The sequence below is a fragment of the Mastacembelus armatus genome, chromosome 4 (genome assembly GCF_900324485.2).
Source record: "Mastacembelus armatus chromosome 4, fMasArm1.2, whole genome shotgun sequence".
NCBI lineage: Eukaryota > Metazoa > Chordata > Actinopteri > Synbranchiformes > Mastacembelidae > Mastacembelus > Mastacembelus armatus.
The window spans coordinates 20,977,718-21,107,541 of record NC_046636.1 but is presented as its reverse complement, the minus strand read 5'-3'; the positions used below and the strand labels follow the sequence as shown (position 1 = coordinate 21,107,541).

General features: G+C 41.6%; 11 protein-coding genes across 19 annotated transcripts; 6 read left to right on the top strand and 5 right to left on the bottom strand.

The window, feature by feature from the left end:
- Positions 1–7,607: 7,607 nt before the first annotated feature.
- LOC113129211 (capping protein, Arp2/3 and myosin-I linker protein 3-like) lies at positions 7,608–35,890 on the top strand. The gene is made up of 40 exons (XM_026305078.1): positions 7,608–7,665; positions 10,387–10,481; positions 13,235–13,285; positions 13,381–13,440; positions 14,239–14,360; positions 14,512–14,606; positions 14,969–15,039; positions 15,166–15,239; positions 15,313–15,388; positions 15,474–15,562; positions 17,258–17,352; positions 18,099–18,185; positions 18,745–18,854; positions 18,952–19,029; positions 19,144–19,220; positions 19,724–19,828; positions 20,006–20,075; positions 21,547–21,628; positions 21,735–21,831; positions 22,062–22,116; positions 22,618–22,790; positions 22,905–22,973; positions 23,355–23,448; positions 24,528–24,626; positions 24,713–24,832; positions 24,918–25,031; positions 25,105–25,280; positions 25,431–25,518; positions 25,620–25,739; positions 28,601–28,667; positions 29,016–29,200; positions 29,566–29,645; positions 30,806–30,982; positions 31,430–31,628; positions 31,725–32,454; positions 32,572–32,678; positions 32,892–33,018; positions 34,183–34,254; positions 34,425–34,532; positions 35,541–35,890. The coding sequence occupies exons 1-40, from the start codon at positions 7,608–7,610 to the stop codon at positions 35,579–35,581; spliced, it is 4,593 nt and encodes a 1,530-aa protein (XP_026160863.1). The 3' UTR covers positions 35,582–35,890.
- An 11,709-nt stretch (positions 35,891–47,599) lies between these two features.
- On the top strand, positions 47,600–50,278 carry nrl (neural retina leucine zipper). Its single transcript, XM_026305588.1, has 4 exons — positions 47,600–48,217; positions 48,342–48,617; positions 49,586–49,801; positions 50,117–50,278. The coding sequence occupies exons 1-4, from the start codon at positions 47,600–47,602 to the stop codon at positions 50,276–50,278; spliced, it is 1,272 nt and encodes a 423-aa protein (XP_026161373.1).
- Positions 50,279–53,069: 2,791 nt separating this feature from the next.
- On the top strand, positions 53,070–57,781 carry LOC113129322 (GTP-binding protein REM 2-like). The gene is made up of 5 exons (XM_026305243.1): positions 53,070–53,127; positions 54,198–54,507; positions 54,626–54,699; positions 56,367–56,544; positions 57,489–57,781. The coding sequence occupies exons 1-5, from the start codon at positions 53,074–53,076 to the stop codon at positions 57,779–57,781; spliced, it is 909 nt and encodes a 302-aa protein (XP_026161028.1). The 5' UTR covers positions 53,070–53,073.
- Positions 57,782–61,544: 3,763 nt separating this feature from the next.
- On the bottom strand, positions 61,545–69,564 carry paics (phosphoribosylaminoimidazole carboxylase, phosphoribosylaminoimidazole succinocarboxamide synthetase). Of its 2 annotated transcripts, XM_026304649.2 has the most exons (15): positions 69,117–69,564; positions 68,377–68,871; positions 68,242–68,301; positions 67,546–68,160; positions 66,705–66,782; positions 66,376–66,533; positions 64,815–64,857; positions 64,526–64,723; positions 63,264–63,442; positions 62,998–63,177; positions 62,778–62,891; positions 62,606–62,689; positions 62,194–62,374; positions 61,948–62,106; positions 61,545–61,863 (listed from the first exon to the last, which is right to left on the bottom strand). In XM_026304649.2, exons 1-15 carry the CDS (start codon positions 69,511–69,513, stop codon positions 61,697–61,699), a joined length of 3,108 nt encoding a protein of 1,035 aa, XP_026160434.1. In that variant the 5' UTR covers positions 69,514–69,564; the 3' UTR covers positions 61,545–61,696. The 2 variants fall into 2 exon arrangements, with proteins under 2 accessions (XP_026160434.1, XP_026160435.1); XM_026304650.1 differs by lacking the exons at positions 66,376–66,533; positions 66,705–66,782; positions 67,546–68,160; ... (1 more) ...; positions 68,377–68,871; positions 69,117–69,564 and adding an exon at positions 65,282–65,417.
- ppat (phosphoribosyl pyrophosphate amidotransferase) lies at positions 65,437–74,084 on the top strand. The gene is made up of 11 exons (XM_026304652.2): positions 65,437–65,594; positions 69,997–70,063; positions 70,233–70,439; positions 70,648–70,760; positions 70,842–70,987; positions 71,161–71,233; positions 71,322–71,473; positions 71,603–71,730; positions 71,840–72,061; positions 72,998–73,118; positions 73,225–74,084. Exons 1-11 carry the CDS (start codon positions 65,467–65,469, stop codon positions 73,395–73,397), a joined length of 1,530 nt encoding a protein of 509 aa, XP_026160437.1. The 5' UTR covers positions 65,437–65,466; the 3' UTR covers positions 73,398–74,084.
- On the bottom strand, positions 73,968–77,425 carry LOC113128995 (uncharacterized). Its single transcript, XM_026304651.1, has 9 exons — positions 77,277–77,425; positions 77,083–77,146; positions 76,762–76,817; positions 76,621–76,651; positions 76,492–76,517; positions 76,334–76,409; positions 74,667–76,217; positions 74,508–74,550; positions 73,968–74,423 (listed from the first exon to the last, which is right to left on the bottom strand). The coding sequence occupies exons 1-9, from the start codon at positions 77,352–77,354 to the stop codon at positions 74,414–74,416; spliced, it is 1,935 nt and encodes a 644-aa protein (XP_026160436.1). The 5' UTR covers positions 77,355–77,425; the 3' UTR covers positions 73,968–74,413.
- A 478-nt stretch (positions 77,426–77,903) lies between these two features.
- Positions 77,904–83,931, top strand: aasdh (aminoadipate-semialdehyde dehydrogenase). The gene is made up of 14 exons (XM_026304646.2): positions 77,904–78,281; positions 78,402–78,522; positions 78,940–79,220; positions 79,316–79,508; positions 79,596–79,837; positions 79,930–80,036; positions 80,125–80,297; positions 80,651–80,969; positions 81,061–81,173; positions 81,275–81,953; positions 82,033–82,196; positions 82,305–82,430; positions 82,530–82,661; positions 83,282–83,931. The coding sequence occupies exons 1-14, from the start codon at positions 78,043–78,045 to the stop codon at positions 83,675–83,677; spliced, it is 3,285 nt and encodes a 1,094-aa protein (XP_026160431.1). The 5' UTR covers positions 77,904–78,042; the 3' UTR covers positions 83,678–83,931.
- A 122-nt stretch (positions 83,932–84,053) lies between these two features.
- cracd (capping protein inhibiting regulator of actin dynamics) lies at positions 84,054–98,570 on the bottom strand. 2 transcript variants are annotated; one of them, XM_026304644.2, is made up of 10 exons: positions 98,507–98,570; positions 94,528–94,612; positions 90,800–90,968; positions 90,171–90,303; positions 89,929–90,084; positions 89,134–89,349; positions 86,653–88,948; positions 86,134–86,324; positions 85,886–86,048; positions 84,054–85,357 (listed from the first exon to the last, which is right to left on the bottom strand). In XM_026304644.2, the coding sequence occupies exons 2-10, from the start codon at positions 94,592–94,594 to the stop codon at positions 85,197–85,199; spliced, it is 3,552 nt and encodes a 1,183-aa protein (XP_026160429.1). In that variant the 5' UTR covers positions 94,595–94,612; positions 98,507–98,570; the 3' UTR covers positions 84,054–85,196. The 2 variants fall into 2 exon arrangements, with proteins under 2 accessions (XP_026160429.1, XP_026160430.1); XM_026304645.2 differs by having other exon boundaries at positions 89,134–89,346.
- A 5,158-nt stretch (positions 98,571–103,728) lies between these two features.
- chst14 (carbohydrate (N-acetylgalactosamine 4-0) sulfotransferase 14) lies at positions 103,729–106,089 on the top strand. Its single transcript, XM_026305308.1, has 2 exons — positions 103,729–104,311; positions 104,754–106,089. Exons 1-2 carry the CDS (start codon positions 104,018–104,020, stop codon positions 105,579–105,581), a joined length of 1,122 nt encoding a protein of 373 aa, XP_026161093.1. The 5' UTR covers positions 103,729–104,017; the 3' UTR covers positions 105,582–106,089.
- Positions 106,090–106,097: 8 nt separating this feature from the next.
- On the bottom strand, positions 106,098–114,877 carry cep135 (centrosomal protein 135). Of its 2 annotated transcripts, XM_026305306.1 has the most exons (26): positions 114,644–114,877; positions 114,218–114,345; positions 113,938–114,128; positions 113,665–113,832; positions 113,336–113,477; positions 113,105–113,189; positions 112,889–113,017; positions 112,581–112,796; positions 112,396–112,461; positions 112,109–112,259; positions 111,802–112,031; positions 111,546–111,701; positions 111,319–111,456; positions 110,878–110,955; positions 110,601–110,752; positions 110,116–110,231; positions 109,853–110,007; positions 109,370–109,425; positions 109,085–109,253; positions 108,861–108,971; positions 108,510–108,695; positions 108,179–108,388; positions 107,808–108,010; positions 107,600–107,704; positions 106,844–106,999; positions 106,098–106,655 (listed from the first exon to the last, which is right to left on the bottom strand). In XM_026305306.1, the coding sequence occupies exons 1-26, from the start codon at positions 114,683–114,685 to the stop codon at positions 106,634–106,636; spliced, it is 3,561 nt and encodes a 1,186-aa protein (XP_026161091.1). In that variant the 5' UTR covers positions 114,686–114,877; the 3' UTR covers positions 106,098–106,633. The 2 variants fall into 2 exon arrangements, with proteins under 2 accessions (XP_026161091.1, XP_026161092.1); XM_026305307.1 differs by lacking the exon at positions 106,098–106,655 and having other exon boundaries at positions 106,840–106,999.
- Positions 114,878–115,163: 286 nt separating this feature from the next.
- exoc1 (exocyst complex component 1) lies at positions 115,164–123,787 on the bottom strand. 6 transcript variants are annotated; one of them, XM_026305477.1, is made up of 20 exons: positions 123,723–123,787; positions 123,162–123,293; positions 122,952–123,082; positions 122,668–122,827; positions 121,508–121,695; positions 121,155–121,382; positions 120,837–120,969; positions 120,631–120,740; positions 120,147–120,215; positions 119,390–119,539; positions 118,680–118,788; positions 118,008–118,052; positions 117,441–117,604; positions 117,199–117,312; positions 116,844–116,923; positions 116,465–116,693; positions 116,170–116,353; positions 115,886–116,085; positions 115,604–115,798; positions 115,164–115,519 (listed from the first exon to the last, which is right to left on the bottom strand). In XM_026305477.1, the coding sequence occupies exons 2-20, from the start codon at positions 123,283–123,285 to the stop codon at positions 115,367–115,369; spliced, it is 2,766 nt and encodes a 921-aa protein (XP_026161262.1). In that variant the 5' UTR covers positions 123,286–123,293; positions 123,723–123,787; the 3' UTR covers positions 115,164–115,366. The 6 variants fall into 6 exon arrangements, with proteins under 6 accessions (XP_026161262.1, XP_026161263.1, XP_026161264.1 ...); XM_026305478.1 differs by having other exon boundaries at positions 123,684–123,732; XM_026305479.1 differs by lacking the exon at positions 123,723–123,787 and adding an exon at positions 123,530–123,662.
- Between the last annotated feature and the right edge of the window lie 6,037 nt (positions 123,788–129,824).

The following is a 129,824-nucleotide window of genomic DNA, read 5'->3' as shown; positions in this document are numbered from 1 at the left end:
GTTCTTAGTGCAAAATAATGTCCCATCATGGCTCCTTGTCTCAGACTCAGGCTCTCGCCTCAGCAGTCTCACCTGGTCCAGCTCACGCCACCTACTAATAGACTAAATTGGTCCCAGCGGTGCCACTCCTCCACCCATTCATTCTACACACACAGTGTCTTCTGTTTTGTTTTGTTTGCTAAAACTGTAGCTTTAATTTAATATCACACCCTCTTTAGACAGATACAGTGGCATGAAATAAACGTGAACATTTCTAAAAAAAACAAAAAAAAAAAACAAAACAAAAACCTGGTTTTCTGCATTAATTGCTAAAAAACATTTACATGATCTTTATGTTGGTAGATAAACATTGATGCAGCAAATAACACAAACAATTTAGATTTTTTTTTTTGAATTGTGCTCACTGACACAGTTTTGTGTCATGATAATAACTGGGGTGATGATAGATGAACAATGGACAATGAGCTCCTGGGCGCAGACATGTTTTGTGTTTCTTTGTATTTATTGTCTCTTGGCCTGTGTTATCTCAAACTATTTGCAGTAGCTATTATATAAGTATATTCAAATGTAATACAAAGTTAGATTAGACTAGTATAACAGGAAATACACCTTATAAAAACTGTTTTCATTAACTTAAAAAAAAAACTTTAATGTGAATTTTTGCTGAATCTTTATTGAACTTCATTTTTTATTGTAAAATATCATAAAGCTTGTTTTTTATATTAAGGGTTTTTTTTTGTTAAACCATTTAAAAACTGCACCAATTCTACACTAACATTTTGCATTAGTATACTAAACTCTTCGTGTGAAAATATAAATGTTGTATCATCATCAAACAGGTAGACCTTCATAAACCAAATGTAGGTTATAGGAGTAAATTTTAAAAAAAAACAGTGGCTGCAAAACAGACCCATGTTGCACTCCTTGAAGAAGCTTGGACCTTTTTGTAACCAAAGAAAAACAACAAACTGATCTTATGTCCTGCATGGGCCATCACAGTCCAAGCTATCATGTAAGTTTTTTCACTGCTCTCTGTAATAGAGTGGTCTGTTAAGTGCCGGGATATAAGTGCTTATCCAGCAGATTGGACATCTCCATCCAGGACAGGTCCCACTGCACTTCTGTCACGTCCTGCTTGGTTGCAGGAAGTGCCACGGCTGGTATATCCCGTTTGAAAATGGACCAGCAGCTACGAGTGCAAAACGTCTGGTACCTTCAAATAAATTCTAAACTCAGTGAAGCATTTGCTCAAAGGCCTGTTTTACTTGTGATTCATGCAAGTATATTTGATGACTACAGATGTGAACAGTAGAACATGAGATATAAAAAGAGCTGAAGAGCTTCATAGATACTGTAACTCACCTGAAGCGACAAATTAGCCACACAGTTAGAGGAATGAGTAGCAGAAGTACAATCACGAATGAAACAATGATCCACTTCGAAGATCCTGATGAACAGAAGAAATAATGTTTAGTTCAATGTCTCAGGATCAGACAGAATCAAAGTTGTACCATAAATTACACCACTGCTATACTACATCACACAGAAGTGTCACACAGAGAGCTGATTCTTAGGATAAATGACTAAAAACAAAAAGTGGACACTAGTTTTAAAAAGCATCAGAAAACTATATCTACTGTAATTAAGATTTCTGTTTTTGCTCTAGACTAAATATGTATATTATTAGACAGTTCACATAAAAACAGATTCTGCACTTTTCTAGTTTCTCATTTCTGTAGTCTTTGTTTCATTCATGCTGAGGACAGTTTGCTGCAGTAGATCCTGCAGTAGATCTTCCTGATGCATTCAAGATCTAAAGACAAGGCAGGACGAGAACCTGGTAACCACCATGTTTATGTAATAGCAATGCAAAATAATTTTCCATTAGAGGAGGCTCATGTCCCATCTGTTGATGTGACATTGTCCCAAAGATGTAACAGTTTTTTTCACATCTTTCACTTCTCCACTGTGACAGATATTACACAAAACAGAACGACGAATGTCACACTCAACTGACCTTGGTCAGGTCTCACTGATAACCAGCTCTCTGGACTCTCCATCTTTCTATCCTGAGTTGCACACTTGTAGAGGCCTTCGTCTTCCTGGGACACATTCTCAATAGTCATATTTATTACTCCAACTGAGCTGGAAGAACTGGAAGTGTTGATTACTGCTCCATTTTTGAAGAAGACCACTTTAGTGTGATTGCCTGTGTGGTACTGACAATATAAGACCACTTTATCGCCCTTAAGTACAGGGAAGGCAGGAGTCTTCAAGACAATGTTGTCATCTGTGGGACAAAGACAGTGGATATTATTAACTCCTCAGTCCTTGTTACCATATTTGTTTTAAATAGTGTCAATCATACAACATATCTGAAACCCTGTCTGAGTTTTGATACACTGGGAGGCAACACAGTGTCTGTCTGGGCCATGATTTATTTTCTTTGTTTTTTTCCTTCCTGTTGCTAACAGCACAGGTACATAAAACTCACAGCTTACTGTGATGATAACTGCATTGCTGCGGGCTTTAGCGTCCTCACACCAGTACAGTCCACTTCTTCCAATGGCAGCAGTGAAGTCAAAAGCATCTGACTTGTTTGCACTTGTAGCACCTCCCAGTGGTGAATAAGGGACAATTACTCTTGTGGTCCCCACTGTCACATCCTCAGTTGTCATTTCTGTTATTCTGTCCAAACTGGAAAAACTGTAAGTGCTGATTTCTCTACGGTCTGGAAAAAAATGCACCAGCTTCCAGCCTGAGGAGTTCATGTCAGAGGCAGGGCACTGCACAGTGAAATTCTCCCCAGCGAGCATCTGTCTGATGCTGGGACTCAGAGTCAGCGAGGGAGGGCGCAGCTCTGGGGGACAAAGATGGACAGAAAGAGGGGAGAAATGGGAGAAAAGAAGACAGTGAACAGATGACAATCAGAGATGCAGTTTTTTTAAACTGTCAAATTTCCCCGGGCTGACAAATGTCTCAGTAATGAAGTTTAACACAAGCATTTAATTACTGTAAACACATAGAGTGACTTTATGGGAGTATAATTGATATAACTGCATATACTGTCAAAATACATTACAGTTGTGACTCTATATGTTTATATTAGTGCAGCAAATGTCTTTACTATAGCAAAGTGCAATAATGACAAAGGAAAAGAATCTTCTGCTGTTTGCTCTGAAATCCACTTTTGTGTGTACTGTACAATGTGCTACTGTAAGTTTTCTAAAAGAAATGTTTGTAATATGTTTTTTTTACCTTGCTATAATACTCAGTTATTTCGATTTTAGGGTTCAATACTTAGCCGTGACAAAGTCTGATAACGCCAAACACAGGACATAAAGCAATCAGGCTAAAAAGTTCCCTGAATATTTCCTACATATTCCTGAAATTTGTAAAAATAGCAAAAATAATAGATAAACAGGATGAGTTGAAAGACTCTCATGGTTAGAGGTCAGTCCTGAACTACACAACCTACAGTGTGTGTTACTGTGGACACAGGAGAAACCTGATGCCATGCTGAAGAGGTTTCAGCTGCTGCTCACCCGACACACTGAGTGTGACCGGCTGGGAGACCACACTCCTGTTGTTCCAGTCCTCGGCTTGGCACCAGTACCTGTCGGCATCCTCCATCGTTACCGCGGAGACGAAGTAGCTGTCACCAGCGACCAGGTGCCTGGGGTTTGGAGCAGGGTGCGGGTTGGACCTGAACCACTGGTAACTCTTCACAAAAGTGGAGCGTGATATGACTGTGCACTGCAGCAACACGCACTCGTCGAGGTAGATGTTTGAACCTGGAGGCCACACAGACACAGTGACCTCCTGAAATGCTGCAAGAACATGGAAACTCCATTATGGTCTTTTTCATACTTCTTTTTCCAATATACTAAGTGTAAGACAGGTGCTCATTCTTCATGTGCTCATTATCTCTCCCAGTACCTTTAGATGTAGCGTCTTGGAAAGCAAATGTGGCTACGCCTGAAATAGAGAGAAATAATTTTACACAAACACTTCAAAACACACACACACACACTATATTTCTCATATTCTATCACAGCTTGTTCCTGTCACATTGGTGACATTTTGTGTACAGTATGTTTAATCTACAGTCTGTTGTGCCAATAAGGAGTAAAATATACTAACAGGAGCACAACAGGCAGCTCAGATGGTATATTCCCACAAGGCTGCATGCCAGAGTCAGTCATGGTCCACTGTACACTGCTTTGTCTTGGATTTTATAACCAAGACACAGCTTCAAAAAGTTCATCTCTACAGACACACCTCGTGCATCTAAAAGCAAAAAATTAGATGTAACAAAAGTTCCATGTTCTGGTAAAATTTGAAGACACAGGCCATCCAAAACACACACAGCAATAGCACTACACTGTGACAGAGAGCAGAGCTTCCTGTTCCTTAATGACACCGTTTAGACACTTATCATGCCCATGGGAACAGAAGGAATGTACACAAATGTTCATTATTTTCCTGTTACACATCCATACATTACACACACATTATCCCACATACTGTACTGTAACTAAAACAGTCATACAGGACTCATGGCTGTCAGGGACGGAATAGCCAACACAACGGTTTGGCAGCCCCATCCAAATCATCTCCCTGAGCTCTATTCACATTCTGGCTGGTGCACATCATTTTAATTTAGCACACACTGAAAGCCCCAGCCTGCAGGCTAACAGCCCAGTCAAATTTATAACCTTGCATACCATACGACCGATGTCTGCTTCAAATAAGAAAGCACTGCTTTGGGTGGAAGTCAGCTCTCCTTTGACAGCTGAATGCAAGTGGTTCTTAAAATATTTAGACGCTGCTTTGTTCACAAGGAAACAGTTTTCAAACTGAGAACATGAGGAGAGAGGAGAGGAGAGTCTGAAAGTGCGTGTCTGTCAATCAGGTTTGATCTGTGATACTCACCCAGCAGTGTGGAGATGAAGATGAAGTTCATTACGTCAAGGACTGAATGCCCAAAGTTAGATGTCCAAATCATCTACTGTCCTTTCTATCAAAAAGTAGAGATATAAAATGAGGAAATGTATTTGCTGTATTTCCACCACTGCCTTTTTCAGAAGTCCAGTCTTGTTTTGTACAGCATGTGCTGATTTTAAAAGCTATGATGAGACTCATGTGAGAAGAACAGTGTCTCCTAGGAGGCGTTTCGACTGACTCTCACCTCAAGTCACAGGCAGAGATGGTCATCTTGGTGGAGACATTTCCTTCCTCTGCTCAGCTTGTTAACAGGCGGAGCCATCAGACAACTGAGTCCAGGGATAGAAAGGCTGAGAGGTGAAGATTTTCAATACACAATACAACTCATCTACTATCAACAAACACTTCTACACTATCTCTGTCAAGATCTGATCTCATTATAGTCACCATCGTCATTTCGTCATACGTCCTGTATGTCATGTCCTAAACCTGCTGCAAATGTGAAGTGTATATTTTTCACGTTCCTTACATAGTTTTTGTACATTCGACAAATAATTCGGAATTCCAGTTCTGTTTTTATTCAGCACTTTTGTTGTTGAAGTTGTTTGTTCTATTTATAGCCGTCTTTTCTTCCCCATACGTGCTGAAATTGGGGCTTATTTTCTCTTTGGGGAGCATTTTATTGTATCCACTCTAATCCAATCAGTTCAAATCGGATAAAGTTTTGAAAAATCAAATGAGGAGAAACAACCTCCTCCTCAATTTGTTTTTATATAGCTATGCAGGTGACACAGTCCATCACTCTAGTCCAGCTTGAAATATCTCATCAAATGTGGGACGAATTGCTGTACAGACATATGGTGCCCAGAGGATCAGTGACATTGGTTATCCCCTGACATTTCAACGAATGCCACTAGCACATCAACATTTTCACTTTTCTTCTGAAATATCTCAAGGGAGGTGCAAACTGGGGCAAAGGATGAACCAAAGCTTTGCATGCAAGCAAATACAGAGAGTGAGGATGGTTGTAACAGCATCAGTTTCAGCTGAAAGGGAAGACTCAAGGATAATGTGATCAATTTAATGTACAACCACTTGCATGTGGAATTTCAGGGCTGTGTGAATAGGGATAGGATTTAACAACTAAAAACAGATTTCACAGGTAAGAAAGTATTTTTTGACCAAGACTAGAATTTGTTTAGTGGTGATACTATTACAATCATCCCCACAAATACAAACTAAATACTTTTCCTCTGTCCTACTCCTTTTTTCCAGCATGACACGACAGCAGGTGAGGAAAGCTGATCGGGGTGTGCCTGTACACATACTTTACTTAATTCTGCATCAAATGAAGTGAGACAGGGAAAGGCAGCAATAGTCTTTTGCCAAAAACTCTATCTGCCATGTCACAGTGGGTAGATTTTCCAAAAAACTACAAAACCTCAGAGAATAAGGATGAAGACAGCTGCTGTGTGTGGGCTGTCACACCAGTCGATGTCTTCACTGAGCAGCAAGAGGATATGTTGACTGCTTATTTGACTGAGGCAGCAGATTTGCATTTTGAACTTACTCCACGGGGTAGACTTACTGAGGTAGCATCTGACAGGGGGGTTAGATGTAACAGGAATTGGCTGTTATGTATTTCTGGTGAAGTGTTGATGTGTATTCACAGTAAGATCATTTATGCATAATTGTTGGTGTAATCCCAACTTTTAATCCTTCACTCACTTCACTTACAACTTTTTCCCTGGCTGTGGTACAATTTACCTCAGTAGCTGGTCAGATTGTAACAAAGGAATTCATTCAGTGTGACTTCGGTTAAGGAGCTTTGTGATATAGCTGGAGAGACTGGGACAATGAGAGTTGCAGTAGACATATCATACCTTGTGCCTCTAATATGAATACACTGCTATTGTTATAGCTGCAGAGACAAGTGTTACATCCATCAAGGGTCTCCCCATATTGCACACAACCTCATTTTGAGTAGAAAATAGTTATTTAACACTAAATATGAACATTTTGTGTGGAAAATACCTGCATCAACCACATATGCAAACAAAAATGTATGTTTTTACGTGCAGAGAATAAAAAAATTATTCAGTGTGTAGTTCCTCGGGTTTGTACATGGTAAACATCACTGTGAGCATGCTCGGTGTTAGGTTTTATTTGGGTTTTTATTGGTTTTCGACAATGAGCAGCACAAGCCCCAGAAGCACGTACCTACTGCTCGTCATAATCTGAAGTGGTAAAACGGTGAAGTAGAACAGTGTTGTTGGTGCAGCTTGGTTTTCGTTGCAGCTCATTAACTTTTACAGTCACACTTGTATTTTCTGTGAAATTCAAACTTGAACGTGCCCTGTGCTCACTCAGGTTAACTACAGCTGCCTCATTATCCCTCAGCGATCCCTGCCTCCTCCTACCTCCTCATCCCTCCCTCCACCTCTCTGTCCCTCCCTACACCCCCCACCACCCACATCCAGCCTCCCAGCATCCACAGGGTTTCTTCCAGGAAGCGGGTCGGGCATCGGATGCTCTGCTGGAATGCCTGGGAGAGAGACCATCCTTTCTGTCCGTTTCTGAGAAAGAGAGGGGGGAGCCGGTGGGGAGGAGGTGGAGGAGAACAGGAGCAGGAGGAGTGGCGATAGGATAGAAGAACAGACATGGCTTCTAAAGAGATCACTGCCTCTGGTTTCATCAGTGTGAGCAAGGATATCACAGGTGGGTACAGGCTGCCGCTTGCCTTATTTTGCTCTGGTTTGGGGCTGGAACCGCGGGTGTCACCGGCGCGTGTGCGTTCAGGCTCGGGATGCTTTTCCTTCGCGCGTCTGGCTGAGGCTGCGACCGAACAGACGCATTGGATGATGATTGTCATGAGCTGCAGCTTTATGTTTTGTCCTGGGGCGATCCGGGGCGGCTTCCCCCCCCCCCCCCTCGTCAGTACGTGTGAATGAGTTAATGTGCAGATGAATTATTTAAAGTGCAGGGAAATATACATTCCGTTTAAGGTGCCCCTCGGGGAGGATCAAGTAATAAAAACCTCAGCCTTAGGCCAGAGAGGAAAAGGGGCGTTGTGGAAATAATGGTGTGTACTCGTGGGTCTGGCAGCGTTTTGTTCCCTGCACGTTTTTACCAACACACCTATTTCCCACCACAATTCCTCCTCTTTAAACCATTGGCTGTTTTATCTTTGTTTTTTTCTGCAGCCTAACCAGTGGTACAGTCACTGCACGCGTGCACGTGCAACTGCGCGCGCGTGCGAAAGTGGAGCGATGGGTGCACTGATGTAAAGACAGATGTATCCTGCCAACACAAATGCACGGACCAAACAAGGCCAGCAGCGCGACAGAACGCATAAATATTTAGCTTTTTTCCCCCGTAAAAACAGCAACAGCTTACACATGTCAAAGTCACAGCACAGCTTTGTATTGAAGATCGTGCAGGAGTGCACGCACACACACTGCACACATGCTCAGAGTAGCAGGGACTCTGCTGCTGTGTTAATTACTCCTAATGGGTCTATTAGGCGCACTGTGATGATGAATCCAGTGGAATCCCTGCCTCTTCATTCAGTCACCTGCCAGGCAGCCGCTCCGCCTCCTGCCCTGCCTGCAGGGACTGACAGGAGGGGCACCTGGGCCACCACGGCCCCCTTGGCCTGCTGGCCTGTACAAGGTCATCTGAATGTGACATGAGATCACATCTGGACAGGCTAAGATTACTGGCTCTGCATTTTTCTATCAGTGTTTATCATATATATATATCATCTATTAACTGTATGTTTTGGAGCTTGGAAGGAACGCCCAATTCTCATACTACTACAAAGTATTCAGTTCCCTTACATTATTAAAAGTATTGGCACTACATTGTAAGAATACTCCGTTACATGTACATGTAAATTTACTTAAGTTAAAATACAAAAGTATTACCAGCAAAATGTACTATGTCAAAATTGTACAATGCACAAATGTAGCTGACATAGTTCTATTATATTTTGATGTTATGAGTTAAGATAATGTTACTTTCAACTACTTTAACATAGTTTATAACAATTACAGCATGGCTGATAATGGATTTGAGTAACAGCACAATATTTCTCTCTGAAATTTGATGTCGTGAAAGTATGACGTAACATGAAGTAGAAATACTCAAATAAATTGCATGTGTAGTAACAGTACTTAAGTAAATTTGTCTTGCTATATTCTACTGCTACACCTTTGCCTCACAGAACCTCCTGGTCACCTGGAAATATATGGAAAAACACTTCTCCACACAGGGAAAAACTTGCTCTACTCTCTGGTGACTGTATCAGCTCCAGTGCCAAATATCACGTCCTGCTTTCGAATCGATTTGCACACAAGCTCGTCAGTTGGGATGCGGTGCCACAGACACAGTAATGGAGAGGCTGAATCATGTCATTCCTGCCAGTGACTGTGTGATTCGCTCTCTGTGTGTAGGTGCTGCATGTTCTCACCCTGTGAGTAAGATGGTTTGTCTGGCATGGCAGGCAGGTTGCGTGCCATATTTAAGACAGGGGTCGCAGCACTGACAGAGATGCTGTTTGCTTGGATGTGTCATGTTGCTTATGTGAGGTAGAAATGACACAGAAACATATTGTGATGGTTCTGATGATATTACAAGGTACAGCAGCTTTGTACTAGCCTTGGAGTGAACTCAGAGAGAACATAGTGTTATATTTCTGAGTCAGTCTGTAATGAATCCAAACAAATGCAGGTACACTTGATCCTGAAGGCTGGTCTGGCATGGAGAACAATCCAGTGCTGTTTGTTTTCAGCTTTACATGTTTTGCCTATTAGGGGTTTGTGATGTTTTTCCTCATATACTTTGAATTTTGTGTACTTTAATTTGCTTAACTGGACTTTACTTCACTTTGCATATATTGTTTTTTTCTACTTTGCAGGTTATTTTCACTACATGAAAACCAATTAACAGACACAGTGATCCTGCACACTAAACATCATGCCCGATTTTACGCCTGTCGATGTGTTGTTATTATTGTGTGGTAGTGCAGTGCATACTTTTTAAATCAGTGTGGACTTACTGCACATTTGCATTAGCTCCAGATGATAGCATAATGTAGCGTAACAAAAATAAACCCAGACATGATTTTATCTGTGATGGATTACCTATCTCTAGTTCTCAGTCTCTGAAAGTTCATTTTCTTATTCTGCACTGAAATGAGTAAAACCCTTGACTGCTGGGAAAGAAAGAAAACCTATTAAAAAAACTAAAAGACAGCAGTGCGCTTTAAAAAATTGTCAGCAATAATGTTTTTTATTTTTTATTAAGTGCTATGAAGTGTGAAAACACTGGTTTGGTCATTTTAAGGACTGATAAAGACAAATGAGTGCCTCGTGTGTGTGTGTGTGTGTGTGTGTGTGTGTATTTTAATGACCTAATATATCTCCATGTCACTCACAGAAAGCATCAGGAAGATTATTGATAAATCATCTATCAAACTGGTTCGTGCCATTAAGCTCGACACCAAAAATGGCAAAACAGAGGACAGAATACTGGTAAGTTTCTCCTGAGGGGGTTGGGCTGTTTTACACTAATATTACGTTGCTGATGTAGGAGAAGACCTTTAGTCCTGATGCATAAGCAGTCAAGTGCATGCATCATGTATGTACAGGGTCTTTGATGTTAACTTCCACTGCAGTGTGCTAATGGGGATCTGCCACAGTGTTGATATCCATGACAGCAGAGGCAGATGCTCTCCATGATTTAACAGCAAGAGCAAGCATCTTGCTTCTGCGGTCACTTACTAACTGCATTACGACTGCTGCCCCTCCTCTGTAACTGGTTGTTGGCGGCTTGGCGGAGTGAATATTGGATAGTCTCTAGGAGCGGCTGTGAATTCCTTCCTGTCTGCAAACCCCACTGTGGAAGCAGCAGGGGGCTGGGCAGCTCACAGCCTTTGATTCTGGGATGCTTTCATCATAGAATGTGGGACAAAACTCAGTCTGGACACAATCTGGATAAAATCTGGGGCTATAAGCTCTTACATTATGGACCAGAACTCGACCAGACTGGACCCTGGATGAATGCCCTTGTTTGCAGAATGCAGTGAACATGCATGTGTGCACACACATCATGCATGCTGGAGCTCATCCACAATGGCAACAAACACACACCCTACACAGAGCAGGTTTATTGATTGAGTGCTCCTTTATGTGCAGCAACTAAACCACATGCCTGTATATGCAAGATCTGATACTGTACAATTCCCAGTCCAACTGACATAGAGTCACCATAGTTTTCAGAGACTAGTAACCTCTGTTGCCACTCCTGCAATCCCCAATAAGCCAATGAGTTTTCATCCCAGGCCAGACAGGCTTGTTCGCCTTGGCAGAGCAGCAGTTCCACTCAATGGAGGCTTTAATGATTCATCATGTGGTGAGGATGAGCAGTGAGGGGAGTTTCTGCATGTGCAGCTTTGATATTCAGACACTTTGATACGTATATCTGCCAGAAACATCTTTCCAATAATCTTTTTCCAATCCATGTCTCATTTACGGCTTCCTCTTAAAAGCTGAACTAGAGTTTTTGCTCCTGCTGGGTGCACATAAAAGACAGGAAAACAGACTGGAGTTAGTGTTTTGGGAGAAAACCGAACCTAAATCAGTCAAGGTTTTTGAGTTTAATCTTTCTGATCACGGAAAGTTCAGTGTCAAAGATGAAGAGTTAATGGTGATCAGTAGTTTTTCTCTGTCACTGCAGGTTACACAAACTTCTGTTGGATTGTTTTTCACAGAGGCCAAAGGTTTAAATATCAGTCATGTCCCAACACTCGTGTAATTATAAGACACAGCCTGACGTGTGTGTGTGTGTATGTGGGTGTGTGTGTATTTGTGTGTCTGTGTTCTCTTTTTGATGTGAAATACTTTGATAAATCTCTCTGGTACAGCAGCTTGATTTACTCCTGTTTACCCACATACTTTCTCTTAACTACCCCCCGTAACCCTGATTCATCACCGTAATGTGGTACAGTCTGATCTCTTCAGTCAGTTCCTTCAGGCTGTCTTTGAAGTGAAACACTGATCCTCCTCTCCCTCCTTCCTTCTCTCCATCTCACATGCACATTTTGAGTGACCACATTTCAGACATCTCACTTGCTGTGTGGGTGTAAGAGGCTGTCAGTGTGTTGTTCTCACAGGCCCGTGTCAAGCTCCTCTCTGCAAGACACACAACAGTGGAGTTGTAGAGCTGTAATTTAATTACCACTTTTCACTGGGGAAAGACACATGGGGGGTGCTTTGTCCTCAGGGAGTGTTTTAGCGGGGCCATCGAGAGAGAATGGAGTAAATGATTGGGAGCGACGGAGCAGAAGAGGACAAGAAAAAGAGCAGAGGGCAGAACTGAGGGGCTGGTGGAGAGCAGCAAAAAGAATCACTGCTATTTGTTTGCTTTGCTTGAGAGAGACAGTGTTTTTGTTTTTTTTTTTTGTTTTTGGGGGTTTTTTTTAGGCATGTTGGCAAAATCATTTTCACTCATGTAGAACAATCAGGGACAGAATCGGATTTATTCAAACAGCTGCATGACATAAATGTTTCCAGTGCAGACAATAAGCATGTATGTGGTAATGCTGCCTGTGCTCCTTCAGATGGAGATGCGCAAATAAGCTCTCAGTTTGCTTTCATATTGCCAGTCACATTGCATTGCACTAAAAATGATGCAACGCACCTTAGACTGCAGGGGACTGATTCGCTGTGGTACCATGGCAAAAAACTAATCTGGGACCCTGACCCAGCATGACCAGTGTTTCTGTCTCTAGAACAGATTCTGTGGCTTTATTTGGAAAGAAAGAAATTTACAATGTAAAATAGGTGATTCCTCCCTTTAGGCTCTCATATTAAAGATCTGGGGAGATAGTGAGTGACCAGAACATTATTGCTTATTAAGCCCAAAACTACACTGCATGTCTCAGATTAAATATATGAGCCACTTTTGTGTTTGCCCACAGCAGATGTACTGTAATGTAATGCTAATGAAATTACATCTTGTATTTGTGAGAATCTGATTAAAACATGGCAACATGTCATCATTTCTCAGCCTGCCTCACAGTGTGTTAATCTTTTAATGTTAGACAGCGTGTCTCTGACATACAGGGCTTTTAGCTGGATCAATACATGAATATGGAAAGGACTCCACATTTCCCCCTCATCATTACCATGGAAACCCCTGGGACTGTTTTCTCCCCATAGGGTGTATGACTGTGCAGTGAACTTTTCTGCAATCTCGATTCAATTTGCTTTATTCCCTTTTTTAGGTCCTCACAACATGGCGTCTCTATTTCCTGGCGCCAAAGGTTCCCGCTAAGGTACCTCTCACCATTCTCTCCACTTAATGTACAGTATGAAGCTTATTCTTTCACAGTGCTAATCTATACTTTGTCGACTGTATGTATGACCACAGGTAGAATCCACATTCAATTTCTTGGAGATTCGGGCTCTGAATTCCCACCCTGAACACCAAGTGAGTTTTCACATTGGTTTTGAACTCTGCATGCACTCCTATCCTCTGTTGAAGCTAATTGTGTGTCTGTATAATGAAGTGGTTACATTACCTTGGCATTCACGAGATGACAAAAAGCATTTTAACCGACACAGCCACCTGTCTCGGTGCCCACTTATTGAGTTTTTCTCTTCTGTTGTTGATGGTGAGCAATGAGATAAACAACTTAGGGATCGTGTGCAAATTATTAGGACGGGAGGGAGGACAGAAAAGGTGGAGTGTAATTTTATTCAACTTATTTATTTATTTATTTGCTGCAATTATTTTAGACAAGTGTTTAACTGGGTAGTACAGCCAGTAAGCCAGTTAAGAGAAATGTGACTCTTATCTATTAGTGATTAAACAATATCATATCCAATATCAAAGGTAAACAATATCAGCCATTTTGTTCCTTTTAGTCTTCAAAGTTAAAAAATTAAGGTATCATCTAGAGTAAGCCTTTTAATGCTCGCATTACTTCCTTTTTCATCAATATACTAAAGTTTAAATCACTTTAGATTACATTCTTTATGCTTTGCCTCTCTTATTTATTCAATGGTGAAATAAACCAGATAAGAAGTGTAAGTACTATATTTTGAAATTTAACAGAGTGACTTCACAGAAAGGTTTTGCCTCTAAGTCAAAGGGGGGGACCAAAGAAAAGATCAGTATCAATATCAATATAAATATGCTTGGCTTTCCAAAAAGTCAAATCTAAGATTCAAGCCCCCTGCATACCCCAGTTATTTTCCATAGTGCCTTACGCTATTTTCTGTGCAGGTTGTCATTGACACCGACAAGTCCAGCTATTCTCTGAGGTTTGAGTCACGCGAGCACCTCAATCATGTGGTCAGCCATATTAATTTCGCTCTGTCTCGAATATTCAACAACTCCATTTTTGCGTAAGTGCCTCCAACTCACAAGACAAAATAAGAATTGTCACATATCTGTGCCGTAGCTGATAATCAGAAAGTTTAAGGAGGAATGACCTTTGCACAATTATCAAAAGAGAAACGATTCCTTACTGTATGTGCGTTTCTTTTATGTTTGCAGCCCTTCCATCTGTCATTCAGACAGTGACCTTTCCGAGGGTAGCAGGAAGTACTCACCCAGCTCAGAGACTTCAGTGGAAACCCAGAGGGCCTGTGGTAAAAGAGACATTATCATCAAACACGGGAATTTGCATACATGTGCAGCCACACACACACACACACACACACACACACACACACACACACACACACACAGAGATAGGAGCACACGAATGCCACTTGGCAGACTTGAGAGGAAGTTGGCTCACACATTCCACAAACGCTCCCCCAGATGTTCTTTTTAAAGTGTGCTGTCGCTCGAATAAAAGATTGATAATTTGGACAAATGTTTCTGTGAGCATTTTCCTTCCTTGTCTCTCTCTCGCTATCGCTGAAGGAAGCAGCTGTTCCCATTATCTCAGATTCATGATTTTTTTTTTTTTTTTTTTACTCTCTACTGTTTATTTCTTCTCTCTCAGGAGGCTTCTCAGAGACCTACGCTGCTCTGTGCGACTATAATGGCATCAGCTGCAAGGAGGAAGTGCAGTGGGTAAGAACTGTGGGAATGTGCCAGTGTTGTTAATTGCTTCTGAGTGTTACATATGGCATTGTAGTGTCCATGAAATGAGTGTGTCACATGCTGCAGCAGACATGCTCACAGTTAAGATGTTCCTAGGATGTGGACACCATCTATCACTCCCAGGACAACCGAGAGTTCAACCTGCTGGACTTCAGCCACCTGGAGAGCAGGTGAGGAAGAGAGTGGTCGAATACTGTTCCATCCAAATATGCTTCTGCCTTTACTTCATGTTTGCTTTTCCAGGGATTTAGCAGTGATTGTTGCATCAATGGCATACAACACCTGGTTCACCAAGCTGTACTGCAAAGATCTGCGCATAGTAAGCTGAAATTGTTTATTTTGCTTTGTTTCTGTTAGTTAAACATTAACAGGCAAAAAATGCATTTATTTATTTATTGCTGCAGGGGTCAGAGGTCACAGAGCAGGTCCTGCACACTGTCAGCAAATCGTCCAGCCTGGAGGAGATCACTCTGGAGAACGCTGGGTTAAAATCGTGAGTATTAATTCCTCTAACACCTCTCTTTGCTCTTCATCCTTTCAGTCTTCTAAAGTTTTTGTCTGTTTTGCTGATTTTACATGTGCAATCAGGGAACAGGAAACTAAAAATTACCCTTGTGATGTTATCAAGGATTTCTCATTCTGGATTTCAGACTTCAGTTCTTTTTTAGTACAAAGCCTAAACTTCCAAGGAAACAGGCATTAACCAAGCAAGGAGGTTTTGATCAAAGACACTGTTGAGTTGCATTATGGGAACTGTATAGTGCTGGGAAAAAACAAACTAATCGTTTTTACTGATATTTTGACATGAATCAAATTTCTCCTGGTGCACAGTGCCTCTAGGAGAAGCACAGATTTTGAGCTGACAGCAGCTTTAACCTTCTCACACCTGCTCATCTCTTATGTTACCAAAATATCTGCCAGGTGTATAAATGAAAGCACTTTGAATAATCTTACAAACTTACTTGAGTGCAAGTTTTAGGCACTAAAAATACACAGGCTATGCTTTTAATTTAAATATCATAATAGTTTTTTAGGCTCCAGCAGATCCCTGTGACCCTGGTTAGAAATAAGCGGGTATAGATAATGGATGGATGGATGCATGAATAGTTTTTCATTTGTCAGTTGACTTTAGTTAAAGTGCAATAACGGGAACCAAACCTAAATCTAATCAGTATTTGCAGCACTCCCCTTTGCCCTTAAACAGCAGCACTTCTCTCTGGTTTGACCTAGACACAGTTTCTCCTAGTACCTAGCACCTTGGAGAAGCTGCTGCAGGTCTTCTGTAGATTCAGGCTGTTCCAGTGTTTCTGTCTCTTCATGTGATCCCAGACTGACTCCACAGTGCTGAGATCAGAGCCCTGTGGGGGTCAGACCATCTGCTGCAGGACTCTTGCTTCTTCTTTCATTTGAATATAGTTCTTCATGAACTGTAATGGTTACTTCAAGGGCTTGCTGTCCTGCACAGTGAATTTGGGATCAATCAGACAGGTGATGGTGGTCTGAGAAGAATCTAAAACCTCTGCATGGTACTGTATGTGACAAAGACTCTACATGCTCATTACTGAGCACAAAAACCTCGCCGAGCGTACAGCTCTTGCACAGGTCTTGTTGCTCTCGACACTTACTGTACATATCGACCTGCAGCCATTATGACGAAAAAGCTGCTGGAGCTTTGGGACTTACAGATTTATTCATGTACCAGAGTCACAGTAGAGCCCGAGCTTGTTAGCCTGTCAGCCTATAGCTATTAATCCCGATCTCTGCTGTGTCCAAGACTTTGGACTCATTGCTGCACTTGGGTTAAGTTCCAAAACTTTGCGTGCCTGTTAGTTTAATTGTTAATTGTTTTATATTTTGATCGAACTATTGTTACTGTCTCCAGGTTATTTCTTATTTCTGCTACTGTCATGGTACAGCATATATACAATGATTGGATTTGGTTTATTTACTGTAAAAATGGACTCACAGTATGGTCCAAACATTTGTTGGTGGCAGGTTTTCAAATGTCATACATATCAATAAATGGAATAGTTTGGGGTAAGACAGACAAAAGCAGGCATTTGGAGACAGCACATTTTTCTTAAAAACTGAGTCATTCATTGGTTTGTCGACAAAAGTGTTTTGGCATAATAACTGATCTTGAAAGACATAGTGACAGTCCTTGTGTAACTGTGGACCCATTTTACAGAGACTTCCCACAGAAGATGTCAGCTGCTCTTTCAGAGAATCCTGCCTCCGTGATCCATTCACTCAACTTGGCCCACAACTCACTGGACAACCAAGGTACAATGAAACATAAATGCCTCTTTGATTGTCCAATTTACTGTAGCTGTTTTCATCTTGAGGATCAGGTCCACTCAGGTCCTAGCTCTCAGTTCTGAATTTACCCTTACCTTACTGGGTCTATTGATTAAACTGGAATTGTTCATGCAAGATTTCTGATGCATTATTGGTCCAGGTTTTTAGGATCAAATGGAAAGACAAAGTAGAATAAGAAAAAAGAACACAAAGAAAGGTCAGGGGAAGGTGAGGCATTACTCAAAATAGGTTCAGGGTTTCACCAGGAAATCAAGAAGAGGCCATCAAATATCAACATGTGGCTGTGTGTATAGCTACAGTACATTAGCAAAGCTTTTCTGCTTCAATGACAAAATGTGTCCTTTTATTAAAGCCTGCTTTACAATATGGAGAGAGAATCTTATCATTGCCAGCCTAAGTGCATGATTTGTTCTGGCCCTTGCACACAATTACTGCTTGTTGGTGGCTCTACAAAAAATCTACTCATCTCAGAAATATCTAAAAATGGCCAAGAACAGATCTGGTTTTGTCTTGTTTGTATGTACCACAAAAGAATCATCCATTTTTGAAGCCAATAATATCCCAACAAGCCAACAGAAATGTTTAGTTTTGAAGGAGTGGTTCATTTTTAAACTTAATTTGTATCTATGGTTTATAAACCACTTCTTTGATCTAAATACTAATTCTAATGACTTATTTTCTAACTCTGTTTTTTTGAATACATGCTGTAGGTGTGTCCAACTTAATCCAGCAGGTGTGTCGGCTCAGCAAGGGGCTACGTCTGCTCAACCTCTCCAAGACGTCACTCACCTCCAAAGGTTTGGACCTTTCCCTCTTTATTTCCCTCTCTGCTTTCCCTATTTTCAGTCCACTGACAGAAAGCATTTTGCAGGACATCCTACAGTGTGAGACAGTAACTCACCCAAATCAAGTGGAAACGCCTTAATTAAATGCACAACTGTTTTTACAAAGCTGCAGCTGATTTAGCAGCACCCACGGTTAGGCTTAGATCGTACTGTAGTAAAGCACACACTTACTGTACAGTAATACCTATAATTCTCCCCTGTAGAGCTTTGTTTGGTGTCCTGTGCTGCCCAGCAGGCAGCATGCCTCCTGCTCGTCTCTCATCTTACAGTGTACCCACTGGAGAATTTAAATATTACATTGAAGCAGGCAGATACTATGCACCGCTTCCCATTACATCCACCGGTAACTGCTGCTGCAGATATGTATGAATAATGTAAGGACCCAAAATGTTTTGAGAGTGTTCGCTGTCTTTTAATATTGAAGAACTTTCCCTCCATTCTTCTGCCCCCCCCTTTCTCTTATTCCTTTTATCCATCTGCACCTCACCTTCCCTTTCTCCCTCTCTCACAGGAGTGGTGTCTCTCTCTCAGGCTCTGTGCTCCAGCGATGAGTACTCTAACTCCCTCCTGCACCTGGACCTGAGCAAGAACCCGGGGGTCCTCTCGGGGGAGGATGCCTCGGTCAGAAAACACAACCCATCAAACAAAAACATGCGCCTTTCCACTATTCCACAGTTTTCCAGCCTAAAAAGAGCTCCCTCTCTTTGTCTGTTTGCAGAATTTGTATCTCTTTTTGTCTCAGCCCAACTGCCTGGTCCATTTGGATCTTTCAGGCACAGATTGCTCTGTGGATTCAGTAAGTATTTAATGAAATGATTGAATGTTTATGTTCAATGTTAAAAAAGAAACGCATTTCTGTCTGTACAATCCTCAGCCCAGATTAACTGTTTCCACCCTGTGTGTCATGCAGCTATTTGGGGCTCTTCTGAGGGGGTGTTGCGCTGATCTCTCCTTTCTCAATCTTTCCAAAAATTCCTTCTCCCACAGGTTAGTCATATCTTTAAGATTACCTAAACAATAAAAGCTTCTGTAAATCCGAATCTGGGAAGATATCATCTTTGTTTTATCTGAAATACCTCATCCGTTCTGTATTTTTTCCTCATTATCTTCATCCCCTGCTTAATGGGAAATCAGAAATGAGCTTTGTGGGAATCACTGCAACATTGTGTTTCCTCTCTGTGGGTGTGCCTACTGCCGTTTAAAACCAGAACTCTCAGTGCTGTCTGCATAGATAAGACTCATGAATATTTAAGCGGAGCTATCTATCATTTGACCCCACTCGCTCTCCTCTTACACCAAAGCAATATTCACTCTGTTTTTCATTCAGTGTTGGCTCTCTGTGCTCAGAACTGCACTCACATTTACCCAGTATGTCAACAATGTGACTTCATCTCTTCAGTGTGGCCAGTGTCATCCCCATCTCGCTCCCTCTGTTCTCTCAGCACTTTTACTTCTCTCTTTATTATCTTGCTTTTTTTTTCATGTTGTAGAAAAGTGAAGGACACGCTGCCGTTGTTCCGTCAGTTCTTCAGCTCAGCCTTCAGCCTCACTCATGTCAGCCTGGCCTCTATGAAGCTGCCCCCTGATGTTCTGAGGTACTCACCACGTCGCCTCTTATCTTCCTTCCACATCTGTTCCCTTTTATCCAAACTCCTCTACAATGAATGAAGAGTTTATGTATGTGGATATGCTCAGCTGAGTCTGTCAGCCCTACATTGCTTCCCACTCCGAGTGTTCTCTGTTAGTCATGTCTCTTCTTCTGATCTCTACAGGGCTCTCCTAACAGGGTTAACCTCCAATCCACATATCAATGACCTTTATCTGGACATCAGTAGCTGTGAGGTAGGAACTCATCTCTACATCTACACCAGAATCTAAATTAAGTTAAATGTATATATATATATTTTTTTTTTTTTCAGAATGGGAGGAATTGTTAGTTGATGCTTTTTTATGTCTCAACGTGTGCATTAAATTTGTGTGCATCACTGAGCTCTGTAGTGCCTCGTTCACTCTAGGTTTTGGTTCCGCATTTTTCAGTTAATTGTTTAGGCTTCAGGTTAGTATTGGTCAGTCTTGTTTTCAGCCTTGTCAGCTGTTTTCAGGTTTTAGAAAAGGACTGGCCAGTGTGCTCATTAACAGCCAATTAATTACAATAGCAACTTCTACACACTGGCTCATCATGCAGTCTCTGCATCCAGCCACTGTGAAAGGACTTTAACCAGGGAAACTCTTTCTTTTGCATGAATGCACATGACAGAAAGTGGACTGTTATTTAGCTGATATAGAGACTATTATGTGATTATGTTTAAGTTATGGGGATATTGTGTTTTAAGTTAGTCCCTGATTGCCTGTTTTGTTATTTGGTGGTTACTTACGCTCATATCAGTTATGGCTCTAGAGCCTTGTTAAGCTTAATAATTAAGCTACATGGAAATTGCAGGCCTCCATGTTATACATTTAGTATTGCCGATTTATTCAGCTTGTGTAAAATTTAAGAGAGTAAGTTGGTTTATCTTTTTGTTTATTTCGTTCTGGGTTTGTGTTTTCTTGTAATTACATTGGTAATGATGGTTACTCTCCTGTTTAGACCCCACACACACTCACACATATACCGCCCCCCCCCCCCCCCCCGACATATTGTGGAAGGCAGATGGAAAAGAAAAAAAAAAAAACACACAGTATACTAGCTGCTCAGCATCAAACAGCTGACAGTCAGCAACCCTCAAGCTAACATACAGCAGTGGAGCATTTAGTGAGAGTCTGATATGTCCCCTAGGAGCCAAAAGAGAGTGAATTCTGGACTGACATTTATCGAGTGGTCAGAAACATGGCTGCAAATGAATGACAGCGTTTGTTCTGTAACTAGGAGGTGTGTAAATAGGTAACACAATAGACACATTAACTTGTTGCACCACCAACAGATTATAAATGCAGCTGTAATCTTCCTCTCAGGACAGATGATGCACAACTGCCCCGTGTTTTTACACAATGATGAAGTTATAAATGAACACCACTCTGTTCCTGTTAACATCACCCACAGCTTTGATGATGAAAACAGATCTTTTAGGATACACTATCTATATATTTACATTCTCTATAAATGGTAATCTAAATATTTTCGCTACCAGTTGCAGATCACAAGCAAAGCCAACCTCACTGTTCAACAAATGTTCAGCCTGCTTGCAAAGACACAAAAAAGGCATTCATAAAATTGTCTCACTCTGGAAAAATAGAACAATTCCCTACAGACTGAACCTAAAATGCCTCTGATTCATGTTTGTGCAAATTTTGCTTTCTCTGTCTCTCTCTCCAGCTAAGATCTCCAGGAGCTGCTGTGATTCAGGAACTCTTCCCTAGAGTCTCCTCTATCGCCACCCTGGATATCTCAGACAATGGTACAGTGGTTGCAGCATGACCCTGAGGCAGGCGAGGTTTGAGTGTGCTGTTAATGGATCAAGTCATGTTGAGCTCTGTATATGTGCTGTGTGATTGTGTTGACAGGTCTTGATGCGGACTTGCTCACAGTGCTGCCAGCCCTCTCCAGACACCCGTCCCTGAAACACCTTCATCTGGGCAAGAATTTCAGCATCAAGAACAGGTGCTGCTGGTGCTTTATGCCACGCTCTACTGCAGTTATTTGTGTGTATATGAATATAAGCACATGTGCGCTGCATGTGCCAGCTTGAATATACGTGCCTAGGATTTTAGTTCCGTTTTCATAAGTGGCTGCCGTTCCTCAGGCAGACTGCTCGCTAGCAGCAGGAAATTACTCATGCCAGCTCATCCAGCTTCGTCTCTATGTTTGTTTCCCCTGGTTTATGTCTGCAGGCTTCTGGATGAAGTCCTGCAGAAGCTGGTTCAACTCATACAGGAGGAGGAATGTGTGAGTGATAACAGACAAGTCCACACTCATAATAACATAAGGAAAGATGTGAATTTAAGAGTTTGATTGCACTGGTTTAGCTCCATAACAAGTCATCCAAATAGAAAAATGTAATATTCTGCTGAGTAAATTAAGAAACAATAAATGAGGTTAAACAAATTCTACACTTATTCTGGATTCCTAGACGCATTATTTTTTTATTATGTTTCACTGTTGTGTCACTGTATCATCAATTATTACTGTTTCTTTGGTACCTTGTGGGCAAAGTGTCTATATCACTACACACATACTATAAATCATTCAAACATACAGCATGTAAAGTCAACTTGGTGAGCAGTCACATTGTTCTGCAGTTAATGTCACAACTACTCTTCATCCTCTTAGCTTTCCACTCTTCTCTTTCCACTACTCCATTTTCTGTTTTTTTTTCCCTCATTATAATTTCTATCTAAATGACCCCCAACAAACACATGTGCTTCAACACATTCCTGTCATCTCCAGGTCCTACAGTCTCTGTCCCTGACGGACTCACGTCTGCGCTCTCGGGGCACTGTGCTGGTCAATGCCCTGGGCAGTAACACCTGCTTGAGAAAAGTGGACCTGAGCGGCAATAATATGGATGACATCGGCGCCAAGATGCTGAGCAAAGCCCTGCAGATCAACACCACACTCAGGTGAAGGAAAGAATTTCAAGAGAGTGGCTATCTCTGTGCTTTTCTCCACTATACTGTAAGTTGTGCTCTATATGGAGACTTGTATTCAGTGCAGCTCACAACTTTGCCCTGCAGGAGTGTGACATGGGATCGCAACAACACCTCCGCAGCAGGATTTCTTGACGTGGCCCGAGCACTAGAACAGTAAGAGCATGAAAACATTAGCATGTATTTTGTGTATAGAACCTACTCAATAGATAAGATGATGCCTTATAGATTTGCTGCAACACTTGTACTGATTTTAACCACGTTGAAATTTGCAACATGAGCCAAGCAAATTGTTAGTTTTCCACTTTGTTATCTTAAATAGTCCAGACTTACCTTTAGGCTTAGGATGACATGGTTGCAAAGATCAAAGTATTACTCATTTCATGGCATGAGAGGGATATTTTGGGATGAGCTCTGTCCAGTGGGGATATTAACCTTAACTAACCCCTGAATCTGTAACCCACTTAATTTTCTACTTACAGTCTCCTTCCGTAACTTGACCCTTCCTCTGCACTCTTCTTCTCTTCCATCTCTCAGTAATTTCACCTTGCAGTACATGCCTCTTCCCCTGAGCGACATCAGCCAGGCTTACCGCAGCGCCCCTGAGAGGACAGAGCAGGCGTTGACCAAGGTTGGCAACAGAGCCTCTGTCACAGAGAGAAAGAAAAATCCTCCCATTAAACAACATACTGAATCAAATCTAAGAGATTTGAAAAGATCTCTCTTGTTTGCAAAAGATCATATTTAATGTGTCTTGCGTGACCAAGTGCATTTCCAGAAAACTTTTTAAGGCTAAGATGTCTCATTTTACATCTATGTGCTAACGTTATTTTAGTCATGATTTTCTTCTGGGAAACATCATAAGGAGTTAAGAGTTTGAACATGTGTTGACCACAACACAATAGCAATGTTCTATAATCGCTCAGTATGAAAAGTAAGCTTAATGTAAACAGTCAGCTTGCTGGGCTTTATTACTCTTGTTATTGGGTGACAGCAGGTTTAGGAAAGCAAACTTTGATATATTTAGCTGCTGCTTGAGGCAGATGCTCTTAAGTACAAATTTATACTGAACAACAGTACGCACCGTAAATAAAAAGAAAAGAGAACATATGGAAACTGAAAACATCATTAAGAAAACAGCTTTTCCCCAGGAGGAGATTACCACATTAGGCTTTATGTAAAGATTCTTTACTTTTTTCCTGCTGCAAATAAATAAATAAAATAAAATAATATATATACTCACATGGAGAATTTGGTCCAAAATGTATAATTGTTCAATTGGTTTACCTAATTTATTGTGTTTTACTTGAGTTTAAATTCAATTCGATATTGTTATATATTAGCTATCATGGAACAGCAGTGGTCAGGATGAAAATAAATGAACACAAACAGAACAAAATATGCAATTCTGGACCCTAGTGGGAAGCAGGTATTTGTTCTTTTCTTCTTCTGTGTGCTTTACTAAATGTTTGGGAGGCACATCTTGAGATAGAGTCTGCTATCATCTTAACCTTTAGATGCTCTTGGGAAATTGGGCCCAGGAATGTAAGATTTAAAATGATGCACTTCTTTGTATCCTGTTCCTCTGCATCATTGCACCTTGTTTCCTCTTCTGCATCAGTCTGCCTGTTGCATCATCACCTCATCTTTTCTGTCTGCCCTCCTCGGGTTTTTGTGGCCTGTTTATATTCATGACTCTCTGCTGCACAGATCCAGCGCGCTCTGGTGAGAAACAACCAGACCCAGCGGTTCTCCCAGAGACAGGCTCTGCGGCTGCACCAGGGCCTGGTCACAAGCACAGCTGAACAGGTAGCGCTCATCTGTGTCTGCTTACATTTATGATAATTTTATGTGTGTTTACACTTATAACACTGCCACACCTGTCTGTTTCCAAGGTGATGGAGCGCCTCTGTGTGCGTGTCCAGCAGCAGGTATCTATATTAAGAGGCGCCGGAGAGATGGAGGAGATTCAAGCTGCTAAACAAGTGCTGAAAGAGGCCAGGAACTCCCGCGCTGTGAGTGATGTGAAATGTATGAGCGTAGTATTTGCGTTACTGCCACACTGAATTTGAATAAATCCTTTCTCTCTGGTGCTCCAAGCTCTACCCTTCACTGTGTGAGCTGGCTCATGTGCTGTCTGTTGATGGGCCTGTACGACAGAGACTGGACTCTCTGGCTGGCGAACTTGCCAAAGCTGCAGACAAAGAGCTTCAGGTAGATATAGAAGCTTCGTCTTGCCCCGTGATTTCTAACAGAATGAGTTACTGATCCGTGGCTTCAATTGCAGGTGATTGTCGATTCAATGGTGTCTCTCTGCCGTGAGCTCTGCCCTTTATCCTCTTCGGCGGCAGAGAGATTGAGTCCACCGCTCTCGTCTGTCTCTGAGCGTGTGTCCATCCCTCGCTCTGCCATTCGCACTGCCCTGATGGAAAGAGCAGCGCAGGACATTCACCGAGCCTTAGAGTAAGAGAGTAGATTTGAAGAAGGAAAGGCTTGAGCAGCCGTAAAGGGTTGCAGGGTCTGAATTTGATAAGTACGATATTGATTTGCTCTCACTTTTACCAAACCACTTCCCGTCTGTCTCTCCTTTTTCTCTAATGTAATCTTCTGCAGAGAAGTGAAGCTGTCAGTGGTTTCCTATCTCACCAACTCCATTGTGGACCAAATCCTGCAGGAGCTCTACACCACCCATAAGACCCTCGTAACTACAAAGCACTTATTGTAAAAGTTACTGTGGGTGTAAGTTATAAATAAAAAGAAAAAGTGCTTGTCAGAAGGTTTTAAGAGTGCTGTCTGTTTCAGACGCAGCAGATGTCTCACCTTAAGCGGTGGGAGGGGGCCTGTGAAGACGGGACAGGCTGGAGGTTCAACAGACACAGAGACTCACTGGACATTACAGATGAGGAGCTTGGCACCAGCATAGTGAGTGTGGAAATATAGATGTGTGTGTTGGGTCTGGGTCTGAGTCTAATGATACTATTATTTTCATCTTTCGGTTTGTTGTTTTTCAATTTGACACACCATTCAGATAACAGCTTATCAACAAACTTTTTTTGTCAAGTTAGGTAGGAGTTCAGCAAGAATATATATATATATATATATATATATATATACTATATATATACTATTTTGTGGAATATCTTTTCTGATCAATAGACATAGATATAAAGAAAGACACTTTGTTGATGCCCTCGTAAGTCTTCACTACAACCATGTTCAACACTCCCTTGTTGCGGGGCCTCTGCTTACAGTGTGGCCTTCAGCAGAGGAGTGCTGCTCATTTGGACTGAGATCAGGTGATCGATTCAGCCAATCGAAGATATGCAACCTCGATGGTTGCATTGACTGTATGGTTAGGATCGTTGTACCTTTGCATTCATCCTGCTGCTTCTGCCAGAAATCGTCAATAAATGTCAGTGTGCCAGTTTCACATGCCCAAGCCATAAAAGAACCAGCATCATGTTTTTACTTCTCATATTGACAGGTCCACCTCAATATAACACGGAATTCTCAAATCACTATCAACCCTGAGCCATTTTTGAGCTCTTTTATGGAGGAAATCATGTTGACAAAGACAGCTGCCAAGAAACAGTGCTCTTTTTGAATCTTTGCAATATGGTGCACTCCGTTTTAAAAGGGCTCTATCTTAGGGTGTATTCACACCTGTGCCTCGTTTGCTTTGTTCTGAATCAGGGGGCTTAAGAGGTACATTGTTGCATTTTATTTTTGAAATGTTTGTGTTCATAGAGAAACAGTCCCAAGCTCCAAATGTCAACTTTTCTGTCATTGCTCAGAGAGGAGGAAGAGTTTGCCCGGGAATCCATTCAGACCATTTCAGAAGGTGGCGGTAATGCACCAAACGCCAAATAAATAAGAATAAGAAGTTGTTTACCTGGGAAACATAGAGCATCAGCAGCGTGTGTGGCTAACTTTGTTTGTTTGGTTGTGTTTCTCTGGCTAACAATTCAAAACGAAAAATTAAAAAAAAAACTTTCTTCTATTTCTTCTTCATGTATTTTTGGTTGACGGTTACCATCCGGATGTATTACTGCCCCCTCTGTTGGAGTCTGTTGTCCCGGTTGCTGTGAAAGTTTTTCCTGTTTTGCTCGTTCAGCAAACACTGGTACATTAGCCAGAGAAACACAACCAAGCAAACTAAGTTAGCCACACACGCTGCTGATGCCCCATGTTTGTTTTTCCCAGGTATACAACTTCCTCTTATGAGTATTATTATTATTTATTTGGCGGTTGGCAAACAATATACGGTGCATTTCTGCCACCTTCTGAAATGGTCTGAATGGATTCCCGGGTAAACTCTTCCTACTTCCGAGGAAGATTTCTGACCAATGAGAGAAAGGTTGGTTCGCACATGACATGTGTTTACAACTTTGGAGCTTGAGACTGTGACTCTGTGAACACAAACGACCCAAAAGAAAAATGCAACAATGGATCTTTTTATTAGCCTCCTGATTCAGAACAAAACAAACGAGCCACATGTGTGAACACACCCTTAAACAAACCTCTTTCTATACTAACACACCTGCTCAAATTAAAGCTGAGACTTTGCATCAGTTATTTTATTTCACATTGAATCTGCTGAAACACAGCACAACAAAATGCTTATGGTTTGCACTCAAGGTCGGTTTCATTGACAGTTGCAGTTCAGATGTTTTGTTGTACTTTTCACTTGCTTTTGTCTTTTAGTAACTACTAGTCCGGACACGAAAGATATAAATTTAGATAGATGTCTATTCTATTCTATTAATGATGATAGATGCCATCACGAATATGTTACTTAAATTAGATCACTCTCCTGTGTTTAGCATATAAATAAAGCTGAGCACCTTTACTAACCAAAAGCACCGTTTCTGTGAAACGTGCAGAACTGATGGATTTTCCTCTGGGCATTTGAAACATCACATGACATGACATTACTTTCTTGACAGGACGACTACAGTTAAAGGTCACAGTTTGAAAGGTCTGAACACCTACACTGGCAATGTTTAAACAAAACCTGGATTGGTGGTGCATTGTCAATTCAGCTGTGTGTTGGCGTTTAGAAGCTTTTTGCTGATTGGCTTGAATAAAGCCCATTATTGACAGTCTACATTTCAAACTGTTTAGAATTCCCACACCATAAAGCCTAGCATGTGCACACATGCAATTGTCTTTGAGTAACGTTATACAATGATCTGACAATGAGTCCTATATCTTGGACTCACACATTTGCACAGACAAACAAGCAAACAACAAATGCATGGACTTACGGACTGTCTTGAGCATATTATTGGAGACAACGGCGTGTAAATTTCTTTAGCTACAATGAGAACCAGACTTTATGATATTTAATGGCAGTTGGTTCAGTAGTTGTTGAGATATTGGACCAGTGGTTGATTTACTAACAGATTGGCACTGCCGTCCATAGAGCCAAGCCTGCTAGCAAAATGTCAGCTGGCAAGATGACATGGTTTTTCCTTCTGCCCAAAATATTTTTTACAATCTTTACCTTAGCTTCTCCAATAATTAGATCTACTTTTGTTCAAATATGAAAAGTGCTAAAAATCAAACTTTATTTATTGGCAGCAGAGCACACTTTTATTTATTTACCTTTTAATGATCCAGTGTGAATTTGATGCTCTGTACATAAAACATACAAAAGCCCGGTTTGGCCTAAAGGAGGGCTTGCATTATATGAACCTCTTGGCATGTTTACTTGTTCATGTTGTGCTTCTTACACCACTTACTTATCCCTCAGCATCTCACCATTATTTTTTTTCTCCCAGGACACAATAGCCATTAAGAAGCACAGCTCAAGAACAAGACGAATACGACCTGTCTCCACGAGGCTGAGTAAGTACGGCTATATATCCTCTTATCCTCCCCTCTCCACTCTAGGCTGTCTAGCTCTGACCCCATCTTGTCTCTTTCAGGGCTCCATTAGAGTGTTTTCTGTCAAGTCTTTTTTCCCTTTCCCATCTCTCCATCTGAGAAGTCTGTTAATGGCTGTTTTAATCTGGCCTGAGCCAAGTCTGAGTCAGTATATCTGAGAGCGGTCGTCGATTGTTTTAAATTGGATGACTTTGAAGTGGAAATGATGCCTCACTTTAATTCCCCCAACTTGTCTTCTTGACTGTGCCTTCTCAGTTTCGTGCCCCTCACATCCTCTTTAATCCTTTCTTTGCTCTTTTCCATTATCAGGTCTGGGCGATGACTCCAGCTCCTCTCCACCTCCCTCTGTGCCATCATACTCGTCGCCGTTGTCCCGCTCAGCATCCTGGGAGGGCCTGTCAGAGCTGCCTACACAGGGTCTGCCTCTCCATCATGTGACGCGAGTTCGGCCAAGGCCTCCGCGGAGGCACAAGGGAGGGCACATCCCCGCTGAGGTTCAATACCTTTTTGACACATAGTACCATGTACAATAAGATGAACTTTGTGCAGTATTCATCATATATATACTTTCATTCAAAACTGCATCTATCTATCTATCTATCTATCTATCTATCTATCTATCTATCCATCCATCTATTTATCTATCTATAATGGTCTCATTTCTTAATGGTTGTGCCTACTGCCAGTGAGTGAGTCCTATCTTTGTCAGAGGTAATCTATACAAAGTGGCTGGCTACAGTTGAATTATGTCATCTCAGTGAAGCAGTAGCATCAATTTGTTTTATTGCCTATGGAATATTTACAAATGAAAGCCACTAAACTGATCTTTCTAAAAAGCGTTTCGCACGTGTGTCTACAGAACTGCAATGAAAATGGAGGAATAAGCCCTCTTGATGATGGACTGCCAGAGTTCTACACCAAAAGAGTCCTTCCTGACAGGTTATGTTATTGCCTTATTGTTTAAAAAACGGTATATGCTGTGGATCTCTTTTTACCAGAGAACTTCCTCAACCATTCAGATTTTATTTATGTTGCATTCATTTTGAATTACTTCAGTTTTCAGATCATATCATATTATAGGTTTTTAGATTGAGTCCTTACTTTCCAGCAAGTTTTTATTTTTTCATATATTGCACCTCTTTTTGAAAATTTACTACATACACACCCCACCCCTTTACACACATTGTGCACTAACTTGAAGAGACAAAATCATACAAATATTGTATTGCAGTTGATATAAATGAATGAGTTTTTTCTTCCCTGTTGTTAGGACCCTGTGGAGTTCTGACAGTTCACACAGCTTTACTGAGGCCTTATTTTAATTGGGTTATGTTTATGATCTAATCTTTTATATTTCGAGAAGGCTGTGGTCCCCTGACCAGTGTGTTGTCCGCCTTTGAACTGGTCTCATGGCGAGGTTCTTTACCACGTCCTGCTGGCTGCTTGTACATTCAGAGGCAACTGAATGTGCCGTCCATCATCAATTAAAATATAAATTTGTTACTATTTGATGATTATTGGAGCTGGAGCTGGTGTTTTGGAGCTTTCTGGGTGAGAGCACATGACTGGTCTGTTGGTAACTACATGTTGTTGATCAAAAGAGGCCTGGGTCATTAGTAGCTGGTTATTCCATAAAACTTGTAATCAGTCTGCTTTGAAAATGAATGTTTTGGTCAGTGGCATTATAAAATATCTGTGGTTTGGAATTAATGAGCTGCTAGAACATGCAGAACTGTCAGTATGATCCTTTATAATACAGATGCAGGATATTAGTGAGGCTGAATTGAGAAACACTGGCTGCAGCTTATCAGAATAATGTTACTCCCTTCCAGTCTGCAGATGATTAGGTTAAGTCTGTGCTTTTATTATGATGACATTTTTAATATAATATTAAAAAGTGCACTTTGGATAAATCATTGTGTTCCAAGAGATGTAGCGTAGCAACATTCAGCTTGTAGAAGCAGAGCAGGCAAACACAGGACATGGATGTCTGTGATGAATAAAAGCGTCTTCCTAACATTGATGACTCATTACCAGGCACGAGGATTGTTCTAGAGCCGACTGTGTGTGTGACACTCAACCTCTCTCACCTCTTTCAGTCAGCTGTCGTCTCTGCACAAAGCTCACTCTCTGAGGAGGAAGAAGAGGAGAAACATGCTCGCAATCTTTGGTTTCCGTAAAAACCGCAACCAGACTCAGTCCAGTCAGGGCTCTAAGGAGCCTGAAGCAGAGCTTTATGGAGACGGGTGTCACACTGTCGCCACAGCACCCACAGGGTTTGTGAATAAACACACCACATATCGTCCATAACTTTCCTTCAATATTCTGCTCTACATCTTCACATCTTATGCTGGTTATCTCCTGTTTGGGTTTTCTAAGGACATTCAGGAGCATCGAACTCCAGAAATACTCAGACAAATATCACTCCAAATCTCCCTCATTTCCATGTTGATATAAGAAATGGCTCATAGCTGCCAAAGCACAGGCAGGCTGATACCAGAGTGTGTACACAGATGTAGATGACAGCCCGTGGCAACAACTCTGGATCCAACAGTCAGCCAAGTGATTAGAAGCAAACACACGGCATGTCAAATACAGATTAGGATGGCAAGATCGCTGATTTTGCCAGAAAAGTGATACTTTCTAATTACACTGTTCTCGAAGGTTGTTACATTTTGGTATCAGTTCTGTATTTTGAAGCTTCTGTGTCTTTAAACTTTCAGGACAGCCACAGAGAATGTATACACACTCCTCCAGCCACCACGGTCTGTTACCAGAGCTGGATCTCCTGGTGAAGGGGCTGATGGGAAAATGAATGACCACCAGGGGAAAAATACACTCATTTTGAGCCCACCACCGGTGCCCGGTATCCCTCATCCATGCGCGACAGGAAGCAAACATCCGTTTTATTCTCCCAGAGAGGTATAGTCAGTGTGACCCACTACAAGCATCCATTTAACTGAACATTTGCGTGAGACACATTCTTTTATTTTACCTGTTTTTGTTGTGTTTTGACAGAAATCTGAAGCAGATGCTGTGTTTGATCAGCCGGCAGAGGCAGACAAGTATTGGGCTGATGACAAACAGAGGACAACAGAGGTACTGCAAGCAGACAAGGAGTGGATGGACACAAAGCAGAGCAATCAAAAGTGGTTTGACGACAGGCCACAAGAAAGAACTTTTGGAGAGCTGAGGACGGCCGACATACAAACAGACAGGTACTGGCCTGAGAGCAGACATCCAGACAGACACATTGACAGACAATGGACTGTTGACAGACACACCCAGCGGCAGATTGACAGAAAGATAGAAAGACAGTGGATGGGCGGCAGACAGATAGACCGGTCATGGTCAGAAAACAGGCCAGCAGACATACAGCTGGACAGCCAGTGGACCGAGGGCAGAGCTCCAGGCAGAAAGATGGACAGACAAGTTCCAGCTCTTCATCTGGCTCAAAGGCCACTTCCCCCATACCCATCAGACAGGACTCCTTCACCAAAACAGGAAACAGATCCTCTGAAAAACACAGAGACAGCAGCTGCAGACTGGCATCAGCAGGACATGCAGGGAGACAGACATGCATGTCCTGATGCTGCTGGTGGCTTAACAGAAGGATGGAGGAGCAGCGGAGGAGGAGGCCGACCTGCTGCTTACGCATCTAAACCCGACCCCCCGCCGCAAAGCAGTAAACCCAACTTGTCCAAACTGAGGCAAAGACATCGACTTGAGAGCTCAGATGCTCTACCAGGTATTTCGCTGTCATCCTCATTGTGCTGCATCATAGATTTCAGCTTTATAGAAACAGTTCGACTTGGTGTGTAAACAAACCAAACCAAGGTTGCATTTACTCTTTAATAATTTGCAGGTACAGAAGAAGAAGGAGATACAGACAGAGATCTTGGGAAAATGGAAAAGAAAGAAAGAGAAAAAAGAAGAGATTCAGAGGGCCAGCCTCCTCCAATTCCTGAAAAGGTGTATATTTTATGGCCACACTTGAGCTGTCACATTTTTATAACACTGTATTGTATGAACAGATTGGATACAAATACTGTTACAATACCGTGTATATTCAAATATACACGGTATTGTATATATCTTTTCTTTTTAGAAAATTTTGTATTTGACAGTTTTCTTTGTCGTTGGTCCATGGTTTGTTCTTATTTTCTATTCTGACCTAACAAACAGCCAAAGACGTCCTCATATGTGACTTTTCCAAAAGAATCAGCCAATGAGAGGAACTTACCTCCTCCTCCTGTGCCGCCTCCTGTTAACAAACCTGGGCATGGATTTCCAGACAGAGCAGCAAGTCAAGGTACCTGCACCAGAAAATATAGAAATAACAGCAAAAGCAAAAAGTTTTATTTTGAATAAATCACTGCAAAATGAATAATATCTTTAAATTGATTATGTAAGTCATTTTATCTCGACACGTACAAACCCTCATACATGGTTTCCTTTGTGTTATTTTAGCTTTCTTCATAGGAATGAAGGTTAGCCGCAGTAAAACAGAGTACGTGTGTAAATGAGAGGGACTCAAGTAGGTTACAATGAGGTTACAGGGAGTGGAGTACTAGGGTCAACAATCCAGAGCAACAGAGAGTATGGAAAAGAAGTGAAGAGACGTGTGCAAGCAGATTGGAACAGGTGGAGTAAAGTACATCAGAGGGACAGCTCATGTTAGATGTTGTGGAGAAAAAGCCAGGGAAGCCAGATTGAGATGGTTTGGACATGTTCAGAGGAGGGACAGTGAATACATTGGTAAAAGGATGCTGAGGTTAAAGCTGCCAGGAAGGAGGCCTAGAGGAAGACCAAAGAGGAGGTTCTTGGATGTAGTGAAGGAGGACATGAGGATAGTTGGTGTGGGTGAGGAGGATACAGAGGATAGGGTTAAATGGAGGCAGATGATTCTCTGTGGCGACCCCTGAAGGGAGCAGCTGAAAGGAAAAGAAGAAGATACCAGAAGCTGCTTACTGTCGCTCAGTGTAAAATTTCGCTCTGGGTGTTTTGCATTTGTCTGTTTTGATCCACAAGTTATATAAGGCTGAAAGGTTCATTACATTTTTTCTAAAATACACTTTTTGAGAGATGAGAAGCTTGATACCACTCCCATGTCTGTTCCAGCGAATTAGCTTATATCATATTTCCCAAAATGTTAAACTTTTATTTTAAATGATCATATAAAACACAATAAAACATGAAATGTATCTCTTTGGCTAATGTCCCTGGATAAAACTGTGTTTGGTTAAATTATCTCTACACAAGGCTGTAGTTCTTGATTTAGATAATCTATTTGTAACTTAGGTTTGCAGACAGAAATAATATATAGCCTTTTTACTGTATATATGATATATGTGTTAATGATCATATCATATATTATCTAATATTATAATATTATATTGTATCCTGTTTGGAAACATATATGATATAACATGTAAGCATGGCTTTTTTTCCCTAATTTTTTTTCATACATGTTCAGGTGATGAAGGCCTGAGACCTCAGGCGCCAGTGAAACCACAGAGAAACAGAAAGGCCATGTCTTGTGATGCAGGTACAGTTTTGTGTTTTTTTCCTGCACTTTTCTTTATGCTGTTATCACTAACCTGACAGTTTGTTACACTATGTATATTTGTGAATGGAATTTGTCTGTATATGTTGACTTGTCTGTAAAATGTCTGTATCTAACTGTTAATTTGTGTTTCCTGTCCTCACTGAACTCAGGCACTGACAGGGAAAGCCCTAATAACGTTGAGAAGCCCCCAAATCGCAAACCCCCTGTGAAAAAACCTAGACTACCCCAAAACAGAAATAAGTCACTGGACTTGTCTGGTACATGTCTCTCTGTTTTTATTTATGTTTGTGTGTGTAGCAGATGTTACCGAGTATGAGTCAAGTGATAATCAGACACTGCAGTATGTGTTACTATTGTAGAACATGATAATTAAATCAGTATCTATAAAAAGACTGAGTTACAGAGAAACATTATAATACAGCGAATGGATTATTGTAATGTTTTCTGCACTAATTGGTCATAAAATATGATTTGACCTTCATCTAAGAACAGACAAACACAACATGCTCAAACTAATAACACACAATTATTATCATTCACAGTGCTGGTGGAAAAACTAAGTGAACCCTTGGCTTTAATAACAAGTCCATCCTCTTTTGGCAGCAGTAACTACGAATAAGTGTTTCCTGTAGCTGTGTCTCAGACGTGCAGAGCGCTTTGAATTTCGCACCTTTCTTCCTTAGACAACAGCTTCTGCTCAGACATACGCCTCTCTAAGGTTTCATCTTTATTGAGTTAAGGTCTGAGGTCTGTATGGGCCACTCCAAAAGGTGGCTTTTCTGTGCTTGATATACTTCAGTGTTTAGTATGCTTTTGGAGTCATCCCACTGGGTGATCATTTTTACGGAGAGCAGCCACAGAAGTAAATCTTCAGCTACAGCTTATATAAATCAATAATTCTTTGATGTAAATATGCTGAGATGGCTTTTTTGTGAGGCATGGTTCACATTAGCAGATGGTTCTTTGGAATAACTTTGCAAATGCAAATGTTTGTTTTCATAAGTGAAAGTAGCTCTGTCCATATTTAATATGGACAAGAACATTTGTGAGATTTGTGAGTTAAAAAAGATTGTGCTTGTTCATAATTGCAGGGCAGATCTGGTCATATGGTACTTTTAAATAACCATATATAAATGCAGGCAATTCCAAAGGGTTCACTTACTTTTGACGTCAATAGATTACTGTAGATTACAGATGAATAGATATTGATCAACCACAGTGATATTTTAATTTTTTTTTTTTTGTAATGGACCTGTCCTTTGCAGACAGCATCAGCTCACCACCTGGTCACAGTGAGCTTTTGTGAAATTCACCTGCTGCTGTCCAGCCAAAGCGTTGTCATGACAACTGTGGAGCATATCATCCAGAAAACAAAGAAAAACATGAGGACGGGAGAACCAGGGAGAAAACATGTAACAGCGCAACAGGACAGACGACACAAAGCATCAGTCACTGACTTCTGTTGAAGCACTCACTTTCCTCAATGTCACTTTGCCTCCCTCTTTAACTTCACCCCGACCGTGTTTCTGTCTTTACTTACCTCACATGAAAAACCTGCTCAACTCTTCTTTGTGGCTACAGTATTTCAACAGTATTTGCTACTTTAGAAAACCCAACCGATCATTGTCTTTTGTTTTGGTGGATGGTGGGCTGAGTGCTCGAACATTGTGGCTTTGCTAGACAGAAGATAAAAATGTCTTCATTAGAATGTGATTTCTTAAATCTGCATTTTGACTGCTGATATACAGTTGATTGTCTTGGTTGACACTTGAAAATGAGTTGCTTCTTATGAAATAAAATTTGATGATTTATATCTAGTTTTGCTTTCAGGAACTGAAAGGTAATATATTTTCTAGAAAAAATAAATATTATGTATGAGCACCCTCACTGTATGAATAAAACACTAATAGAAAAAAAACCAAAAAAAACACCTGTGACTTTTGTGCCTTTCATCCTAACAATTTGTTGGTTACCTCTGGTGAAATTATCAATCAATCATTTAATTTAATTGTTGTTCTACTATTGTTAGCTCCTGGATGTTTCTTATCTGTCTAGTTATCCACACGTCACATTAAACTTTACAGTTCTTTGGTTTATGGAACTATTAATGTTTTGATTTAACAGCCTGCAGCTTTTAGGTTCAGTCTCCCCAGGTGAAGATCTGTTTTCTTCAGCAGCCAAACACGAGTGAATACTACACCCATATTTATCTGGGGGACAGAAACAAGACTCACAGTTAATAAAGACATCTGCTGAATGTGTAAATAAGCAGCCAGTTTGCTAGCAACTTAGAAGCGGTAGTACGTTCTTGTTGCGTTGTTTGCGTTGTTGCTACTTACAAGCAGCCAGAAATGTTTATGTCCCCATGCTAATGCAGTTCTAACTGCAAAATGCATCAATGTTAGCTAAAAAGTAAAACAAAACAACTAAATCAGGTACAAACTGAAGCTGTGGAGCCATTTTCCCCCCCCTTTTTGCAATAACAGGCATCCCACTGACTGGTTTGATTTCCATGATCATAGGTGGATGCTAAATTTGCTTCCTGACTTCAGAAATGCCCCCTCTGGTTGGCATGGCAACTTCATGCAGTCACACAAGTCAAAGAGAGTGAGAAACAGCAGGGGGCGACTGGTCCCTACAAATGAAACAGGATCTGAGGAGAGCTCCACTGTGCAGGTTGTCAGTAGCAACCATGCCATGACCTTTTTTTTCAAAGATGCTATAATGAGTCAGATACGAGTTAGGATACTCCCATGGGGAGAGGAAATCTTCTTTGCAGTTTGCTGAAATAGAGATAAAGAAGCTGTTTTTCCACCAGGTCATTGATTTTCAACAAGCAAACAGCCTCTGGTGAATTTCTGAGAAGGTTTCTCAGTTGACTGAGACTAATTGCTGTGTTGAATGTTAAATGTATATTTTGCAGAGTTCATAAATGCATCTCTGCAATATACCTCTCTTTTCCCCAGATGTTACGGCTGCTTGGAGACAATGTCAGACAAAACAGAGAGATACTGCATGCATGAACCTAAAAAGATCTCTTTAATCATTCAGTCTCCATATTTTTGTTAATTAATCACTGCAGTTTTCCAGATAAAAAGTGATTTAATATCCGGCCCCACATCCACTCTTAGCACAGTCACTCTGGGCTGAGTCTCTTCTGAAGCAATTTAACATCTTAAACTTTGATTTATGGCGAGATTAGAGGCAGAGTACAGTGGCTTCCTAAAAGCACAGTGAAATATAACCCCAGTGTTGAGTTGAACTTTTAGTCCCTCTCCACTTTGAATGTAAAGTGGAATCCATTCTAATGATATTCTCTTAAAAAGAAAGTTCTTCATTATTGATGAATTGTGCACGGCAGCCCAGAAAATGGAGCTTTGAAACTTCAGATACACACATTTTTGACCAAAACGTTAAACAGAGAATTTGATTTATTTTTCTTAAATATTTTTCTAAACCTTTATTTATTTATTTATTTTACATTTTTCAAGCAAGATTTCATGCTTGATCTACAGGCACTTTCTTGGCATAATTAGGATTTGTACAATGCTGTTGTATTTATTCAGATTAGGCCGTATCTCCTTATTGATTAGCAATTACATGACTCAATGGCACCTCAACCAACATTCTTATAATGGGAAAGACTGAGGTTGCCCATATATTTTTAAAGTTACTGTATCTAATAAACCTAATCCTATAATAATTTAAAAAACACCATTTAGAGTTTTTAACAAGCAATGAAATTATTAGTAGGACCAAAAGATTTTTTTTGTCTGCATGATCACACCTGAAATTTGAATTTAGATTTGAGTACGTTTCATTCTGCTCATTTTGTGGCCATATTTTGCCATATTCCTTACTGATGTGAGGACACATCACATTACACGGGAGGCACCCGAACACATCCTACTCTTCTCATCATTCTTCTGCTGTTACCAAGCAACATGATCGCATAAAGGCCGAGGGAAGAGAGGAGCCAGAGAGAGAACATGTGTGGGTAGAGGAGAAAGATGCGTGAAAATAAAAGGATGCAGGCAATCCAAAGAAATGTGCATGATTGTGCTCACACAATACTCCTCCAAAATCCAAATCCAAATCCTCTTCCTTCCGGGTTGAAGGAGTTACCAGTTACCACGTGTGAAAAAACTATTTTGTAACTTGCGAGACCAGGTTCAGTTCATGTTTTAAAAGTGCTGAATAGAACTTGAAAACCACTAACTTCTACTTGCAGTACATTTACTTAAATTGCCTGTTAAAAGAATTAGCACATAAGAACTATTTCCTAAGAGAAATTATTTAACCTCCATGCTGTCAGAGCATTAACAAGCTGTGAAAGTGTATTTGCATGTGGCTCTTCACAGCAGGCCTGCTGAATGATATTTGTGGGAAATGAGTCATAAAGCAGACAGTGACAAGCTAGAGCGTAATGTAATGTAATTACAACCATGTCTGCAAAAGGTCATAAGTGAGCTAGGTCGTCATGGGAACCGTCTCCCTAATGGGCGACCAGGGTCGCTGCGTTTGGAGTCACCTTATGGCCCTGCAGCCTGTTTGTTAGACTGAGCGGCTCAAACAGCATCAGTCACAGGTGTAGCTGCAGCTAATCAACATGTACACAGACCTGCACATCTACTGCGTACAGCTAATCAGGATTATGTACTGTATTATATTATGTAATTACTGTTAGAAGGAGGGGCAGCATTCAAGCATTGTTAGAAATTCTATGATAATATTGGATTATTAGGACAATTTTTTGCTATGATATTAACAAAAATATAAAGAACATAATAAATAAATAAGTTACAACACTGCATTTTGTCTAAAATGTGAATTGTCATACCAGACTATAGTCATGCTCTGTGGGCTTGTACTTTGACACAGTGAGCCTGTACATAAATGGTACAAACTAACATGCCTCATATATAAATAATATGAAATAAAAATAATTGTCTTTGGAAGCGTGTATATATAAAATTTAACAATAAGAGAAGTCTACAACAGTCTGCACAGAATGTGACTGTGTTGGTAAAACCATGGGAATAATAATCAAAATTTCATGAAAGTACAGTAAATACTAATCATAAATTACTAGAATGATATACTTTATAATAACCCAATAAAGAGAATTTTTAAAGGAATGTGCATTTTTACAGCTACTGTCAGTCATGTCACTCAAACCCAAGTACACAAACTTTTGTATTTACATATGACAAGTACAAGTAAGACAGGCATTTTAATTTTAATGTTGCAGCAAAAGTACTGTAGGTGTACTGCAGAGGAGTTATAGCCTCAAGTTAACGCCTCCTCAGCTGAAGTTTATAATTACTGAAAATATCTGGATTCAAATGTGTTATTTATTTCAAGTTTCCTTCACCATCTTCTCCCTAATGTTTATGTTCTTGACACTATCTGAAAATTTTCTCAGAATAATTTTCTGTTAAATACCAAACATCAACAAATTTGAATTTACATATAGAATTTGCCCTGGCTATTTAAGAATTTGTTATTGAAAAAAGTTATAATTTTGCAGAGGGGAGAAGAGTCAGAGCAACTACGCGAGGAAAGAAGGAGGGAGCGGAGACGGGGGAATGAATTAACAGATTTAGTGTCATCTCTCAGTCTGGGAGAGGAGCCAAAGTATTGACCACCTTAATCCGTTCATCCCTATCTTCCTCCTCCTCATCCTCCCTAACCTCTGTCTATGTCTCTTTGTCTGCTGCCACCCCCAATTTCCATCTCTGTTCATCTGTTTGTTTGTTGTTGTTTTTTAAGATTAGAGCCGTTTAATACTTTATGTTTGTTTGTATGTGCCATCTGTCTAAATTTAGAACCTTTCAGCAACATTTTTGTTAATTACACACAAACATGTTCGTGGATGATGATTTATTGAAAAGTTTGTGTGATTTATAAACAAATAGATGAACAGATACTCATTAACAAAATATGTTCTATGTCTATGCTCTCATTTTTCAGCAATATAAGGTGAAATAATTGGTCTGAAATCAAACATCATGTGCATCAACATCAGTGAGATTTTGTGGCAAACTTCAGATTATAATTTAACATGTAAATATCGAATGTTTAGCTGTACCTGCAGCACAAATAGACCTGCGAGTGTATAAATAGAAGTGATGTGATTATAATAAGTGTGTCCACTGATCTGAGGTGTCAATAAACAGTTCAGGCTGGGGTAGGGGAGGTAATCGCAGGGGTACTGACAGCTTGTCTACATTACAGACCAAATTCATAGATATTTGTTAATCTGACACTAGTTTCAGGGGGAGAATCAGTGCTAATCCCATGACTAGCCTGATAAGTCCACTCACAATGAGACCCCACTTGTGGATAACACGAGGTAAACGCTCTCAGGCACACAAACAAACAACACAAGTAAGATGGTCTGGAATGAAAATCAATAAAAGACAGTAAATAGCTTAAGAGGTATGAAATGTGTAATCTTGTAGCCACACAAGCTCAAAGTCAGACTCAAATGGGCAATTTAAAGATTAACAGTTGAAGTGATGGATTAGCTTCCTTTTACAAAAACAGTGATTAGACACAGCCATGAAAAGGCGGGAGCAAGGAAGTTAAACGATAAACAGTCTTCCCCAAGTCAATGAAAAACAATGGCTTTTACTAGAGAGATGAAGCAAATAAAACAGCATGAATGTTTATATATATATTTTTTTGTCTGTTCAGTGGTAGAAATATAAAGGTAAAAGCACCTCTAATGCCCACAAATCCATTTATGATTAAACTAGTTTTTAACCTTTATTAGAGTCAGGGTAGTTATTTCCCTCTTCTGGCATGTTGTAACTTTCTTCTGGATGTAACGTTAGCTTTATGTTTGCTGTACAGATATGAGAGTGGTATCAAGCTTCTCAACTAAATCTAATCAAGGCAGCAAGTAGGTGCTGACACTACCTTTAACTTTCATAAAACATTATTAGAATTCCAAATGTTGAGCTACAGCCAGTTGAATGTGGCCTTTGTTAGCTGTGAATGAAGGTTTCTGGGATTTTTTAATTTTTAGGCAACACATAGAACTGACAAAAAAGTAGGGGGAAGACATTAAGATGAGACTGAGGATTATCTGCAATAACGTTGTCTTAGATAGAGTCAGATCTGATATGTTGCAGCACTTTGACATGTGGGTTTTCCTAGTACAAGCACAAGAGTTTCAAAGGGCCAAAAACATGTAATAGCATTGATAAGTCATATTGATTGCTATAAATACAGTACAGACCCTATCTTTACATACTAAACTGTACTCACAGCATATTGATGAATGCTGCCGATGCCTTTTTCCACAGCAGATGTTTTCACATGTCACAGTGCACAAAACACAGGTGCATATGATAACGCTAATGAAGGTGGAGTGGAATGATGCTGTGGTTAATGTTATTAGTAACACCTGTGTGTGTGGCAAAATGCTGTGGGAAGGACTACTGGCACACACCCAGTATAACCTAATATTGCCTTGCTTTGTAGCTGAGCTTGCAGTGATCATTTACTTAAAGGGATGGATTGGAGTTTCTCACTGTCCCTAGCAATGTGTTTTATGGTTTATCCAGTGTAACAGGACGCCTGATATCACAAAACCTGTTTGTTTTTTGTTTTGGTTTTTGTATCTGTATCTTTAACATATTTCTTTTTTCTACATCTTATATTTTTTTCAACATTGTCATTTGGGATTAATCTCACTGACCCAGGATTAAACAGGTTAAATCAAACCATTAAATCATTGTTTTGGTCTTAGGGCTAATTATCAAGGGCCATCATATACTGCATCTTTTCTCACCACTGTGTCATTGAACAGCTTCAGTGTGCGTGTGTGTGTGTGTGTAGAGAGTGAAGGAGACAGATCGTCAGAGGGAGGGAATGAGGGAGGGGTCCCCTTGTGAGGTGAGACGGGTAAGCCTGCTGCTTGCAGCAGATTAGGACACATATCTGTGGGATAAGGCAGAGTTAGTGGGACCCTACAGGCCTCAACCTCACACCATCTGTCCACAGAGGGAAGATCGGTCTTCAGCTCTGTCATTGTCCTGTCTATATTTTCTGAATCACTTCCCTGCTTGTCTACCAATTCTTGTCCTCTTTATCCAAAAGCCTTCACCTACAGTATGTTTATATATGACTCTTGTACCAAGTCTCTCCCACTTCAGTAGTTCCTGTTTCATGACCCTACCTGGCCTTAAGAGCCTCTCAGAGGATAAAAGCTGGAGGGTATGAAACTGGGTTAAGAGGTTGATGGAGAGGTCAGCTTCCCATTGAGGAGGTTTTGGGCAATGATGTAAGATGCTCTAGATTAAAGGGTCACTTCACCCAAATAACCAAAGTAATTTTTTTCACATACCTTTAGTGGTATTTAACAGTGCAGATGGTTTTGGTTTTATTTTCCCGGGCTGCCATCAAAATATAATGTATATGGCTGGAATTGAATTTGTGGTGGTCAGGACTTGAACATTTAACAACCTAATCCACAGACAAACGGCAGCATATTCACTGCAACCTGACATACATGTTTTTGGACTGTGGGAGGAAACTGGAGTACCTGGAGAAAACCCACGCAAGCACAGGGAGAACATGCAAAGTCCACACAGAAAGGCCCCTGCTGGATTTCAAACCAGGAACCTTCTTGTTGTGAGGCAACAGTGCTAACCACCAAATCACCATGCTGCACTCACTGATTTACCTCTTTTAGGTTATTTGTTATATATTTCTCATATACTATAGGAAATATACAACATGCAATCAGAATACAGCCACTACTGCATCTTCTACTACGACCTCTACCTAATATGATGATCACAGTGCTGAACCCTGTAAAGGGATAATTACAGTAATGAGGCTTCAGAAGAACAGTGAACAGTCTGAGGCTGTAAATCAAGTCCCATCTGAATGTGAGGTGGATGCAGGGCATATGTGTATGACTGCAGATCTATGAGGGGTGGTGATGTGTTTGGCATGAAGAATGAGGTAAGTTCCTCTGTCTCTCCCTCTCTTTGTGCCTCACCCTCATGGGAGGCCCTGTTGGTTTAACTGCTAATCTTTCTCCGGAAACACAAATGATGGACAGATAGAGAGGTTAAAATAGAGAATGAAGAGGGGAAACTGAAAGAACAGACTATGATGGCTTATCAGAGACCCTAGTTTGCACTGAACAGTGAAGTAAAATACAAATAAAACTTTAAACTCCTGTTTATGAGCATTGTGCTATTTTCATGAGTCAGCATGTCTGCCTGTCTTGAAGTTTTTGTTTACCATCCAAATCAGATTTGTGAAGACACTATTAACTCACTGATTCCTTAACGAGACACTATTAAGACACAGAGAGTCCTTGGATTAACAAGTTTAGCTTTTAGGGATCATTGAGAAATGCTTGTTGTGCATTTCTCTGATCGGACTAAAAGAACAATAAATTCAGAGATTTTGAGTCCAACTGAGAGACAGTGTGGAGACACAGGGGGTGCTGTGGTCTGAGAACAAAACCAAACCCCCTTTGTGGAAATATTTAAGACAGCAGCACAATATGGCTTTGCTTATCTAAAAACTACAATGACATGCAACATTTTTAAAATCACTCATTATAGTCATGTATTTGGATGTTTTTTTTTGCAATTGTTTATTTTTAACAATTATATTGAAAGTAATTATTAAAATGCTAAAGCAATCAGATGAAGACACCTAAAGTTGCATTAAAGTAGAGAAATATCTTTTTTTTTTTTACAGAATCTTTGTCTATAAGGAGCACAGTATCCAGTCCAGTTTTAAGATATTTATTAATTTAGTTTATACTGAGCCTACATGATGCCTGTTCAGAAATACATACATTATGGAGTCACAATTAAATCTACAGAAATCAAGGAAAGGAATACTGCTTAGTACATGGGGCTGAGGTGATAAATAATTAGGACTTTTTATTTTTTATTTTAAAAAATCTATTAAATTGTAAAGAATTCAAAGGCTACCAGCACCAGCACACTGGAGTTAAGTTTTACTGGATATGTAAAAGACCTATATCTATCTGTCAATCTACAGATAGATATAGATAGATGGCATTGTTATTCTGTCCCAGCTTGTTCCAGGTCTTTAAATAATCTTAGCTGCTCTTCCACTGGAGTGAAATCAAAGGTGTTAAATCAAATGTGTAAGAACATTTGTTGTCATAAGTCTGAATCACATTGATTACCTAAATAAAGACTTGTAACATCACTATAAGTTTATAGCGCTAAACTAAGTTGAGGATTTTCCTGCAATCCTGCATCATATAACAGGTCAGTAGCTGTGAGTGTCCACCATGAGGCAGTACTGAGTCAGTCCAACTGTCAAGACTGTTTTACTCAGTGATGGGTGACTAAACTTTATTTATCAGTGACAAACTGAATCTGAGCAGTCATCAGTACATGTTATTGTGCAGAACAGTGCGTGACAACTGTGTATGACCTGCACTTCACGCCATTTGCCATGGGACAAAATAGCTAATGTGTGTGGTAGTGTGTGCATGCATGAAACTCAGTCTTTTTGACCTTTAATAATAATGATAATAGTATGAAGGGTCCAAGGGACAGAAAGGTGAATTTATAGGTGTGTGTGTGAGAGAGAAGGGCCTGTGGGGTACAAAAAAACAGAGGGACAAAAAGTTGGAAAAGAATTAGAAAAAAGAATAAAGAGACAGACAGTGAGAGAGATAAAAACTGAGAGAGAGACATGGCCAGTGAGTGTGAGTCTGTGAACGATGAGAGAGGAATATGGGGGAAGAGAGAGAGAGCGGGAGAGGAGGGGATTGTTGCAAACAGGGATTTGCAGCAGAGGGGAAAGAAAGAAAGGGGGCAGTGGCACTCAGTGACAGAGTGCTATACACACTCATATGCACACACATACACACATTCTCTGGTCACTCTGTCTCTTTGCAAACGTGTCAGTCAACCAGTCAGTCGATTATTTCTGTGTGTGTGTGTGTTTGATGGGGATGTTGAAAAGAGCTTGTAACCATCCTTCATCTCTATGACCGACGGTAAGACAATTTCATTCACCTTGATTGTCACCTCTCATCTCAGGACTAGCTTTCCAACTTTTCTTCTCATGTGTGTGGGTGTGTGTTGTTTTTTTTTTGTTTGTTTGTTTTTTGACAGGCCTTTTGCTGTGACTCTGGTCCAGAGCCAGCTTGAGGCCTCCATGGAGCCTGATCACTGTTTGTTTTATATTACAATCCATTTTGAACCATAGGGGCAGGGGGGAAACCGATGAACTGCACAGTCAAAGATGGAGTTTTAATTAATGTTAATGTTAATTACATGTATTACATTTGAAACCCTACAATTATGACTATAATTAGTAGGAAATAGTTTTGCTCAACAGATTTCTTTCATGTACTTACCTCTATAGCACATTGGAAATACTGAACTTTTCATTGATATTCAGATTTTTTTTTTTTTTTTTATTAGTTCAAATGTGTTTAAATGACTTGGAATGTTTGTTTTGTCACTTTGAAAACAGAATAACCTTCCAACTATTCTATATTTCTATATTATATATATCTATTGATGAGTTAGACAAGATCAAAAGGTCTAGCATTTTGATATACGCATTGATGTCAGCATCAATTTCAGTTAAAATGAACATGTTTCACACCTTTACATGTCTAAAAATGTATTTCAATTAATTTTAGAAAGTCTTGGGCTCTGGATTAAAGTCTGAGCATGTTGATAATTGGATTTGGTCTCTGAGACTTGTGGATCTTTCTGTCAAAATGATTAAGCCCTCTGAATTCTTACACTTCAATCAGTTGTGGGTTCAGTAGGCAGCGCTTTCTAGAATAATTATTTTACATTAGAATAACAATAGAATTTCAGCACAGAAAAGACTGCAATACTTAGCAGAAGATAGGTCTATTTATAAGATTTAAAGATGTTGTGTGAAGATCATATCATATGAGGGCCTTTGTATAAAATGAAATCTAAACATACTTGTTAAATATTCACAGTTATGAGCAATTTGTAGTTTTTTATCTACACCATAAAAGTATGGTCCTGTTTGTCACATGACAAACATCCATGTGCAACTCAACATGCACATGTATGTGAGCGTGCATACTGTATGTTTATAGTCCCATTCATGCATGTATGAGATGGTGGGCATGGGGAATGTGCTGCAGATTATTGTCTTAATATAACACACAAACAGTACTGATGCACAAACTGACATAGTCTCACTTCTTTAAAACAGTTTTGTGAAGAACATCACAAAGACATATACAAGCTGAAAATGTCAGACTGATTTTTTGAGGTTTTTATTTTATAATACATACAAATACATAACTAGCAAATATTCAAAATAAAAAATAGGTAACACTTTCTCTATACTGGGTTATAATGGTTAATAAAGCATTGACAAATATTTTATAGATCAGTTAAAAGCCATTAATAAGTCACTATTAATTATAATACGTTGCTGTTAGTTGTAGTGGCTGAATAGATTTATGTACAGGACAAACCTAATTTGGTGCTGGAGGAGGATTTTCTACAACCTGGTATCACAAAAGTTCTTCTTATTAATGGCTTATAACTGATCAATAAAGCATTTGTGAATGTTTCAAGGAGAACCCCACTGGTTTTACAGGTCTATTTACTGGTTTCAAAGAATATGACTGCATATGTGAAAAAAATGTGTAAAGCCTTTTGTGCTCTAGAGAGAGCTGTATGAAGTCTGACGAATTTCCTCAAGGTATGTCAGCTGAGTCAGTGTCGGATGAAACTGCTAACTGCAAGTGTGGAAATTACCAAAATCTGGGTGCAGAGTTAGAAGTGATTGGACCAGACCCCTGTAGCTTGAGGCTAGCTGCTCAGTGCTGTGTTTAACTACTACAAGTATAACACACCGGAATCTCCAAATTGAAATGACTGCAGTCCAGGTGCATTGTGGGCAGTGCAGTCACCAGATTTAGACAAGGAAGAACAATGTGTTGAATAAAGAGTGACAGCCTGAAAATATTATACTTATCAATGGAATCATTTTGTTTTAATAAAAGAGGCCTAATTTGAAAGTGGAACAAAAAATGTTTTCCTAAAATAGTCTTTTAATTGTGCCCTGTCGTTTTTTCCCATATTCATTCTTTTTTATGTCTTTGTTTCTTCAGGACAAAAGAAACATAGACAAGGACAGAGGGACGTTCAGTTTCTCACAAAGAAAATTCACCAACCAGTTTGCTTCCTGACATCACGACTGCTGCTGTCTATGAGCTGCACTGAGGCAGAGGAGTGGGCTTTCCAACAATCCTGACATACGGCAAAACCCTGTTGAAGCTCCACCAGCATCAGCCACCATGTCCTCTCCTTCCCTCCCCATCCCCTCTCTGCCCCCCAGCCCTTTGGCAATGGAATACCTGAACGACTTTGACCTCCTCAAGTTTGAGGTGAAATCTGACACTCCTCCTCTCCCTCCTCCGTGTGTGTATCCCAAATCTGGCCTCCCTCATGACCCCTCCAGTTCTCCATACACCAGCCACCCTCCACAAGATTCTAGCTTAAGCTCTAGCCCTTACAACTCGCTGCCACCCTCACCGACACTCAGCGACGCCCATCCGCCACCTTCAGGCTCTTCCTCCCTCTCTTCGTCATCCTCCTCCATCTCCTTCCCCCTGTCCATATCCAACAGCTTCACTTCAGGCATCAGCTCCAGCCCTCAGGGGACTGTGGAGGGCAGCCCGGCCCATGGTGGGCCGCAGGGTCCCACCCCGGCCTCTCTGGAGGACCTGATCTGGTTAGCAGCGCTGCAGCAACAGTTTGGAGGTGAGGTGACGGGGCCTGCCACCCTGCTGGGAGCCTTGGGAGGTGTACCAGAGAGAGGGGACAGAGAGAGGGGGCTGGGGAATAGCTTTCTGGGATGTGAGGATGCTGTAGAGGCTCTGCTGAACTCGGCGGCTGCAGCAGTCAGCTCACAGGTAAACTTTTGTTACTCCTAAGGCTGAGATTTTTCTCTCTTTTATCAGTAGTCATGAAAGAGTTGACTTTAATTTTCTCCTAAAACCTGCCATATATCCTGTTATCCTCACCTGCCCTCTTCAGTTTCCCGGCCTTTCTCAGAGTTCGAGCAGCAACCTTGGAGACTCAAGCAGCGACAGTGGAGGAGACATCTCCTGCACCAAGGGGACAGACATGTGCCATCGCCCGCTCGTCTTCCTCTCATCAGCCCCTCCCTCACTCACCAATGGCACCTCCGCCTCAACTCCCTACCCACAACCCCTCAGCCCCCAAGGTCGCCTTCATCACCATCATCATCAGCACCACCCCATGCATGGCAATCATCACCACCACCACCACCACCATCCGCAAGTCAATCAGGTACACAGGACAACACTAATGCACTCATGCACCCAGATGGGCTCATTGTGACAATGATGCCCAACAGGAAGTGTTAGCCATTAAAGCATGGGAAATTTTTTGGAGCTGAAAGAAGCAGAGCGAGAGAACAGTGGCACCTGTAGCTGTAGAGAGCTGGACGGAAGGAGACAACAATCTCCGGTGAAGGATTAGGCTTAGAACATTAGAGCATGGTTATTAATGTCTGTGTCCATCTGAAGTGTCACTTTAAAGATTGCTCTCTACATAGGAACAATACATGAAGTGAAATCTTTGACTTAAAAACACACTTTTATCTGTAACATATAGCATTTAGCATTTATAAGCACTACCTAAACATTTCATCTCCGGTTTATAAAACACTAAAATGTAGCTCTAAACACATAAGGACATTTAAGGTGCCTTCAAATTTCATTTGTTTACAACTACATTTTAGTGTATTATAAGCCATTTGTTAAAGGCAAGGCCTGTTTATAAATGCTTTATAAATTCTAGGTCATTTGCTTCTATTTTTTTTTTTTGTTGTTGTTTAAAATGTTTGTGAGTAACTTTAGTGGGTAAATAAACTTTCTAATCTGTGTTCTGGTCGATCAAGATGTCTGGGTGTATCTTTATATGGAGCACAGTGTGAGCTTATGATAATATCTGCTATTATTGCTGTGCGTAATCCTGATAACTGTCACCCACACTTACAGTCAGATTACATGACAGATTATGGGCATGTGGTGGCCAAATGTGCCCCCTGACACACACGCGCGCACATCCGGCACGACACATCACATGTCCAGCGCTCATATTGCAGTGATAGAGTTAAATGTGAATCTTGGATAAATCCACTTCGCACTCCTCCTACTGTCCAGCCGTCAATCATTTCCAGCATGTGTCTGCTTGCCAATTATCACTGAGGAACAGCATATTCTCTCTGTGTGTCTCCTCCATCTGTTCGGCAGTGCGGGGTGAACGAGCGCTTCTCTGATGAGCAGCTGGTGAGCCTGTCGGTGCGAGAGCTCAACCGACACCTGCGTGGAGTGAGTAAGGATGAGGTGGTGCGCTTGAAGCAGAAACGCCGCACGCTGAAGAACCGCGGCTATGCCCAGTCCTGCCGCTACAAGCGCTTACAGCACCGCCACGCTCTGGAGTCGGAGAAACACGTGCTCACACAACAGGTACACGCTACGTGGTTTCACAGAAAGCTTTATGTTTCCTCCCTCGGTGTGCGCGCATCCAAGTCTCATCTGGCCCAAAACTTAATCCTAAATCTAGTAACGAGCTTTAACTGGGAAATTGTCACAGAAAAAGCGCCTGGAGGAGGCGATGATAGCAAAAACATCCAGTGTCTGACATTCTGACAGTAGTAAATCCCCCACACTTCTATTGCTGGCACTATATGTCGTGAATAATGAATGATCTTTGCACTGAGTCTCAACAAAGCGCACACAATTTATCATCGTGTTGTTTTTTTTTTTTTAATTCCCCCTCAGTTGGAACAGCTACAGTGTGAGCTGAGTCGGGTGCTGAGGGAGAGAGACGCCTACAAGGCTCGATACGAGAAGCTGCTCAGCACGAACCAAGGCACAGGCGGCGACGCCCCCCCGACCCGCTCCAGCAAACCACCTTCCCCACCCCCTGACTACTTCCTCTGAGCTTAACCCCGGAAAGGGGGGAAGGAAAAAAAAATCAAGACCAGCCACCACGAAGCAATCAATGATTAGTAATCAAACTTGGGGAAGTAAACAGGGATGTGTATGTGAGTTACTGTGTGTGTGTGTGTGTGTGTGTGTGTGTGTGTGTGTGTGTGTGTGCAAGAAAGGAAATGAAACAGGGACATTGGCAGGCAGTGTCCGGGCTGTTCAGCTGGGAAATTTACCCTTGAATGATAAAAGGGGAACTGAATTCATAAAGTTAGACACCTTGGCTGCTCCTTGGGCTCAGTTTGACTTCACTGTGAAAGATGGTTGCACAAACAAACAAAGAGCTTCCTTTGCTTGTGATATCAGTGCAACAGTGGACAAACATGTCTATGGAAGATGATCACAAAAGCTTTTAAAAACGTGTAATTAGTCCCTTACACTTGTGGGAATATCATCTATGCAATGTCAAATATCTGCAGTATACTCTCCTTTCAAACTCACAGTGTAGTTTTCTTTTTTAATAATAAGCTGCTAAGGCTGCAGAAGGTCTGAGTAGTGCAGTGGTGCTGGATGTGGAGTGGTATGTTCTTGGATGAAATATCCATGGCATGCAGTTAAGTATTTACCTGCTGAGATTTCACAGTTGCCTACCAAAGTGTTGAAGCTCACTAAGACTTGTTATACCATGTAAGAAGAATTATAGATTAATGTACATTGATACTTCACATGAGAGTCTTCCACAGATTGTGATAAATGCATAGTGGGGATTTTGCTTTTGTGCTTTAGCAAAGAAATCTACCCTTTGGTAGGTGGGAATGGTGACTTTCAGACATTGTTAATAGTAACAGAGAAGACTTGCTGTTTGCTCTCAGAAATGGGCTGTCACATACAAAGAGCTGGTAGCGTGCTAAACGCAGCGACTGCACATGGTAAAAGAGACAAAGACGACCCCTTACAGCAGGCGAAAAAGAGTGTGGCATGATTTGTGTGGTTGTGTCCAGTTCTCCAGACGAGAGAAGCAGTTTTTTGGGCAGACTGAACACCTTCGGAACAGGGACGATCAACATATTGATGCGGCACCAAAGAGCTGGTCACTGTGGGCTCGGGTACTGTGGGCTATTCCACATGAGACAAAAAAAAAAGAAAAAAAGATTGGTGCGGGGATTTAAAATAAATGCAAGTAATCTGTTCATGAAGACACCTTCTAAACTGTCCCATGAAATCATTACCAGGGTTCATGCATTAGAGCTATTTATTTTGTTTGGGTGTAGGTTAAACAAATTTTTATTTTATTTATTCACTTATTTATTCAGTATTGATTGTTTATTTATGTACTGATTCTAATTACTTCCTGGTTTTATTCGATTAGTGTGTATTTCTACTTTCCTACAGTTTATTATTTTATTCAACTGTAATTAGAATTAACATTAATACATAAAATAATCGCCATTATTAAGGTTTCCTGCTCATGTTGTAGTGTGGTTTCATATGCCAATGAAATAAACAATACTTTACCAAACCTGGCTTGCTGTGGTGTGTCGTTGTGCCCCTTTCACATGTTTTAACTTCAGATCCTCTCCATTTATCTATCTGAGCATTTCTCTCCCCACTTTCAGTCTTGCACAAACCTTTTCTCTGCTGCCCCATGCCCTGCTCCATCCTTCTCTTTATCTCCGTCCCTCTATAGCGAGGCAGTGACCCTGGGTGTTGCACCGGTTGGGATGACCTCATCTTTAGCTTTACCTCCCTCTCTCTGTCTCTCGCTCTCTCTTTGGCCTGTATAATAGAAGCAGGATTAGGGCTATAATAGCGCCCTGGCTGCTCACTGCCGGAGTCTATTGTGGCTTTGTGTGGGAGGGACGCACCGCTGCCCATGGCCACACTCACATTTTGACAGAAAACATGTCCAAATACACTCCTTAGTTCATGGACTAGAAATGACTTGGTTCAATAAAATGTAAATGAGTGTGAAGGACAAGGTCACATGATACAAGAGGTCAAGGAAAAGCTTTAGAAAGGTCAAACAATAAAAGAGGTGAGAGACTGATAGATTGTAGTCAGGCGGGTTTGTTGTTATGTCTCTATTCCACAGCAGGAATACCCTGGTGACACGATTTAAACATAGATCCCCCTAAGGACACACAGACACACACTCACACAAACACACAACCAATTAGTGTGGGGAAGACTTGTCTTCTTCTGCCCCCTAGTGGATGTATTACACATAGTCTTCATCTTCCAGAGGTCAGTGGGATTTTCGTGACACTGAACATTTTTTTTTTTTTTCTACCATCCTGTTACCTGCCTGCAACACCGCCCCACTTTCACTGCTGAGCTGAAAACACTTACACAGCGTGAGTCCTGGGGGTGGCTTCCTCTAGCCTTTCCTCTGCAGAACATCCAGGTCTGGAGAGCTTCTACGCCTCAAGCCAGTGAGTCACAGTTTGCAGAGCGGTGATGAATGACAGTGCTGACTGCAGACCTGGACCTGGACCCCAACCTGAGGAGACGCACAGAGACTCACAGTGATAGCAGAGGGGGAGAGAGAGAGAGAGAGAGAGAGAGAGAGATACAAGGAGACATAAGGAGAGAGAGAGAGTGTGAGCAGGGTAGAGTCAGGGAGGGAAGAGAGAGAGAGAGAGAGACCGCGTTTACTTGTAGTTGCCGAGAGCTGCGTGACAGGTGAGCGATCATACCGGGCGTTTTGGGCTGGGGCTTGATGAAGTGAGTGGGATGGGGGGATAAGGGGGGTCCTGTTCTGTGTCTTCTTCAGTCTTTATTTCGGGTCGGTTCATTTCAGTTTGCAGATGCCGACAGATGTGCCCGAAGACAGGCTCAACAACGAGGAGAAGGCGCCCAAGGTAGGATGCACGGGGCTGCGCGAGCTCGGGGGCAAACACCTCCAATAGCCAGTGTTCACACAACCAATCAGGTTTAGGGGAAAGTGGTTGGTGTGATGGTGTTTGATATTCAGTCAGCTTATATTAAACGTTTATTGAACTGCGTGCGTGTGTGTGTGTGCGCGTGTTTGCTTTAAGTAGGTGGTGATGCAGGGAAGAATGTCCTACATTACAATATATCAACCATGTGTTTACAATGGGAATCACTAAATCCAACTTTTGCCTAATTGGGATCCTTTTTTTTTTAATTTTAGCACAGTTAAAGCAAATATCTGTGTGACTTCCTTGGATGGAATAGCTCTCACCTACAGAGACTTATTACCTGTGTAACTCCCCTGGTTTTTAAGTCACAACTGTACTGCTCACTTTTACCTCAGCAGTGTAGCTGTTCAAACAAAAGGACTGAAGCATTAAACTGCTAAAAAGCCTGACTCCCCTCAGGAGTTGGTGGAGATTAAAAACAGAGCTAATGGATGAATATTGGACTTTTATTCATTAGGAGGAAGAAAACATGATGTTGGTCCATATCTGCCTAATGTGTGGCTGCAGTATGTTTGCTAACAGGTTTGCCATTGTATGTGTACATTACAATTTGTTTCCTGCTCCTAAGTGGCCAAAAAACGGAGTTACTGCAGGTTTAAAGAGGCACTCCGAATAAAGGTAGTTTCCTTGCACTGCTGCTCAGCTTGTGAACAGTTGTAAAAAGAGATGAACACTGTAAATCAGCTCAGGCTATAAATGTCATGGTATGTAGCATAACTTGACCCTACACAAATAAACACATAAATAATAATAATTTATTCAGAGGTTTAGATGGACGGTAAATGTCAGGACATGACAGCTTCTGCTGCAGAGATTTTGACAGTTCATTTCCTTATGCAAATATAACATAAATGGAATAGCAAAGCTAAATTGCTGGAGTTCCACATTTGGGTTCTGTGTTTCTAAGTATTATATGAAAAAAAAAATCCATATCTGAATACAGACTAGTTTTAAATGTTAAATAGAGTATTCCACCATCTCTCCTCCAGTGTGAGAATATGACTCTGTCCAGCACACCAACTGTTCGCAGAGGAAGCACTCCTCTGCCAATAAAGCACCAGCTGAGGCGAGAAGAAGCTGTCCATGACGACTGCGACTGGACATCAGGTGCAGCTGGACCTTCAGCCTCACCGATCAGCTTTAGCCCGGCCTTGGATGACACTCTGATCGTGACCGTGGAGGATAGACCTGATGGGCCTTTAAGAATTGCCCTACTGGGGCAAAACGGTGTGGGGAAATCATCTCTGGCCATCGCCCTCGCCGGTGACATGGACAGGACTGCATCTGTCGATTCTGATGGTACAAAGCTGTTGAATTCCTTGTTGCAGTGCTGTAGCTTTCACAGCAAGCAGCAGGTAAATAAATCGCAGCACTCACTTCCCATCTGAGACCTAACTGCTACTCTCCGTGTCCTTAGGGGAGGGTTATGTGTCTACAGTCACCGTGGATGATGAGGAGAGCACCATCATTATCTATGACAACTGGCGACAGGTGAGCCCAATAACACTTCACTGTTCCCACACGCCCTGCACCTTCATTAGGCCAGTGAGCCCACTCTGCAGCTGTATGCAGTATGCTCGACAGCATATCATTTTATGTTGTATATACACAACTGATACAGTCAGCAGGCCTGAGGGCTACAGAGTCTTTGGCCTGCTTTAAGAAGGGTCGCAGTGTGTCTTGCTTCTTTAGTTTTACACAGAAAACACATTTCTAGCTGAGTAATAATCATTGAAAAAAACCAACAGGATCCATCTACTCATACTTAAATTTGAGCATGAGCATATCCCAGAATGCCCTGGGAAAAAGGAGGATTACATCTTGGATAGGAGAAAAAACACTGTCAAAGGGTAAAAAGGTAAACAATATTGAAAGAATAATAACACAAATATATGCTAACAGCTTACATAGCATATTTTGGACATGTGTGTGGAACATACTGTGTCTGGAGCATATTTCATTGTTTCATGTACTTAAAAACAAGAACTGTTGCCAGGCTCAGAGAAGTGCTATCACAAAAAGAGTGCAATAAATCTGCTGCCTCTGCATCTGGTGACAAAGGAAAGCTCATTATCAGGTTGTTTTCAACACTTTTTCCTCTTTTCCCTTGAGTGTAGTTTAGAAGCATCTGTGTGTGAATGTGGGCAAAAGAGTGACAGACAGAAAGATTGAGACACAGACAGATAGAGAGAGAGAGAGATAGACAGACAGACAGACAGAGAGAGAGAGAGAGACAGACAGAGAGACAGAGAGAGAGAGAGAGACAGACAGACAGACAGACAGAGAGAGAGCCAGAGGGAGATGCCCACAGCGCAGATGTGCCCAATGACTACATTAATGCTTTTGATTTAGGTGAATGTGTGAGAAACACTGAATACACAACATCGTGACACAATCTGTCTTTCCTGATGTGGGGATTCTTATGTGTTACTCTCTGTATAATGAGTTGCATTTATTGTGAGAGACACTGCAATGGTCAACTTGAAGGTAATTTGCTCATGAGGTTGCAGTGTTACATTTGTGTCTATCATTACAGTGCAAAAGTTGGCTTTGGTCTAATTCTACATTTAATGAAGACAAAATGAAAAGCCAATGGATTGTGGCAGCTCTAACTAAAGACAGAAGAGCTCTAGTCCTTTTTATCTGAAGGATTCACTAAGGAATGTTTTATTTTTAGAGTTTTTTTGTCTCTTTGCTGCCCAGAGAGGCAGAGTCACTAAAAATGGGAGGTGTGTTGCAGTTAGTGCTATCTACAGTAGTAATTTCTCACTAAACCCCAGGGGACTTCAGATTTAGTGCACTCAGTTGTCTCCTGTTTCTCCTGGCGACACTGTTTTCCTGCAAGTAAGGCTTGGTCAACAGCACTCGTGCTCAGTGTCTGACATCAGTGTGTTTTCTGACAGAGTTTAGTGCCATGGACTGTTTACATGTCATTGTCAAATATGTGTTTTGACTTGATTGACATTCTTCATGATTCCTGGTTGTACTTCTAGATGATCATGTTTTAATATGTGTAGCATATTAACTTGTGCTAACTCAATTAGTACACATATCATACCAGGAAGATACCATGGCTGAGATTTCAGTTTCATTACAGTATTTTTAAATAGCACCTACAGTACTGTGACATGCAGTATCTGCCTCTGTGTGTCCCCCAGGACTTGTCAGCTCTGCAGTGTGAGGTGTGTGTCCTGGTCTTCTCGGTGACTGACAGGCGCAGTTTCCACCGCACTGCCCAACTCCGACTTCTCCTCAGGGAGACTCAACCCCAAACTCCCATCATCCTTGTCGGTAACAAGAGTGACCTCGTTCGCACACGTGAGGTTACCGCTCAAGGTAAGATGAAACACCAACAATTTCGATTGCTCTGACATTCTGATTTAAATATTGTTGAATTTCGATTGGGGTCATGCAAGTACATTGTATGACTTTTTACCAGTGGACCCCCATCTGCTTTGCAGTGAGAACAAAAATGCAGCAACACAGAGAATTCTTAAATCTCTTTAAAATAACCACCACTGTTCCAACTGTGGCAGATAATGTGTTCATGTAGAACCTCATTGCTCGTAGCAAGAAGCTGATTAAGTACAGACATTTTCAGGTACTTTAAAGTAGTTTACAGTGTTTACAGTTTATTGTCTTTGCCTAGAGGCTCATTGTAGTGAAACTGGGGGAAAATATCTGCAGTTTGTTGTGATATTTCTGTAGCTAAAACTGATACAGCATCTTAATGTTTTTTCACATTTATCATTATCTCTACCTCTCTGACGTGGTTGCAGTGGCTGAGAGTTACCTTTTCTCTTGTGCAGCAGTGCATAGCATAACGTAGCACCTCTAGATTTTCTAGCCACTGAGTATCAACACTTTCAAAAGTCTCAAAAGCCCCTAACCATCTGTTCTTGTCACGCTATAAACTGCTTAATGGGCTCCACATAATTGCTTGTAAGTGCATTTTGCACACTTGGATCAAAGAAGCCCACCTAGTGTTACTGGCTCATACAGAGAGATCAACACTCTCTCAGATGAAAGAGTACTAGCCCTTATTATGCGTTGTTGTTTATTTAAATTTAAGATTATGTATCTCTACCTGTTTTTCATACCTTTGTAGCTTGTTCATCATATTTATGGCTTGTTTAACTTGTTTCCGTATTGGACTCAGTTATGCTGGTAGGAGGCATATCATATGTTGTTTTGTGACAAACTAAAACACCCTAACTCCAAAGATTCAGGGAAATGACAGTTCTCTTTATTCATCCTGTTCCATGAATCTCTGCCCTCAGAGGCCATGTCCAGCGCCGCCCTCTTCAACTGTCTGTATCTGGAGATCTCTGCATCTCTGGACCACCGCACCCCAGAGCTCCTGGAGTGCGTGGTGCGACTAGCCAGGGGTCAGCCCCCATGGCCCCCGGGGGCAAATGCGGAGGACATGAGCAGAGGAGGCCAACGTGAAAGCATCACCTCCCGTGCCAAACGTTTCCTGTCCAACCTGGTGCCCCGTTACCCGCGAGAGCGAGAAGCGGGCAAGTTCCTGAGGCAGAAGTCTCGCTCTTGCCATGACCTCGGGGCGCTGTGATCAGTCACTGCATGGAGTTTAATGGTTAGGTTGTAAACAGACATAGCTGGAAGGCATGTAGTATATGAAGGAAGAGAAGGACAGGGAGTGATACAGCAAATAGTGGACTGGAGAGGAAGTCATGAGGAACAAAGGTGTGATTGTGCCAGGGGGAAGGCAGAACAATGTTGTGAATAGTCATCATGTGCATCCAGCAGAGGAAAACAGGGAGAATGACAACAATGTTAGTGATGATGTTTGCTCATATGATGCTATAGAAATTTTGTATACAAGACCAAACAGGAGACAAATATTATAATACTGTTATAGAAGATATGTAAATAAACTGTAGTAGTGACACTCAACTAACCCACATAGCTTTGAGAGATAAATAAATTGCTTTTTTGAGTCTTGAAAAAGCCATTGCATGTTTGCCTTGGGGTCTGTTTTTACACTAGTGGTTGTTGCTTATTACAGAAGAAAGCTATCACACTTAACAGCCCAAGCACAGGATAAAGTCATGACCATACATATTCATAAGTCTTTAATGGGTTAGACTTTGCTGATGATTCATGTTGTGTTCAATAACTCTCAGCTGTTGTGGTATCCATAGGGACTGAAGCCATTAAATAGTGAGAGACTAGCAAGGAGAAACGGGAATTAAAGAGATAAAAAAAGTGGACTTACAGAGCTCAGCATGGCAATGAGAGAAGGAGTGCAGAAGGAAGGGTGGAATATTGTATATAGAGTGATTGTTGCCATGTTACAGTTGTCAAGGAGACTTGATTTCACTGAGACATACACATTATGTCCATTTCAGCTCTGTGGCTTTGCCTCTCCTCTTTTTGCTGTGCAGATAGAGAGGCTGATTCTGGCACAGCATATTGTATTTTAAAGCAACTCCAAATTAAATGCAAAGGATTTCGTCAGATATCAGCTTCCATTGCACTCATCTGTATCACTCTCTACATTCAGCACTTCCATCCTCCCACTTCCACCCACATGTGAATAGAGATTTAGCACACCATAGGTCGTTAGACCCATCATTTGTTATCAAAGTGAGAACTGTGCTATAATAGAAGTAAAAAATAAAATGGTGGCATGATGTTCTGACTCATTCCCTTGGCTGCCAACTACTGGAACGGACTGGAAGGTTAAGATTTTGGATGTCAACATGTACTACAGGCTCCCCCATGTGGCTGAGCTGAGTAAGGTCTTGCAACTGAGCTAATTATGAAGAAATATGAATATGGTTGATATGGCAGATGTAACAGCATTGCTTAATGTTCTCCATCCTAGTTCATATGTTTCTGCAGAGCAGCATTGCATCTGAGTTTCATAGTGAAGTCCTGTGGGTCATCATAACAGAAACAAAAGGTTAGAATTTACAACTCTGTCATCTGAATTTATAAAACACTGCTGTTCTTGGTCAAATGTGCACTGAGAGTATGCATGTAAATATGCAGATGAAAAAGATCACTGTGACATTCTGTTTCTAAAACAGGGATCATCAGTAGATATACAGTCTGCACCTGAGCCAACAGCAATCTCTTCATTGGCACCATTTCAAACCTTGGCTCTGTGTGTTTTGAAGTTAAATGATCTGCACTAAACATCTTGGCAGTATCTCATGAGCTTAATTCCTACTCAAATCACTGAGCACTTGAAAGAAACACTAACTTTGGTTCAAATTTCAACCACAGCAAAAACTAAGGCCCAAATTCCTCTGCAGCAGCTTCCCACACAAACATGAGTTTTATCAGCCAAACTCCACCTTCCCAGATACAACACAGAGAACTGTGTCCTTAATGATAACCATTGTTCTACATCCAATGGACATTCTGCTTACCAGAAAAAAAAAATGCTGTTTGCTTTGATACTGGACATGTTTCTTGTTGCAACTTGCATCATCAGCTGTAGGTTTAGAGAAATGATAAACAGAGCCTGCTTGTAATGTACAGTAACACGACACATATTATTACTCTGTTGAGGCAGAAACCGTTGGATGAGCAATAAACAGAGTGCAGACAGACTGTCTTTTCCCAGAATATATTTCTTGCAAGAAAGGAGCAAACCAGAATAGAACACAGTCAATCAGTTTTCCCCAGTTGTTCCCCAGTTGCTCAGCTCCTGAGGCTGCTACTTCTAGAGACACGCAAATTAAATGCAAATAATCATTTACATAATCAGATAATTAAGTCTGTACTTCCCTATTGTTCTACAAAGTGATTCCCTAATAAGGCTATATTCTAAAACTCTATATTCTCATTCAACAGTTAACCCTCCATCCTGGACGTGCTCTGTTATACTTGTCCCTTCCTCACACCTAGTGTTCCTAAGGAACCTTTCTCCCAGATACTCCTCACCAACATCCTTGAGAACACTGTGTCCCTTAGTGTCAGACTATACTAGGTCAAGAAGAACATCAACATTAGATATGATTATGAAAAACACATGAGCCTTGAAACCTGAAAAACCAAGAATTCAGTAAGAAACAATAAAAATCATAATCAGTGCGAAAAATCAATCACTGAAACTCATTTTTCCATTACAAATCACCCTGCTCTGTGTTTACATCTCAGTTCCACCAACTGAAAACCATGAGTCACAGATTAGAGCAGCTATCCAAAAAATAAAAAACATACTACTATACACTGTATATACTGTATGCTAACTACATCCTCCATTATAAAAATGGCCTTACTGCTGCCAAAATTGCTTACTACGCCAACATTAGCATAGGCCAAGGGGAATATAGACCTTTTCTCTACAGTCAAAATGTTAACCAACTCCCTGCTTTGCTTTTAAAAAATATTCAGTTCCAATAAACTGATCCATCTGTCCTTCATTGTTAGGCAATGTTATTTAGCCTCTATCACTCTCTCCTGTGAACTCAACATACCAACTGAAGGACATAACACCCAAAATCACATCAAATTCCTCAGCATCATCTCCTGCCCCACACTGAACAGTCTAATCTAGACCTACCTGCCCCCTATTACACCTCTAGTAACTCTAATAATTGCTTCCCCTACAACTGACATAGTCCCACCACCACTGAATACTGCTTCTGTTATATCTACTCTAAGACTAACTTGCTTCAGACCATGGAGGGTGAAATAATTATCGTCTTTTATTCGTCTCCAAAGTTCTAGAGACAGCTCTAGGAGCCCAACTTCAGACACACATTACCATGAGCTTACTTGGACATTTTCAATTTGGCTTTTGTCTGAGAACAACACAGAAGGTGCATTGGTCAAGATTACAAATAACGTCCGTGCGTGCGATTCTGGTCTATTATCAATACTCATTCATCTAGACCTCGGCTCAGCATTCAATACCCTGTCCCTTCAATTACTCTTAGAATACTTAGATTGTATTGGAGTCGATTGCTTTGCTCAGCAGAGGTTTTCATCCCATCTTAGTGATCAGAAACAATGTGTGTGCAGCTAAAGAGTTTCCACTCTGAGATCTCCAGTCACACAGCAAGATCTGCAGAGGCTCTGCTCTCTGAAAGTGTATCATATTTGAAATTGGTGCACAAACCACACCTTTGCCGTAACAGTTTGATTTATTATAGTAGTAAAAGCACAGATTAAACAAATTTGGTTAATGACAGTTTCATTAGGTGTCCCAATATGCCACGACAGTGAGTGGGCATGCACAACATCAGGGAACAGTTTGGAACAGTTTAGTTATCAGGTATACCTGTCGTCTTCCTGGTATGACAGGATACACTATCTGCTACAAAAGAGCTCAGGGACGGTATTAAACCACAAAGGCATTTAATTAAGAAGCTTTTAATTATTTTTTTCTTTTTAATGGAATGATTGAAGTGTGTCAGAACCTACATGTACACTGCATCTACTGTTACAGTGGCCTTCATGGTAAACAAAATAAGCCTAAAAGCCAGACTTGTAGATGTTTTGAGCCACTTTAGAGGCTGCAGGCCTGAAGCTTCTTGTCAGCCAACTTGAGGGCCACCCAAGTGTTGAGCATGGAAGCCCTTAGTTTGCACCACACCAGGTGATCGGTCAAGCCAACGATCTGTGCCGCAAACTGAGCAGCAGCCTCGGGTGAGAGAACTGTTGAACAGGCAAGACCTGTAAGAGGAAAACAAAGGCTCAGTTAGTGTGATCAATAAGTTGATATGACTGATTAATTTGGCACAAAAGAACTGTGCCTACCACTTGGCATACGCAAGGAAGACCACACATCTTGTGCACCCCAGTCTGGAGTGAGAGGTGGGCAGTTGATGACAGGATAAGCTGTATTTCCAGACATCACCGGACCAAGGCCGTTACTTCTTCCAGCTACAGCTACAAACACAGTGGGTACACCGTCACCTGTGAAAAAGCATATAGATATTATGACATGATAAAAACTATACTTCTCTAGAAAACAGCTGGGTAATGTTTAAAAAGAAAGCACACCTTCATATTCTGCTTTGATGCGGAGCGTCTCATCTGGACCTTTGTGTGCCGAGGTGACTCTCAGGATGCAGGGAATCCTGTAGGAGGTACAGGCTTTCCTGATTTTTTCACAGTGGGCCATGTCCGAGGTGGATCCCATCAAAACCACCACCCTACCACTGGCCTGGGGCTCCAGCAGCAGCTAGGGATGCAACACAATGCCCTTTATTTGTGCACTTAAACTTTGGTTATGCAACTTTAGCTAAGTAGTGGCCACTGGGGCTAAAAGACAATTACTGGGTAATGAAAAACTCAGGGAACATCAAAGTCCAGATAACTAGTCTTATGTCGAAACATGTTAGCTAAGAGTTCATTAAAAGACAAACAAAAGTCTGTCCTGATAAGAGAAGATTTGTAAATGGGTCCTTTGTACCTTGACCCTTTCAGAGACCCACTCAAAGTTTTTCTTCACCATCTGCATTGCCTCAGGGGTAACCTCTTTCAGGTCTCGGTACACCTAGAAAGAGGAGAAACCCAGACTTTCCACCTTTACCTTAATTCATCTGTCAAAAATCAAAAGAGTAAGGCAAGACAGCAACACCAACCTGCTTGTCTTTTTGCTGGCTTCGATCTCCGGCTGGCCACAGCCTCCATGAATCGTTGTCAATCACATCAGCAAGCACGATCTCTTGAGTCTTTACATTCACACCAAACTCGATCTGTGAGCAAAAAGAACAATCCTCACTAACTGTGTTGCAGGTACAAGCGTTCGTCAGTAAAGTGAACACTAAGTTAACCAGCAGAGGGCAGCACCACTCTGCATACCTTCATGTCTACCAGCGTGCAGTTCTGAGTGGCCCAGGCCTTCTCCAGAATCTCAAATATGGCCACAGTGCTGCGATTCATGATGTCCACCTCACATTGGCCGATTGTGAGCCCAGCCAGACAGAACTTGGCCTCCAGCAGCTGCTCCTCTGACCACTGGGGATCGTTGTTGGCATCATCCTAAACCACAAAGTAATCAACACTTGGAGTTTAGTTACAGGACTTAAACCACATTGGAGGCAATCATGACAAGGCCTCAGACTCACTTTAAAGAACATCTCCATCTTCAGGGGGGCGAAGCGGTAGCCTTCCTTGACTCCTGGATTTCTCTTGAGGAAGGATCCGGTCGCCACTCTCCGGCACACCCACTCAATGGGAATCATCTCACAATGAGCTGCGATGAATGCTGTGTCTGAATGCTGCTTCACAAAGGCGGTCTTAATTCCTGGAAAACAGGATAGACATTAAAAAAAAAAAATCAGTGACCACAGAGCCAATCACACACTTTTGAAATGCAGTTATGATTTCATTTAAATGAAATTTATTTTAGATTAGTTTCAATCCTGATGATGAAGTTTAAGTAAGTGAGGGGGACATAGGAAATGACATTCTGAAGAATTACAAGCAGCGACATTTCAAATCACAAGACAGCCATTACCTCAGCTCGGCTGCTGCACAGCACATTCACCAGTAGCATATTAGATACAGTCGCCCAGTTTTAAATGAGAGCAGGATGGAGAGTTATTTTGGAACATGGATTTAATGTTACAAGAGCCATGCTCCACGCTCCAAGACATGTCAGCATAACCGCATGTCTCTACTGGTTCTGAAATTCTTGAGATCGGTTCAATAAAGAATTAGTTGCTAATTGTAGAGAATGCACACTTTTTAAAAATGGACCACAATTAAGATTCAAGCCACACTAATCTGTAGTTCCACTGCGCATGCACACACACACACATACTTTAATCTCAGTGAGGACAATCACTGACATAATGCATTCCCTAGGCCCCCTGTCCTAAACCTAAACTAGAAGTCACTATTTCACTTAAACTACTGAGTGAGAATATTACCATGTTTTCAGTATTTAATAATAATATTTAACAAAATAAAACAAAAACCAGTTCCAGCCTCCAACATGCAATTATTTGCCGTTATTTTTGACTTTTAATAATAATCTAAATATCTTTGGGTTATCTTTGGTCCTAAGGACTAAGGCTGCACCTATCAAAACTACAGAAAAATGCTGAAGCTGGTTGAGTTCTGTTTCCCCAGTAACAAGGAGAAAAAGGTTAAATGTGATGAGTTGAGAAAGATCGTGTGTGTGTGTAATGAAAATAAACTTGTCTTATTTCTATAGTATTGATCTTTTTCGCTTTTGTCCACTCTCAATACTGTTTAGCTGCACTTGGGACAGTTAGTTGCCTCAGGCTGAGGATGGTGCAACTGTCCCAGCCCACTAAACAAGCTGGCACAGTATCTTTACTTCAATGGATCAACTAGATCAACTCTTCTGTTCAGTCTTTACCCGATTCCTGGAGCAACTTGAAGACGCAGCTCGTGGTTTTGTTGGCGATGGCAGCCTTGCCCTCCATCTGGTCTTTCCTTACCGCATTCCCGGCGGTGATCTGGTCTTTGGACTGGACCAGAACCAGTCCGGGCTGGTCCACCAGCTCGAAAATCTGCTTCGTCTTTCCCTCATTTAGCTTCTGGCCGATCTTCAACTCTAAAAACACGCACACATAAACAACACCCCCCCTTTTAATAAAACGCTGCACGTTTATGCTCTCACACGCGCACTTGGTGTGGTACTATACCTGGGGTGGAGGCCATGTCGGTGCTGCTTAACAACCCGCAGTCCTGGAAAACAAAAGCACAAAACGCAACTGAACTTTGTGAGACTCCAGGAGCGACAGACAGCAGAAAGTGTGCGGGCTGCAAAGGAAGGAAGTGGTCTGCCTTACGTGCTCTGACAGCCAATCACATCGCGCAACTGAATCAAACAACCAATCACAGCAGCGCATCAGACGCCACGTGTGGGGAAGACTTTCCCGAACAAAACTTTTTGGGGGTATTCATTAAACTGACCCAATTTCCCTCTGCCAAGAAGAGTCTGTCGTTCTGAAAAGCTTATACAACAGAAAACTGGCCTCTTGGCCGAATCGATTACTGACCGATAAGTTGTCTTCTTTAGCGCAATAAACCACGTGTTCCGTCAGTGCAACACGTTGGACTAAACCCGCCTTCCTTGATTTACGTGATAAGTTATGAACTGAAACTTCACCTTTCTCTCTGTTTTTTCGGTGTCTCAGTGATGCCCGCCGAGCTTTAACGAGTCTCGCCGTTTGTGGGTCTACATATTGGGCACTGGCTCGGTCTGTATCGTCGGAGCACGCGCCGATTGCTTAGGCAACCAGGCACGAGACAGTCTGCCGGCTTAACAGACCACCGGGACACCGCGGCAGCGACATGGAGTTCGAGGAGTCCGGTATCGGGGAGGAGTGCGGGGTTTTCGGTTGTGTGGCTGCCGGAGAGTGGCCCACTCAGCTGGAGGTGGCGCAGGTCCTAACCCTGGGGCTGGTGGCCCTACAGCACCGGTAAGTAACGGTAAAGGTGTGCGCGAGCCTCAAAGACCCACTGCGCATCCATAACTAACTAGGGTTTGCGTTATTACGCGCAAAAACGTGCCATATGGACTGAAGGTGGCTTGGCTCATGCAGAAAGTGTTAACAAACCAACTGAAGCCTTGAATTTCTGAAGAAACGCCCCCTTTTATAAGCATGAACTAGTTTGCGTGACTTTAATTTAATACAATAAGTCTGACTGTTAAACGCGTGACTCCAGGCGAGTTTTTTTAGTCAGCATTATGTTGCGAGATGATGCGACTTTAAATAAGAGTAGACGCCCTGTGAGCATAAAATATATCCAAGGACACTGCACAGTATAAGAAATACACCACTACAGTGTCGCAAACTCTACAGTGTCGCTCTCAAACAATAAAAATGTGTCTGGCGTTAAAGCTCATTTACAGTATTTATATCTGAGGAGCCGAAGGTGATGTATTGAAATTGTCTAATTTACTAAAGCAACTGTCCAAACCCTGAAGATATTTAGTAACCTAGTTGTATATAATCCTGTCATGTAAAAAGCAGACGTGTTTACTTAAAAGTGGATTTAAACTGTCAATTTTGAGTTTTTTGAGCATGTTTGTTGATCAATTGACTGACTGGTTCTTAGAACCTTATACAAGTAACAGTGACTCATGTGAAAAGCAGAAACTGTTTGTATAACAGATTGTGTGTCGTTTCTATAGTTGACCGGTTATGTAAAGTTTTGTACTATTTGTCAAATGGGGTTAGTGGGGTTAGTATGTATTACCTGTCTATCTGGGGATGGAGCCGGGGAGGCCATTGAACAAACTGAATTGATCTTTATTATCGGGATGTGGTCCTGTTCTTCTTTACATTGGGGCCTCACGTTATCAGCAAAGTCAGAGCCAGTGTTGGTTTTTTTTACTGGTGCCTGGTGTACAGGATCTGAAAAAGAATAAAGGCAGGTCATCATGTTGTTATATTTTAAATAAAAAACAGATATTTTATTTCATTATGGGGCTCCATAGGAAATCATGGGGCTGAGGCAGAAACTACAAAACTCAGTTGTGGACATGTGACATGCTGAGTGATTACAGGAGGAGGCACATTTCAAACCTTGATCTGCAGTTTTCCTCTTCTTTCCTCTGTTTGCTGAATGGCTATCCTCTTTTTCTGCCCTGGTTTCAGTGCAGTCTGCAAACAACACATTAACATAAAATGTTCAAAGGACACTAAAACATACTCTGTATGTACAAATAATATTTTTATGTGCATTTTAAATGAAGTCGGGTGGACAAATACCCACAAAAGGTTTCAGAGCTGCTTCCAAGTCATAGAATATCTTGGATGCTGTGCAGTTTTATTTGAGGATATGGATAAAAATTTCTTATTCATAGCTGCTGTAAAAAAAACAATCTCATTTTACCTCAGTATTTCTCCACTATTATTTCACTGATTGGAAATGTATAAAACAATATATATATTATATTTACATTTTTAGTCAGTTCACTCAAATTATAAGTCATTTAAAAAGCTTTTTTTTTCTCATTTTATTGAACAGGTTTCGAGATAATTATCTTGTAAGATTTCTTCTCTCCTCCCAATACATTAAGTCTGAATTGGAATTCTGTTTGTGGTTTAGACATTTTTTAAACATAGTTTAAATTTTATATCCTTATAACTCAGAATATTGTAATTGCTTTTCCCAGAAAACAGTCTGTATAAGACCTGTTCATACCAAGGTGTGTGATGAAATGAAGATTATTTTTGTAGCTAATTGGGATGAACTGACCCTCAAAAAGTTTGACTTGGTTGGTTGACGTTTCTGAATTTGTAAGTGATAAGTAATATTTCAATTTTGGAGTCAGTTGTTGCCAGCCCCATTTTTTTAGAGATTAATGTTAAGCAAAGCTTAATGTTTTTTTTTGTTAAAGTTAATAAGTAATAGTTTGCTCACTCGTTCTTTGCTTTAGATCCAAGCGTCGCTCATTAACTGCCTGCAGCCTCAGTTCTTCATTGTCTGGTGCAACATCAATGCTTATGGATGAGACGGAATCAGAACTATAAGTTCTCTCCTCCATCGCTCCAACCATTGTCATAATTGTGTTTGCCTTCGCCAGACGGAGAGCTACATGATCGCCTTCCTCACAGCTCTCCAACATCGTAAGTCCTCCTAAATCTCCTTGATGGTCTGCAGGTCCAGTGTCATGTGGGGAACCATTAGTTGTGCGGTTCATAATGGCATCCACCTCATCGTAGAACTTCATGAGGCGTCTTGGGTCGGTTTCTTCTGTCTTACTCCTTTGGAGGGAACGGTAAAGGTACTTAAGGTTTTTGTACTTGGTGTGGCACTGTTTCCAGTCGCGTTCAATGCCTTGCTGCATTAACCTATTGGAGATCTGGACGAAGATGTCTCTCTTTCTTGTGGAGCTCTCCAACTGCCTGCACACACGCTCATCAGACCAGACTTGAATCAACGCTCGCACTTCCTGGTCACTCCAGTTTCGACCTGTGTCACTCACCGTGACCACGTGGAACTGGTCGGGGCAGGACGGATCTGTTAGATGGGCATCTGGAGTGAATAAAGTCCGGTTAAAGAAGGAAAAGATATATAGATAGACATATCTTAAACTGAACTTGTGGTGTGACATACCAGTTCCTCTCCATTTTGCTTCCATGTCTCCATCCATATCATAATCATCACTATTGTCATCTGAAAATAAAACAAGTAGTATTAAAATTTTGTCCTTGAATACCAAACTGGTGTATGTGCAGACTGAGTACATACCATCATCAATTTCGATGACAACCTCGCTTTCTGAAGTTGTCTGAGCTGTGTAGCCTGCTGGTGTTTGTAGCCTCCCTGCTGCTATTTCTTCATCATACAGCCTCTTCTGCATCTCCAGGGTCCCGTTTTCCAGTCCACGGTCCAGCAGAATGGCTTCCACCTCTTCGAAGAACTTCATGTACTTCCCCGGGCCTGCAGCACTGCTGCCCCCAGCAGCATGAGCGCTCTTAGCAGTCTTGTAGTCATACTTCAAGTTCTTGTATTTTGTTCGACATTGTTTCCAGTTCCGTACAACCCCAAAGTTTCTCTGCATCTGACGAGCCATCTCTTGGAAGATGGACTTGTTGCGTAGCGTGCATTTCAAGCGCTCTCGAATGCGCCGGTCAGCCCAGACACACAACAGTGCCCGCACCTCATCGTCTGTCCAATGGCGGCCCCCCTCTTCGGCCACACTCGGAGTGTAAGGAAGAGCTCGATGGATTCGACTGTTGATTCCTGTACACACATACAGAGTCATCTTTGTCTCAAAAAGTTAGACGGATCATCTTTATTCAATGTTTGAACTGAATCTGACTTTAAATGCTGTTATTTTTAGAGCAAAAGTTCTCTGCTTCAAAAAGTAGTTTCCCTGACATTCTGATTTTTTTTTTTTTCCTCTGACGTTTTTGTTTTAAATGTGAAAATGTGTGGAGCATTGTTAAGATGCTGCTTTCCTGAGCAGGGGTTGAACCTACATTTACCTTCCTGTATTGGGATAGTGACTGAGGAAGGGTAGATTCCTCTTTGATTACCCACATCTTCCACCTCTTCTTCCCAGCCCTCTACCGGCCTTCCATCCATTCCGGGGCTGTAGTTTGCTGAGGTGCCTGCTGCTGCATCAGGCTTCCTGTTCTGAAGTCCCAGGTTTCTGCATTTGGCCTGACACTCCCACCAGCTTCGCACAACACTGAGCCTCCTCAGACGCTCTGAGATCAACTCAAATGTGGTTCTGCTCTCAGCTACGTGCTGAGCTCCCACCTCGTCCCACACTGACATGAGAGCCAGCACCTCTGCCTCCCCCCACTGCCTCTCCACCGAGCCTTGTTCCTCCACTACCTCGCTATCACCTCCTCTTTGTCTCTCTGCTCCTCTCTCCATGTTTGAGCTGACCTGGAAACGCTTTCTTTTCCCCAGCCCTGTCTGTCTCTGCTGCCCGGTTCCCTAGGCAACCAGGCGGTTAAGCCTGAAAGCAACGCCTCCATGCAGGAAAGCAGCCTCACCACTGGCTTAAGCTGTGTGCTGAGGGGGTGGGACTAACTGTAATCTGAGAAGCAGCTTGGTAAATAGGCTGAAACTGCAGCAAGACGACTTTCCTTATATGGCAGCTCCACAGCAGAGAAGCAGACGTTTGGTTTTTTTTTTTTTTTTTTTCTTGCTCCTCATTCCTGCTGTATTTTGCCCGAATCAAACCAGTCTGTTTTCCCCAAGGCTCATGTCAAACTGTTGGAATGAATCAACTTCTTTCATGTGTAGACTTGCAGAAAAAAGACTGCAGGATCAATTATTATAAACTCAACTTCCACTGATGTGCTCATATTTACACTTTTACAGTTTTAATGTGACTGTTTGTGTCTAACTCAGGGGTCAGGAAAGTGCCGGCATTGTTACAAGTAACGGAGCCAGTCCACCTACATACACAACCCTCAAGGTAATATTAAATTATGAGCAGAAGCACCCTGTCTAATTATAGAGTAGTGGTTTTACTCACAGCATCAAAGAGAAGGTGCACCATGAATATGTTTTGTACTGTTTGGACACAGTTGCAGTTGAAACATAAAGCATCATCAGACTCAGATTGTGGCTTTTTTTTTTCTTAGGGAATGGGATTAGTGAGCACTGCTTTCACACCCGAGGCACTTCTGAAGCTGCGCTATGGAAACCTTGGTATTTCTCACACACGCTATTCAACTACAGGGATCTCAGAGCTACAGAACTGCCAGCCCTTTGTGGTGGACACACTGCATGGCAGGATTGCTGTAGCACACAACGGAGAGCTGGTTAATGCTCAGGCCCTACGGAAGAAGGTGAGTACGGCCCCCTGCTTGTCCACACTGAATCTGGTGCATGTACGTATCTCTTTTTTGCCATCACAAAGAAGTCGGCACATGTTCAGTGTTATGCTGTGTGGAATTACTTTGTTGTAATTAAGCATACGCAAGGAAGAGGATGTTAACCTGTATGAAATACCACTACAGTATATACTGAATCAGTCATTGTGAATGTGCCATACAGGTAATGCGCCATGGTGTAGGCCTCTCCACCAGCTCTGACAGCGAGCTTATCACCCAGTTGCTGGCATTAACTCCACCTATAGAGGAAAGAGATGGACCGGACTGGGTTGCCAGGTTAGTGATGTGAATAAATGCTGTATAAATATCAACATTTTATGCTTCACTAGCTAAATACCTTTTTGTGGTGTTTTGTAGAATAAAGAACCTCATGAGTGAGACCCCAACATCATACTCACTGTTAATGATGCACAAAGATGTTATCTATGCTGTGCGTGACCCTTACGGCAATCGACCCCTCTGCATTGGACGGCTGGTTCCCATTTCTAAACTGCACAGTTCAGGTATTCTGTACAGTCAGACATGTCCTTAAAAGACCCACTGCCAATAAGGAAGATGTGTCAGTTGAGGTTATCATTGTTTTTTTTATTGTTTGTTTTATGTTTTTATTTATTTATGTTTTTTTTGCTAGTGAATAATTCCTTTTTTTTTTTTTTCTTTTTGTCCGTTTGGTCAGGTGTGGAAGAGGAGGACACTGAGGGGTGGGTTGTGTCTTCAGAGTCCTGCAGCTTTCAATCCATCGGTGCTAAGTATGTTTCTTTTATAACGTAAGATCTTCTGCATTATACTGGTACTACAGTGGATAATGATCATGTCCATGCCCCTCTGGGTTCTCAGGTATTACAGAGAGGTTCTACCTGGAGAGATAGTGCAGATTTCCAAACATGGAGTTAAGTCTCTGAGTGTCGTGCCTCGTCCTGAAGGAGACCTTCCTGCCTTTTGTATATTTGAATATGTTTATTTTGCCAGGCCCGACTCTATTTTTGAAGGTATAACTTCAGCTTTCCACTATGTTTTTTTTTATTTTTTTTAATCTGTGCGTTTCTGTTGTAGAATTGTGAAACTCCTTTGAGTGAAATTGGGCTGCATGTTGAGTATTTTATACCACTGTACTCCAGGGCAGATGGTCTATACTGTCAGGCAGCGTTGTGGTCGCCAATTAGCCATTGAAGCTCCAACAGATGCAGACGTGGTCAGCACTGTGCCAGAGTCTGCAACCCCTGCTGCACTGGGTTATGCTCAGCAGGTTGGTCTACAAGCTTCCTGCTCTAACTCTAAAGACATGCTGGCATACATCCTCCTCCTGATGGAGCTCTGTCCTCACATGCTTTTCTCCTTTTTTCCTCCTCTCTCAGTCTGGGCTGCCTTACATAGAGGTTTTGTGTAAGAACCGCTACGTTGGGAGAACATTTATTCAACCAAATACCCGCCTGAGGCAGCTAGGAGTTGCCAAGAAGTTTGGGGCACTGACAGACAACTTTGCAGGGAAACGAATTGTGTTAATTGATGACTCCATTGTCAGAGGCAACACTATTTCCCCCATTATTAAACTGCTGAAGGAAGCTGGTGCAACTGAGGTTTGTTGACAAGCACTGTCAAGCATCTTACAATGCCCTGTACATACACACTTCTAACAGTGAGGGGTCACAAGAACATTCAAGGACAGGATGGCCGAAATAAAATGCTATACAAAAAACACTATACAAAACTATTTCCACATTTTAACACGTTGTTTTGACTATTCCGTGAATAATTGTAACTTTTCTAAAGCCTGTTGTAAATAAATCATTTTACTAGTGTTTTAAAAGTCACTCTTCCCCTGTGGGTAATTGCTGCCAGAAGAAATTGATACACTTTTAAAAAAAATGTTTATTAAGAAGGCTTATTAACTATTTGGAAAAAAAAGGATGCCACTACATTGCACACCAAAGGTCACATATTTAAGTGAGCCAACTGTTTAAACCATCATGTAGGCGCTCTACTGAGATGATGGGCACCAGGATCTGTCTGATTCAGACCAGCTTTCACTTAGTAACAAGCTGGGAAAAATATAAACAAATGGCCCAACCATTTTTAAAACTGCACTTACCACCTCTACTGAACGAATTCTTGGAAACTATGAAAACAGGAAAATATATCAGCAATTGGATGACCTTATAAAAGGGGAATGGTGACGATGGATTATGTGTATAAAAACAAAACAGATGGGAACACTGGTTTGAAAACAATATTTCACTGCTTTAATAGGATCAACACTATAATAAAAAATAATATTTAAAGTCTGACCAGTTGAAAGACCCTCAAAATTACATTTTTCTGTTTTAACCTTGAAAACTGCTTGTTAGGATCAGAAATATTATTAGTAACATATCAGGTGTTGACCTCTGTAGCACAACGACGAGAAAGTTTAAAATCCTACACCTGTACAAGATACTGCACATGCTGCTTGTTCTTAGTCATATGTGACACGCTCTAATAATAGTACTAATACTGAGCTCTACTTCCTCCTACAGGTTCACATCCGAGTTGCCTCTCCACCTCTTAGGTTCCCTTGTTACATGGGCATCAATATTCCAACCAAGGAAGAGCTGATTGCCAACAGGCCAGAGTTTAAAGACATTGCTGGATACATTGGTAAATACTCCAAAGATTTAATTTGAAGTAATATATTGCTGTATAGTATCTTTGTTTGAATTAATTTAAAGTCTCATTCTCATTTGACATGTAACCTGTTGTGTAGGCGCTGACAGTGTTCATTATCTGACCGTGGAGGGGCTGGTATCAGCTGTGCAGGAGGGGATCGCCTCCTTCCAGGAAGATAAGATGATCAGCTCCAGCAGCAAGTCCAGCAATAGAGTGGGCCACTGCACAGCCTGCCTGACTGGGAAATATCCAGTAGAGCTGGAGTGGTAAATGTGGTACCCGTGCCACACTCAACCACAGCAAGCTCCCATGGCTGATACATGTTAATGAAAAGGTCTGGCTTTTCGGTACAGCTATCTGGGCACCACAAGATGTTGCAATTACACAATTGAAAGAACATGCTTTTTACAGAGGTCGTTATTTTGCTCAGATCCTGACAACAGCCGGTGAAGCCATTGCTGACCTCTAGTGGCTGAACTTTGCAACACTATCTAGTGTACAGGGTACATATTTGTGACTGATGACTGTGCTGATGCTCTACTTTTTAGTTACCATGTAAATGTAATAACAGAACTCCTGAAACGAGTTTGTCATATTTTTACATTCCAGGCCTTATCAAACGTGAGCATTTAAACACGCACAAGGGTGGTAACCAAAAAGAAATTTCATTTTCTTTTCTAAATGTACTTTTGTGTAAAATTACCTGCTGTGCTCTTTTGTTATGGTTCTCATTTTTGGATATTTTGTTTCAACTATTCCATTATATTCATGTTTAAAGGTTAAATAATAAACCGAATAACAGCAGTAAAAACAAGTACTTAAGTTCCCCCCCCCCGGAAACAGCATTTTGACATTTTTATTTTAATAATGAAGAGATATTGAAAAACAATGTATTAAGGTAAGAGTATAAAACCTAGGAACATACAAGAACAAATTATATTAAACAAATCAATGGTTTTAACAGTATTGATTTTAAAAATATTCAAATAGAAACACAGACAACAACGGGACACACAAAACCACTTAGTTTTTAAATGTGGTAACAGTTGCATTGTCATCCTTCAGGAATAAAATGACATGAGCTCAGAATTGGCAAGCCAGAAGAAACAAATGCTTCCAGAATCAATTAACTTCTCACCAGTATTTGCACTGGAAACATTGCGTTGCTACGCAATTGAATTCAGCAGTAAGTCCAACTTTGTTACATGACCGAATATTGTTTTCTGCTCTGGAACTTGTTAGAGAACTTCTGTGGGCAGGCTTTTCCTTAAAGAAGTAATCCATGCTCACCATTTTCTGCACATGTGGTAAGAAATCATGATTAAGAAAAGCAGAAATGGTAGAAAAGAAATACTATATATAGAGATTGATTATAATTACCTTGGGGAGTAGCTATTTGCTGCACCACTCTGAAGCGATCCTCCTGTAGAACACAGCATTAAAATTACTTCAGGAATCAGTGATAAGACTGGACTTAAACTGCATAATTTAACAGCAGACACCACATAAGCTCTTCTGTGTTTTATGGAGGAGGCTTACCCAGACCCCAAAGATCAGCTGCAGGTTTAGGCCGATCTTGACTCATCCAGGCTTCTTGGTGTGCACCTGCCTGACGCTGACTGAATTTTTCATACATGCTGCGTTTACTGGAGCTATAGAAGAGGTCGTCATGAGATTGCTCCAATTCAGATGGAGAAAGACAGCGCCTCAACATTTCTCTGCCATGGCGGTGGGACCCCGGGGAGGATGTGCAGTACTCTGCCCTGGCACGTTTGGACTGGGATTGGCTGACATATCCTAATTCCCTGTGGCGTTTCCTCAGCATAGAGCGCTGGGGTGACAACGCGAGAGCTGCCAGAGCTGAGGAAGAGTGGCCTCTGCTATCTCCAGAGCTGCTTGCGCAGAGACGACAGGGAGGGCCGTTAAAGAGAGGTGATTTGTTCTGACAGACGAACTTGTGGTAGAGTTTTTTTAACTCTTCGTCAAGCTTTTTTGTTGAATTTACGGTATGGCTCAATGGCTTGGACAAATCAAATGAACGATGCCGCCGGAGCCTGAAGTGACCTGCTGCGGCTGGCTGAGGTGAAAACAGCTGTGGCTGGAGGGTGTGGCGAGAGTCTTGAGGATAAAGCATCCTCATTGCCCCAGTAGGCTTTTGTAGAGGGGACAAGAGAGTGGTGAACATCGATCTTGGCCTAGTAGGCTCTCTGGAAAAACTTTCCACAGAATTTTTTTGGGGGCTTCTGGAAAAGGTGTGTACCGCTTTACTGAGGGCGGTTATCATCCTTGCTTTCAAAGGACTCTCCCTGACCGGAGAGCTGTAGATGTCAGGTATTCTTTTGACAGCAGTTGTTTCTGATGCATATGTGGAGCAACCAGCAGCCTGCTCTAACTGTGCAGAGGCTCTCTTAGACCTAAGAGACCAGTTTGGAGATACAGGGGTATAGCAATGCCGTGAAGGACTGACAGTGGAAGTGGAAGGCTTTTCTCTGGGCTGGGGCAGTTCAGACACAGTGAAGGTCTCATTTAGCGAGCTCTCTTTTGGATTAGAGGCCTCAGAGGTACCAGAGAGGTCCATTGTGAGGATAGGCTGGTACTGCCCTCTTCCCTGTGAGCCCCTCTCTCTCCCAGGAGATTGTTGCTGTGCTTCCCAACCCTGACAATTGGTAACCATCCGCAAAGGAGACCAAAGAGCAGGTTCAGGAGTCAGGAGCTGCCTTTTCTCTGGGCTGTTGGCATTCTCTGTGACTGGCCTCTTACTGGTGTTTATCTTATTTTGTTTGCTTTTAGTTTGTCTCAGCCTGACAACATAGGTGTTGTTAAGATTGCCTCCATTTGACTGCTGTCGCCATCTGCGGTACCTCCTCAGCACAGAGTCAGCGGCCTCTGAGACATTTTGCCGATGCCAGGCCCTCTCTATTCGACTGATCATGCTGGGATAAAGCTCCACAAAAGAGCTGCCACGACTTCTTAGAGTCATTTCCAGTTCCTCGTCTTCGTCCTCAGGTTGCTGCTCCACCTCGTGAAAGTTCCCCTGACTATCATTCAGTGAGCTCACAGTCAGCTGAGTTGCATTACTTCTAGCCAACCCTGTAAAACAAAAATGATGAAAAGATGTGTCCCCTAAAATTAGACTAAACATTGCTTCATTTCATTGTCTGTTATAACATGACCTTTCACACTGTCTTTTGCATTCTTGTTCTTACCATCATCCTCCCCAAACATTTGGCTGGAGTGCACTTGAGTCTCATTAGTTCCAGAATCTTCATGTGTGAAGTCCAACTGTTAAAAAACGACCCATAATGAATTTAGGATGAACCAGATAAACAAGACAGAACTGTTTGGTAATTACAGGCATATTTACCTGAGAGCTTCCTGTGATGTCCTGTGCTGTGATGGAAGAAGTAACGATACAGTACTTTAATGCAAATGCACCAACTGTAAACTATATCTCTGTGAACTGCCATTTTCATTTTAAGTGATTGACATTTACCTAATGATTCCTCTCCCACATCTGTCAGACTCTGACAAGAAGATAAGAGTGTGATTATAATGCTGCTTGGCATAAACACAGCTCCATACAACTGCTCTTTAAATCAGATAACTGCATTTTGTGATTTCACTATTGTCAAACCTTGAGTTCCAACTTGTTCAGCTCTATTTCTGACAGTTCCATGTAATGTTCAAGTTCTTCATCATGCAAAAACAGAACAGATGAGACCAGATAGACACAAAACATCGAACCTTTGTTTTATTACTTATAAATTTAGAAAGTCCCAAACCCCAAAACAATTCGTTTTCAACTATGCAACTGTAAGTTAGTTTCCACTAACGATATTATTCTTTGGATGGTCTGTCAACAAGGTGATCTACAACAGCGTGATACGGTACCTGCTAATGCTAACTACAGCGACAATCTCTCGCGTTAACTCAGTGAGTGTTATAATTAACTTACTTTTGATTGCGGTATTCCCGAGATCCACCTCTATCCCTCCATCCTGGCACTGAATCTTAGAATACTGTTGAATGCAAATTGCAGAGATTAGCGATTTAGCATTTTACACCTTCAGTTTAAAGTTAACGTTAAGCTAACGCTAACATTAGCTGCTTCACTCTATGCTAACATTAGCACCGGCCTCATTTACATACCTTATCTATGATTCGATTCAGTGACTGTTTGTAGTTTAAACTATTCCTATACATTTTTTCCCTCAAAGACTCTTCCATGTTGCCTGGAAATTACGTTTTGGCAGTAGGAAGCTACAGGATACCCCAGCAGAAAAGCGCTTTCACGTTCAAATTTTTTCACTCGCAAAATAACGGAAGGTGATTGGACAGAAGACTGGCGGTGCCTTCATCGCCACTGGGAAATCGCAACATGTTTGAATATTTTTTCCCGGAGAACACGCGTTTAAAAATCAAATGGCAGACTGAAGTTTATGATAGTGAGGATACCGATGTGTAGCAGTGATAATGCTGAGTGAATGTTTTTACACCCACAATTTTTTCAGTGTAACAATATTTAGCAGTAAGGTAGTAATATATTGAAGCTGTATGTACATTTAAGGCACGTTTAAAACACACACCTTCGGCCTCGACAAACAGGTTAACACAAATAGCCACGGTGTGTATTTCTACTTTATATGTTGTGGCTGAGAGTAAAAACAACAGGTTAGCGTTTTAGACCATGGCATGGACAAACTTCTGAGGAGCGCGTAATGGTGCCATTAGGCAGACGTTACGTATTGCGTCATCTGTAGTGCAACGTAACGATGGGGACAGAAGATGGCGGTAATGTAATGTCACTCACCATAAAGGTCCAAGAGAAGAAGACCGAGCGCAAACACGGACATGAATAACACATTGATTAAAATGTGCTTTTAAGTCGTTGTATTAACGAGCAGGGATAAGCAGTATGACAGCCGGGACACTGCAGGAGCTCGTATCCGCCGCTGCCTTGCAGCACAGCGACCGGGCAGCAGTGACATATGACAGCCGGGCGGTGTCGGGGAGCCCGGTGTCTCTGCGGTACAGGGAGTTGGTTGAATTAGCCGATGAACTGTCTCATATTTTACGGGAAAAATGCTCTCCTAATAACGGCGTTATCGGCCTGTATTGCTGTGATGACTTGTTTACACCTGTCTGGATACTGGGGTGAGTTTCTGATTCATATCGATCCATGTAAACCCACAGGCTCTGGTCAGTGTGGATTTCATTGTGTGGGCTCAACAAGTGAGTCACCGTGAGATAACACGTTTTACTGCGTTGTGCCAGAATCCTGAAGTCACCTGCAGCTTATTGCCCACTGGACCCGGAAGCTCCTGCACTTCTCTCTGCAAGAGTCCTGAATCAGTGTGGTCTGAAGTACTGTGCTGTGAAGACTGAACTCCTGCAGGTTAAATTGATGTTATTATTATAAATGCACAAACTAGTGAAAATGTGACAATAACAGTAATTAGAATATGTTCGGTTACGGGAAAAAGGTAAAAAATACAGCTGAGCCAAATGGTGGCCATATTTACTTGGGTAAACACATCAACAATGTGAACAGAATATAAAAAAAAAATAAGTATCTTAAATCCAGTTGTTTATAAAGGACTTATGTGTAAGACTAATGCTGCAGGACCCATTTAAGTTGATATTGTCCTCCAGTGCTGCAAATTCCCTCTGCAGTACATAAATATGCAAAAATAAATTAACAGAACCCTTTACATTTTGCCCAATTGGTAATTAAGCCTTGTTGACCTGCAGTAACATATGTGAATGATTAATGTATAATGAATGCGTGATTTTCTCTTGTCTTTCTGTTAAGCAATTCCAGACGTCTCTCATCAGATACCTAACTGTGAACGTTTATTCGGTACTGCCCAAGTTCAAATTAATCTTGATACAAATCAGTCCGCTGCCAGTCACTGAGCATAAGCCAGGACCAGAACAAATTCTAGTTCAGACGGCAGATGATGCTGATCTCTGTGATGCAACTGTGTTGCACGAGGACTTGGCATATGTGCTGCACACATCTGGAACAACAGGCCATCCAAAGATTGTGAGAGTACCACATAAGTGTATACTCCCCAACATACTGCACCTGAGGTAAAAATTCATACCCTTTAGTCTTTCTTGATTCATTTAGAAGGTTGTTTTAATATATATTCAACGCAGCATCATCTGCATCTTTCTCTGCTCAGATCTTTGTTTCAGATGAGTGCGGATGATGTGGTATTCCTCGCCTCGCCTTTAACCTTTGACCCCTCTGTGGTGGATATTTTCCTGGCCTTGTCGTCTGGAGCTCAACTCCTTATTGTCCCTGCTGTGATCAAAAAAATGCCCAGTCGACTGGCTCAAATGCTTTTCAAAGATCACAAGACAACTGTCTTACAGGCATGAGTCAATTTGCAGATACTGAAAGGCTTTCGGATGGGAAAGTGTTTTCAATTGCTATAATGTGGAGTATTCCTGTTTCTGCAGGTCACACCCACTCTGCTTGGTCGATTTGGACGCAGTGTCCTAAAGCAGGAGGTGTTGTCGTCCTGCTCCTCACTGCGGGTGTTAGCTCTGGGTGGAGAGATCTGTCCCTGTCCAGCTCTGCTGATGAGCTGGAGGCAGGAGGAGAATAAAACCCACATCTACAATATCTATGGTATTACTGAGGTGTCCTGCTGGGCCAGCTGCTACAAAATACCAGAGTCTCTACTGAAATCCAGAAACCTGTAGGTGTATCTGTTTTAAATTGTCTGATTTCTGACGCTTAAACAAGCTGCAATTAATACAACTTTTTTTTTTAACGTGACTAACCCTGCAGCACAGTGCTTGCTGTTCCTCTTGGGACTCCTCTGATGGACACTGTGGTGGAAGTCAGAGATGAGCATGGCAGAGCTGTGACAGAGGGCGAAGGACAGGTGTTCGTAGGTGGGATACATTTCAAAGAGCACATTACAAATGAATCACACTAGGGTGAATAAAATTCTGATAAATCCTTATGACCTTATGGGTGCAGGTGGGCGGGACAGGGTGTGTCTTCTGGATGATGAAGACACTTTTATCCCTGGGACGATGAGAGCTACTGGAGACTGGGTGCATGTTAAAGACTCCCAGATGTACTACCTGGGACGGAGAGACAGACTGATAAAACGCCATGGAAAGCGAGTGAACCTGGACAGTTTGCAACAAGTAAGATGTTGTTATGTGCAAGTGCTGCCAATAATAAATTGTAGCACTATAACTGATGTTTACAGTCATTTGCTGTTCACAAATTAGACTTTCATTATAGACTAAAAGGACAGACATAAACAACTAAAATGGAACTTCAAAAAAATCAAATCAAAGTTGTATTTTTTTTTGTGATGAACTAATATTTGTTTGGAATTATGTATTTTATGTAGAAACCACACATTTAGTTTGGTTTATATTTTATTCAGAATCATAAATCTTCACCAGCAGTAAATGACCATGGGTCAGTATTCTATACTGTCTATTTTCCAACTGTTTGGATGATAGGAGTATTCATGTTTTACCCCTTGTAGCTCATACTGAGCCTACCTCAGGTGGAGGCCTGTGCCGTGTGTCTGCACGAAGTCTCTCGTCTTCTCGCTTTTATTGTGGCGTCCACCGCTGGAGGTGAAAAAGCAGCTTCACCTCTCCCATCTGTACAGCAGTGTGTGGAACAAACAGTCTCAGCTCAACACCAGGAAGACCTTCCCTCCCCTGTTACACACCACCAGGAGGGTGGTACAGGTGGAGATCTGAATAGGTTAATTCAGAACCAGCTGTCTTCACAGCTGCCATCTTACAGTGTTCCTGACAAGCTGGTTTTTGTCCCGGCCTTGTGCCTGACTCCTCATGGTAAGTGGTTACACATGCAGTCACTCCTAAGCAGAAAAAAAAACATTCATTCATTCACCAATTTAGGAATTCTGAAATTTTGTTTTGGCAGGTAAAGTAGACATGGAAGCACTCATGAAAATATACCAAACACAGAGACAGCGTTTAGAGTCTTCACATGATGATGTCCCCAAACTAAGACAAACTCTTCAGTCTTTGTGGCGGGTACAGTATTTCACCACTTGTAACAAAACAGCTTCAGATTTAAATACATTGTCATTGTCTGCTTTTGTTCATCCTGAACACTGTGGACTGTGTGCCAACAGGAAGCTCTAGATCTTCCTGAGGATGCGACCATTGATGAAGAATCCAACTTTCTGTTAAGTGGCGGAGATTCTTTGAAAGCGATGCGTCTCTGCGAAGACATCCTTACCGTTGTAGGAGTCAGCTTACCAGAGCTTTTGGAGATTATACTTGATGAGACGTTCTCAGACATCCTGCACCATGTTGACAGAGTAACCCTGCCATCTGATAACAGCCTATTAGCACTGTCTGAGGCCAAAAGACGGCACACTGATGCTCCCCCTGTGGATCTAGTGAAGAAAAAACACAAAGGGTCTCCAACGGCAGAGTGGTTGCACACGGAGAATGAGGTTGTTAGAGTTATTAGAAGAGGAAGTGAGGTAACAGAAGTGACCATCAGAAATCAAGCAACAAACAAAAGCTTTCAGGCTGATGCATTCGTGGAGTGCAGAGCTCTGGATGTCAGTTTGAGCTGGTTCTCAGACACAGGCAGATGCGTGGATGCCTCCCCGGTGCTTCTAGTAGAAAGAGGAACAGATCAGAGGTTAGATGTGACTAAAACGATAGTGTTCATTGGCTCACACTCTCACAGGTTGCAAGCTTTAGACCTGGACACGGGCAGCCTTGTGTGGGAGCGAGTTCTCGGGGACAGAATTGAGGCCTCAGCTGCTGTGTCTCGCTGCGGGACTCTGGTGGTTATAGGTTAGTACTCTAAATATCATGTTGTAAGACATAACTGTTAGAAATTGTTCTTAAAGATTATTTTTTATATTTTTATCAGGTTGCTACGACGGCTGTGTGTATTTCTTGCACACTACCTCTGGTGAGACATGGTGGATGTTTGAGACAGGAAACGCTGTAAAGAGCTGTCCTGCCGTGGATCCCGTCTCAGGGCTGGTGATAGTGGGCTCACACGATGGGCATGTTTACGCTCTGAACCCAATGGTGAGCGTGCTTGACAGGACTCTACTGACTCAGTAAAAACAGATTCTGGTACAATAAGATGGTGTCACTATTCAGAAGAGACTCAGTGCTGCTAATGTGTGTTCCCAGGTTCGGCAGTGTGTTTGGAAGCATCACTGTGGGGGCGGGGCTGTATTTTCCTCTCCGTACATCCACCCCTCCCACAGACAGCTGTACGTGGCGACACTGGGAGGACACCTGCTCTGTCTGAACCCAGTGGGTGCATAAAACACCTGATGAAGGAAAATGGAAAATAGAAACTTGAATGAATAAACTGGGAGTCACTCTGCTGTATGTCTTGTTTGTCTTTTCCAGGAGAGAGGGGATGTTCTGTGGTCTATTGCTAGAGGCATCCCATTCTTCTCATCGCCAAACTGCTCCAGTGATCATGTGATGGTCGGATCAGTGGATGGAAACATCTGCTGTTTCAGCAACACAGGGAAACTGGTGAGAAACGGAATATAGAAGTCTTTAACTCATCACAGTATTTTACAAATGCTTTGGTTTAGCTTCCACAGCAGGAATGTTGCAGTGTATTTAGTATCATTTACAGTGAAATGTCTTAATGTTATATACTTCCCAGTATTCCAGTATTATTATAGCAAAGTTAAGTACAACCACAGTTATTATTTTGCCATATGATTTTCAAGTCTAACTTTAGACTATGTTTACAGAAATGCAGCATAATAACTGCGTAAAAGATTGAAATTACTGCTCTGCAAAATTGCAAATAATGACTTCTGCATAAAATGTGTTATTTAATGACTTTTCTAAATTTGAAAGCAGTGATGAGGAAACAATAATTAAATTGCTGAGATAAACGTTTTGTGTGATGTATTACCTAATTCTATGTGAATGTTTTTGTGTCTGCTATGTGAGCTGTGTGGTTATGTGGTTGAGGCCAAAATCATGGGACCTGTAGTGTTAAATCACAGTGCCAATACCAGTGTTGCAAAATCGACCAGGAATGAAAGCTGAAGAATTCTAACTCTGTTGTGCAAACCTTAGCCAAAGCCACTGTAAAGTACGTTAATACTCCAGTGTGCGACTTATGTGTCTCTATGCAGGCATGGCAGTTTTCGACTCAAGGACCCGTTTTCTCCTCTCCTTGTCTCACACCAGACCAGCAGAGGGTTCTGTGTGGATCACATGATGGTCTTCTGTACTGTTTAGACTGTGCTGACGGCTCTTTGGTTTGGACTTTCCAGACCTCAGGCAAGGTGTACGCCACTCCATTTGTGTTTGAGGCCTCTGTTGTGGGCAGAAGAGGGATTCTGGTGGGACTGGCCTCTACAGATGGCACAGTCTGGATCCTGGATGGTGAAAATGGACAAATGCTGGCCTCACACACTCTGCCTGGGGAGCTATTTTCATCACCAGTTGTATATGAACAATCTCTTGTGATCGGGTGCCGCAATGACTTTGTATATTGTTTAAAGCTGACCGTGAAAGAAGAAATATAGGATTTACTTTTGCACTGATTTTATAATAAACGCTGGTGTTTCTACATTTGTGTCAGATTAGAGAGGGCACTCTGGGACACAAGATTTTAATTAAAAGTTCAGGGTTTAAGATCTAGAACAGAGAAATGATGAGCTTAAAGTCCTGTGGTTCTGACATCAGTATTTAATTTACATCATTCATACATTTCGTATCGCTTTAAGAATTTTCTCATGAATATCTCTAACTGGGACATAAAAGTGCAAATAATACCAAACATTTTTTTCTGTTACATATAACACTGCGTACACTACACTATTGTGCACGACCAAAGTTAGAAACAAAATGACAAAGTGACTCAGCCATATAACAGCCTTTTTCTGACCGAAGTTCCGGTAATGCCTTTGACTTACATACAGTACATACTTACATACATACAGATCATTATGTGAGTGGCAGGAAAATGCGAATGCTGGGGGGGGAATGCTTACATAGTTATGTAAGATCGTATCACATTTACGAGGAAGTCATGGTGTAGGCATACAAACACAAGTGTGTTACAGGAGGACAGCTACAGTACAAGAATTGTATGTTACAGCAAGCAGGTGTTGTGTCTGTCTTTGTTAGCAAAGCAAAAAAGATCCATATTACATCGTCACACTTGTGAACGCTTGTTCACTGTAAATGCCCAGTAACACTTGTGGTCTTCAGTGCTGTGTTTAGGCGCACCCACTGTGTGATTTTTACAGATTCTGTTACTTTATAATGGCAAAAATTGTACAATAGCTTCTTTGACAGCTATCACAGTCGTCACGGACACAGTGAGAATTGTTAATCTAAGGTTTCCAGTATGAGTAAAAAGAAAAAAAGACTTCTTTTGTACATGACTAACAAGGCTCAGAGAAGAGATACAGTATTGTTTCAAAGAAATAATTACAAGAAGGGCAGAGAAAATGCCTGTAACACTTCCATCCATTGTCCACAAGCAGATTCAACAGGGTCATGTCAAGTTATTATGGTTACTAGTAGCCCTTAAAACACAATTCAGACAGTTACCCTCTGTTGATTAAACACTCATATGTCAGAGCTTCACCTCTCTAATACAGAAGTGTTATATTGCATTGGGTGAATGATTCATTTACAACCATGGTGACACAGTTGGCTACAAATTGTTTATTTTTTTTTTAAAAAAAGGGGGTTTGGCTATTGCAATGGCCAGCCATGGTTGTGATTGGCTGCTGAGGACTCAGTCTTTTCGGGATATATATTTTGTTTGTTTGGATACACTATGTGCATGCTTGCAACAATTGTTTACATATATCTGCGATTGTATTGGAATATTTGAATGTGAAGCGCACTTTGATAATAGTACCAGTCACTGTGTGGGGGTATGAGGTGATGGAGAGCTCTACTTCACAGTCAGGTCAGAGATGAGATCTGGAGTGTTGGGAGGGCAGGAGATGTGTGATGCCGACTGTCGAGGTGCTTCAGAGTGTGTGGGCAGTGTACAGCCTCGACGCAATGTGAGGCTGGGGTGGGGGGTTATTTGATGATCTGAGGACAGTCGCTCCAGGCTTTGGCCTTTCGCTTGGCCAGGGCCAGCCAGGCAGGCTCAGTAGACACCTGTGGCGAGTCACTGGAGGGGAAACGTTTTGACATGTCTTTGACAGCAGGTGGCGACGGTGTAGAGTCTGCAATCTCAACTGAAACAACAAATCAAAGACCATCTTGGTTACAAATCAGGTTGTCACACTTTTCAGCCTACTGGACAAGAAAGAACTTTATTAGAACTGATTTAGCTGCAACTAATTATTTTCAGTTAAACCTAAGATCATTTTCTTCATATGTGGGAAGCTGGAACCAGCCACCAAATGTTTATTTTTGCCTGAAAAGGACCTAAACAGGTTAGTCTCTTGATTTACAAATTGATTAATCGACTTAAGTATTACAGCACTACTTCTAATATGACATCATGGGATAAAGGTGATCACTATGTACTGATTTGCAGTGACCCTTCACTGTAAAAGGACAAGTGAACCCAAACCATGTCAGCACAGAATGCCCCACAGCATAACAGAGCCACCACATCCTTTCATTTTTTATCTGGCCATATATGATGTTATAAAGTAGTGAAAATCGTTGAAAAAAAATCACATTTCTGCTTAATAAGTGACTTAAATTATTACTTGAAAATGATTGTAGACCAAAATCTTCAGCATGCAGGGTCTTACCAGTGACAGAGCTCGGTAAAGTGTTGGCTTTTTTCAGGTGTTCTCTGCGCTCAAATCGACCCAAGAAGCTGTCGGGTCTCTTGGGCTCTTCTGGTGTCTGAGGTTTAGAGCTGGGACTGGTGCTTCCACTTCCTTTGCTCTCTGTGGGACTCACCAATGTAACCTACAGCAGAGATCTGTGATCATTTCAGAGGCATTATGTTGAGAAATGTTAGACAGAGGCTAAAGAAGCAATCTGGGACACATACGCTGTCTCTTTCTCGAGCTTGTTTTTCTGCCAGTTTGGCCTCCCTTTGGCTCCGACGATCCTCTCGGTTCTGCTGCTGCTCTCTGAAGCCCTTCTGCTTCTGCAGGGCCAGCGTGATCCATAAGGGCCCAGCCTCCTTCTCCTGGACCCTCGCACTGTCTAGTGAATGCCTGCTCTGTAGAGATGGTTTTTCTGCAGAGGAACACATGCACACTGCCATATTACTGGGACTGTGTATTGTCCGAAACCTTCACTAAAAACCTACATACTGCACCTGAACAACGCTCAGGGATGTGTTAAGTTATTTAAAGCCACTACAGGTTTGAGCATTTTGTTTGAAAAGCACAAGATTTTTTTTTCTTGGAAAATTAAAAATCTGCTTCCTTCAAAATGTATGATTTCCAACATAACAAAGTGGACTAGTGGACTGACAGTCCCAACATTTTTAGCAGCTTAGGAAATGTTTTTTTTCTTGGGATCTTCTGGATGCACCAATGTGCCTGATGAAAGGGACACTGACCTCTCCTGATGAGCTCCGTCTTTCTGTCCACTTTATCTCTCCAGGGGATATTGATGGAGGGGAAGAACGACCTCTTCTCCTTTGGCTCCTCTTCCCCTTGGATCTCAGCTTGGCTGCTCCTGTGCAGCTGGTCCACCGCTGAAGAGTCCTCACTCCTGCCTGTCTGCTCATGGCTGAACGAGTCTGTGCCTACTGTTCCCTGGATCGTGCTGTCACCGGGAGGCCTGTGGACTGCTTTAGGTAGCGGCGATGGCGGAGGTGTTGGGACCACACTGGTAGGTTTGGGTGATGTGGTTGGTCTTCGGTAGAACTGTGATTTTGAAAGCACTTTCTCACATTCACTGTGTGTGGTTGGGCTGGTAGACTTACTGGGTTTAGCTCGAGGGATTGCAGGGGAGGCAGATGCGTGTAAGTACTTGCTGACTGCCCCTTCTTTCTGAGGCGATGCTGGACTTGATTTGTCAGAAAAGACAGGGGAAGGGTCAGTGTCTGGCTCAATGGGGGTGAGAGGTGACGGGACACCATCAAAGCTGTCCCCAGCACTGTATCGTTTCTTCCTTTTCTCTGTGGACTGTTCACTGTGAAAACGTAGGGAATAGTTGGTCCTCCTCAACTTTATACCAAAAGGTGAGGGCATATCCTCACTGTCCTGGCCCTGCTCCTCTCCCTCCTCTCTGTTTTCAGATGCCTCCATCGAACGGTGAGGCCTGTTCTTCAACTCTGCCCCCTCAGGTTTGGCTCCAGGGCTGGGAACCAGGAAGGATGGGAGGTCTTTGGCAAACATACACTCCTCTGACCCTCTTTCTACGATGCGGACAGTTTTACTTGTCCTGTTTTGAAGTTTACTGGTCGGAGCTGGGGAGGCTGCAGTAGGGCTGTCAGTAGCTTCCTCTCCTGTTTCCTTATCATCTGGACAAAACACCTCAGAGTTTCTGTTTGAATCTCCAAACTTCTTCTTTGCTGGGGTGATAGAGAACTTGGCGCTGGCAGACATGGTCTTCCTGAGGTTCGCGTGGGCAAAATGGGGCTGGTCTTCACTGCTGGGTAGAGGTGGATTCTTGCTTGGGTCTGGATATTCGTCATACTTCCCCTCCTCTACCCCTTTGAATATCTTTGATCTGATACTCGCCCACTCTGCTAAGACAGCAGCGCTGGACTGGTCTGTGGAGAGTGAGGACTCGTTGAGAGATTTGGTTTTGCCAGACTTGCGGTCTGGTGAAGTCTTGCTCTTAGTTGGTGGTGTTCCTTGGGACTTTTTATCCTCCCCCAGACCCAGCAAAGACTTGCAGGCAGTGTCTTTGATTTGGTCTAAATTGACAGCTGTCCCACAGAGCTGTGCTCCAGTCACTAGAATGGCTGTGTGGGGGACATATGGAGACGCAGGCAGGTTAGGGGAGTCCGGTTCTTCAGACGAGGAGACCTTAGCTCCCTCTTTGTGTTCAGCAACAGCACCGCTATGGTGCCTGGAGGCCGGTGTAACAGGTGTCAGATTGACCTTCTGAAACAAAATCTGCTTTTCTCCAGAAGAAACTTTAAAAGAGAAAGGCCTCTGTCTTTCCTCCATCTCCCTCCAGCGCAGCTCCTCAGCTCTCCTCTTCCTCTCCTGTGGATCTGAACTGTTATCAGCCTCCTCTAATGATAGTCTCCTCTCCTCCTCCTCCTTTCTCATCCTCTCCTCTGCTTCTATTTTTTTCTTTTCCTCTATCTCCTGCAGTCTTAGTCTTTCCATTTCCTCCTTTTTCTTTCTTTCCTCTTCTTCTTCTTTCAGCTTCCTCTTCTTCTCAGCCTCAAGCTCCTGCTGCCTCCTCACCTCTTCTTCCTCCTCTTGCTTCCTCTTGTCCTCCTCTTCACGCCTCTTCCTTTCCTCTTCCTCTTTCCTCCTCTGCTCTTCCGCTTGTCTCCTCTCCTCCTCCTCTTCACGCCGTCGACATTCCTCCTCCTCTTGCACCCTCCTTTCCTCTTCCTCCTCTCGTCGACTCCTTTCTTCCTCTTCTCTAATCCTCTCCTCCTCCCTCCTCTTTCTCTCTGCCTCCTGCAGCTTTTGTTGTTCTTCCTCTTCAAGTTCACGCAGCCTCAGCTCCTCTGCTCTCTTCCTTCTCTCCTCTTCCTCCTGTCTTTGCTTCTGCTCTTCCAGCACTCTCTTCCTCCTTGTCTCCTGTCTTTCTTCCTCATGGACTCTGTGTTTCCTGAAGCTCTCTATGGATTCAACAGATGCCCTGCGCCGATCGTCTGTGGAGACTCCAGCTGCCTCGAGGTCCTCTTGCAGCACACCGGGAATAGAAACCTCTTGGAGATCCTGGAAATGTGAAGCATGGTTAGTTCCTCTTTCCTTAACCATAACAGAGGGCAGGCAATACCACAACATAAATCAGCAACATACTATGGCCCATTTGAGGCGTCTCGTATCCTAAGATAAGATAAACTTTATTGATCGCAGAGGGAAAATTAATAATTAATATCTTGACTCTAGCTCTGGCTCACCTGGGTGAAGCGTCTGTGTTTGCGGGAAACCCTCTGGTTTTTCGGTTTGACTGACAGTTTATGCTTGGCAGCGGTGTTGTCTAAGCGAGGAACGGACTGTGGGACAGCATCTAGGTTGATGGACTCGATGGTACCACTGGGTGGAAGAACACATTTGGATCTGGGAGACTTTACTGGAGTACTGTGTGGTCCAGCTGGTTGGGCCCCCTGGACCTGCTTCAGTCACAATAATAAACAAAATGTTTCTTTAAAAGTGATCTGCATTGATGCCTTAGCATTGCACTCCTACAACACACTAAGATTTCCAATAATAACATTTAAAAAAGAAAAGCTGGTCAGCAGGACCAGAGATTGTTATTTATTTAGCACACTCTTCTTCAGTGTCATATTACCCACAGTGCAGCTGGGCAACAGACAATTCAAACAAAGACCCTGGAAATATTGCTGGGCTGTGAACCAAGCTTTGGCATGGTGGACGAACCTTCCTGCACACTGGCCCATTGACAATCACTGGAAACTGTTTTCATATAGTGCTTCTGTCAGTTTGTAAGAAATAAAAGGCACTTTCTCATTCATTTGGGTGTGTTACCTTCCAAATGACTCCTGATTATCAGAATTCACTTCCTCCTAACTCCACACCCTCAGACTTTACTTTATTTTCAGACTAAACTGATGGTCACTCAAGGCAAATCACTTGAAGTAATTTACTGGTGATCATGCAGCTCATAAACAACCATAAAGAGAATGATGTATAAAATTGTTGAAGTTTCCCTTTAAAAAACGGCAAATTCTTACCTTTGGCTCCATTTTTGGAGGCTCAGCTTCTACCTGGGCCAACACCTTCAGTGGGCTCCGAGGCGCCTCTTCCTCATCTGAACTGCCCTCATCTCCTTCACTCCTCCTCAGAGAAGGAGGCCTCTGGCCAAACTTTATACTTTGTGCTATCTGTCGCTGTGCGATCAACAAAAAAGGTTACCCATTACATTTGTACAAAGAAAATGGTCAGCGGCAGAGTGTACATCACCACAAAGGCTCACCTGCAGATTCCTAACTTTATCTGAGACGTTTTCCTGGGACATGCTGTGAACCAGTCCGGGTTCTGTCACAGGCTCCTCTGGGATAAAGATGCTGTCGTGTGAGAGAGCTCGAGATCCTATGGGATTCAACTCCCTGCAAAAGAATGAGAACGTCTTCAGTGTTGCAGCATGTCATTACCGTCAGTCATTCAGTCATTTGTTACGAGCATTGCTCTATATAAATCATTTTGCACAAAGAAATGCATGACCTCTTTACACACACCAGCACTTTCAGCACATCAATTAAAGGCTCAAAGAGCGCTGAGCCTTTTATAAGCTGTATTTGAACAAAGTCTCGCCCTTTTCTCTGCAAACTGTGCAACCACACATGCAGAGTTTATGAATCTGTTTTAACACTTGCATTTTTCTGAAGGTAAGGTAAGGTAGTTTTACCTGGCTTGAAATCTGTGTACCATTGTTGTCTGGATAAATGTAGGAAGAAATTCACTAACTCTGTGTATAAACACTAAATTATTGATAAGACCTGTGGTTGCAGCTTTAATGAACAATAACAAAAAGAAGCAAAGCTCAGTTTCCTCATGTATAATTCACAAAAATGTGTAGAACTGTGACTTTATGTATGTACTGACCTCAGCTTTTCACCAGCCTCCTCATCGTCAGATACAACTCCATTGCACACTTCCCCAGTAGAAAAACCTGCCTTTAGCTCTGCTCCATCAACACCCCCTTTCACCTCCCGCTTCTTCTTCTTCCCAAACAGTCGTCTGAAGGGCTGGAATTTGCCCTGACGCTTTCGCTCTGTTGGTGAAAAGAAAATAGACGATAACCACAGCTACATGTAATCAGATCATTAGTCTTTATCCTTCGGGGCTAGATAACCATCAGGATGGTGCCTATGGGCGTGTCTGTGTATGTGTGTGTAATGAAATGCAATTGATTGAACTAAAGGAAAATCAATCAAAATAGCAGATGGAATGAGGAGAAAACCTTGGCTCTTTTTTCATACTTACTTCATATTTAGAAGTGGAGAAGCTAAACAACACACATAAGACAGAGTTGCCACAGCCAGAGCAGGTGTAAAAAAAAAAAAAAAATAGTGACCAAATCCTTCAATTACTGTCAAATGTGTGACTTAAATAGGTAACACTCAAACTCAGGCATGTGGGTTATCTTAGAGTAAATTTTCAACAAATCACTAATGCAGATTCTCCAATCCACTGGTCAGTGAGGCGATCCCTTGACCGTGTAAAAAAAAAAAAAGAATAATAAAGGATTCTCAATAACTGTGATACAATAAAGCAGCAACAGAAATAATAATAAACCCTGTTAGTGCCGGAAGTCATGAACCAATGTTAAGAAACTAAATTTGGACTTTTCATTGATCATTCATCTTTATTTCCTCATCATCTAACATGCTGCCTGGAAGTTATAAACTCTTCCTCATAAACTAAACTTTCTTTTGTGTAAAAAGGAGAATCGTCATTTTGTCCTCTCTCCCTAAGATGAAATTTGCTGGCATGTCATTTGAAAATGTAAAAATATCTCTTTGCTTTATTTCAGAATGTAATAAACAGTGCTCTTCTTCAGAACAGCTCTGTCCTTTGCTCTGCTTACGTAGGTCTGTGTGTTTTGTTTTTGTCTGTGTGCCTGAGGACTGGAGGAGGTCCACTGGATGAACTAAGTGGGTGAGATTACAGAGCAACAAAGCTACTCTACACCGCTGTGCAGACAGGCGTTCTCAGGGCTCTGTGGGTATCCCTTTCAGAGCTATAAGTAGCAACTGGTGTGGGATTTCACTTCTCATGCTGCTCACTAAACCAGAGGCATCATGGGAAATGATACAGTGAACTAATTTCCCTACTTAGGCTCTTGACCCTGATGTGTCAGCCTTTGTGTAAACAAAAGTTTAGTTGATGTGACTATATTGCAACTATACTACTATGCAACTATATTTACATTCATATTCTATATACACTAACATGGAGTGTACTGTATATAGGATGTGGGAGGTATTTGTTAAATTTCTGTCTTTGACTGAGAACAAAATGTTTCCTGCTTTACATAAAAACTCTGTCCAAAAACGAGGGGACACGTTTATCCTCTAAGAGTGAATGTGTCCCTCATGACTTATGACCACATAAAAGACATCAAACAATCAATAATTACTTCTACCAAGACTACAGACTCAGTTTCAGCTGGATCTGTGAAACCCTGTATGTGTACAAAGGCACATTTCTCTCAGAAATCTGGGGTCAAGGGACAAATGTGACCAGTGACTCATAGGATGTGATTTTTTTTTAAAACTAGTATGGAGAAAATCTGATTTTCTGTGGTCTTTCTTAATGAGACCTTTTCACAAATGATTTTAACAGTTTCTGAACCTTACCTTCAAGCTAAAAAAGGACTTGTACAGTGCTGTAAAAAAATATTTGCCCCCTTCCTATTTATTTATTTATTGCATATTTATCACACTTAGATGATTCAGATCAAACAGGTTTTAATATAACTTTACATAGTTCCAGGTAGGTTTGAACAGCTTTTTTTTCCCTTAATAAATGAAATCATCATTTATTTCGGATTTACTCTGGTTATCTTTGTCTAATATTAAAATTTGTTAGATTATCTGAATCATTTCAGTGTGACAAATATGCAAAAAAAAAACCCTTAAAAGTCAAAGCACTGTAACTTTAGAACATAACCAACTCATGCAAATGTTTTCCACTTTTTTTAACTTTAAAGTTATAATTTATTCTGGGAAATATGATTATTAACTTTCTTGCCCAGAGTTAGAAGAATATATCCAACCCACTGTTATATCTGTATGCTAAATATAAAGCTGTATCTAGCAGCTAGTTATTGTATCTTGGTTTAGCAAGTACTGGAAAAACACTACCTTAGTCTGTGTATGTGCAGTGACTGACATTATGCTGCTCTCCCAGTGTCAGGGCCTGAGCAGGGCTCCAGCTCTGGTACAAAGCCCATAATGCACTGCCACGGGCATGTTCACACACTCATGCGTGTAACAAGAAAGGATAGTTTTTTCTGCAGTGGGCACGGCTCAACGGCAGCACTCCACACGGCAGCACCCAAGCTAATGTTAGGGTGTACTCTTGCTTTCTGTGTGCTTTTAGTGCAGGATGTTTTGACCTTGGGCCGTTGGACACTGACCCATGCTGCTTTTCCACTGAAGCCATGTGATCAGGGAATATTTTTGATCTGCTGAAGGCAACTCAACTCTCTGGCGGCAGAGAAAATCAGCAGGAGGCTGGTACAGAAAAACAGCTTTTTGAATTCCACAAATTTAAGAAGAACTGCTCTAACAATAACAATACAGCAGAGCTACATTCAGTGTGCTGTGGCATAACTTCAGGGATTTCTGTGTCATTAAAGGAATACTTTGACCTTTTGGGAAATACACTTATTAGCTTTCTCTGTGACAGATGAGAAGACTGATACCACTCTTGTATCTGTATGTTAAATATTAAGTAACAGGCAGCAGCCTGTTTGCTTGACTAAGCATAAAGAATCAAGGAATTGGAAAATCTGCCAAACTGAGATTTATTTATTATAATAATATTTATAATTAAGATATATGTTATTTTTTTGATCCATACAAAATTGGTAGCATGACACTGTTCTTTTATGTGTCGTCCATCATAGTGCAGGAAGTCACTGCCCCTGCTATATAACTACACACTATAACCCCACACATAGAAGGAAAAGAAGAAAATGGTCATTTTTACACTTCAGTCTTTGTGCAGATTAAACAAAGATAGAACATATTTATTAGTAAGCCTTAGAGGTGCTTATAGCCAGATTTATGATTTTTAGACAGAGCTAGATTTCCCCATGTTGCCAGTCTTGATGCTAAGCTGAGCGGCTCATGGCTGTACCTTTATATTTAATGGACAGTTATTAGAACAATATCTTTCTCATCCAACTCTGCAAGAAAGCAAATCAGTGTATTTGTTTCTATTGCTCTAGTTTTGCATTTTAGGCATCTATCTACTAAATGATGTCTATTAAAACACAGCCTGTTGACATTTTTTATCAATGTCTTTGCCTTTTCTTTACTGATCTAATTTTTGTGTCATGGGCTCCATAAGTTGTAACACTGGAGAAAGGGATCACAGTAAAACTAGTGACAGAGGTCAAACAAATCAGAAACACAGACACAGCACACCACTGGCATATGTAAAGGCTACTGGAAATCTTTGTAATCAACTCAATCCCATCACCACACCATGCATTTCTTAAAGAGACAGTGAAGAAGAAAGCTTTAAACTGAGGCTAACAGAGGTCATTCATACACTGTCTCTTTAAGACTGCTGTAAAATCACTTATTCTTCCTGTTTACCTGGGCCTTTGGATTCGGTTACCTCTAAAAGCATGTCATGCTTAGTTTCCGTGGCGTCTGTTGCCATGGTCCCTGCACACCTTGGCTGTGGTGAGACAAAAAGGAAGTCAACATGGGGATGTTGTTATTGGCTTTACTGCAGGGGTTTAAAAGAGGAAAGACTGGAGAGGTACATGAGTGAGCAGGAAAGCGCCTCAGTGTTTACGGTGCTGATGTAGAGCTACAGTTTGATTTCTGCATCTCTTGATTTTTAATATTACGCTTCGCCTCTAGCATTAATATCAAAAAGCTCTTCTCTGTTAGCTCTTGCAGAGTGTCTAGGGCAAGATAAAGCTTCCACTGTGTTAAATTTCAAGCGGAGACCTCTGAGGCCACGTTGTTGTGACTTGGTGTAGGAATAGTGGTACTAAAAATATAGTGTTCCAACTATAAAAAAAAAAAGAAAGAAAAAAACAAAAGCTGAACATGTTCTCAACAGAGGGCTCTTTGCTTTATCTACTGATTACAGATCCTTCATAAGGACACAGAAATAGTCACACAAACCACATGAACTACCTCTATTCTGCATCTCATAAACTGGCAGGAACCACCAAACCTGTTCCTGTCTTCCAGCCAACACCTGCCTGCAGCGCATCAGCAGAGCCAGAGGTTTTCTGATGTACTGTGGAAATGTGTAGAACCACAAACACCCAGACCAGCAACCTAAACCCAGACAATGTGCGAGACAGTACTGAGGGAGCCGGAGAGAAGCCCGCTGTCTCCAGTGGGATCAGCATGCTGTGGGCTTCCTTCCTGAGGGTGACAGAGCTGGACAGACTCTCTCAGAAATGTCTCACGCGAGAAAGGGCTCTTTGTCCCATCTGACTCCAGCCAGTGCAGAACAAGGAGCGAACAAGCATGTTTGGTAGTAGGACTGTGTGAACGCGGACAGAGTGTGTGTGATTTGTAAAGAGACTGTATGTGATTTGTATCTGCTGGTGTGAAAAGAGATATTGAGGATTTTCTGTTTTATTGTTTGTCTGTTTGTCGTATCACTGAGCGAGAGCATGTGTTTTGTTTATTATGCCTGTTTTTTAGTGTGTGTTTGCAGTCCTTTTGCTGCAGAGGACAGCGTTGGGGAACAGACAGAGATGGGATGAGAAAAGCACGAGGTGCAGCCATGTGCTCTACAGAAGCAGAGAAATGCCTTTGACAAGGATACAGCTGCATCATAGTATGGCAGTGGCATAACACAATGCTGTGCCTCAGCGCTCTCGAACGACCCAGCATCTCAACATCATTTGATGGTGACACAGCTCTGCACCAGATCAGGCCAGACAACTACCAGAATCCTGATGGCATGTGTTGCTGTAGCTTCTAAGTGCCATAATCTGACAGCACAAGTAGCTTGCTGATAAAGCAGACAGACGTAACGTTGAGGAGCCGTGTAACAGTTTACCTATTTGAGCTGCACAGCTCGAGATGGCTGCGCACCACTGCAGTAAAACCTTAGGGAACATCGATCTGCCCTTTTGAACAAAGCTTGTTTTACCCAGATGAACGTCGCTGTCGCCTCCGCTGTGGCTTTGGGAAAAAAATGGTGAAATAAATACAGAACAGAGACAGAACAGCAGGTTTGGGGTTGTTAGGTCTGTTAGCATCAGGAGCACTCAGAAGTGAGGAACATGAGCATTGCATGTAAGGTGACATGGCAGGGGCTGGGTGGGGAAGCACTTCCAAACAGAAGAACATGAGCCATCAGGATGAATGAGGTGACAACAATAGACCTGATGAATCAATATTGCATAGAGTATGTCTTCACTACGATTTTTTTTCATCTTGGGGTCTAAGACTTACAGGATGTTTCATCAACACCAACGCTCTGTTCTACTGTCATTATTTACCATCCTCCATAGGTTAAGCAGCCTCTGGTTTCCATGGCAACATATTTACATCAGCCTGAACCAGCTGACATAGTAAAAAAAAAAAACTCACACAACAAATCCTTGTTACAAATAGACTGAAATCATTCACCTGTATATGAACAAAGACTGTTTTTGGTTCTCCTGAGGTGGTTGCTGGAACAGCAACTGCACTGAACAACACTATGTGCTGGGTCATGTGCGCAAGGTCAACAGGGGAGTCCCTGCGCAGGCTACATGGAAGAGGGTTGGTGATTACAAATATGGAAAATAAATATCAGATGTGTGTGGTGACTAATCATTATCTGCTCAGCCAGTCACATTACTGCTACCCAAACTGAACAAGTCGTGACATGACAATGCATCAACAAACAATTCCTGAGTGGTCTAGTTTACATGACAGTCTAGGAGGAGCACAGTGAGAGCGCTATAAAATGACCTCCAGCAGGCTACTGATGTGCATGATTCTGACCAAACTGGCAGAAACAGACTCCATCAGTGTGGTATGAAGGTCCAACACCCTCTACTACAACCTGTGCTCACAGCCCAATGCATGGGCAGACAAAGCATGATTGACATTTGCCAGAGAACACCAGAACAAGCAGGTTTACCACTGGTGCCCCATTCTCTTTACAGATGAGAGCAGGTTCACACTGAGCATATGGTCTGGAGATGCCATGGTGAACGTTTTGCTGTCTGTAACATCGAGTATGACTGGTTTGGTGGTGGGTCAGTGATGGTCTGAAAATACATATGCTTGGAGGGCTGCAGACAACAGCATGCTGACCGCTGTGAGGTACCAGGATGCAATCCTCAGAGCTACAGTCAGATCTTACGCTGATGCAGTGGGCCCTGACTTCCTCAGGACAAGGCCCGGCCTCATGTGGCTACACAGTGTAGGAATTTCCTACATGACAAAGGTAATGATACCATTACACGGCCCTCATATTATCCACTGACCACTGTAATTTTGTTCCAAACAGATTTTATTTAGTGTACAAGATTTTCAACTTGAATAATTAATTTATCAAGAGTGTTTATGTGATTTAAGTGTTCCATTAATTTTTATAGTCTTTTACTTTCAGCCCTCATCCCGTGCACTCATGTCCCCTACAAAATGAACACAGGCAAACTTTGTGTTGCTGTATTTAGTTGGTTTTCTCTTGTACTGCTATTTTTGCAATAAACTGTTTTTGATGGGTAAAGCTCATTTAGCTGTGAGCTAAATACTAATTCCTTCATGCTAACATGTCACAATGACAATGCTAAGATAATTAATGCTGTATCAATATATTATTTTCCATGTTCACCATCTTTTCAAATAATTTTAAAATGCTAGCATGTTAATGTCAATGTTATTTCCGATGATGGTGCTATGGGACCAAAGGATTAACGAAGTCAGTTGGATTCATCTTCTGGTGACCATGAATGTCTGTACAAATTTTCATGGTAACCTATGCAATAGCTATAGAGATATTACAACTGACAACAACAGATACAACCGTCCCACTACCAGCAGTGTGGCTAAAAACCTGATCAGAACCACTGAAACAAACATCAGCTGTAGATATGTGTACAGAACTGGACACTGGATAAAAACACATTCATTCAAAGACGTCTGCAATAAAACATCACCTTTACGAATTATGTAAAGTTTCATCTTTCTTTTTCAGACATTATGCTCCAAGGTGTTCTTGGTATTTTTTCCATGCTCTAGATATCCTGAAGGGGCATGTGCAAAGACAATGGATTTTAGATGGCACACAACATGTATCACGTGACCATGGTTATATTTTCCACACCAGCCAAGGGATAACTAACAATGCTCAAGCGTATAAACAACAGGACAAGCTTCATTTAAACAAATATGACTTGTGATAATTGAAACATACTAAAATAGTAGTACAGGAATACTGATACACTTAATCAAATCACCTTGTACAGCGTGAGATGCTAAATGTACGCAGAAAGCCAGTATCTACACTGAAAGAATAAACGCAAACTTACAATAAAATCTATAAACCATGAGACCTAAACCTAACATTTCATCAGCTTCCTGTCTAAAAATGCCTTCTTACCGTCCTGCTTATAGTCTGTGTGCGAGGCTATCCAAGAATATGCGGCTGTTCCACCTGCCTGCTGTCACTGTGGATCTAGGGCATTACCTGGAGTCAGGTGTCAGACTCAGTGAAGGCTTAATTGTAAGTGTGTGTGTGTATAGGAGGTGGGAGTTGCAGGAGAATGATGGAGCAAACATCCTCTGATCTTCTCATACTGACGTAAGTTTGATTAGCCTTCTAAGGCAAAGTTACATATTGCCAAATTTAAACTCCTGGCAGTGTGAGTGTATATGTTTGCAGGTGGGGAGCACATGTAGGGTCTGAGGAGGTGTGTCAGCAGGGATCAGGGTAGTGTGAGTGCTGAGCCAGGAGAGATGGGCGTTCTCCAGTGTCTGTTAGTGCTGCTGTGCTGAGGAGGCACAAAGTGACACTTTGTTTCCCCGCCAGATCGCCTGTGCAGGAGAACAGAGTGGTATTCATCATTTCAACTGGCTGATGCACACAAAGGCTTTCATTGTGGCTTAACAGTAACCATGTAGGGACATGTGATTATAATGGTTTTAAATGCAATGTACCACAACCTGTTAATAATGGTGCGGTAACTAATGTCTGTTATATGCTATTCTGTGGAGCTCAGAGCCTTAAGAGCCGATGTCTGACTTTTGGGGGGGGGGTTAGCCTTCAGTTACTTTTCTCAGCAATGCATCACTTGTAAGGGAAACAAAAGGCTGGTAGCCGCAACAACAAGTGACTAAACAACATCCTCATTTTATAGTTATATTAGTCGGATCTGGAAATATACAAACCATGTATATGAGCTTAATGTTCATGAGTATTAAGGCCAGCTCCCCACACTCCTCAGTTTTGGCAGCATCACACTGCAGTCTCACAGCGATATGGTAATGACGGGGCTTTACCAACCAGGATGCTGCCTATATTACAGCAGCATAGCGCTTCAAAGACAGACAGCTCTTGGACATACTCCGAGCAGAAATAGAAACCCTGAGTAAAGCAGCACAAATATCCTCTCACACTGATACTCACTTCCATGTGTATTCTCACACACACACACACACACACACAGGACGAGCAGAGAGTCTTAATGACTCCACTTTATGTGTAAAGAGGCCGGGATCAACCGCCCTCAGCTACTTTCAGTGAAGCAGCTACTGCACTTCACATGCGGTAAACCAGTCATTCAGAATTTTTACTGAAATGAAAACATTAAATAAAAGCCTGAATATATTGACATTCTACCGACTGTACAAGTATGTCTGCATGTACCGATGCTACATATGGATCACCAAGGGGGGAGAAAGAAAAAAAAAAGGCCTAATCTTTTAACATATGATATGGAGAGACCTGAATTCTTCATCAACAGGCAGCTGAAATCTCCACATTGACCTAAATGCCTCAAATATATCAGTAAAATGAACTGTAATGATGTAAACAGAATGTATACTGCAGGCTATAGCATTTGGAACAGTCATGTTACATAAACATATCTAATCTTAGGCTGATGACAACTTGCACCACACAGGACTTAATAATTAAGACAGACACTGAGTGGCAAACTGTAATTACAGTTTGGTGCTTTAGTTAAGACTGCACTAATACAAATACCATTATCTATATAATAGACATATCAAAATATAACACTGTGCTTAAAGTAAATGAGATTACATGCAGAATATGTAGGAAGGTCATGACATGTGATGCTATATTAGTTTACCTGCTGGCCAATGCATCTCTGAATGATAAATAATTTGTACACATACATGTAACTTACAGGCTAATTTATCAAAGCTAATTCTGAATGCAGGTGTTTTATTTTTAACAAGTTGGGTGTTTCCAGTTCAGCGTTTGTTTAATGTGCAGCTATGAGACTGCAAATCAATTGGCATTTAAAGACAGAGAAAACAGTGAGTCAGGCTGCCTTTGTGTGCCTTACAGTGATTAAACTGAAACGCAGCTGCAGTTTAAGCTGAGGTCAAAGGGTGATACATGACTCAGATGCTGCATGGAAATTCAAGACACTCCACAAGACTTCTCTGAAAAATCTGACGATACGATAAGTCAGTTAAATCATTATTTACTGTGCAGTTACATCTGAGAATCTAAACCATCAGGTTTGATATGAAACTAAACATTGGAGGAGTTGAATCACTGCTCCTGAATCAGTCATAGTGATGTCTGCGAGTCTTCACTATGGCAGCTCTTCATTATGTCTTCTGCAGACCACAGACCTGGCTGGCACTCAGCACAGCCCTCTGGTTTAATGTGGCATCATTTAACCATTAGTCAACATACTTCTTATTTATGGCTGTGACATGACACCAGCCTACACGGTCAATGGGCTGATGGAGCAGCCAACCAAAAAATAAAGCAGACCAGTTTACTAAATACTAGCACCATAAATCCAGCATCACTGGCAATCTGCCATCGACTCTCCCTGCCTCTGTCTCAGCACCAAAGTCCGCTGACAGTAATGCAGCATCGATTTAACAGCATTTAAATAAAGCATCGAGGGGGGGGGGGTGGGGGACATATTTCATTTTTCCGCACATGTAGGCCCTCACCATATGGCCTGCGCATGGTTTTCCAGCTGACTCAAATATCCTGGCATTTCCGAGGGCTGTATTGTGTCAAGGTGTCGTTTGAGGAAAGATACGGGTGGATGCAGCGCACGACTACATGAACGTAATCATGAAGCCACGGATCAATACGTTAACGGGAGATTAGCAGAAGCTTCCGCACAGGGATATGTCTATTAATTGCAGCGTAAAAGGAGAACAAAGAATCTGGCCTTTGCCTTTTTTTCGCATATTGTCACAAATTCCATCCAAATTGCGTTAAATTGATGCGCATTATCTTGGCTTAATAAAGCGAATTACGATTTAATACAGTTTGTCCCGTTCACTTTGGCGTTTGCGCATTTCAAGTCGGATCAAATTTGCAAGTACGATCCAATTTACAGCGCGCGCGCACACACACACACACACACACACAGACACACGCACGCACTCACATCTGCGAAAGATGAAGCAGAGGATCTGAGCAGGTCAGTGGGAAATGAGAGGTGGGATACAGTGACAAGGTCACCGGCGCAGGGAAAATGGAAAACAATCAGCACAAACACATAAACAACATGGAAGAAAAGAGGAAAAAATAAATAAACATCCCAGCACCTTTTAGAAACGCGATTCCTCCTTCCGATCAGCGCTGAGGTAAGCCCAGCTCCGGCTGCTTCTACCCTTTTGTGCTGCTGATGCTGCGGGTGCCCGACGCGAAGACGCACGCACCGACCGTCAGCCCCGCACAGCTGCACGCGTGCGAGATGGAGATGGGAGGGTGTGGCTGCGAGAGAAAGGCGAGCGGCGGCGCACGGTGCGGCGCCTGTCACGATGAGACCGCGCTACGGCAGTGATTAAAGAACCGAGGAGCAGAAAAAGGAAACGAAGAAAAACACAGTGTGTGTAGGTGTTAATCCGCTGGGAGCTATTATGTCTGTGGTTTATTGTATGCTCACCTGACCACAGCACCCCAGGCCTATTTATAACCATCACTGGTGGGTCTTAGTCACTCTGTTTTCTGTTTATAAGACTGCATTGTTTGAGTTGATATAATGCTGTGACAGAAGGTCCATATGGATCCCAATATAAACACCAAGTCACATTCACACTCATAGAAAAAGTAGGTTACAATTCAGCTGTCTGCCTGGTTTTCTTCAGTAAGTTGTTAGGGACTGTACAAAAATGATCAAGGGTGTAAAGAGGAATCAGAGAAGGGGAAGTGTTATGTATGTTTTTAATTTTGGGTGATGGTCAAGTTGGATCAGTTTTTTTTTTGGGTAAAGAGACTTTGAACTATCTCTCATTCCAGACTTCGTCCTAGTGAGATGTACTGCAGAAAGGGCACATCTTTAAACATAAATGAGTAGTAGCTAATTGACCTCAGTAATATGCAGACACTACCTTGGATTCTACAAAAATGTGGGGAGAACTTTTCCATGTGACTAGCATTTTATGAATTTATTTAAAAAATAGAGTGACAGGAACCCTGGCCGTGCAGTCATGTTATAAAGTTTTTTTTTTAAAGACTGTGCAGGCTTCGTGTTTGTCTTTTGGGTGGAACCTGATCTGCCTCCTGATAATATTGACCATGAGCAGGACAAAAAGAGGGGTAGTGAGTAACTGCCCTGAAGAGAAAGGTTCTGGGAGGTTGGTATCTTAAACTGTGAAGTCATACTGACTGTTGATTGCTTGAAGTGACTGCACTGATAAGGTATGAAGCAGACCTGTGTGGTGAGCTCATCATTAACTGGATAGTTGGATGAGACTGAATCAAGCTCCTGCTGGTCCATACTGAGAGCAGCCAGCTGGTGAAGTCACATAGAACTGGTCTGGACTCGCCTACGTCTGTACATTCTGACTCCACTATATACCTCTATAGAGTGTTACTGAGTAGAATATGTATTTCAAGAAAATGCAGCATGTTTGCTGAAAGGGTTTGCTGCTGCTGGGAGAATGGATCAGTCGGTTAATGTGGAAATGAAAACATATTTCTAGCTATAACAATATAGCGAGTCAGACTGAAACAATTAAAAGATGTAGATGTTTGTAATTGGACACTTGTGCCCAAAAAAGTTAAATTATCAGAAGACTGATCCATTTGATTTTGTTTGGGCATCATGTCATGTAGTTGGACAAGACCCACCCATATCCTGACAAGCTAGTCTGTAATGTTGATAAATACAGCTAATAACACACACTCCCAGCGATTAGTCTTCTACCAATCATTTCTGTTTACACACTGTAAATACACATCAGTTACAACACCTCATGAACACCTGGACTTACATTATGTTACATTGCCACAGTAATGTTAGTATTCCCAAAGGAAAGCATTAAGTCTTGGTTAGAGCTTGGGGATACCAGGTACAATAATAGATAACATGAGCATTAATCACTGCTATATATATATTCAGGTAGCCTGCATCATTTTCAAAATATAAATACCAAACTGAATATAACATGTCCTCAGTTCAAATATTCTACAATATGCAGAATAGCGTCCTGATCTGAAAGCTCAGAAAAATATACAGTGAAGTAAACAAAAAGACAATTATAGGAAAAACGTAGAACATTAAAGAATGTGTATGGGGCACGGGGGTTCTCACAGATCCACAAGGAGGATTTTATTTTGAAAGCTTTAACCGGACGTGTTTCTACTCAGCTTGACATTAGTTTCCTCAGTTGAAAACAGCCCGTCAGAGGGAATTGATAGGGAACAAGAACTTTTACAACACTCACCCTTTAGTTTTCTACTCTAGGCTTTTATTGAATACAGCCTATTTCCAACATGTTCGTTTTATTTTGACATCTCCTGCAGGGATTTCTGCGTGCATGCAGCGCACCTCGCGTACTTTTTAAAAAAAATGGGTACGTGGTAAGTGGTCAACGTGTTTTTTCTTAGTTAGCCTTCAACTTAAAAGAAGCTGATCGGTGTTAAACGGACGGGACAGAAAGTATGGGTCCTCGCAGGCAGGATTACGGGATAAAAAAGACCGGAGGAGCGCGCAGCGGCTCGGTCCTAAACTTTACGACCTCGGTGAGCTCGGGCTCCGTCCGCCGCAGCTCCGCCGCGCTGCCCTCGCTGCTAACCTTCCTGGTGATCGTAGCATCTGGAGGCCTGCTGCTCATGATAGAGAAGGGCATGCTCAACAGCGTGGAGACACCTCCACCTCGGGCTCACGGCAAGCGGCTGGACTTCATCCGGCAACCTGGGAGACACGGCTCAGCTGCTGTGGACGTGGAGTCCCAGGTACAGTAATGTAACACACCATGACTTTTAGAGAGAGGTCTGGTTCTTTCTCATGACTGTGTATGGAGGTATCTGTCTGCATAGTCATTATTCTTAATGAGAATGAAAACAGAATCTGTGTCATCTGAAAAAGTTGGCTCAGATGGCAAATAGGTGGGTTTTCCTCCAAAGTCAAAGCAGCATAGCAGCCTACATCTTAGGTTCGTTTTCAAAAACACATCCTACACCTCCCATAATGCAGCCTGGTTTACATTTTTGTCATATTTATTAGACCCTCCCTCCCTGGTCAGTTGAAGTTCCCACATTATTCAACAGCTCTTCTTCCTGTGAGCATGTTCTGTAACATGTGAAGGCCAAGCGGATCAGGGTTATTGCTCCAGGTCAGTGATTTTACAAATGCCTCAGAAATCAAACTGAACTTTATCTCACCGTTCACCTTTAGATCCTCCAGGAGATCCGTAACCGGACCATTCGGACCATATGCAGCCAGAAGAACATGCCGCACAGCGTCTGGTCCCTGAGTCCCCTGCAGAGGAAGGCGCTGCTGCAGCACGTCCTGGTTAACGACGAGTACCGCTTCCTCTACTGCTACGTCCCCAAAGTGGCGTGCTCCAACTGGAAGCGGGTCCTGAAGGTGCTGAGCGGAGCGCTGGAGGACGTGGACGTCAATATTAAGATGGACCATCGCAGCGACCTGCTGTTTCTGTCCTCTCTGAAGCCGGAGGAGATCCGCTACCGCCTCAAACACTACTTTAAGTTCATGTTTGTGCGGGAGCCCATGGAGCGCCTGCTTTCCGCCTACAGGAACAAGTTTGGAGAGATCGAGTCCTACCAGAAAAAGTACGGCGTGGAGATCATAAAACGCTACAGGAAGGGCCGCGCCAAGGACGCACCTGTAACCGGAAATGACGTGACCTTTGCAGAGTTTGTCCGTTACTTGCTGGATGAGGACGTGGAGCGCATGAACGAGCACTGGATGCCGGTGTACAACCTATGCCAACCTTGTGCTGTGTCCTATGACTTCATTGGCTCATACGAGCACCTACAGAGCGATGCAGAGTTTGTGCTGCAGCACATTGGAGCACCTTCCTATGTGCACTTCCCAGAGAGGCAGACGTGGTACAAGCCTGTCACCACAGAGACCTTACACTATTACCTGTGCAGCTTACCTCAGAAGCTACTGAGGGAACTCCTTCCCAAATACATCTTAGACTTTTCCCTGTTCGCCTACGCCCTCCCCAACACAACCACTGAGCAGTGCCGGCACTAAGTGTGTAATGTCCTATAGATCGGAGATGATTTTTGTTTTATAGAGAACCAGTTGTATTATTTTGATGTCCAGAGAACAAACAGCTGTTAGACATTATACTTGAGATGTCCTGTCCACACAGTGCTGATTACTGGAAGAGACAGAGTTTACTTCAAAACCACTAAAGCTTGAAATCAATCAAACAAGAGTTATTCAAATATGTTACATGCACTGTTACAAGTTAATGAACCAACTCAGTATAGATCTATGCAGGACCAAAATTTGTATTTCACGTCTTATTTCATGTGGACATTGGAGAAGGTAAAGGGTTTAAGGCTTTCAGTAGGCACAGAGTGGTTTAGCAGGCTAAAACACAAACTATGTACTCAAAGAGTTGTGGGGATTTAAATCAGACTTGGGAGTTTTTTTTTTTAAGCATGTCAGTCTCTTTTTCATGTTTCCCATCTTTAACTTTGGACTATTCAACATCCAATAAAACAGAAGGTTATGTTTGATGTACATTACTGCAGCATTTGGAGTTTTGTACGGTTTTATTTTGTGAATAATTTAATAATTTAGACACCATTTAAAAAAAACAAACAAGCAAAAAACACAAAACCACAGGCATCAATGAACACTTGTCTTCCTACATGTGTGAGGTTATGGTTGCTGAGAACTATAGTCCCTTCAGAAGCACAATTTATTCTCAAAGCCAAATTCTAATTTAGTCAAAGACTGTAAGCACAACATACTGATGGAGTGGACACCTGGCATCCAGCTGTGTAAGTGCAGTTAATGAGAAATTGGATCTGGGTACAATTTAAAAAAAAAAAAAAAAAAAAAAAGCAACATATATTACCACTGGCATTAACTTTAGTAAAGAGCCAGGCATGATTTCATCCTGGGCACCTCTGACTGGACGAGAAAATAAAGTGGCACTGAAGTACGCTACAGGCTGATTCATGTAGAGGTTTATGGAGGCCTTCACAGTGCATGTCCTGATTTAAGACTTCAAGAACAAACCTCTCATGGTTTGTGATTCACTCATCAGCACCTTCATTTGTCTTAAGTGGCTAATCCTTAAAGCTCACACTTCTGCAAAGAGAAAGACAATTTAAGTCCAATAAGGAAGAAGAATTTTTAAAAAGAATTTCTTTCATCCAAAAGATGTGTAATTTTGAACTTTATATTCAAAATGATCAACTAAATTGTTGGATAAAATAAGTATAAATCAAATTTAATGAGCTCTGAAAACACCTTTATTCATGTTAAGAGAGTCTTACTTGTCGGCTGACTTGTCAGTGGAGCGGTCAAGGCTTCGGATGATGGAGCGTTCTGGGGAGATGTGATGAGGACTGGTGGAGACGCCGAGAGGGGACGAACTCCGCAGAGACGACAACGACAAACCGTGTCTGCGCATCTCCTGAACCCCCCGTTCACTGATGACACAGACGAGGTTAAAGTGTTAAAATGTCAGAAATCACTGGCCTCAGGTTGCTTCATGTGAGTACTGTCAGGTCTTTTATGTACTATGTGACAGTTAGTTGAGAATCTTTGGGATTTGGACTCTGATGTCACCTTGGGATTAGTGTGGAAAATAACTGTCAGATTAATATAAAACACATAATCACGGTGCAGCAAGAGGACACTGCACTGGTTTACAGTAATCCGAGATATTCAGTAATTCCCCTGCATGCTGATAACATAACCACTGAAATATTAAGGGCATTTGTTTTTGCAGCCTACCCCAAGTGAGAAACTAGTTCAATATGGGGAAATAATCTGGTTTGTGAAAACAGCTGTTACATCAAGTACAAAGATAATGTACTGACAAGGTTACAGAATAAACTGCAACATTGATACTAGATGAGTCATGTCATAAAGCTAATATAAAATACTTTTCGTATCCACACTGACAGGGCTGTGATACACTAAATCTAACTAAACTTTGGTTTCACCACGTTAAGTAGTTTCCGTCCTGGAGTGACGACTGAAAAGTCAACAAAGTCAGAGTAAAGACCTACAGCTGCTGAGCTCACCGCTCAAAGCGCTCAGTGGTTAACTGTCTTCTTAGAACGTCCATCTCCGTCTGCAGCTGAGACACTTTGCCGCGGAGCTGGGACACCTCCCTGGCATGCTCGGCGCTGGGTGTAAACACACACAAATCCAATGAAACTTTTTTTTTTTTTTTTTTTGGTCTCCAAAATATGTCATCACAGTTCAAACACATTTGGTGGCTTGTTTTACATTTTACTGTCAGCCAGTGTAAGCCTGTCACGTAGAACTTTCAACTCCGACTCTTTTTCGCTGGCTGTCATTTGAGTTTGGAACTCCTTGTGCCGATTGGTGGACAGCAGCGTCTCCAGGTTACGGACGGTCAACCTCTCACTGGCCAGTTGCTTTTTAAGTAGCTCTGCCTCTGACCGAACATCCTCCAGTTCTCCTGTGAGCTGAGAAATATGCATCATTTATTTACAAAAAGCGTAAACAATCTGAAGATAGATCGACTGCTGCTGGCAAAGCAATGCACATGCACAGAGGATTAAATCATGTTACAGCCAATTCAAGATGTGCCTTTGGATTAAAAAAAAAAATGTTCAGGTAACAGCAGGCCTCACCCTCTCGAGTTCCATGCTCTTGGAGGTGAGCTGACGTACAGTGAGCTCTTTGCCAGAGTCCAGTTTGACACAGAGCTCCCGGACAGAAGCCAGATCGGAGAGTAGGGTGGCTTTCTCCTCCTGTGCTTTGTGTAGCTCCTCCTCCAGCCGCGACGTCCCTCGAACCAGCGATGACACTTGGGCCTCATAAGCCTGCAGGGCCTGCATGTGCTGGGAACACATGAAAGATCGAAAGACACACATTTATCACACGCTGGCATAAAGACAGACACCTGACACATATTCTCAATGATGTGAATGCATAAACTGCTTAATCCAGCCCATGTCTCACCTGCTGGATCTCTCTCTCCTGATGGCCGACAGTTTCGCGGAGGTGTCTGCGTTCTGTGTCTGAGGACAGCAGCTCCAGGCGGACGGAGTTAGTGAGGCCTTCAGCCTGCTGCAGCTTCTGATCCCGCTCCTGCATGTCAGAATGAGCCAACCTGAAGCGCTCCAGCAGGTCCCTGTTCTCCTGCTCCTGTGGATCAAAACCTCGCAATCAGCTGGAGGCAGGGCAGGGTCCATAGGATGACCAGGCAGCTGACAGGAATAATAGGAAGACTGTCCACACCCAAAGTTGCACAAGGACAGTGTCTACAGTTAAGAGCCTTGAATTATATATGAATAAAAAGTTGTCTCCTGCCTTTGTGGCCATCAGTTTCTCTATTCTGGACACTTCAGAAATATAAGAGTGGACCCTCAGTGTCAGCTCATCCTTCTCATGCAAAGCCTCTTCCATCTCCATATGTACAGCCTGAACAAGCAGATACCATAGAAGAAGGTTTCATCTCATTTATTTCCCTCATATATGAAAGTCAAGAGAAAAATAAGCAGTTACTGACTAGAGCTGTAAGAGTCGTTACATACTTGGTTCTCTCGGGTCATTGTGGCCAGATCATCCTGCAGCCTCCGGTTTTCTCTGATTGTGATTTCTTTGTCTCTCCTGAGGGCAGCCAGCTCATCCTGAGCGGCATCCAGCTGTCTCCGCAGGCTGGCTAGCTCCCTCTCACGGCTGTTTAAAGCCCCCTGCAGCTGACTGCACAGCCCACATCAGCATCAACAGAATACAACAGTCATTTCTGCTTATTAAACAAAACGGAGGTACAGTATGAAACTTTTAGTTGTGTTAACCTGTGAGAACAGGATACTCACGCCAACGAGCTGTCCATGTTTGTGACAGTGAGTCGCACATCTTCAAGGGTCTTTTCCTGTGGAAAGAATTATGCCTCATTACTTCTCTTTAAGCACAACTTATCAAAAAGGTTCACATTCATCAAATTGTTCTTAATACAAAACTGACATGTTCACTGGAAGAGTTATGGAGTTTAATGACAAAATCCTCGAGTTAAAACGAGGCTTCATCAGGCTGAGTTTGTCCAGTGGAGCGGGTTCCTTCCCAATTGGAACTGTTCTTTGAGTTCTGCTCACTTAATTCGAGTAACTGTTATAGCGCCACTATATCCTTAAAGGTGCATTAACTAAGATTTGTCCGATGTTGTACAGAGGAGGACGATTACAGGGACTAATAACATTTTCAATTGCATATAGGCATGCCAGGTATGTCTATGTTAAGACAGACTTGAGAAATCAGAACTTGTCTTTTATTAATAAAAGCTTGTCATCTTGACGACGGACCTTTTTGGAGAGCTCCTCCTGGAGAACGACCATTTTTTCAGTCTTATGATCCACTTCATCCAGCAAAGCATCCTTCTCTCTATCCAGTGCAGAGATGGACTTCTGAAGAGCAGCCACTTCCTCCTTGTGCTTGGAAGTCCGCTGACTCAGCTCCCCTGGCAGATAACCCAAAATTCAACAAAACATGCAAGAAACCACAGAAAAAAAAAAGCAGTAGTAGAGCAATATGACTCATTCTGAGCCTCACAAAACCCCAAATTCACCTATTTTCTCCTCCAGTTTCTCAATCTTGTCATGGGCAGCATGCAGCTCATTCATCTTCACAGACAGCCTGTGTTGCGTGTCAGCCAGTGACTGCTCCATCTGTTCCTCTAGCAGCCTATACACAGACAGGGAAGAGGCCATGAGTCCATCTCTAACAATGACAACAAACACAACCCCCTGACAATTTCGTGTTTGTCGACAGGAACAAAGTGTGGAAACAACAGTGGAAAAGCTAAAAAACAGAGGGAGGAAGGGCTCTGAGAAGAAACTGCTGCTTCTATTGACCAGAACAAGCATATTACCATTAGATTTGGGATGTTATTTGGAACACTTCTGTTACAGTATACATTTACCACATTTAATAGAAGAATGGAGCCATTCTTTGAGTAACGCACATAAAAAGAAACTGCAGATAGCAAAGTCACAATCGTTTAATGGTCCTATTATTAGTATTTCAACTTTACAATTACATGTTGTTTCAAACCTCAGAGCACTGGACTCAGCCCTCTGCTGGGCCACCTCCTCTGCATTCTGGACCAGAGCAGCATATCGAACCTTCAGCTCCTCCTCCACAGCCTCCCTGTTCTCCTTCAGCAGACACACCTGTGATCGCAGATCCAGTCTTTCCTGCTCCAACTGCACCACACACAAGTTACATTAGTAAACATTACTTACAGTAATAATTCTGTGCTGGGTCTTTTGAACAAGCTGCAGTTAGAGAAATGTTTCAGCAGATTAATGGAAATATCCATCAGACTTACACTCCTAATGGCATTCTCCAGGTCTCGTATCCTCTGCTCCTCTCCCTGTCTGGCAGGGACAGCTGAAGTCTGAGCAATCTGCAAAGTGTGTGAAGAAATGTGTGTGCGTGTGTGATGTTAGCCTCCTTGGTGCCCATTCCAGCTTTTTTTTTTTTTTTTTTTTTAAAAATCAACTGAATAGTTTAGAGTCAGAAAATACCCTAAATATCCTGTTTGATCTCACAATAGTCCAAATCCCAAACATATTCAGTTTACTACAATAACAACTAAGTGAATGTTCACAGTAAAGACGCTGATGACTTATCAGAACTGTTGTAAAGTCATTTCCTGTTGACTAACTGTTGATTCTGGTGAATTAGACGTTGAGGATATGCATAACTCTGCAGGAACATGTGACATTATAAAATGAAGCCTGCTTACAACACTTACTCTGGCACTAACCTTTAATTTCTCCATCAGTGTGTCTTTTTCAGCAGCCATTTGCTGGATTTTGACTCCTGCTTGTTTTACCTCTTCCTGCAGTTTCAAGACGTCAGCTGATGTGTCTGTGCTGTGGGCCAGCTTTAGTTCCTCCTGAGCCTAAAAGAACAACAACACTTGGACTGTACAAATATAAAATAATATAATCTCAAGTACATACCTAATGATAGCATGTTTTTAAAACTCACCTGTTTAAACTGGCTTTTGAAACGGTCTCTCTCTGCGCTGAGAGACTTCACATTGCTTTGGATGTCCTTCATGTGGTTCTCAAACTCCACCAGAGCAGCCTTCAACTCATCTCTTTCGCTCAGCAAACGAAGCAACTCTGCCTCTGAAACACCTCCCTGAGAAATTAAAGTCATTATTCGGTAGATTTTTTTTTTAAAGGAGAAATGATTTAAGACACCGTTGAACAAAGTCATCATATTTACTGTCTTCTCTTACTCTGGCTAATGTGGACCTGGGACTCCTCCCCCTGCCTGGACTACGACTGGGGCTTAAGTCCAGACCACCAGCCCCTCTGGCTCTTCTATAGCGCTCAGCCGCTTGTCGATAGTAATCTCTCTCTTCCTCGAGACTCTTGACAAACGCATCCAGACGCGATGGGGATCGTTCCCTCCCGCAAACACCATGTTTAGTCCGCATGTTCTCCAACTCCAACACCATGTCTTTGTCTAGGAAGCAGTAACACATTAATGTAAGCAATGAAAAGCTGCTACAGCTTTAAACAACTGGGCAAACTGCTGCTTACCTGCCGCCATCATTTTCTCCATTTTGTTCTGCAGCCTGATTTTCTCCTCCTCCAGGAAACTCACCAGGCCCTCCATCTTCTCATTCTGCTCCTTCAGCTCCACCAGCTGGTCTTTAAGCCGGTCTTTCTCAAAGTCACCTTCAGACTGGCCCTGAAAGTATTCATTTCCAACAGATTATGTTTTTACAAGAAAGGACAGATTCTTGGTAAGGACAAATCAGTCATGTTCACTGTGGGATATCAAATGGGGAGAATAATAATGGGAACAAAACATAAACTGCACATACTCGTCTCATTTTTGTGATAATATCTTCCAAGTCTTCAATGATTTTCTGTTGCCTTTGAATTTCATTCTGTTGAGAAAACAGACTTCAGCTGTGAGTCTTGTTTTCAAATGCATTAATTAACACTTTGTTACCTAATACTCTGGCCGCATGTTGCGCATACATGCAACACATTTTCATATTCTTACTTTAGCTTCATGCAGTTCCATGTTAGCAGTTTCCACCAGCCGCTCTTTGTCCATTTCCATCCGCTTTGCGAGATCATCTATGTGTGTCAGCTCTTCGCACAGTTCCAGATTCTTTAAAGAAAGATTGGCCACTTCAGTAGAGACATTTATCTTCTTTTGCTGCAGTCCCTCTACCTGCTGCTCCAGGGTTCTGTTGGTCTCCTGCAGGTATTCAATCTGTAACACAGGGCGAGAGTTAACAGCTGATAGACGGGAATGCATTCTTACAACCACACAGACTCAACAGGCTGTATGAGTGCTACACTTACCTGGAGGTTAAGATGGGAAATCAGTTTCTCGTTGCTGATGTTCTGAGCCTCAAGGGATATGACATCATGAGGTCGTCCTCCATGAAGTGTATGATTCAGACGCTCAATTTCTTTATCCCTCTCCTCCACCTAACAGAATAACAGGACACCTAATGGTCTCTGTGATAACATTTATCATGTTAGAATTGTAGATGCATTAACTAATGTATTTCTTACCTGAGTATTTAAGTGTTTTATAAATTCTTCAGCATTTTCGAGGTCTAATTTGACTTTTATGATGTCTTCCTGTAGCTCGTGAATTCTATAAATTGAAATGACAGTAAATCAAACGGTTGTTTAGACTCAATCAATTATGCAAGTGCAAGCATCTACAATCATCACATAAATCAAGCAGCTACCAGTTCTCTCAATGCTGCATTTCAACTCAGTTCACAACATAAAACAAACCTTCCATCTGCCAGCTGCAGCAGGTCAGCTATGTATGGATCATTGGGCTGTGACACAGGATAAGCTGGTGCACAGGGGGGAGGTATGAGCTCATCAATCTGCATTCTCTGACGCCTGAAGGGAATGCTCCGCTTTTTTCCACCTGTGAAAGTATGCAAGAAGTAAGGAGGGAGGATCCATTTCATGAGCCATATTTGATTTTGATCAGATTTCTTTGTTAGGAAATACTAGGTTTGGGGGCTTTTAAGACAAGAGCAAAGTACTGGAGCCATATGCAGTTCAGCAGAAAAAAAGGATCAAAATCTGCTTGTCAAACTCCTGGTATTTACCGGGTGTCTGTACCACAGCTTGCATGTTTTTCTCCTGCAGCTGTAGGATGCGCTCAGCTTTGGCTTTGCTGTCCTTCTCCAGGCAGCGAACCTTGTGCACATACTGGTTATTTAAAAACTTCAGGTCAGATGTCTGGTGGTCTAGTTTTCTGATGTGGGTCTTGAGCTCTGAAAAGAAACAAAGAGTGTGTGCAGTCATCAGTCCATTTGTTTGTATACGTGGGGAAAGATTTCAGACTGGGTTGAGGAGAAGGGCTGGCTGTTACAGCTAACCTCTGGTGACACGATCCTTCTCCTCCTTCAACTTGAGAAGCTCCATGTGCAGCTCATTGTTTTCCCGGACCACTCGGGCATTCTCGGTCCTGTACGGCTCCAGGAGAGCATCTAGGTTCCGGCTTTCTTTCTCTGTCTTCCCTGCTGACAGTTTGGCATTGCGCAGGCTCTCAGTTGTGTGGACCAGATCACTGTAACACACAGGAAGGTACGGCTGAGCCACATCTGACCAGCACAGCGCCTGACTGCAGGACAGGTGCAGAGATGCTAACTGCTCTACCTGAACAGCTTTTCCACCAGAGGAAGAGACTCGATGCCCAGTGTCTGTCGGTAGCCCAGCTGATCCAGACGTTTCCGTAAGTTCACGAATTTCCTCTCTGCGTTGCTGTTCATGGCTGTGATGTGGCCCTGAAGGCACCATAGCACAACACTTTACGTTAGCTAAACACACACTGCATTGTAACGTGAAATAAACTAACGTTAATGAGGTTGTTAAGGACCAACGTCGTAGTGTTAATACTAGATATTTGATGTCGGCTAGCGGTGACGTTAGCTGCTTAGCTAACTAATAAACATTACCATCCGGGCTACCCGCTTATCAGCTTTTTTCACAGCAATGAGTTTGAGCCCGCTGCTCAGCACCGTTTCACTACCATCACCAAGTTAACCTGCGTTAGTTTTTTTACTCAGGACGTTTCCAGCTTACCTTGCTTCCCTGACAGCTAGCTAGCGTTAGCTTCACTACCATCAAATCTACATCCTACATCGCTTCATCACCGACGTAAGTGTCTCGCTTGGACCAATAACTTGCACTCGATTCCTTATAGCGCTACATCCCGGTAAATGTTGGCTAATCAATAACTGTGTGAGTTAACATGTTTTCGCGGTAAAAGCGTTTGAAAAGTGCGCCGATCGTCCCCAGTTTGGATTCGTCACCATGGAAGTGAGACTGAACATGTGGAGCAGCGTGCTTTGTGCACCGGCGTTGTCCGTACGGAAGGCGGAGTGGTGGGGTCGCAGAGTTTTAGTCCAGAAAGGAAAAATACATTATTTCTAAACTTAAAATACATTATAAAATGTTATATGCTCAGGAGAAAAATAATCACAAATATGTTATATATAAGTTCGGAATGGGTTGGCAAATGTACATTTATTACATATGGCATAAAGAAATAAAATATAACAAAAAGTGTTAAGTGTTTAGAGCAGAGTTGATTTTTTTTCCCTTTTTTTTTAAACAGGCGTACACACAATGCAGAGATATCTGCACCACTGTCAAATGTACAAATCCCTTTCATTAAAATAGACACACACACAGTAAATGTTCATTGCTCAAATAGCATTACAGGATAGTTTGTGAGTAACTAGTGTATGTTCAGCCAGTGAGAGGCAGTAGTGGATCACTACTGAACAGTGCATAGCAGCTAGACTAATGAGACTGAGCGATGCTGGAAAAGTATTCCAACATGTCCTGGATGGTAAACTCCATGGTGATTCCAGATCCAGGATAGCATCTACCAATTAAATCTTCAAAGTGCTTGTACTGACGGATAAACTCGTCTTGCATGGAATGCCACACCACCTGATGGAGAAAAAGAGAAAGTGCAGCAGTACAGAGATGTGACAAAATTCATTCATTCATTCCTTACCCCTACATGTTTCTCACCTGTAGAAGACTCTCCTCTTCACAAAGATGTTTATCCACCTTCTTGTAAAGGTTATCAAGTCCCTTTTTTACCTCCTTGCCAGGATACTCTTTGATAACTTTACGCAGTTCCTGTTTGTTGAAGGCCAACTGGTAGCTGACCTCTTCTTCACGTACACCCTGGGCTACACGTGCTTCAACTCCTTCAAAGAAATGCTACAAACAAGAGGCAGTGACTAAGTTTGTCTATGATGTACTGAATATAACCACCCAGTAACTGTGCAATAAGAAATTCACACTTACATTGAGTTTTTCTAAAGGCTGACCCAGAGAGTTTATTACATAGGACTGCAAATGGTCTGTGTATTTGTGTTTGGCCTCTCGCCTTTCCGCATCCAGGCAGGAGATCTTCAGACGTGACAGTGTGGAAAAGATGTGGTGGAAATTCTCCATCATTACGACGTCCCGCGGTGTCTTCTGGCTTTCACTGGCTACCTTCTCCACTGGAAAAAAGACAATCAAGATCCAGAACTTTGTTTCTGGGCCAAATGAGCCAATCAGGATGTGATTTTGACTAGTGGTCTCACCATTCATGAAGACAGCCCTGATAAGTTTGACATAAGCTTTATCCAGGTCCCCTCTACGTTCTGCACTGCGAAAGATGGTTTCAGCCAGCTCAGCAAACTCCTCAAAGCCGATAACAAAAGACAAGATGCCAACTTTGCTTTTCTTCGAAATCTTCTCCATCTCCATCTGTCTGATCTGACCAGACTGTAAGAAAACAGGATTATTCACTTATAAATATGCATAGATACATTTTCACTGAAGTAAATCGCTTTGAGGGAAGTGATGAATTTTCTCCATCATGTGAGCACCACTCACAATACATTTGTCAAAGTTCCTCTTGACAGTGACCAGCACATTTCCCAAAGTAGTGCTGAGGAAAGAGGCTGGGTCAACGTTCTCAGCTGTCCACACGTGGTGACTCATCTTCACTAGCATGTATAGAGAGTTGAAGCTGTCGATCTTGTCGCCCAGAGAGATGAGACTGTTAAGCTCCGTCTCAATGCTCTGGAAGATTTTATTCATCATCAGCCGCACTGTGTCTTTTCTGTGTCATAGAAAGACAGAAAATTGAGGAAAATGGGTAGTCAGACAGGAAGTAAGGAGAAAGGGGGGCTACATAGAAAATGTTTTTTTGACTACAAAGATGGGGAATATTTGTAGCAGAACTGTTAGTAAACAATGTGAAACTACTCACTCTGATGACAACGATTGTCTGTGCTCTGCCTGGGGAGGTGTTCTTGATGGTGTGCCTCCATCAGATTCTTCTGGTTCTGGCTGACGGGACAATATATGACATGTCAGATTTAAACGAAAAATCTTCTAACATCAACATAAATGATGCTGTAACTGAAAACATGCCAGCATTTGTTATTGCTGTGTTACTTAATACTTAGGTGTAAAAAAAAAAAAAAAAAAAAAAAATTCAAGCCATATAATGAAGATTATTCTTTTGGGTTAGTAACCAGATGATTCCTCTATGTTGCTAATGAGTCGGTGGCTTGCTAGTTGATCCCATCACTGCTGTTGTCAGCATGTGATCACATATTTACCTGAGCAAGAGGGGGTGCAACTGTTGGGTGCTGCTGCAGCTTGAAGAACTTGCTGATGAAGTCTTGTTCTGCAAGACACAGAGGCTCCAGCTCACTGAGGACCTGCTCAAATATCTGAAAAAACAAAAAATACATCAATCTTTCATTAATCTATCAGTACAGAGCAACATGTGTATAAACAGCCTTATTTCCTTTCCACATCTAAATGTTTGGTTAAATTTTGGCTTCTCTAGCACGTTCACCTTGTCAAACTTGGTCCTGTCTGCTACGTCCAGGTCAGAGGCAGACATGTTGCCCATATCCAGCAGTGAGGAAGACTGGGAACGCCGGCTGTTGGAGCCCTGCACTGTGAGCTTGTTCAGACTTGATGTAGAGCCAGTTAGTTTGCCAGAGCTGCCATGAAGGCCTTGGACAACACAATGAATACTGTGTTATTCAAAGCTTTAAGTGAAAATGAGGCTTATTTTAGGGTCATCATTAAAAACAGGCTTTCTAAGACAATTATAGGACATTATTTAAAAAAAAAAAAAAGAATTCAAATCATCAAAACCAACATGGATATCACTGGTTGGCTTTTCTACATCTTCACTGTAGACTCAGAGTGTGATGGTGCATCAAGCAGCATGGCAAACAATCAGCACAAACCAACCAGGTACATGGTGAGGTAATGGTTTGTAGGGTTTAAAGTGGTTTATATCAGGGTGAAGAAGGAATTTGAGAAAAGGATTCCTTTTAGTGGAGTTATGTAAGGCACAGTGGTAAGATGCGGACTCAGCAATTGGCATCGTTTATCAATATGTCATACTTACTTTCTGTTTCCTGTTTGAGTGCACTCTCTTTCCTTGGAAGCGTGGCTGCAGCCAGTTAGAAAGGCAGGCATCAAAGACAAAGACAGGTTAGGCTTAAAACATGCAGCATGGGAGGGGTGAGCCTTGACATTAGACGCACATGGTTACATATATGCTGACGTGCACTGCTTAAAGCTTTGGACAAACCTTTGGAAAACAATTTTGTTTTTGTTGTTGTTTGTTTTCAGCAGGAAAAGTACAAAATGCAGAAAGCAGGGTTTTACCATTCTGCCTATTTTGATTTTAAATGTTCAAATAAGCAGAGAAATAAGCATGTGAGATCCTTGAACAAAGGGAAAAGGAGACTGTCAAAAGGCAAAACAACAAGCAGGTCTTCAACACTTTGAAAGCACATATAAGTAGATGGCATATATGAAAACAGAAGTGATGCAGGAAAGGCTGTGGGGTAATAAAATCCTGTTTGCATATTTATACCTGAATATTCCGATAAGTAACACAGATGTTGGACAAAATCTACAGATACAGTGAAATTCATTTTGCCTTTGAGTCAATTTACATGTTTATAAGACGGAAGAAAAACACAAAACAGACACCTAATCACACACACTAACATTAATTGTCGGAGCGAAACGTGCTTTGTTATCTCTGCACCAGCCAGCCTGTGAATCTCACCAAATTTGCCTTTTGCTTCCTTAGTTGTACCCGCCATCTTTATCTTGGCAACCTCGAAGAAGTCTTTGATTTCTCGTTCATATAGTCTGCTCATGTAGTCAACATAGGTCTGAAACAGGGAGACAGCATTTGTTCAGATACAAAACAATACATCTTAAGTATTAGAGGAATAGTTTCACATTTTGGGTTTCCTTTTTTCCTGAATTAGGTGAAGATATCACTCTTTGGTTTGTACAGTACAAATGAAGCTAAAGCCATTAAAATGGCTAGGTTAGCTTAGCATTAGCTTAGCCACGCTCTGTTAAAAAAAGAACAAAATCCAGCAATGGCCACCTCTAAGGCTCACTAATTAACATGTTAAATCTCATAGTCCATACAAAAGCTCTAGTGTACAAACAATCTGCTGTGGTTTTTCCAGGGGTGGGGGACTATTGGATGGCAACAATGACTTGAGTCCCGTCATCTCTACAAGTTTGCAAAGCTAACCATTTTTATTACCTTCATGCTTGTCAAGAATTCACAGGAAAAAGTGCATCCATGTATTCCAGTGCAACTGTCTGATCTATTTACTATTTACACCAGAGTGGTCTAACAAAATGTTGAAAACTTTTCCTGTGTCCTACATCGGCAGAGTTAAATTTTTAAGTATCTTTAACAGCTCTATAGTGCTACTTGAAGTCTAAAACACGGGGAACCTTTATGCTACTGACCCTTGACAGCCCCTCATACTTCTCCCTGTGGGTGTTCTTCAGCCACTCCATGAGCTTGGCATAGCGCAGCAGATCCCTGTGGAGGGGATTGTGTTTAGGCAGGGTCAGGTCCGCTGTGTGCTGGGACAGGGTGGAGCTCTGGTCATGGCCCTGGACAACGGAATGAGGAGACATAATCAGGAGCATAATAAAAATGATGATATTGGCAAACCTAATATTTATTCCCATTCAATTCATCCATATGCACACAAACACGTCGCACATAAGGATTGTTGCTCTTCCCATCACAAAGAAGACACCAGATGCTTTCAAAGTAAACAACAAATTCCAAAATCCAAAACTTCTTCAGCTCTTCTTAAAGAAAAGCAAGACTCTTAGTGCCATACCGATGTTCTCCTCACTTCCCCTCAGTGTTACCTCATTCAGTGTCTACTGTGTTTACTACAAGGCATGCACTCAGAGCAGGCAAGGCACAGTGTTTTATGCTATGAAACCTTTTGCAACAAAGCAATGTTAGCACCCAAACAAAAGATAGCTGAGTGCAAACAATGAGCACAGGAGGAAAGATGGCCTCTCTGAAAATGCTTTTTCAGCTCGGATGAAAGATGTAAGTAGTTAGAGACATATCCCATGCAATAAATAATACGCTACGGTGGGCTCTGAAGTAATGACATATAAGTTGATAAGTGGAGTGAGGTATGCCAGGTCAAACATTAGCAAAGAGGGGGCACGTGGGGGTTGCTGTGAGGGTACTCACTGGAAGTGACAGACAGGAGGACCTATAGAACTGAGGGATGGTCATTTTGAAGTGACTGAAGTGGTTGAACTGACAGAGACAGAGAGCACAGGGGGGATGATTTAAAGTGAGCAACACAGAAAGACAAGAATAGGAGGGACACAGGTGGAAGGAAACGACACACAGGAGCCCAAGAACAGTGTCAGCTGAACAGGAAGTCCACAAAGTGGGAGAGAGAAAGAGCCTGAAAAAGAACAGGATAGACTGTGGCATCCCAAAGGTGCAGCAGACTTTCAATGGCATGGTGTGAGGGCAACAAAATATCTTAGTCTTAAATCTACTAAATAATCTCAGTGGAAGGCTGAACATAAACACAAAATATAAACAAAATCGAATTTAAAAAAAAAAAAAAAAGTAAATAACCACCGAGCTGAGAAAGTAAAGTACCACTAACTAAATGCTTTCAAATATGCTACACCCCATGTAGTAACAATATGTCTGTTACCTGGTGAACAAACACATTGTTGAGGTGATTCGTGAGGCGGCGAGCGAAGGTGTCTCTCAGCTCAGCGAACAGGAGCTGTTGCTGCTTCACAGCCATCAGCTTCTCATGGCCTATGAAAAGGAATGTGACAGCATGTTAGATCTGACCATCAGTGGCTAAGCTAGTCGATAAGCAAGTAATTGATAAGATGTCATGTTCCAACTAACCTGGTCGGAGGGCTACATTCATGCACTGCAGAAGAGCTTCGGAGGCATTGATGCAGGCCTCAATACCTTTAGGAGAGGTGAGGTCTCCCTCCTGCAAGGCCCTGATGTGTCCTTTTGACAAGTCCATGTAGTTCTGCATGGAAAAGCAAGCAATAAAACTGGAATTAATCTCAATTAGTTTAAAAACCCTAATTGTAAAATATGTTTATTTTTAAAAAAATCATTAAGGGGGAAATTAACTTCTGGTACCCATCTTTAAATCAGCTGGGACTTTTACTTAATTAAGTACAGGAAAAAACATGGAATTGTGTTGCTAACCACTAAGAACTGGATCTCGTCCAGCAGTTTGCCATTGTTGGTGTTGCTGATCTGAATGAGGCGGTTGCTCTGTGAGATCTGATCCATCTGCTCTTTGACACTTTGCAGCATCTCCTCATAGCTGCTCAGCTTCCCCTCAATGGTGTCCACCTCAGCCAGAGCCTCATCCAGCAGCTGCATCAGGATATTGACCTGCTTCTCTGATGCCATGATGGACTGGATGTTAGCCTTAAAAGAGGAAACAATTAACATGTCCCTATGTAAATCCAAGATCCCGGGCAAAATAATACCATAATTATTATGACACTTTTTGTATTTTCATTCTTGTTTTAGGTTAGCGGTGCTTTACTTACCCCATCTAAAACCTGCAGCTCCTTGGAGAGCTGCTCTGCAAAAGCCTCAGCATTTGAGATGGCATACTCGCACATCTCCATCATGCTCTCGATGTCCTGCTCCTCTCGGGTACTCAGCTCCTGGTACTCATCCAGAGCATCCTCATCACCGCCAGCAACACTTTGGCTCTCACCACTTGGCACAGACTCTAATATTAAAAAAAGATGGAAATGTATGTGCAAAGCAAATGTTTAAGATGCATTTAGGGACTTTCAAAACAAATCTTTAGGAAACCATGTCATTTAGGAAATATGGAAAGGCGTTTTAGCTGCTTTGACTTTAGTTTTTTTTTTTTTTTTAGATCAAATTATTTTAGAATAATTAAGTCATAAAAAATATTTTAAACTGCCAAAAAAAAAAAAAAAAAAAAAACAACAAATTTGAAACAAACAATCTTGGGCAGTGCCTGAAATGACTGCTAGACCTCTGTATATCAAATTCAAGCAGCACAGCTGAACTAACAGCTGCCTTTATTTTGCTCTGGTACAATTACAAACAATATGGGCAACACAGTGGAGTCAAATTAAATAGAGAGTACGTTAATGAAAATAGGTCAATGAATAATCCTATGAATTAAGGTGGAATGGACAAGTAACAAAAGCTAAAAGTGAAGTAAAAACATGATCTTAATGTGTGTTATGGATACTGAAAAAAGAATCATGGCCATCCGTGTTTAGTGACAAATAATTTAAACAACTGGAGGCTTAAGGAGGTGAGAGTTTCTAATGAGACTCGTGGCTTGAGGTCATGAGATAAAATGGAGAGGAGTGAGTAGGGGGGGAAGTTAAGTCCTACCAACCTTCCGCTTTAGGAAGTTCTGGCCAGAGAAAGTTTAAGAGAGAAGAATGAGAACAAAGACGAATTTAACACAGAAAGCCATAACACAAACCAGGATACAAGAAGAGATCTCTAAACATGCTATTAATAAATAAAATCAACCAAAAGCCAGCAAAGTCCCTGACGTTTAGCTGAAATCAGAATACATCAAATACAACCAAAACACAATCGGCTCAGTGCTACTGGTTTAAAAGAAGAAGACACACCTTTAAACAAATGTAATCAAAGCATTAAAAGAAGCATGTAGTCACAGGGGGGGCTAAGGATAAGAGAGTTTCCACACCTTCCAGCAGCTGAGAACTGACATTCACAAACTCCACCTTCTTCCTCAGATAACGCTGGTTCAGCTTCCAAATGCAGGAAATGAAGGAGTTTTTTTCAGCTGTACTACTGGCCAGCCACCGGTATACCTTGTCAAAGTGAAGATCAAATTCAGGGTTTTCCTAAAAGACAAGAGTAAACCACAGATTACATAAAGTCTGAATGAAATAGGAAACAAACTTAAGGACAGAAGAGCATTGTGAGGTAATAATAGAAAGGACTGAGAAAATACATTATTCCTCTGACCTTGCTTGCATCTTTGGCATCGACTTCTGTCAGATCCCGAAGCTCCCATGTCTGCTGTCGCTTGTAAAAGTCCCCTTTGTCTGATTTTTTCACCTTCACAACTTTAACCTGCACAGGCCTCTCTGTGGTAACTGGGATAAATAAAATCATCTCAGAAACAGTTCCCTTTTATGATCATTAGTTATTTACAGCTGTTACTGAGGTTATTACCTGTGGCACACAAGAAACAGTTCTTCTTCTTCTTTCCTGCCTTACAGACATTGACGATGCCGAGGAGACGCTCGTCGTTGGGTGTGAAGATGTCCCTCTGGAGAGCATGTTTGATGGCTGTCATGGTGGATGCTGTCATAAAAACATAGCACATACTCATATACATATATATATATATATATAGAGAGAGAGAGAGAGAGAGAGAGAGAGAGCCCATAGGGAGAACACATAGGTTGTACATTCATAAACACCATCCATCAGTTGACTTGCACCCCATTTAACCTCAACAGCATTTAGAAATGTCAGGCATTCACTGCACAGTCTAAGAGTAACGAAGCAAACAGAGGAGCCTCCAAAAATAAACGTACCCGCTAACGTTAGCCTGCTGGCTGCTAAAGCTGCTAAGAGCTACGGCAGCCGCTGTTAGCTCAATAAGTTAGTCATACGGAACACGCAAAACCGTGACTGCTCCCAGGGAAGTAATTAATTGAACCGCTGTGTTTCAGTTTTAGAAAAACGCACCGTATTTTAACAGAAGCACCGTTCATCCGTGTTTTTTACCTTGTTTTGTCAGCCCACCAGCCCCCGACAAGCACCGCCCTCTCTCTTCCTGGTTCTCAGACGAAGCTGTCATGTGACTTCCACATCCTACTGCACGCACGGTCATATACTTTATGATGGATTCTGCTTTGTTGTCTGTTGCTGAAGTTCTCACCTTCATTTTTGCAGTAATTATTGTTCTTGCATTTTATGCCAGGTTGCATATTTTAAATAAATTTGCTATACAGCCAGGCAGAAAAACTGCACAGTACAAGGTAATGATTTGTATGGGTTTCCACAAAATATCTCTATAAATTCTTCCCATTGTATTAGTAAGTATAGCCTATTGTTTTACAGTTGATTGTCCTGTTCGTGTGTTCTGCTGAGGGGCATTGTCAAATGTGATAGACTACATTATGGACTTTACTTCTCACACATTTAATCAGAATGTGTTGAGCAGACTACCTACAAAGAAGCCTTATGCAATATGCAGACAGTAGAAAAAGGAAAGTTAGTGGACTTCATCTTTGTTTTGACAGTAATATTTACTCCCTTCATTGAAATTATATAGTTATACTGCAGTTTTTTGCATAAGTGATGTAAATGCAGTGGTTTACATGTTAGATCTTTTTAAGTCGACTATCCATAACTATGATTTACTTTTAATAAAAATATGATTTTTCTTTGTGGGAGACAAAAATATTGAGACTTAAAATGAGTTCTTTATTTTTATAGAGATTTTGTTTGCTTGATCAGTGATTAAAAAGTGCAATTAAATTTTATTGTATTTTTAAGATGCAGAATCTGCATCTCAGGGAAAATAAATGAGGATTCAGCTGTACTCTATTATAATTCAGTAATACATATCAAATTGACTTGGCTTGTACCAGTAAACACGTGTTTAACCAAGATGTAAGATGAATTTGTCAAGTTTGCAAAGTTGGTTTCTTGCTAGCAGGGTTCTTTATCATGATATCTATGACTTTGGAACTGTGGACCTGATTAGTTTTACATTTTAGCCCCTAGCATATGTCATTCCTTTGGATCACCTTTTCAGATAATACTTGTCGTGTCGTACATGATCTTTGTAGGACACCAGGTGGCATTGTTATTCCACATCTTAATTACAACACAGTAACACTGTATATATCCTTATTCTTGGTCTATGTGTTGTGTCTTGACATGGTTTATATACTGTACATATTTATTGTCAGCATTGTAATGATGTATTTGTTGTTTTCTAACAATGATGATATAATGATACACATGTTTCATGTGCATAGGAAAAGTACACAGAGGCCATAGAGAGATTTTGAACAAATCTGCAGAGTCCATCGAATGTCATCTGAGTCAACACAGTGAGTCAGATATGAGATAGAAAAGAAAGTCACGGATTAACAAGTGATCTGCAGACAATGCACCGAGGTACGCTGTCTGTGCTGAAGCTGTTGTGCAGCTGTTTTCTTAGTGCCCGATTTTCCAGCTGGTGAATGTGTCAAATGCTGGGTTATGGTCGCATGAGATAAGCTTCCAAACATGACACAACAATGGAAATATTTTAAAAGATGGACAAATTACATGACATATGTGTTCATTTCTCCATTTCCTGCAGTCATCATGCAAAATAAATGTTGTCTTTTATGCCCAGGTTACAACAGCTTCACCATCAACAATGCAGTAATATCACCTTCACAGGATTAACATGTAAATCAAACAATGGGTATATCTCAGGTAAGTAACACAGCATCACTGCAGGTTGTGTTAGATCATATTGCAGGTCTCTGTAGTGCCTTTTAGCCTGTAGTCATGTGTTATCCTGAATGTCTATATACATTTTTTTTTTCAGTAGTGAGAAAAGATAAACATTTTGTGACTGTAGTTTATGGATATTGTACATTGCACAAATCTACTTAGCAAACCTGCAATACTCAGTTATTGCTTTGATATTAAAATAGACAGAGAGCAATAATATATAAACCTATAGAGAAGTTTACAGAAAGTCAGGAAAGTGTGTGCCTTTTTGAAACACCAATACTATAACCAGGGCTGTCTGTCTAATAAAGTTTTGTTTTCACTGTGACATGAACAAGTTACATATTCCCAAAATGTATTCATGAAAATCAGTTTGAAACCCATATGACTTGCACTGTATGCGACAAGCAACATCCAGAATAATCTATTTTTAAAAGGTACAACATGGGACTCACATTTTTTTTGTTGGACAAATTTCAGTGACATCATTACACCTAAATGATTATATGAACTTGTATATATTTCTAAGTTTATACTTACACTTCAATCTGATACTTTTATATTTCTTCTTCTATTTTATCATTTATTATTTATTTATTTATTGTGCTTGGGTCTCTGTGGTCCTAAAATTAGTATCTCTTATCAGTCCAACATGTGCAATATACATCTAAACAGACACACAGACATTCTGCACATGTTACAAAACATGCACACACTACCATTATCTTTCTTCAACATTTCTGGTTTGCCTCACGTTGTGTTTCTATGTAGACATGATTCACCCACAGTTTCCACTATCCTGGCACTTACTGTCTATATATTGTGATAATGCCAAAGGGCCGTGTCAGTGCTGACGTTGGTTTTGGTACAAAAACAATAACTTCGAACTCTCTAGACTGGAAAAAACTGCAGAAAATTAGTTTAGTTTTGAAAGTTTGAATGAAACGTTACGATATATAGTATTTAGTCACAGGAAAGCTGGCTAGGTGAGAGGTGTTTCCATTGAATGAACTCATTGTGTCAAGAGGACACTACGCCATCGAGGGAGCCCCAGTGACATGCTTCCAGGATGACATGCAGATGTGACTTGTAAACAAAAGAGCTTTTCAAACCGGTGCTGCAGCATCAAGGGAAGGTGATTACATCTGTGTAATCTACATTTGACATTCACATTGGCGATTAAAGGCTGATAGCATTTTCTATTTCAGTTTGGAATCAGCAATGTGTGACTTGCTATCATGATGGCATTTTGTCCAGCCCTTTAGGCATCACCATTCGTTGTGTTGTCAGCATACACACAAATGACCAAATATGAATATGTACAGGCTGACTTACTGTAACTTTGCGTTACTTTGCTAATTGTTGAAGTCATACCTTTTACATTTCAGAGCTGCAAACAGCAAATCCCAGTGATTCCTTTTCAAATATACAGTATATTGACTCAACTGTCCTCCTGCCACTGTTTTGGTTTTTACCTTCTGACTCTTAACACATACATTTTACCATTAAACCTAAGAAAAATAAGCTAGTGACTGCAGCAATCCAAACAAACACACTGTTGTACCTACACTTTGATAACATCATCCCAGGGTGAGGTTCTTCACTCATTGCTGCCAAATTACACACAAAGAGCACACTGGTTTTCCAAACTGGAGCAAATATGAGAGCCGCTATTACATGAGCAACGCTCTGCGTAGAGCTCTTTGCTTGTTAACAGGGTCGATCATTTTGTTTTAAAGTAATCATGTAATTTAAAGTGTGTGTGTGTGTGTTTATGTGCACACACTGGCTGCAGTGCTTCCTGTTTGTATAAGGTTAGAGTTAGGTGAGGGTTAGAGAGAGAGAGCATGCGTAAAACCGATGATTTATATAGAGATAGGATTATTATGAATGAGTATAAAAAAGAAGTCAAAATATAAATTAGGTGAATTTAAAATCACATCTGAAAGAAAACAACTATGAAAGAAAACATAATTTGCATTTCTCCTTATGAATTGTTTGGTGATTAGAAAAAAACAATACAAGGGAAATGGCTCATTTATCAGTTTTATGCTAGTATTTTGTACACACTTTTTAAAGAAATATATATTATTATATAGTAGGCTTTTTAGTGTACAACTACATGGAATTCAGTTTTTCTTATAAAATCTGATATGATGAGAGCAAAGAAACATTTCTTCTGTTTAATTTTGATATGTTTAAGACTATAATAAGTAATGTCCTTGTTTTTTTTTTTTTACTGGACCCAAATTGCATCTATTTGTGTTTTCACTGATTGCCCGAGATCTCCTGTCTTACACCAAAATTCACAGAGAAGTTAATGACACAGCCGCCATTGTTTCATAATAGGAAACTATTTTCCAAACATCACTTCTTGCTACACTCTGCAAGATGTATTATAAATCATATACTGTCTCATCTGTTTTTATTGCTGTGCTGTGAGCTTATAAATGATTTCAATAATGTTTGTAATTGCAATCTTGCAAACTGCCATGTAGTTGTTCTGACTGATAGCTATGGTAAGGGATGCTGGTAGAGCTGCAGTTACTACTTCTGTCATTTCTTTTCTTTATATTTTGATGCCTCAAAGAAGTTGTCGCCCACTGAACAGTGACATAATGGAATATACCCAAGTGGCACAGTGGGTAACACTTGTCTCCTGCAACAGGAAGGACTCTGGAGTTTGGACGAGTGAATAACCTGGGGGTTTGAATGAGATTTTTTTTTTTTTAGGTGAAACAGATACAATGAATTATTTTGATATTACTGTGTAAATTGTTTTCTTAAGGTAGGTACAGAGATATCCTCAATGAAAACCTGTTCCCCAGTGTTCAGGACCTCACACAGGACTGGCTTAGGGACACCTGTGTGAATGTTCTAGAGTGGCCCAACCAGAGCCCTGACTTGACTCTGTTGAACATCTCTGGAGAGACCTGAAAATGGCGGTCCACCAACGATCCCCATCCAACCTGACCAAGCTTGAGAGGATATGCAAAGAAGAATGACAGAAAATCCCCTAATCCAGGTGTGAAAAGCTTGATGCATCATACCCAAAAAGACTTGAGGCTGTAATTGCTGCCAAAAGTGCTTCAACTAAGTACTGAGTAAAGGGGCTGAATACTTATGCAAATATGATATTTCAGCTTTTTTTCTTTTTAGTACATTTACCAACATTTCTAAAATTCTGTTTTCATTTCATCATTATGTGGCACTGAGATTAGATTAATGAGGAAAAAATAATTTAAACACTTCTAATATCAGGCTGCAATGTAGAAAAACTGGAAAAAGTGAAGGTGGTCTGATTATTTTCTAAATGCACTGTATGTATTGATTGTTTGCATTTTGCATACTTTGATGTAGTTCTACATTATTAGCCCATAACATCATAGAAACTACAACATTTGTTGATTGTTGATCCAAATTTTAGAGGAGACTGGAATTGCTTTTGCTGTAACCATGGAAAACCCCATGTGATAGTTGTGAAATCTCATCATTGTATATTTACATTTCCCATATGGAAAGAATGATTCTAGCCATGCAGTATAACATACATAAAAACTGTGATTTAAGAGTAAATGGGTTTTTGTTACCTGATACAATCAGTTGCACTGAGTTACAGATTCAAAGCAAATGCTTAAGTATCATATTAAGATTCATGCCAAGGATCTCCTTTACACTGATTTATATTTGAATTTGTTTCAAATTTTAAATGCAGTAAACACAGAGTTCCGAGTTGGGACAATAGGCCAAAATCACCTCTTCTTGTCCAGTCATGACAATAAGAAAGGGATGCAGTGTGTGAAACAAAACTCCAATATTCTGGGATATAATGTACCATTTTTCTGCTTCTGAAATAGAGTTTGATGAGAATCTTGACACCCTGCTTATGTGTGTCAATGCAAAATAAAACTACTGCTTGTAGTCAATCAGCTTAGCTTAGCAGAAAGACTGAAAATGAGAGGAAACAGCTAGTCTTGCCATTTGAAATGATCAGACTTCCTGTGTAACTTTAACTGATTTCGGGCACGGTCCTTGAATGCGGCTTAGAACTACAGTATTACAGTAAAGACTAATCTGTGTTGTAGCTTCAAGGTGCAACAGTGTATGAAGCAAAGACAGTAAGCTTCCCTCTGTACCTTTGGGTTTTAACTCAACCAATCTAATTAGACAAGTGTATACAAATGCCAGTCAACATCATCCTAAAAGAAAACTTTTTAAAGGTCATGACATTTCAGGACTTTTCCACAATGGTGGGCCAAGGGAAGCATTGCCAGAGTTTGCAGGAGACAAGAAACACATCAGGTCTGGTTACTGAAGCAGTTTTGGTGTTAAAGTAGGGTTGCCAGTTTCTTTCAGGAGCATTTTTGTTAC

Coding starts and splice junctions, on each gene's coding strand:
- ppat (XM_026304652.2), top strand. CDS start 65,467: ATGGAGTTCGAGGAGTCCGGTATCGGGGAGGAGTGCGGGGTTTTCGGT. Junction 70,064..70,232: donor CTACATACACAACCCTCAAG/GTAATATTAAAT, acceptor TTTTTTTCTTAG/GGAATGGGATTAGTGAGCAC. Junction 73,119..73,224: donor AGACATTGCTGGATACATTG/GTAAATACTCCA, acceptor CCTGTTGTGTAG/GCGCTGACAGTGTTCATTAT.
- aasdh (XM_026304646.2), top strand. CDS start 78,043: ATGACAGCCGGGACACTGCAGGAGCTCGTATCCGCCGCTGCCTTGCAG. Junction 79,221..79,315: donor CCCAACATACTGCACCTGAG/GTAAAAATTCAT, acceptor TTCTCTGCTCAG/ATCTTTGTTTCAGATGAGTG. Junction 81,174..81,274: donor CTCTTCAGTCTTTGTGGCGG/GTACAGTATTTC, acceptor GTGTGCCAACAG/GAAGCTCTAGATCTTCCTGA.
- cracd (XM_026304644.2), bottom strand. CDS start 94,594: ATGGCAACAGACGCCACGGAAACTAAGCATGACATGCTTTTAGAGGTA. Junction 89,350..89,928: donor CTCCAAAAATGGAGCCAAAG/GTAAGAATTTGC, acceptor TTGTGACTGAAG/CAGGTCCAGGGGGCCCAACC. Junction 86,049..86,133: donor AAGCTCGAGAAAGAGACAGC/GTATGTGTCCCA, acceptor TCTCTGCTGTAG/GTTACATTGGTGAGTCCCAC.
- exoc1 (XM_026305477.1), bottom strand. CDS start 123,285: ATGACAGCCATCAAACATGCTCTCCAGAGGGACATCTTCACACCCAAC. Junction 121,696..122,667: donor CAGTTCTCAGCTGCTGGAAG/GTGTGGAAACTC, acceptor TTTTAATATTAG/AGTCTGTGCCAAGTGGTGAG. Junction 119,540..120,146: donor CCTCCTGTCTGTCACTTCCA/GTGAGTACCCTC, acceptor TCCGTTGTCCAG/GGCCATGACCAGAGCTCCAC.
- paics (XM_026304649.2), bottom strand. CDS start 69,513: ATGGAGAGAGGAGCAGAGAGACAAAGAGGAGGTGATAGCGAGGTAGTG. Junction 66,783..67,545: donor GGATCTAAAGCAAAGAACGA/GTGAGCAAACTA, acceptor TGTTGTTTGCAG/ACTGCACTGAAACCAGGGCA. Junction 62,107..62,193: donor CATCAAAGCAGAATATGAAG/GTGTGCTTTCTT, acceptor GCTTTTTCACAG/GTGACGGTGTACCCACTGTG.
- LOC113129322 (XM_026305243.1), top strand. CDS start 53,074: ATGCCGACAGATGTGCCCGAAGACAGGCTCAACAACGAGGAGAAGGCG. Junction 54,700..56,366: donor TCTATGACAACTGGCGACAG/GTGAGCCCAATA, acceptor TGTGTCCCCCAG/GACTTGTCAGCTCTGCAGTG. Junction 56,545..57,488: donor ACGTGAGGTTACCGCTCAAG/GTAAGATGAAAC, acceptor CTCTGCCCTCAG/AGGCCATGTCCAGCGCCGCC.
- chst14 (XM_026305308.1), top strand. CDS start 104,018: ATGGGTCCTCGCAGGCAGGATTACGGGATAAAAAAGACCGGAGGAGCG. Junction 104,312..104,753: donor CTGTGGACGTGGAGTCCCAG/GTACAGTAATGT, acceptor GTTCACCTTTAG/ATCCTCCAGGAGATCCGTAA.
- cep135 (XM_026305306.1), bottom strand. CDS start 114,685: ATGGTAGTGAAGCTAACGCTAGCTAGCTGTCAGGGAAGCAAG. Junction 113,018..113,104: donor TAAAACACTTAAATACTCAG/GTAAGAAATACA, acceptor TTATTCTGTTAG/GTGGAGGAGAGGGATAAAGA. Junction 108,972..109,084: donor CAATGACCCGAGAGAACCAA/GTATGTAACGAC, acceptor CTGCTTGTTCAG/GCTGTACATATGGAGATGGA.
- nrl (XM_026305588.1), top strand. CDS start 47,600: ATGTCCTCTCCTTCCCTCCCCATCCCCTCTCTGCCCCCCAGCCCTTTG. Junction 48,618..49,585: donor ACCATCCGCAAGTCAATCAG/GTACACAGGACA, acceptor TCTGTTCGGCAG/TGCGGGGTGAACGAGCGCTT. Junction 49,802..50,116: donor AACACGTGCTCACACAACAG/GTACACGCTACG, acceptor ATTCCCCCTCAG/TTGGAACAGCTACAGTGTGA.
- LOC113129211 (XM_026305078.1), top strand. CDS start 7,608: ATGGCTTCTAAAGAGATCACTGCCTCTGGTTTCATCAGTGTGAGCAAG. Junction 25,032..25,104: donor CTGCAGACAAAGAGCTTCAG/GTAGATATAGAA, acceptor CTTCAATTGCAG/GTGATTGTCGATTCAATGGT. Junction 29,646..30,805: donor AAAAGAGTCCTTCCTGACAG/GTTATGTTATTG, acceptor CACCTCTTTCAG/TCAGCTGTCGTCTCTGCACA.
- LOC113128995 (XM_026304651.1), bottom strand. CDS start 77,354: ATGGAAGAGTCTTTGAGGGAAAAAATGTATAGGAATAGTTTAAACTAC. Junction 76,218..76,333: donor AATGTTTGGGGAGGATGATG/GTAAGAACAAGA, acceptor TTTGTTTTACAG/GGTTGGCTAGAAGTAATGCA. Junction 74,551..74,666: donor AGCTGATCTTTGGGGTCTGG/GTAAGCCTCCTC, acceptor TGTGTTCTACAG/GAGGATCGCTTCAGAGTGGT.